Below are 144,179 nucleotides of genomic sequence, written 5' to 3'. Positions count from 1 at the left end.
TCAGATGTTATGTTTACACAAACAAAGTTATAGTCACCCATGCCCAAGCAACGTACCCCTGTACAACTGCATGCTTGGGCATTTGAGGCATGTTCCTTAACATTTGACACACAGGTACTGACAGCAACGCTATGCTAATTTTTAATAACATTAGATGTAGGGTTTTAGGTCAATATAGGTTTTATTATTTGCTACACCTCACGCTAGTTTGCCTTAAAATGATACACATAGCTCCCATTGGCAAAGACAAAGACGACTTTAAGGGTACTATGACATGCAACAGAACATAAACAACAACAGACTCTTTTCACTGTTCTGTTGAACAAATAATGAGCTAAGCGGTCCAGTCGTCTCATATTAGGTTAACAGACTGGATTAAAGGAAACCGTCTGCAACCACCAAACTTTCTTCTCTAAATGCATGTCACCATTTTGCAGCATGTTCAGATATGTGCATGAATCATTTCCAGCAAATCATCTGAGTCATGCATGGCAAAATTATTCTCTACCAGTAATAACAGAAACAAAGAAAATGCCATTTGTAGAATGCAATTGCACCCAGTGGCTAACTCTGAGAATATGCCATGTATAAACACTGCATGCTGGTGGTGAAAAAACAAAACAAAAGGGTATGATAAAGATGAGGAAAAGATGCTAAACTTTAATTTAAAAAAAAAAACAAACAAACTTGTAAACCCACCCAATGTGCCTTTCTTCAAAAAGACATTTTCTTACTTTAGCATCCTACTAGTGGAATTTCAGAACTGGTGAAAATTAGCTTGTTGTTTTCCATTTACAAAGTCATCCAGGATTTATTGGGTGCAGCGGTTTCCCTTAAACACTGAGGAATATCTGAGTCCTTCTGTAAGAATTCCCTGAGTCATTTGACCTGTTTTTCCCTTCTGTCCAAGACAATAAGTAATTAAGCCCTGAGGACTTTATGGGAATGAAAAATAACTGGCCAATCAGCAATGCCTGTTTCTCATTCAGGGGTTTCCCAGGATTTTGAGGAACCAAACCATCACATGTGGGTTCCCCCTCAAAATCCCATCCCCAACCCTGTAGATATTCCAGTCTGCTGCTCTGCTTATTCTCAGAGTTGAAACACGTTGAACCCTTTTTCCTCTTTCACTCCCCTCTTTTTCCTCTTTCCTTCACCAGCAGATATCAAGAAGTAGCCGCCTACATAAAGCCTTTCAAGATATTTCAGTTAAGTTCCAGCTCTGACCATGTTTAGAATTACCCTGCTGGGTTTAAAGAGCCAATTTAATCGTAAAGTCAAAGGGGACTTTTTTTTTTTTGCAGTCTGAAGCATGAGGGAACTAAATATGCGACACCATCAGCGTTATTTCAAAGCTAACCACCGGGGCATTCAGCTGGAGCCTGTATTTCTTTCTGCATACACACAAAGTCACGCACACACATGCACATTTACGCTAAACTGCAAGTGGTTTTATTCACGCAGACTGTGTTTAAAGACAGTGAAACTAAACTTATTGTGTCGCCTCTACAAAGGCTTTGCAGCTTTTATTTGATGTGGCAGTTTCTTGTAAAACTGGCAGAATATACGAGTCCTTCAATAAGGAATGCTCTGAGTCATTTAGGCCTGTGTGTTGTGTCTGTCAAAATGATGGGTAATGAAGCATGAGGGCATTTTGTCCTTAGAAATGATGCAAACCTTTGGATTGTCATTGTGGTCACCCAGCCGACGTTTACCAGGTTTCCAACTTGGACCGTTGAGGAAAGTTGACAGTTTGTTGCTGATAGTTTTGTAGGTTTTGGATTTCTTCCACAAATACAAGTAGTAATGCAACTAAAAGGGAAAAAAATACAACCAAATTAGACATTAATACATAATCAAACACTACATTTAACTGATGAATGCTAACAAAGGAACAGCAATAATCCTAGAATGAATGTTTCTATTTTCTTTGGGCAGAACATTGCTCATGCAGTGCTCTGCCAACAGTGATGGCAGCAAAAATAATCATAACATCCACCTGGCATTACATTTTATTGGCCTCTTTCACCTCAACTGGGCAGTTTGTTTAGAGTAGAGTCATAATGTTATGGTTACAAAATGGACACTCGGCCAGTGAGGGAAACATGAGCTCACACCTCATCTACCAAAGGTGTTTATACCCAGATGGAGGTGAGCTGCTTGACCAATCGCCAACTTGTGGTAGCCACATCAATGATGAAAGATGAGACTAACCTGCACATAGAGGATTTCAAATCTTTTGATGGGGAAAACCAGGCCGTACACGACTTGGTTGGCTTCTTGAGCAAAGGTACCTGGGGATGGTATGAATAGCGGTGTGCAAAACAAAATGATGTGAATAAATGACTCAAACTTCTATTCCTGTTATTTATTCTTAAAACCTGAGGTAATACATTAAGGTTTAAAAGTTTAAGATGTTTAAATATCCAACAAAGAAAACGTGTCACCAGAAAGACAAACATGAAATGAATCACATGTTTCTATTGTTATTAGCATTTTCTTCATCTTTAAGCTATTTGTCCCTCCTAAATGCTAAATGCTCCACGTTCACCAGCTTTTCATTGATTTTATCTGTTGTTCACTTGACCAAGACAATAAAACTGAAGTGTAAAACGAAAATGAACTAAAAGATGCTAAAACTCTGAGAGGGTTAGTGACAGACAATGGTTAACAAAGGTTAATTCGGCCTCCAGTTTAACAGTGAAAATGCTACTAAGGGAATGTAGAAACGCTCCTTTGAGTCAGTATCCTTTGCATAAACTGACTTTTCTTTGAACATATACCCTAAAAACAATAAGGTACTATAAAAACACCAGGAACATCTATTCAACATCTATAAAACCACCATCAACTACAGAGAAGTGTGTTTCTCATGATTTAAACAGATACCCTGCACAGACATTTGTGGCAAACTGTTTTATTTTCATCACTGTAGTATTGGGTGATACCTTAATTTTTCAAGCCCAAGCATCACAGGTATGTCTGCATGTTCTCAGTTATGTAGGCCACGGTAGTCTTAAGCATTTGAGTTGAAAGGAACAGGATTTCTTTTCAAGTTCATGAAGAGGTTTCACTTCTCATCTGTGATGTTTCTTTGGTTCTAAAAACTGATGGAGTCCCAGGTATTTCAGGAGGAGTGCCTCTGAATATTCATATTTTGGACAATGACAACAATTTGAGAGGAGGCCATCTATTTCTACTGTGAGCCATCATCACCAAATTGAAGCATACGACACCAAATATTCCCCACCTATAAGTCACAGTCTTGACATCCCTTTGCAGGCATTTCAATCCCCACTCAAACCTTGAACCAGATGACCTTAACTTTTATGGCCGTGTGGCATGGCAGTGTCTCAGACTCCACATCTTTACTCCTGTGAGCATAATGACCCATGCCTGGGTTCACAGCCTCACTCATGTAGACTCACAATCACTCTCAGGACCACCTCCGAAGGGACAACCTCAATAGGGGTCTCCAATAGTTTTTGAAACTAAAGAAAATCAGATGAGAGGTAAAATATCTTCATAAACCAAAGAATTTCAGTTGTTCTGAACTCAAGTAATCAAGATCATCACAGACAGGAGAAACTAACAACACCTGGAAGACTTTCATGGTACAGAAAGTCCATCATACAGAAATTTGATCATAATTAAAGTATTTCACCTGAATGCTTTGAATCTTTGAAGGGAAAGTTCAGATTTCAAATTTTAGAAAAAAAATCTATAGAAATACAGTTTCCCGTGCAAGGGTTACTATGCAGTTTTGTGTATTTGAGGTCTGTGTGGCTAAAAATAATGCATGTCAACAGCAGCTATAAATGGTATAGTCAGTGCAAGAAGAACCATTTGCCTTTTGCACAAAACAGATGTGGGGGGCAGCACTGGTGGCATTAAGAATTAATCCCATTGTAGGAATTTTATTATTTTAGAACAGATACAAATGTTGATACAACTCAGTGGTGATCCAGCTGTCACACTCTACAAATGCCATCACAGACTAAAAGTTACACTGTCATAAATAAAGTACATTCACTTGCATTCAAAAGAAAAACAATAAGAAGCAAATACAAATGACTTACCAAATAATCTGTCCCAAATAATCAGAATACCACCATAGTTCTTGTCAATGCAATAAAGGTTCCGCCCTGTTGAGTTTACATTCGTGAGGTTGCTGTATTACTTATTCACATTTTAGATAGATAGATATAAACATTTTCAAAATTAACTCTGATCCATAAAACATCTCCAACATGTCTACTCATTCAATCTTTCAGTCCTTATGCAATGTTTGATGTAAACAGCGTAAGGTTGGATAAAATTACCGTCCTCTTACCATGATGAACTCTGTGGTGTTTTGGAGTGTTCAAGATCCACTCCAGAGGTCCAAGGTCTCTGATTAACTGGAAGAAAGATATAAAATCAACTTTAAAGTAATAAAGTTTCATTTTCCTTATACAAATTAAAATACAAATAAACCGTCTTTACTTGGTTTCCCAGTGACAGCATTGACGTGTTTAATTTCTTTTTGTCCTATTTGCTTCATTTATGCTCCAGTAAAGACAAAATTCAGACAGTAACCCTAACTTATTATTTTCCATCTCCCAGAGAAACCAGAATGAAACAGTTGTTGCTGTTATTGCCACTAGTCCAACTGCCTGTTTGTCGAAACACTAGAATAATCACTCTTCTTCCATCTGGTCCCATTCAGTCATCTCAATGTAATGTCTGCAGTCATTAACACCTGTGTGTATGTTGAAGGGCGCAGGGGGTCCCAAAACAGAGCAATAGTACCAAATATATATTACTTTACATGCAATAACAATTCTGCTTGGAATGAAGTGGACAGAAAACCCTTTTGCTGCAGTGGGTAAACTCACGAAGTTTCATCTTCTGGAGAGCAGGAATGCTACAGTACTGTAAGTGAAGGCAACTGGTATAACTGGTCTGATGGTGGCAGCACAGAAGTATTCATGTAGCTACCACAAAGAAAACTGTCAATGATCACAATGAATTTTCTTGAAAACTGTGGATGCTTAAGAAACAAACATTAAATAGTGGAATGATGAAACTTTATTTGAATTTGAATAAAACTGTTGCCCTAGTGTTTTCAATTGGCAAAACCATTTCTCTGACCAATGGAAATGTCCATCCATCCATCTTCTTCCGCTTATCCGGGGCTGTGTTCCGGGGGCAGCAGCCTAAGCAGAGAAGCCCAGGCCGCCCTCTACCAGTCACTTCCTAGAGCTTGTCCGGGGTAACACCAAGGGCTTCACAGGCCAGCTGAGAGATATAATCTCTCCAGCGTGTCCTGGGTCTGCCCCAGGGCCTCCTTCTGCCCCAGGGCCTCCTCCCGGTGGGACATACCCGGAACACCGCGCCCAGGAGGCATCCTTGTCAGATGCCCGAACCACCTCAACTGTCTCCTTTCAACGTGGAGGAGCAGCGGCTCTACTCTGAGCCCCTCCCGAATTGCCGAACTTCTCACCCTATCTCTAAGAGAGAGACCCCGCAGGAGGTGCCATAGGGGTTGGGTGCATTGTGAGCCAGGCGGCGGCCAGGAGCAGAGGTCCTGGCGGGCCGATACCCAGCTACCAAGACTGGCCGATGGAAATAATTTGGGCAACTTTAAATCTAAACTAGTACTAAAAAAAGTTAAATATTCCAGCAAATTGCTGTTGGAAGCCTTACTATAGCTGTCAGAATCACTTTCAAATATTCATAACATCCATAATTACATTTGTTGCCCTGATTAACACACTCAAAAGAGTTAATTTCTCCAATAAATAATATTATTTATGGTGATGTTAGCACAACAACTACAGTGTTGGAAAAAAGACTTTGTGGCAATAGCAGAAAACTCCTGACAATGGTTAAAGACATTGTTACACACACACACACACACACACAGTCTAGTCCAACACCCATGAGGTTTAAACCATCAGGAATACATTTTCTTATTCATTTCTTGTTGGAAGGTACCAAACTGATTCCTCCGTGAGTCATTATAGATTAAAGAGGTCACACTGAGCATATTTCACACAGTTCATGTTTCTCTTTTGGTTGCAAGTCATATTTCGATGGATCACATCAGTATGACAGACGGAGAAATGTGCGTGGTTGGACAGAATTTCTCTGCGATTCATTATTTCCACATAATGGCTGCGCCTGGCAGCCGAGCGTGAGAGTTTTATCTTGAATGAAAGGGGTCTCCACCACTTCACTCCAGCTCTGAAGCTGCAGCGAATAGTGAGCCAGTAAATTCTATGACATCAAAAAAAAAAAAAAAAAAAAAAAAAAAAAAAAACAGAAGGCATAAATTACATCCCTCAGAAAATTGTGACTATTACGACTGTTCTCACTAATAGCGCACTAAAAGATCGAGGGCGTTCCAAATCCATTCATTCCCTCTAACGATTGTGGGGATTGTAAAAGTGATACTCTCAGTCACTTTAAAAGGCAGACAGAATGGTCATGCTTCTGTTTGGAATATTTCATAAAATCTCATTATTTTTTATTGAATACAGGCTCCACTGCAACATGGAGTCCACAAAAGTCTGGCTTAACAGACAGATTAGCACTGGCACAGAGAGACAGACAACTTTACAGATTTTATTTTCCTATTGATTCTTTAAACAACAACCACATTAATTCAGGTAATACTAATCTGGTAGTGCTACATGCTGCCTGAAAATATTTTATAATTGCATCATAGAGGTGTAATACCTCTTTGACTAAACAATGAAGTTGCAGCCATGTTACTGAATTATGCCATTGAATAATTGACATATAAGCATTTTTCCAGACATTATGTCACCATAGATAAACAGAACTTTGAAAAACTACCCTGAATTGAAATCTGCAGAAGAATTCCCCAACGGTAAGGTGATTATCTGCCAGTTCTCAACATCCAATGTCTATAGCCAGGTGACTACTTAATGTCTATTTAGATAATGCTTCTAAATAACTGCTCAAAAATGCCTGAAGGCATTTAGAGTCTGTTGTAGAACCAAATATAACATGCAAAAACGTTTCATTTCAGCACTTAATTGTACCTCATTGAAATTTCGTTATTGTTAGAAAAGGAATTCTTACATATGCACTAAAATATTTAGCTTCAAAGTAACAGCTGTTCTTACAGCTGCAAACAAAACAATTTAAAAATATTGCAACTTTAACTCTGAAGGCAAACGTTCTCCTTTTTGGGAATGTTTCACTTTTTTAAGTTTCACTACTCCTCAGAAAGTAGGTAGCAGGTGTTTGCAGACAACTCTAGATCTTCCATGAAAAATGACTATTAACCTACAAGCAACCACTCAACCAGGCAGGAAATGCAGTTTGATGACGACATACATCCAGAGTCAGTAATGATTTAGATTCAGTTTAAGGGAAAAATATATATACATAAAAACATAACAAGTGAGTCGTTTTTATAGGAAAATGCCATTCCAAACCTTTAAACAGAAACAGTGTCATATTTATAATATACTGACACCAAATCTCTTATAAATACACACCTAGTGAAAACGTAAGCAAAGAATATGGAAAACTACCGTGGGTTAGTATTAAAATCAGGTCCTTGTTTTGGCATTTTTCCACAGAAAAAAAAACAAAAAAACAAAAAAAAACACATACACTGTTGAATGAGCCTGTTTGGCATTTACCTCAGTATGGATCCAGAACTGGTAGAGCAGGTTTAATTGTATGTGAACAGCGAATATGGATGGAGGTACAGCCAGAGCCATCGGCAAATAGAAAACCTGAAGAAAGAAAGATTTCAGCAGAAATCTAATGGAACCAGAGTACAATGTGACAGGGTCCCAATAACACAGGTTTATTGCTCCAATAAGGTGGAACTACAAGCCTGTTTTTGCTAAATGATGCTTTTATTATTTTCCTGACTGACTATGTTAAACAAAAGTAAAACAATCCAGGTAACAATGTCCTGTAGGTTTAAGTGTTTATTATTCAAAACTGAATAAAACTCACAGTCAGAGATTTGAGTCTTGAAGCTTTCAAAGATTTAAGTGAAGCACTTTAAATTAATATTTCTATTCCATCTATTGTCATTTATTTCAATTTTTAAATGTAGCGCCAAATCCCAATAGTCAATTGCCTCAAAGTGTTTTATATTAGACGTTATATATTAGGAGTCCATTTGTTAGGGACATATTTTGGGCAGATTTGGTGGTCAAGAGTCTTTACAGCAGTTGGATTGCACTTGAGTAAACGAGTCAAACTCCAAGTCCACTGTGATCAGAAGAATCAAGTTATCTAGTACTAAAGTGTGACTAGATTTCTTTTTCATTGTTTTTGGACAATGAGGCAGCTCCATGGTGCAGAGAAATAAAAAAAAACATCAAGTTTTGGATATGCAGACAATATTTCAGTCGTTCATCATCCAATGTTTCCCATGAAATTACACTGTATTCTTGTTGTTAGCAATGACACTTGATGCACCCAGGCTTAAATTAAAAACGTATGTCACAATGACATCAACTGACTCTTCAGTGAAGTCATCATCTCATCAACCTAAAACTACTGCTGGCACTGGTGGTAGTCCATGTTCTACGTTGCAGCTGTACAGGTCTGCACCTGGCACAGGTTCTGTTTAGAGTGGCCCTCCAGCTCAGAGCAGGTTTCTACACCACAAGCAGTAAAAGATGCAGTCTGCTACAGTGGACTTGGAGTTTGACTGTGGAATGAGAGACTCTTTGGAGATAGCTAGTTACTGTAGTTAGCCGAATCTCGTTTTTCAAATTACAACTGTCTAATACTGTAACTTATGTTTGAATGCAATCATGTTGTTCTATTAGAAAAAAAAAATCTGTGTGTTTAAAACAAAGGCTATCACTTGAAACATCCTTTAAAAGAATGAATATTGTCTTACCCATGAGGTAAACGGCTGGGTGACAGATTGTCTGAGGGCAGTGGTAAGGTTGTAGTACTCTGAACTGTGATGAACCTGGTGAGCAGCCCAAAGGACAGCAACCTCTGAAGAGCAATCATACACACACATTGTTAAAGATTAGACAGCAGCCATGTAGCCCTCTATATACAATTCATGCACTAGCCTTAAAGCCTCTCAGTATAACAAATGATTTATGCCAATCAAACCCTGCCCAATCCCCAAATAAGCAACTATACACTTTTATCCCCAGGAGGAGCCATTTTAACCTTGCTTCTGGCCAGCTGTGAAGAAAACCTGAGACCTGAGCCTTGCTGGTCATAAGGGGGTAGGGATTTCAGGCTATTATGACTATGGGGGTATTTGGCTGCAGCTGGTTAGCGTCCAGCTTGATGTCCCAGTGCTCCAGTTTACATTCCTCTGCTGTGTTGTGATACTTGCTACATTAATATCTGTGTTACACTTCATTTTAACATCCAAAGGGAACATGCTTGTTAAGTTTCACTGGATCTCCAGATCGTTTCCGGACCACCCCGTCTGGTCTGTGCTTTTTGGCACCTCCTGGCTACTTTGGCTTCTGCTGCTGTACAAGGAGAATAGTAACCTTCAAATACTTCAGAACCACATAACCCTATATGCAGACTATATATGGTAATATATTCCTTATAGTAAAAGCCCCAGCGATTAAATTAGGTTTGAGTTTCATATGGCAGCCTTGCTGTGTAATGCGATTACATTTGAGTTAAATTAGGCATTAGGATGTGTGAATGTGGTCACAATTGGGTAGTTGAAAATTAAATAACCTACGCTTAGAATTGGCTCAAACGGCACTTTATATTGTTTTATTATTATTATTATTCATTCATCTAAATGTTGTCTCATCAAGACATGCCCATATCTTTTCTGTCTAGGTTCGCCAACTCTTTGGAATTCCTAGGACTTCAACATTGACTACATTTGATTAGTCAATCTTCATCTAAGACTTTCACAGCCTGAAACCTGTCACAGCTGACGCAGATGGCCAAATTAGAGCAGCAATTAACCTGAGCATGCCCCTAGTGTGGCTACAATGCAACCTTCACACAGAATAGAAAACTTAAATCAGGAACCTTGTTGTCAGGCAACTTTGTCAACCACTTCATGACCACCCCTGAAGTGAAGGAGGGTAAAAGGTTCTTTTCACATCTCAGTTGTAGACAAGAGCAAAATCAATCACAGTCCAGGCTTAATAAAAATAAAATAATAATTACAAGAACTTCCATACTAACATGTCCAAGTGAAATTAAAAATACGGGTTGTAAAATTACCCATCAATACATAAAGTTGTAAATCAATATTTGACAAATCTGCTCTTGTCATTTACGGATTGGTTGGTGTTAGCAATGTCTTGCTTACAAATGACTAAAGAATAAGCATTACATAGAAGCTACAGAAGCCTACTAAGGATTTCCAAGGACCAGATCATACATGAGAACACCATATAAAGATGAAAGCTGTGAACAAGAACCCAAGAGCCTCACGTTTTGCAGGTTGCTGATATTGATGTTCATGTGTTCACTGTACAAACCAATTAGAACACTGTTAATGGAAGGACACTACACAGGAAGAGACACTTCGAGGACAATGGTTTATGAACAGCTCAGTGACACCTTTATAGAAAAAACAAGAAAATTACAAATATATAATGTTGACAAGTTTAACTCTTCCTTCCTCTCCATTTCACAAATCTGTGAGTTGTATTAAGGCCAGCAGTCATGAAACAAAAATGGGTCGTGGGTCTCTGCACCTGAACAAACAAACTGCTGAAAACCTAAGGTGAGTGGTAAGAGAGCGGAGGAGCATGGTGATCAGTGACAGTGAGGCAGAATTCAGTTTCAGAAAACCAACCAGAAAACTACCGCTCCTGAGCAAAAGTCCACACCACTAATATTTAACAGGGTTATTGCTGGACTTCAGCAGGTGTGAGAATAAATGTCACAGACTGTTTTTGGAAGTGTCATTTATCGTGTTAAATGGCATATTTTGGATTGACTCAAAATGGAAGCAACAGGGTTGGATTTTGTTTCAAACTTTATTAAACCTAAGTGCCACTGAAATCTGCTGATGAGGCAGAGGAGAGAAGTGTGGGAGGAGAGGAAGAAGGAAGGAGAGTGACTGAACTACAACAGTCAAGCACAAAAATTATGATATTTCTTCCGCTCTGAACCATAGGGTATTCAAAGATGAACTGTCCTGCTAAGAGACATATTCAGAGGATAAGCCAGCCTTTGTTCAATTCCAGCAGCCTGAAGCTCTTGCTTTTTTTCTTCTAACTGGAGTCATGCTTGGCGGGGTTCAAGACTAAGGGCGGCTAAGATTGATGTTTGTTGTCATTGATAAGAAGTTGGAACAGCTAAGCTTCACTGCAAGCCCATGTCCTCATCTCTGGACTCGGCGGGACACTGCATAGTTTGGCAGGGTCTATTCAGGAGGGAAGCCCCGTTAATGGTGAGAACCAGTGCCACAGAGCCCACGTTCCCAGCAAGAGCACAGAAATGCTGTGGACGGCCCTTCCATCTGTCCTCCAGTGAGCCTTAAATCAGGATTTCTAGGGAACAACAAGGATGAGTGCATACTAATCAGGTGATGGACATTTATGACACTTTTTTACCACACCCACAGGAGATACATGTTTGTGACTGTCAGTTCCCCAGTAAACTTGGGAAACCTAAATGTGCCACTGCTTTGCTCAACTGTTTAACCCCTAGTGCATATCAGTGTAACTGCAGGTACCAAAAGCAGTTGTAATCTTATTTAGTTCATTTAGTTTTTATTTATTGTCAGAACGTACAATATTAGAGCAAAAACAACCTCAACAACTAGACAATCCCTTATGTGAAGGCACTTGGTATAAATAGGGTGGTAGTATCCCCCACCCCCACTCCAGCAGAACCAATTTCAGGGAGAAACAATCAACTGTCACAGGTGTGAAATAGATGGGTAATAAAAGCGTAGCATTTTTTTTTTTTTTTTTTTTAAAAAGGTTACGATTGTGATATGCAACCGTAGTTTCACTTATGTGTGCTTATGAGTGTTCAGTACATTGGAAGTCTGAGTAGGCTGAACCTATAGCAGCACAACTAAGAGATGGCTCAGGGTCACCTGGTTCAACCCCAACTAAGCTTTATTAAGGGTTTTAAGCCAAATCGTAAAAATCAAAAAGGGGATCTCTGTCTTGAACCCAAACTAGCAGATATTTAAAGAAACTAAAAGATAAAGCAAAACTTGCAACTTTCTCCTGAAGCTCGCTCCTCTTTTCTAAGACACTGCTACCACATAAGTATGGCCACAGCACATGGTTCATATGCGTTAAAACTAAATCAGACAAAACAACAAAACACCCCCCCCTCCAAAAAAAGACTCACTTGGAATAAAGGCATTTTTGAACTTTCAAATGTTTTTCTAAAAGATTTTTGATTAATTAGTTAACTTAAGTTTATTAATTTAAACAACTCACGATTTAAGATTAAAAATGGTAATGGATTTTGGGCTCTTTGCTGCCATGCTAATGGAAGCCTGCTAACAGACCGAGAATAGAAACACTTAAAATGTGATGTTTAATAGGTAAGCAAATGCTAAAAAGAAGGTTTCAACTATGGCATATTTATACCTATTAGTGCAATAACTAACGGGCACTAAAGACCAAATATTGCTAAGGATGAAAGTCTCGAACTAGGAAATTATTAAAGGAAGTGAAATTTTCCCCTGGGTCAGGGTCTCAAAGTCATAAACAATCCAGTGTGTGATGAAGCCAATTTTAATAACACTCACTCATGTCATTTTATTTTTGACCCTGAGCAGGAGCAGAGGAAGCCTGAACAGCTGGCCGTCACTGGGGACCATTTGTGACCTGGAGATTTATTCTTGTTCTTCTCTGTTCACAAAAGAGAGATTTCTAGGCTAAAGAACAGACTCACCACATACCACACAACTGATTTCCTTTTCCTCCTGTAAATAAATCACTTAAAACTCAATATTGTGGACACACTTTTTTTGTTACAACCTAGAGTCAATTGCAACAAAATGGGGGTTCATCCAGGATAAAATACCCACAGAATCCCTTTACTGTAAATGTTCATGTTTTTCCTTTTCATTCATCTTTTGAACAGTTTGTTCTGCAACATTTTAAACACTGCAGCAGCAGAAACTTACTGTCCCAGTACATGGGCTCAATTGAAGAGATATTGCAGGACGTCTACGTTATAACTTTTTTTAGAATCATTATCTGGCACGTAATCAAGGTCCATAATAATGAAATCATAATCAGTCATGTAATGTGACTAGGTTAAACTTTGACACGGCCTGTTTACATCTATCCAAACCATGTCAGGAGCAGTGTTTATATAACCAGAGTCATGTAAACACAAGAGCCAAAGTCCAATTGAGATCCATAAATTTAGCTCTAGTCAAGGCCACCACCAAGCCCCTACAAGTGCCAATTTATACCTTGAATAATGCTTCTATAAGAAGAAAATATGACTAAATAAAAGAAAAATAATCACCATAGGAGTAGATCCAAACTGACACTCTTAACCATATAAAATGCGTTTACAGTTACATCAATTAGATGTCTAAATCATCACCCGCAGAGACAAACACTTGGCAGTAATAAGCAACATCCTTCAGCCATCATGTGCAGCCCTCTGAGTGGTGGGCTGCCCTGTCAATCACAGGACTAATGGGCTGTGAACAGCTCTCCAGTGTTTGGATTGGAGGACTCTTGGATAGGGTGCCAACCCAAACAGCAACGCAGGGCTCAGTGGGATGGTCGGCCAACTCTCCTCCATCTCTGCCATACTTCATGCTGTCCACACAGTTCAGTCACACACTCTAAAGTAAACACACTAACCCTGGTCAGGCCCACTTGCAGCTCTCACAAACAGGGTGTAAAAACTATGCAAAGAAAGTGACAGGAGAAATAAAATTGATTTTCTGTTTAATTTTGTTATATCAACATTGTGCTTTAATTGATCATATTTCCACGTCCATTATTTCAGTGTGCTGAAATCCAAAGCACCAGTTCTTTGCCCTCCCTTTTATTGCTTTCTGTTGCAGACCCAACATCAGAATCCACCTCTTCAGTTCCCAGAGGTTTACTGAACTGTTTAAAAAGTGGTGAAACACTGTTTAGCATACACCTTTCCCAGCTTCATTAAAATGCCTTGGTGGCATCAAATTAAAACTGAGTATATTATAAAAAATTTAATTTTGGTTTCAGCATTTGATATGTTTCCTTTGTAAAACTGTCCATTAAATACAGAGTTCAGATATATTTAGTTACATTTTATTCAGCTAGCAGGGTTATGATAATATGATGAAAAGACAAAAACATTTACAGTTGAACCCATTTATAGTTTTTAGTATATAATAAGAGTTTAAATGACATTTATAATGTCCAAGTTTAAAGAGAAATTTCAATAACTGTTTTGCATGTGTATGTTTCAGGTAATCAGACCCCATTCACATGAAAAGGAGAGACATTATTTTATTTTTCATTTTAAATGTTACATAAAAAGACTATATCCAGCAAATCAAATAAAAACAATAATTGCTGAAGTAATGTCTTACCACTCAAGAACAAGCAATGTAGTAATAGTGAAAAATTTAACAGGAAATGAGAAAATCCTACGTAAAAATGCAGGTTTGGTTAAAATTCAAAAGTAAAAAAAAAAGTTTTACTAATCTATCCTCATATTCATTTTTCACATTCACACTTCATCTCTCCACTCAGTGGAAGTTTGTCCTCAGCTATGTCTGCAGCTGAAATCACCTCTTCTGTCAAAACTGTTGACAGAGGGAAGTCTGTCCATGCAGCGAGCAGAGCACACGAGGGCAGCAGACAGCCTGACTCTGGCCTCTGCTGAGCTCAGCGACCCTCTCAGTGATCATAACACACACTTCTTTTCCACACTTTGGTTAAAGCTGTACATACAGGCACTGTGGATATTATCTCTTTGTGATGTGTAGGTTCAATCAGACCAGTTTTTCTTGGTCTCATTCTACAGTTCTTTCCCTCTCAACGCACACAGAGCAGACAGTATGAGCAAAGAGGCCTATAGATCACTGTTGATGTTATCTTTACCTCCCATGAGGTCTTTCACTTGCTCTGTTCTGCTTGCGTGAGTGAGACTCCCACATCCTGACCAAACTGTACAGACAGAACCAGCAAACCAAGCAGGAGTCCAGATTCTTCTGTTGGCCCTGCAACCTGCACTAGGCCAGGAACTTGCTGTCAGAATAAAGATTTATGAAGACCTGGCTGCCTGGGGGCCTTTTCAAGGCCCAGACCCTCTCAACCTTGCCCCACAGCCAGAAGGTGCTTCTCTTTAAACAACATCCACACCGCCCAGCTCTCCTTTGGGATGGAGGACAGTGATAAGCACATCTGTTTGTCTCAACAACTGCTGCTGTCTGCAGGGCTGAATGACAGCGGGTGTTTGGACACACCAGCAGAAAGTTAAAGTTAGGTTTGTTTGTCGAGTTGAGTTCAGGTTATCTACTGGGATTGCAGCTAAATTTAATTGTCTGTATGAACTAATCAGAATCAGAAACTTTATTGTCATTGTCATGAGAACAACGAAATTAAGAATGGTCCCCGATCATTGCATCATCCCTAGCAATATCAAAATATAAATAAAATAATAAAATTCAATAAATAAAATAGATAGAATACTTAAAATACTAATAAGATATAACAGTAAAACATTCACATACATTCCCACACACATGCTTCAGACCGTGCATAGATTAACACAAGAGTGGCGTGATGGACATTTTTTTGTAGTATTCAGATGTGTTATTGCAGTTGGATAACAGCTGTGTTTGAGTCTATTAGTCCTTGCTCTGATTGCCCTGTACCGTCTGCCTGAGGGCAACAGTTCGAACAGGGAGTGGCCAGGATGTGAGGTGTCTTTTATGATGTTTTGGGCCTTTTTAAAACAGTGGGCGTAATAAATCATCCATTTCCTTGACTCTAAATCATTTTAACTTGTATGCTTAAAAAAAAATAAAAAATAAAATGCCATCAAGCTGATGCCTCAGCTGATATGTGACACTGGAAAATGTCACATAGTATCAGCTGCAGTGGTGCAGCTGCATCATATTTGCTGCTAAACCGCAATCCATGTTGAAACCTACCTCTACCCAGCTTCTCCTCCTCCTATGCTGCATCAGACCAAAACAATTTGTTGTCACTGACCAACTAAACAACACCACTGTCTGGATATTGCTGCTTCTGATCTACTGTGCATGCAGAGAAAGTCAGAGAGGGCCCACATTAGAGGCATAATGACAAATATAAGGAAGTAAATAAACATCTTTAACTATAATGGTCCTCTCTGAACCAAAAGTAATGATTAACAGGGTTAATATTACGTGTGTAAACATTAAAATTGATTAACCAAAATTTTTTTAAAGTACTCCTATCTAATTGTCACCGAAAGTAGAAGATAAATAATCCTGTGTCCACTTTATATAGTTTAGTTCCTTTGCTTTATCATGGATAAATGTAAAGTGCACTACTTTATAAGGATTACAACATATACAACTGAATTTTGAGTGCTACTTCTTATCATATTTCTGTTCCAGCTTGCATCATGAATAATCCAAAACTACTTTAATCTAGAAATGCACTAGCCAGTATTTACAAAAAAAAAAAAAAAAAAAAAAAAAAAAAAAAAAAATCCAGTTAAAAATGCCAACATACACTGTTTACCAATTCCAGTTCTGTGCTGTTAAAATCAGATTAAACTGCCCTTGTCTCAAAATACATCACTTTGTGGAAGTAATGATACCATCTCACAGGACCTTTAAGTGATGCTCTGGTGTTTCTGAGCTCTGTGAGCAGCAGCAGTTACTGTGGTGAGACAACTGCAGCATAACTCCATTACCTCACATATAATCAGAGTACAGACAGCTGACTAGCTGATTAATGGCTTTACTCTGGCAGGCATGCCTGGATATAGATGCTGCCCAAGAGCAGAGCTGCTATTAGTGGCACTCGCGATATGAGGTTAGAATAAACAGAATCAACAGTGCTGTCAACAACATGGCCGCATCTGAATCAAGCTGGCCTGCTGCTCACCCAAAACCATCTGCGTTCAGGCTGGTTCATAATAGCAGCGTTTTTAACATATATAGTGCGTCTGCTGCTGAAAGAACTGTGGGGAGAAGGAACCCAAAAAAAAGCGCGGGGTTAAAATGGGAATCTGTTTTCTATTCTTGTCAGTCATCAGGTTATTGAATCAATGCGTTTATAGAAGGTGGCTTCTATGGCTGCTAATAGATAAACTAGCGGCTAAATGTTTACCAAGGGTCATATTATTTCAGAGGCCAGAGGAGTTAAATTTTCTGGAAATCTGTCAGCAATTGAACACTTACATCTTTTCTTTCATGAAAAGATAGATAAACATTACCAAGCAGTACCAAGTAAAGTTACAGCAATGATTCGTGAAAATTCTGGTATTAGCAATGTGATCAAGCAAATACTGATATCGGGAGTTAGCATAAACAAACACTTCATTTGAGCCTGTGTGTGCGCAAAGGTCATTCAAATGTTTGGAATTCCAGATTTGCCTCAACTTTAACCACAACGGGTGTTTTCCTAAGCAGAATCACACCAAGTGCCAAAGGCCATAAATACAGTGTAGTAAAAGGCTTTCGCCATTTCTTTTGTGAATGAGAATCCCGAGTTTCATCCAGCTCAAATTAAAAAACAGAGCTGGACATTGGACCGCTCAGTCTTCTTTAATTTGATGTTATCCCCAAGATCAGTGTCTGGAAAGAGCAACATCAAATTAATAAGGTCTCCTTAGTAAAGATGGCATCAGCACAGACGACTGCTGCCCTTCCAGTTATCTTTGAATCATCTTTTCATGTGGAAGTCAAAGAGGGGAAACTATGAAAATATCCATAAAGCTGGTCAAACAAAGTGATATTTCATGCTGAGGCTGACGTTTCCAAGCATGTAGTTGGTTCTTCTAGCATTTTTCTATTGTGATCTTTTTCTTATTATGCAATATTACAAGTTCTATCTTATTCATTTGGACACTACAATTACAGTTGCAGTGTTCAGACTGTTGAGGCAACAAATGGCAACAGTGCTCGTCTTACATCCATTTCATTCTTCAGTGGAAACATGCCTCACTCACATTGGAACATTTTGGTTGAACCTTCCTCTGGAAGAAGCTGGAGGTCAGAAAATGGTTGACCAAGATGACCTCGCCTGACCAGAGTGAGGAGTGAGGACCGTGCCGGCCCTGTCCTGTGGTCAGGGACAGCCACTTCCCTTTGGTAACAAGGGAAAAAGCTTATATTCCTGAGCAAGCACTGCACCAGATGACTATCTGCAACCTCACAATCTTCCATAATAACAACCCAAAGAGGCTGGAGAAAGAGGAAATGAAAGTAAGTGGAACATTTTTGAGACATAAAACTGATTCTGCAGTTCAAAAATAAAATAATTCCAACCGAACACACCACAGAGATATGTCACAGTATTGGCGACATTCCTCTGCATCATGTGACACCAAGAGGACGACAACAGTGGGAAAACGTCATGAGATCGCCTTTCAGGTGTTATTGGATGTTATTCAGCAGACAGAATGCTTCTTAAAATCAGTGAATGTTACTTAACTCAGTTTTCTTGGATTGTCAAAACGAAAATCTGGAGCTTTGTATACATGATAGATGGACTCTGCACTTTTCCAGTCAGAAAGTTGATCCTTGCCCAGTTTTTTTTTTTTTTTTTTTCCCAGATCAGGTAGTGGTTTGGATTTATTCTGTCCCAACAGTTGAACTGAGAGACCCAATTAATAGGACTGCCAATCCCTGCCTCAATGATTTACAGATACGAATCACCGGTGAGCATCCAGACAACATAAAAGCTTATCATCATCAATACAGCTGCTGAGCAGCTACACAGATTTTCTCATTTTTCAAATATGATGCAATACATTGACACAAGCTGATGTTTTTGTATTCATTAGCCAAGTCTTATGTTGCAACTTTGGCTTTTTGCAGATTCACTTGCTTCTTTTAAGTTATTAAACTTTTTTAAAAATGCATTTTTCTTCTTTCATGCATTTCCCATTTAAAAGGAAAGCAGGCTTTTTAAAACAGATGCCACATGGACTCATGAGTTCCTCAGCTCACAGAAAAATATGAGCATCCTGTCATCCTGCCAGGAAAGTGTGGTGCAGTCCCAGTCCATGTAAGACGAGGTAATTCGCATCTGTACTTTGACACTCGTTTTCATGACCAGGTCATTGATCATTTAAAGGTTTAGTGTGCAGGTGATGCTAACAAGAAACGAGGATCCCTCATGTCCCTATAAAAATAATAAAGTAATATGTGTGCATCTAAAGCTATTCCTCAATTAAACAGTGTGTACTGAAAGAAAAAAATCCAAGTTACTCATCTTTGCAGGCACTACAGAGGTTGCCGTGTAGATTTTTAAAACTTGAATGCTGTATGTTCATCATTCATAGTTACACCAGACACTGAATGTCTGATTGTAATTTACCATCTTACACTGTATTCCAAAGTGCCTAAACTCCAACTTACACAAAGACATAACCATGATGGTTATATGCCTTGCACTCTGAAAGTGCACAGTAAAAGTAAAACTGACCACCAGCATCTTGAGCTGATGTTCTCAGTCACCTCAAAAGCACAGAGGCCAGTTCAGCTGTGGCAGAAAGTTTAAAAAAAAAAAAAAAAAAAAAAACAGCTTCTGTTTAGTCAGATTCTAACATCAACACAGAACCAGTGGACTTTCATCCAAAGCTATGTGGACTAGACAGCGGTCAGCTTGATGTGCCTCTGACACAAATAAACATCAGCGCAGGCCACAGATAAATAGCTCTCTTCCGATGTGCTGAGTGGCAGCTGAGCATCTGGCATGAACATCAGACAAGACATGTGGAGAAGCCTTTTTTTGTAGAGCCACTACTCTACAAAATTCTTTGACATGTACATTTTTTTAATATGCTTCTTTTTTTTAAGACATATTCTGAAGGACGTTGCTACTTCTGAGACATGACTTTATACAGCCTGCTGCTGCAACAACTCTGGGTTAAGACCGGAGTCCTCTGGAGACCATGGCCTCTCACATCTGCACAGCTCTAAAGCAGCTGGATGTAACTCAAAAATAATTGCTTCCTCTACAACGTCCAGAAAAGCATGATGTGCATCCTATCTTCACGACTCCTCCCTGTGGGGATGGCAACTAAATCAATATTTTACAGCCATTTATCATCAGCTAACTTTGCAGCTTTTGTTATTACTTTACATACTGGCCTAACAAGCGTAAGATCACCAGTTTGATCCCAAGAGGAGACAAATCCCTTTGCCATTTTGTGAGGTAGAGCATTCTGTGTATATTAAAAAAAATGAAATAAAATCTACTAACAATCAAACATGCAGAGCTACCTGCTACGACATCCTCTTGTGAATAAGGGAGCAGCCAAAAGCAGCAGAGTGATTCACAACTCAGCAAAATTAACCTGGATACATGTTTTAAATGGTTTTATTACTATTGACAAATTGCTCATTGTGAATATTTTACAACAAACACCATGAATCCAAACTGACAGGAGTTACCAACCTTGACCAGGACAATGCTCTTTATAAGTTGATTTCAAGCAATGTTACAAAACAGTGTGGATCTAGATACTTGTGCACCTGGAGTTATGGAACACAAGACACATCTTGAAGAAATAAGCCATGGAAATGGAGGATCAACCCCAACTGAATGAGCGGAATATCTCAGGTCTATGCTTTTGCCAGTGGCAATGGTGCCAGGTAGTGATAATTCTGTAAAGCAATTATTTGTCAACGACCTTTTTCTAAAGAAATGCAGACAATGAATAAAAACTAACGCACAAGGACAAAAACGATGATGACATGTATGAACACTTGCTTCAACTATAAGGAAAATATTGTGGAGAGACTAGACCCAATCAAGTTGTGTAGAAAGGTGCGACCAATGTGGAAGTGATGCAATCACAAGCAATGTTCTTGTGCAGTAAGGTTAGACGGGCACATTTAATCCAACCCTGGGAAACTGCACAGTGGTTTTTTTGGAAACGGTACAACTAGCTCCCATGCTCCGTTTCCCATGAAAATGAAAAGTAATGTCAACACGGGACGAAGAGACGAATGGAAACATTTTGCGTGTGATATCAGGGAAAACAAGACGCTTCGCAAACCACGTGGAGCAACTTAGCGGCAAAAAGATCCAACTTTTATTATTTCTATTTTAGTCAATTAACTGAACTTTAGATTTGGTTTGCTATTATTCCTGTTGTGATATTTAGTTGAGTAAAACAAAATCAAGATGTGTTGTCAATTAACAACCTTACCTGTTGGAACAGGTAAGAATATTTTGAATGTACTGTGCTCATTATGGTTGAAATTCCTGAATAAATAGAATCTCGCATTTAATATGTTACAATGTGTCTACATTCAAATTTTTCAGCCAAAGAAATAATGACTATAAACTTGTAATTAAAACAAAAAAACAAAAAAACAAACAAGCATGTAACAAAAGAGACTCTTCCTGTGCTATAGTTTGTATTGACTGACTAACAATGGTGAACACAACAGAAGGTGAGCACGCAAATTTAAAATCAGGTATGTCGTTGGTTTTTTTTGGGCGGGACTCAGAACTTTTTAGCTGCACCCTTCAGGTAAAGGAGCAATTGTGTTTTCAGAACACACGCAACAACTATTAACATAGCTTGTTACACAAAACTTTTTTTTTTGTAAATTAAAATCTGCACAATAAATTCCCTTCAGCTGTGGGTGAGTGTACGACTGGTACCGTGAGCAAAACGGTGGACCCAGTAGTAGCCAAAGTCCACTCCCAAGAAGGTGAACCACCAGGTCCAGGCAGAGTCCCAGGGCAGCTCCACCAAGCGGTAGTGGTTCCACACATGCATGTAAGCGCTCAGCTCACAGCCTCTCATCAGCAAGCTGTGGAGAGGAAAGGTCAAAGCTCAGTGTCGGCTCAAATGTGCTTATGCAAGTACAGCATTCAGTTTGTGATCATGTACAGCTGCGCTCCAAGGATCACGATAGTCATCTGTTCACCTTGTGTTCTACCTTGACAGAAATTTGTTTAATTTGTAAGTAATTTTGTACATCAGGTATTACAAAGCCTCCCCTGTTTGAGTTCCCATCATTCAGCCGTATTACTGCTCCCCATTTCAATCTACATTTTAAAATGATGCAGAACTAGAAAAGATTATGTTCAACTAACTTTGAAACTAACGTTATATTTACATTGAAGATGAACCACTATAAGAACCATTTTAGAAGAACTACCTTAAAACCAATTTCAGTAAGCTGAAGTTTGTTTGATTAATAGTTTTAATAGTTATATTCAGTTCTGTTGCACATCCTAAACCTGCCATACTGCATGCTTTTATCGCCTAATTTATCTGTTCCCTGCTGGCCTCCTCACATGAACTCACTTTTAACAGGTAATGGTTCTTTAATACAAGATCCAGAGTTACAGCACCTAAAAAAATAAACTAAAAAACCTAAACTAAAAAACAAACAAACAAACAAACAAACAAACAAACAAGCAAACAAAAAACCACATTGCTCAGCCATATAAAAAAAACAAAAAAAACAAAAACAAAAAAAAACACGGTGTTTAAAATGAACAGAAGCCAAATTATGCCTTACTTGCACTATTGCTATGTGACCTGACCTGCCTAAACACTCACAGTGGGAGTCTGGAGACCATTCCAGCAGATAGGGAGGTGATTCCATCACTGATTGTGATCACTGGGGCCCCCGTCTTCAGAAAGCCCACCACCAGCTCCAGAGTCATCAGTCCCACAAAGAAAGGAGTTGCCTGCACAGACACAAAATCATGATTCAGCAGTGTTACAAACCATGAAAACACAACTGTTCCAAGTCCTCTGTTGCCATTACCCGTTGTGTTGAGCATTTGTTTTGGCAGATGAGCTAAAAGCTTGCAGGACTTTCATGTCTTGTGATCCATGATGTTTGTTTCACTGTATGAGCCTGGAGCAATGGGTATAAAACCACAACCAATTGGCAGATTGGTGAACAAAAACATTTATCCAAGCACGGCAGCAGTGGAGGTAGAAATTATCTCAGTGGATGAATTAAACATCAGTGCTAACCAACAGCAAGCTTTCATTTCAGTGATGTCAGGCAGAACCCAAGCAAAATAGAATGAGGAGCAAGATCTTATTTTAAGAAACCTAATTGTCTTCACGCTCACTGATAATATAAAGTCATACATGTTCAGAGAGAGCGCATTAAGTCTGTTAGGCTACGTAAGTAGATGGAGACCGCAGGTAAACAAGCTACGCATCTTATGTTACAGGAACACGTAAAGGGCTGATGTGCCCTTTTCCAGCTCCACAATTTCATCATGGACCTCTACTAAATCAACTTTGCATGATTCACATTTCAGTAGAATTCTTACTCACCTTATACTGTGCCTTTATGCAATTCTTAAGTTCCTCTTCTATTAGAAACAACCCACTTCATTATCACTTTAAGGCCATTCTCCCTAAACAGTCAAATTTCTTCTAACTGGCTGATCTACACATGGATTCATCCACCTTTGTATTCAATGCACATTCTGAGCCACAGTTTCATGAAACATGGAATTCTTTGAGCTGACATCGGGTAGGCACACTGGTAGGAAAAAAAAGAGACAATGACAGCTGAGCGTTTCAGGCAAACTGACGTCTAAGGTTTTAGGTGTCGGGGGGGCGGGGTCATCCTAGTCAGATACCCAAAGCACATCAACGTTTCTGCTTTTGATGTGTAGCAGCTCTACTCTGAACCCTTCCTGAATGACCAAGCTCCTCAGCCTATCTCTAAAGGAGAGCCCAGAAACTCATATTCACTACTTCTATCTATGATCTTATTCTTTCACTCAATACTCACAGTTCACAGTCATTGAGGAGGGCAGGCAAGTACACAAGTACACTGGCCAGTAAATTGCCAGCTTCACTTTCATTCTTAGCTCTCTTCGCCACAACAGATGGTACAGCAGCCATGTTACTACTGACGCTGCTCTCTACACCCTCTCCACTAAGTCAAGAAGGTCCCAATATATTTAAACTCCTTGACTTGGAGCAGAAGTTTGATCCTGAAATGGAGTGCACACTCCACCCTTCTCTGGCTGAGAAGCATTGCCTCGGGACTAATTGGGACTAATTCATACTTGGGACTAATTGTTATCACACTGTTTCATACTAAGCTGCAAACCTTGTGAGTTGGAGGTCACTGCTTGAAGCAGCTAGAACCACCACATAATCTGCAAAAAGCACCAAACTGGAAACCCCCCAACACTTGGCTGTGCCTAGAAATTCATTCTTTAAGTCTCGGAAAACAAATATGGCATTTTTAGCATAACCTTAAATAATATTTTAAGAAGAGCCTCATCCGCTATGCAAGTTGGTTTTTAGTATTTTTTTTTCTTTCAGATGAATGTTTGATAATTTTATAATTTTAAAAAGCAGTTTAAAATGCTCATAAGTCAAATAAGTATAATCTTTTTCAATTGTAATGGACTGTACATAAACTTTTGGTGTTTTCGCAAGTTGGAAAACACTCATCTGGAAAGATGTGCACCAACTTTTACTCATTTTAAAGATACATAGTTAAAAACTGAAAGTTCACACTTAAAGAGAAACGAACAACAGCAGAAAGAGTTTCATGGGGTAAAATGCCTGTAAATGAATAAAACCTACTTTAAAAGAATAACTTCTTACATTGTAAGAACCAAATAGCAAACAAAAAAAGTTGCCATGAACACATGACAATAACTGCTTTTGACAAAACAAATGGTGAGCACCAAGCAAACAGTCAGTGACATGCCTTTATTTGTAACAGTCGTGGAAAGCCGTAATAACCTCTTGATGGGTTTGTCAAACATGGAACAAATTAGTGAGGAACGGGGTTAGCAAACGGGTCACAACAATGACTTTGGCAGCATGTGAGCCCTGCTGCTTAGCTTTAGCTCAAATGTGCTCATTGACCAAGTGACTGCAGTCATAAAGGGGACACACGGCCCCCACAAGAGCAGCAAGGAATGAAAGGCGTGACGAGACCACAGAGGAGCACATCTGCAGGTGAGGAGGGAGGAAGTGTGCGTATTCATGTGTGGATTAAAGTGAGAGTGTGTGTGTGTGTACAAATCCCCATGTGAATGATTCAACTTTAACATGCAGGTGTGTGATGCAAGTGTGTGTGTGTGAATGTGTGCGCACAAGCAGAGGCGAGAGCACCACCAGAGACCAGTGATCACACGCAACACTCCAACATCTGGCAGCAGACTGCAAAGCTGCAGCAAACAAATGGGCTCGCTGCGTAGGCAGACCTCCTCCAAACCCGCTGAGAGAGAGATTATCATTCTGGACGCTGGCCTAAAACCCCCACCCCCCAACATCACCCCCCTCTCCTATCTAGCAGATAGTTTTACCGCTGCACCCCTGAGTTCTTGACAGCTTACGGCAAGACTTTTCAGCAAGGCAAGCCGATTCTCAAACGGCGCATCAAAAAAAAAAAAAAAAAAAAAAAGCTTCTCTTCATTATTTTGTCTTTTTAATACTTGCATCACCTTCTTTATTTTCAGTTCTTTATGATCTTGCATGCGGTCACACTGTTCGCAATTATATTTTGAACTAAAAATTGCACAAGCCTTTTTTTTCTTTTAAACTTGAGTATACTTTGAGCTTGTGTGGACTGTTTGTTGTGGCGTTGTAATAATTGTATTTTATTTTCTTCTGAATTCAAACCTACATGGAAAATGACATTTGTGGACCAGATGTCCCCCCCCCCAAACAGCCATTTTAAAAGGTCACAGTTGAGTGATGTTGGCTAAAAACATGCAGACTGACAAAACACTTTTATCACTGCTGTCTGAGAAATTTTGTGTTTGCATTCAAATCACCAAACAGCTGAGAGAACTGGCAACAACCCAGCCCACAATTCCAAATAACTCCAAAAATCACAAGATTGCATTGTGATTTTCCCCCCTTTGACTAATTTGGCCTGTTGGGATCACAGAATGACAGTGGTGAAGAATAATTAACGACATGCTGTAAACAGTGCCGAGTCACTAAACTGCTCAGGCACGCCCAAGCAAAATATTAATCACCAGTAAGCCCTGCAGCAACAACAAATTTGCTTTATCACACTTGTTAGTGGATTTTTAGGACTCCTGCTGCGAGGGTAATTGTTCTCCTCCCCTGATTTGCTCATAAAAACTCATAACAAACATGTGTTGTTAAACCTGCACCAGCCATTTGTCACAATAAAAGAGTAATTGAGATGCTGTAAAGTGACAGAAGGAGAAAAGAAAGAACGTTGCTATAAATTTTTCATTAGGCAGAAGTAATTAGATTTATACAAGTTGAGCAGATTGGTTATGTCTGTGAAGGTTCTCAGTCATCCAGGTCATCGTAGTCAAAGGAGCTTGCACCATTTGACCTTAGAACTGAAGAAGCTTCTCGGATGAGAGGTGAAACGTCTTCAAGCAACCTAAAGAAGTCCAGACGCTTTTATTTGCAAGCTCCTTTGAAGCAGATTGGTTACTGTGTTGATACAAATGTAACTTTTCCATACTTAATGCAATATTCTCCATAGGTTGACATTTATTAAGTTAAACTTCAAATTTCACTTCATATTTACTCATGCACTTACTCCCCAGAGCTCTAAGTGCTCTGAATAAAAACTGTTCAGTTCAAAAGTCTCATTTAGAAAGAAGCAAAACAGACTGTTTGACCCTTTTTCTTCTGACGAATACTTCAACGGTTTTAAATATGCCGATTTTGAGTTGATTGACTCAACTCAAATCGATACTTTACTGACCAGGTGAAAAGGCTCTGTCAACTGTATCTGATAAAGTGAGGGGACAATGGGGCGGGTTCAGCATAACCCTAAAACACCAGATGTATTAGTTGTGAACGAGAACGAGGCGACACCCACCTGCTGCACATACTGAGGGACATCCTCCACTTTCTCAAAAGATGATTCATTCGGTGTGAGCATGAAAAACATGGCTCGGGCTCCCCTCGACACCGAATCGTATTCCATGGTTTCAGATCTGACAGCGGATCACTCACAGCTGCTACACAGGTGAGTTTCTGTTACCTGTGCAGGTGCGAAGTTCTGCTAAACCACTTCAAGACGTCTGCTCACAGTCTAAGTGCCCTGCCCCTTTCACCTAAAGTAGGTCGCTTACGAAATAGAGAGCGTGCAAGCGGAAGAGTAAACTTCTCACATCGAGGAAACCGACTCTGCCCGGGTTTAAAGTGGCCGCAGGGTTCTGTTACTGCGACCAATTACCTTTAAATCCCCTTTATAGGACGAAAGTTTACCTTTGGTCAGGCTGATACATTAGTATCATTTGACGTCATTTTATCTCGCGAGAGTTTGTTTACGCAGCTTACTGTCTGCGTGTATTGGAGGGTGGATAATGTTTTTTGTGAGCTGAAGTGAAGTTATCCAGCTGTTTAATCTTCACGCACTGTTGCTATTTGTCTGAATGTCAGGTAAAACTGTTCAAAGTATTCGACAGGGTTACAGCCAATATGAACTAGACAAGGGGCATATATGTATAGATTATATATAGTTTACAGTTTATATAGATTACAGAGGCATACTGAGAGATGCATCCAAGCACAGAAGTGAGTGAATAAGATCACCACACACTAGAACAGCTGACAGTTCCCTCAACACATTTCCATTTATTCTTGGTCATGCTTTAAAACTAGCTGCACAAGCTGATGAATGACTTCTTTTTTGGTTTTAAAGAGACACGAGGGGTACTTCCCAAAGTCTGACCTGCAATGGACAATCAGCTCAGTGTCCTCTTCAGTCAAGCTGGGTACATGATTGGTGCAGAAGTGCCAAACTACTGTGAACCGAATGATTAGACAGAGCTCAAACAGCAGTAACTTATTGGGTAGACCTGGACCCTTAAAGGTCATAAACTAAATGTGAGATCTTGTGTTTGCAGGAGACACGTTACTTAAACCATAGAGACACATACTGTGCATGTTGTAGGCCTGTCATTGATCATGTGAAGGACAAATTCACAGTAGCATTGTATTATTTGGGGTCTGTTTTCCCAAATGCATCACTATGTAAATACTGTGAGTATAAATGAAAACGAAAGTTTAATTTTTACAGTTTTATGCAGTCGTCATCGTGTACACAGATTTTTTTTGTTTGTTTATTTGTTTGTTTTTAATCATGTAGCTTATTTGAAAGTTAAAGAAAGACAACTTAAACTCATCTATTTGTTCAGTATCAGGTAACAAGGGAATATTAATTTTTTTATAAGCACCACACCTTGAATGTAGTTTAGGTTTAAATGCACTGATAAGATTGGGGCCGCTTTAGGGCAATTTGCTTTTTGTGCACCACTTTCTCTCAGATTGTTGGTTGCTAACTGATAACCCTATAATGTATCTACTATCAGTCAATCAATAGTATCATGTCCTGTCACTGATAGTCACTTCAACTCCTTACCTCAAAGTTTATAAAACATTAACTCGGTCACCGCCCGCTTAGCGTTGCTAGCAGTTATTTCGCTTGTAATCATCCAAAGTCATTGATTGTCATTGACTTTTTAGGCCTTTTGATCCTTAAATGCAGGAGAAAAAAAAGTTTTTATAATCTTATTTTGTTTAAGCATTTTATGTCAGATTTGAAGTTTTATATACGCAGTTTTGAAATTAAAGTTACTTTTTTAATGCTACCTAAGAAAATGCCCAAGATGGCTACCAAGTAACAGGATTTGATTCTTGAAGGGTTTTGTTCCATTCAACTAAAATAAATTCTAAGGATTTAGCCTTACTTATTGTTTTACACTTGTTTTTGACCATGCAAATATGTGCATTGCATCCTATATCATGATGTACAATTAGTGAGTGCCTTGCTAACTAAGCTTGATAGCCAACCAGAGCTATCCTTAGCTGATAATAAGACTCACTGCTGGATAAAATATTTAACATTTTCTGTTCACCGGGCTATTAGCATATGTTATGCTGTCATACTTAGCATACGAATAAGTGTAATTGTGTATAGTCCTTATTTTAAGTTTTTTTTTTTTTTGTGGTCACATGATCATTAACCACATGACATTAATTTGTGGACCATTTGTGACATACGGTTACAAAGAATATACATTCTTTGCCATGTTAAAGAAGACCACCTTGTGATTTCTTTGGTTCCAAGTTGCATGGAACACACTCACCAAATACTTACAAGGCAGTAGTGAAACTGTGAAAAGTGTGATACAAAGCAGAAACAAAGACCATTTGCCTTCAAAGTAAAAGCTGTGGCTTTTGAAACACGTTGACCACAGCTCTAAGGTACAACTTTTACTTTGACGTCAAATAGTCTCCATTTATAGTTTGTTTTGCACTTTTTCAAGCTTTACTGCCATTTTGCTAGTAGTTAGCAAGTGTTTGCAGACATGCCTGCATCTTCCATGCAAACTATGGGCAACCCCAATAATTTGTTGGCAACCAGTTTTGCCTAGTGACAGCAAACAACCACCAGGAACCACATGACAACCAGTCAGGGAATGCACGTTTTCCCTCTGTAGCTGTGGTTGTGTCACATCTGCTATGGCAGACAACTCTTGAGCTGTATGCACATAACATCATGCAAAAACCTCTATAAATCGAGATCTGATTTATAGAGGTTTTGGCATGATGTTATGTGCATACATAAAACCATATACAGGCAGATTGAAGTTGGGCAATTTTTATATTTATTCAAGAGTTTATACGTAAACTTTAGAGGCTTAAAGAAAATTTTACTTACTTGCTTTTGTTTTAATTACAGCAGCCAAGCTCCAGAGGTCAGGGGAAAGCTGGTTGTGGCAAGAACATATCTGTGACTTGTTTATCAGTTACATATATGGTCTGTTACATCGAGGACGATACTGTTCCCAGCTTAAAATTTAAGACATTGTGGAAACGGTGAGTGTTTCATATTTGTAAATACTTTCTAAAGAATAATGCATGGTAATAAAGTGGCAGGGAAAACGGAAAAAGAAATCACGCTCATGCTGTGGGTTTGGGGGAGCGAAAAAAAATGCAGTGGTGCCTCTTAAACAAATTAGCATGCACAATCACAACGCGCTGAAAGATGAGATCAAGACATGAAATTATTTTCAACTGGATGTTGTAACAGAATCCGATCCTTTGCGGGCTGGAGCCCCTACCCTGCCCCCAGGCAAAGGTGATTTTAGTTTGCTCCCACATCACCGGCTTTCTACACACTCTGCAATTTTTAATTGGTTTCGGCTTCACTTTGTGGAACATACATTCATCACCTTGGATTCATAAGTGTGGATGGCTGCATAAATGGGGGGAAAAAGTTGTACATAAGAAATTCCATTTACCACTGGTTAAATTTTTATTCAATTTGCAACAGACCCTGAAAAGGGGGTTTCAGATTTGTTTGCAAAACATCATCTCCAGGCAGAAAAGTGTCAGCTTAAGAACCATCAGTGTTTATTACTGCACGAGCTGAATAGTCTGGGTATAGAATCGTTGTTAAGGTAAAACAATACTGATATTTATTTACAAATCATTTATATTAGCTAGGCAAATTTCATTTCCTGGCACTTGATTTGACCAATAACTCCATTACATTCTAATTTACAGTTTTTACAGTAGAAACCGATTGAGGAGCAGACTGTATGTTTAACAGTGCAAATCAAAGCCACAGCCTGCTTTTCTCAAGGCAAACATGGAATGTTTAAATGAATATGATTTCCAAATTTGTTTGTACTGTCCAGAAGAATTCTATAACCAATGATCTCACATTTCCAGATTCATAATATTTTTCTCTGTTTTGGCATTTATTGAGGACTTTCTAAACCAATGGCACCGTCTCCTTTTATGTGCTCAGTTCATCAAATTTACATTTTGCCTGCATGACAACTCCGTCTCTACTATACATCATTCCTCTGTACATTTGTACATGTTTTTTAGCATCGTTATATGACGATGGCGAATCAGCAAACAGCAGTCCTTCTAAGGACGGTCCTGAGGCGGAGGCTCCGGGGGCACAGGGTTGCATGTGTGTGCATCATAAGTGGGCATGCTCAGAGCTCTGGTCGCTGTCATGACTGTCTTCATTGGCTAAGGAGTCCGTCGAATGGTGGAGCGCCGCAATGCCAGAGAACTCTGAAGGCAGCAGCGTCCCCTTTTTCACGTTCACCAGTTCTTTCTCTCGAGCTGCTGCCCCCTGCTGGCCACCCTTCACTCTTTTCCACTTCATCCTCCTGTTCTGGAACCACACCTTCACCTGCAGAGAGACAGAAAATATCAATGTTGTTGCACAACTCAACATAAATCACCAAAAAGTAATTAGGAAGCCTTAATGCTCTCGACAGCAACGTTCTGTTAAAGTTTGGCAGCTATTTCTGCACCAACAATTATGTATGGATGTTCGGTTACATCTGGCACTTGGTGTCTACCTGTTTTTCCCTGACTCAACAGCCCCGACCGTATTTACGTCTCTCAGACTGATGATTAAGCTGTTGCTTAAAACAGTTTACACGTCAAATAGAAGCAGTGGCTCCGTTAGTGTCGACACACGCGCTCGAAGGGAGGGGGAGGATGAGATGGGAAGCCGAGCTTGTCCCTGTCATGCAGGGTGGAAGCGGTTTATTTTTGGGGAGTGTCATTCCCAGGGGGGTGAGCAGTCACATGGTCAGGAAGTTAGTTGACAGCACAAACGTTTGTCTTAAATGTTAAGGGTGTACAATGGACTGAGCACCACCTGAGATTCTTCACAGGCTTTGGGGTCTTTACTAAAAGCAGGAGAGGGACAAGGACTGAAGCTGAGCAGCATTTATTTAGTAATATTCTCAAGACATCAGAAAAAATTACTATTCAGACTCACCTGCAGTGTACCTGAACTGCTTAACATTACACTGAAAGTGACACTCACTTTATACAAAATACCAAAGACCCTGAACTCAGGTTTGGGTAGGTCAATCTACAGGTGTGAAACAAGCATATAGGGAGAACTTATAAGGCACTTGGTTTTCTGGAAATGGCCTCTCTGGAAACACTCTGGTGCACTAATGTAATACACGTACAAAAGAAGACAAGACGCACTGGTTCATGCAATTTAAATTTTCAAGTCAAATCTGGATAAAAATGATATTGATTAAAACCTTCAAAGTTTGATTAGGTTTATATCACATTTTTGTTTACAACATTTAATGACTGCAATTAGGTGTGTAGCTACAATCTACTCTCTTATCTACTCTCAATCTATAATAAACTCTCTGTTAAACCCAGTCAAGCATTGGCGTTGGAGCTTTACAGCTGCCATCTTTGAAAATATTTTTATTTTTGCAAGACATAAAACATCCATCAGATTTCCCCAAACAGCACACACAACATAAATCAAGAACTGATTGCTTTGCCAATATTTACCTCACTATCTCTACTTCCCAGACCAAACTGAGGTCACACACAACATATGCTGCATAAGCTGACAAAATTTCACACACATTTCCTGCTCTGTAAAGCCACGTAAAGATTAATTGCGATAGTCTTGGAGAAGGCTGAAAAAAAGTTGGACCTTTTCTTGAGTTTTTGCGACTTTGAAATGTGATGGAAAAGCAGAGCATGGTACATTTCACATTCATGTTACAATTTACATTTGCTTTCAGCCTGAGAAGCACATTACTCTGAAAGTCTACAGTTACCACATTTAGTGGGATTCAAAGATTTCACTACGTTTTCATATAAACTCAATATACACTGTAGCTGTCTACTTTGTTAGGTACACCAGCTCAACTGCTTGTTAACGCAAATGTTCATCAGCCAATCACATTGCAACAACTCAATATATTTAGACTTGTGGGCGTGGTCAAGCAGCTCTGTTGAAGTTAAATCCAACCATCAGAATGGCAAAGAAAGGTGATTTAAGTGACTCAGAATGTGGCATGGTTATTGTTGCCAGATGGGTTGGTCTGAGTATTTCAGAAACTTCTGATCTGCTGGAATTTTCCCACACTACCATCTCTAGGGTTTACAGAGAATGGTCAGAAAAAGAGGAGCTATCCAAAGAGCAGCAGTTCTCTTGGCAAAAATTGCTTTGTTGATGCCAGAGGTCAGAAGAGAATGGCCAGATAGTTTTGTGCTGATAGAAGAACAAGAAGAAGAGCCTCTCTGAATGCACTACAAGTCACCAAAGAACGGGAAACAAAATTGGAGAACAGGATTGGAAAAACATTGGCTGTTCTGATGAGTCTCAATTTCTGCTGCAACATTTGGATGGTTGGGTCAGAATTTGTCGTAAACAACATAAAAGATTGGCTCATCCTCCCTTGCATCAACAGTTCATGCTGGCGGTAGTGTTGTAATGGTGTGAGGGAAAACTTTCTTGGCACACTTGGAGTTCCGTCATACCAAGTGAGCATCGACTAAACACCACAACATGCCCGAGTATTGCTGCTGACCACGGCCATCCCTTTATGACCCCAGCGTACCCATCTTCGTGCCCCTAACATGCCATGTCACAGATCATCTCAAACTGGTTTCTTGAACATATCAGTGAGTTCACTGTACTCAAATGGCCTCCATAGTCACCAGAACTCAGTTCAAGAGAGCACTTTTTTGGACGTGAAGGAATGGGAGATTCCCATCATGCATGTGGAGCAGAAAAATCTGCAGCAACTGTGTAATGCTCTCATGTCAGTATGGACCACAATCTCTGCTTATTAAAGTGGTTGGTGAGTATATACCAAACAAATCTCTATTCAGTTTTGTTAAATGTACTTTTTTACAACTGTAGTTTTGCATATTCATAAAACTTGTAAAGTCTTTTATTTTAAAAAAGTACTTTTACACATTATTTGCATAACATGTTAAGAAACAAAGATATCAGTGTGTTTTTTTCTGCCCCACACCACACAGTTACAAAATTGCACAGTTAAACAGCATCACTGACCGTCTCATCCTATTAATAGCTAAACCTTTACACTGTCCTTTGAAGCACAAACCCTGGAAACCACATCAGATATCCACAAGAATCAAAGTCTAAACACATGACTGAAAAAAAGATCACAACACTACAGTACTAAATTAAACATTAACAGTCCCATGATCCTTTGCACTCGTGGAAATATTCCATTCTCAGAAAAGTCAAGTAGAAACTTTTTAACAACGTGTTCTATTATGCAAGTAATGCACACAGCCCAGTAAAAACTAGGTTAAATTTATTAAAACATAATTTTAAATGAGGACATTTACAGTGCACAGTAATAGACCCTTGGTGCTACACTGGCCTATTTGCAGTGTTGACCTGTCGCCCACTTAAAACATTCGGTGGCTTACAAAGCAAACAAAAAAAATTTGAGGCTCAACTGCTGAAATCCTATGACAAGCAAGAGGCTGAAAACCTTTTCCCAAACACTTTTCCCAAACCAATTGTTGTTAAATGAAGGGATGATGCAACAAGGGGAAACATGTCCCAGTTCCAGTTTCTTACTGTGTTTTTGGCATCAAATTAAAATGAAATTATATGTTAAAAATGTATGATTCTCAAATAGATTGACACACCTATTTATTGGCTTTTGTAATCTTAGCATTTAAATATATCTTTTAAATTATTTGCATTTAATTATGTATTTATTTACATTCTAAATGGGGGGACAGGGTCGTAAATCAAGACTTTTTCTTGATTTAATCTTAAATCAATTTAAGATTAATCTTTTCTTTTCCTCCCTAACAAATCACCTCTTAATCTATTATACATTTTAGTGCAACTTTTTTTACTTTCTTGTAGCTGACATATTTATATGTGAAAGCAGTAAGAGTAAGTGGAACTAAAATCATTAATGTGTTCCACTAAGCTCTGGAATTTAACCAACATGCACGCTATAAATGCATGCTATCAAATTGGTCTCTGAGCGTGGGCCGATTGATGTAAAATGCAGGCACATGAAATAAATAACAGGAGACAAATGGTTGAGGGAAGAAAAAAGTGTCGTGTCTGTTGTTCTGTGACACCCGTTTGGAAGCTTTAACTCGCACTAACTTGACCCCATGCCCGCAATATTATGCGGTGTGATACACACACACACACACACACACACACACATATATATATATATATATATATATATATATATATATATATATATATATATATATATATAATATAAAAATTTGTGGGTCTAATGTGGTGATTTGCTTCTAAGAGCATCTCATAAAACGTCTGTTTTTTACATTCAAACTACATCTTATCACAACGCAAAATATTGCTGGCATGGGGTCAACTAAGTGTGAGTTAAAGCTTCCAAACGGGTGTCACAGAACAACAGACACTACACTTTTTCCTTCCCTCAACCATTTGTCTCCTGTTATTTATTTCATGTGCCTGCATTTTACAGCAATCGGCCCACGCTCAGAGACCAATTTGTATTTGCAGGGGCAGTGGGAGAGAGGAAGTGACTTGCTAGACAGCACTTCCTTAAACCCGTCTCCCTGTCTTGACTGTGGATGGCCTGAAAGAATAGTCAGGAACATCTGGAATATGATAGTCCCTTCATACAGCCACATCTGGAGTACAATAGCCCTCGCACTGAAGTTACAAAAACACAGTAGCAAGCTGAAAAGCCTCCTCGTCGTCCCGAGGCCGCCTTTGTTTTCACAACATGGCATTAATGTGCTAATGGGGGGTGGGGGGGGTGGGGTTCAATAATGTCTAAACCCAGGGGAAAACAAACAGTGGTGGGTAGGAACATACTTGTCTTTCAGTGAGGTCGAGGTTGACAGCAATCTCGTAGCGCCTTAGTCTGGTTAGGTAGTTGTGGTGGGCGAACTCTGCCTCCAGCTCTCGGATTTGCTCCTTGGTGAATGCCGTCCTCTCCTTCCTGGGCTTGCTGCTCACGTCTGACTTGTAATTCCCATCCTGGGACTCTGAAACCAAACACCACACAGGTTTGTGTTGCACTCAGAGCAGATTTATATGCAGCAAAAATAAAAATAAGGCAAATGTTACGTGGCAGGTGCAAATCAGCAGGGGGAGAAAAGGGGCAAAGTAAGAGAAACAGTGAGAGCTGTCAGTCACACTTTATTGTTCAGACATTGTTTATGAATACTTTAAGTGGCTGGAAGGACTCATGGGCGGCAACACATGTGTGTCTGCGCGACGGCAGCTGTGCTATTACAATAGGCTGGCTCTTTTACTGTCAACATGGATGTAATTTGGCTTGAAGAAGTCTGCTGCTCCAGCTTTAAATTTTATATCAGGAAAGGAAAAAGTGTCTGAAGTGCTGCTATTTGCATTTATTTTGATCCTATTATTTTTCAACTGTGTGTCTTTTGATTGCCATTAAGTTTGCAGTTTTCAGAAAGCAAATATACTGCAGTCATAAGATCAGATGTTAGATATGTAAAATCCAGGAAGCTGCAAATGAACGTCTTCAAAAATGCATATATCAGTAATACAAATATGGGCAAAGTGGGAACTTGGAACAAATTATGCACTTCCTTAAAAAAATATAAATTCCTAGCTTGTGACATCTCCACTTTAATTCATCATGCCAGAAAAATACTTTTTGTTTTGGTATTTCCACAAACTTTCCGAAGAAAACACATACGGCTCATTTGCCCTCCAAAATTTTCCTATTGTGAGCAGTCTTTGTGGTTTCTCTGTTGGACACGCTTCAGTTGCACATTGCAGTTGAAGGCAGCAGCGATTGCATGCTAATTCATCTGCGGTCCTGTTCTGTCGTGTGTGTTAATCCAGCAGGTCTACGTCAAGCCAAACTGTAAATAGGCGTGCAGCTCAGAGCCAGACTCACAAACGGTGCAAAGTGTGAGCCACATAAGAGAGGAAACTTCAACTTTAACTCAGATTTGTCCCATCGGGGACCCCTGCTGGTTCTGTTTTCCTGTCATAAAGAGAATCTTCCTTCTAATTAAGTGTATATTTTCTCAAGCAAAATAACTCCCTTGAGTCTGAAGAGAAGATGAGAGGTAAACTGAAACTGCCCTACAAAAGTTATATTTGTATGGTAGTCACACAGTTTTAGAGCCAAGGACAAACAAAACATATATAAGACTGCAAGAATTCCCTCACGGGTTTTATGAAATGAAACCGATCATTGCTTGACCCGCAACTTGTGTCCAGCTCCCCCTTGACCTTGCCTTTCCCTCTCTGTAATTTCAGTCCTTTTGCTACAGTGTGTGTCTTATTGAAGCAGGCCTTTCAGATGTGTTCATCCACTCTCTCTGGTAAACACAGACATTGTGTAAAGAGAAATAAAAGTATAACAGAGCCAGCTGCTCCAGACCAATAGGCCTGGAGCTGAAACAAGCGGCGAGCTTTTATGACCCAGCCACTACACCACAGCAATTAGGTTCTCCCTGTAACTTTCATCTCTCCACAAAAAAGCAGGAATAATATGAGAAAAATACATGCACCCAGACAGGGCACATCGTTGAGGGTTCCCAAATGAACTTAGCGCATTACAGGAGTGACGCTTTTAAAAAATAATGTAAGATTGGATGGATAAAATAATGATCGGGTTATTTTTCTTATGCTGGGAACATAAGCACTGGTTGTTTTCCCTTTACTGAAAAATGTATTTATTTTTTTAAATTTTATTTTTATGCACAAAAAAGGATTCAAACACATCAACGATGCCGCAATGTTTTTCTTAAACTGCTTTAAAAGAAATTTTGAATGCCAGCAAAACGCCTTCGGCACTTCACTCGTCTGTTTTACAACTCTGCCTCAACAAAATAAGACTTGAAGCACCTTTTATTGTTCCCCACAGAAAATCTAGTAACTTTTAAAGGACGACCACTCCCTTGACAGTACTGTGCAAATGTGACTGAGAAACTCAGCAAAGGCCCTCTGCCGTCACTGCAGCTGAAAGTCTGCTGCAGGTTCCCCAGAAACCAGACACACGGACTCATCTCATTAGCTGACCCTCCGTCCTTCCTTAAGGAAACGTTCACAGTTGGGTATTAAAGACAGAAAGCCGAGAAGCTTCATATTTGAGCAAAAAAGGGGGTAAACTCTAGCATGGAAGTGAGCTCTCGGGTTTTGTTATTATTTCTGTATCTAAATTCAGGTTTCGCTCAAGTTTCTCGTCCAGATGGTGAAACCTAATCAGAGCTCTATCTCATGCAACAGGCAGCGCTCTGATATTTAGACAGCTGAATGAGTCAGCAGCCTAGTTAGCCCCAATAATCAGCATGATTGGTGTTAGCATTGGGAGAATGCACTGCACATGTAATGAGTATGCAGTGACTATTGTTGCAGAGGAAGTGGGATCTGGAGGCAAGGGCTTAGTTTTCCAGTGATTTGACAAAAGAGGAAAGGGAGTAGGAGGTAGAGTAATGAATTAATGGGTTAAATGTACTATTTCAACATTTTGCATGTGGACAACTGGACATTTAGTGCAAAGGAAAATAAAACATTGAAATCTTTGTCTTTTTATGTTGTAAAATGGCAAATATTTCAGTTCACTTATGGAGTTTCTAATAATCACTGCAGAATTTGGATTGAAAACTAAATTAGTGCCAGTGGTGTTTTGTTTTGTATTATTATTTAAAGTCAGTCTGAAGTTAATCCTGTTATATTTCCCCAACTTTTGGTATATAAACTTGTTGTCAGCTACAGCAACACCCAACCAGTCAGAGGGAGAAAAAACACACTCTCCAAGTATCCTGTGGAGATGTGGGAATATCACCGGTCAACTGCGGATGATGCACTGTGAGTACAGAGACCTTATCCAAAGGGTGCAGGATTAGCAATGACAGGCTGCAATCCTCAAATGGAAACAAACTGGCAAGCAGACTTTCTGTGAGAAACTCTCACTGATATCACTTTGCTAGTGAGATTTCTTGCGACCCGACCCCGGCCATTTGTCATTGTGTGATTGATTATTGTGGTGCCTGCAGGTTGCAAAGGTTTTGCAGGTCATCAGCTGGTTTAGCATCAATTTAAAAATTGTATTAAAAAGGTGTTTATTTATTAATGATTTGTGAGAAGTGTGCTTTTTATAATTATCTGTGGTTTTGAATTTTTAAATACATTTGTATGAATGAGGCCCGATTTAAGAACAATAAAATGATTATACATGCATAGTTCAAGGGTGATTTTTGGGAGAATCACAAATGTAAAATTTAACAAAAAGGTGTTGTTAAAGCTCACTGCCCTCGGGACCTTTACTGTACTGAACATACAACTGCCTGTAGATAAAAATAAAGGAAACTTGTAATGGTCTTTTAAATTTTATAGGAATTAAGTGGTGTTTTTTTTTGTTGTGATAATAAGATAATTTAAAATCAATGAAAAAAGATCAAATATTAATATGATTAGCTACATTCATTTTGTAACAGTAGGAAGTTCCCTATCTAAACTTGGCCTTTGTTAAACATGACACTCAAATATTTTCACTTTCATTTTACTTCAGTAAACCTGCGATTTCTTTTAACTGCAGTTTTTAGTAAATGAAAACAATTTGCGTCCGCCCGGTTGTTTAGTGTGCCATGAGGCACCGGTGTAGTCTTTTACAATCCATGACATTAATTCTTTACTGCCCTCTTTATTCTCAGCTCTCTAAAAAGTGTCGCAACAAACCAGATGTGATTTTTAAACAAAACATGCCAGTAGTCAGATGTGCCCGCACACTTATGATGTGGCCTTTGCTCCACGCTTCAGTCCGCCTGTCGCCTCCTGCCTTGCTGCGTGTCAGCCGGCACCTACAAACTGCTTTCCAGACGTTTTTTTGTTTTTGTATCAGAGCTGCAGAATTCCCAACAGTCGTGCTGTTGAATGATTTAGAGTGATGTGTACAGATGTTTCTGTTATTCTTGAGCTCTGTGTGGAATTTCTTAAACGCTGATATTTATGTTAAAATGTTTATCCAAGTAAAATAATGAACAAAGAGATTTTAGAAATGCCTCCAATGTATTTTACATGAAGTCTCGGGTTGTGCAATGTGTCAGCTTTAAAAAACACACGAATGAAATCTCTGCCTTTAGAACTGCTTCACTTCTCGCTTCAGAAAATCCCAGCTTCTCTTACCTGAACTGTCACTTTTCCTCTTGCCGTTTCTCTTCTCGGCCTCAGCAGGTGACAAAGTCTGTCTGCCAAAGTCTGCAGGCACACAAGAGGCCCCTGTAGGGGTGCTGCCACTGCCTAGACTGGGGGTGCTGGCGCACATACTGGGCCCACCGGGGTGGCCCAGGTCTGAAGGCGTGGGCCCATTGTCGTGGGATGGGTGGGAGTGTGGGTGGCAAAGACTGTGGCGAGTACTGCTGCCAGGTGACGGCATCTGCGGGATATGCCAAGATGTATGGTGCTGAGGTGGGTGGTGATGCTGCTGGGAGGGCAGGTGGCCGCGGTGAGGGTGGTGGTGGTGCTGCCCAGGAAACAGGCTGTCGTCACCCGGGTAGCTGGAGATGATACAGGGCGAGGGTGAGGAGGTAGAGGAGGAGGACGACGAAGAGGCCAGGTCAGGGTAGGAGACGTGGTCCGAGCGTCCGTGAAGCGCCAGGGGAGACTGGGTGAAGGCGGGATGTAGGGCCTGCGCTGGGGCGTGGGGGCTCCGCAGGCAGCCGAACAGTGTGTGATCCATTGTGTGCAAACACACACACGGCCCTCCAGGAAAGGCGAGAAGGGCAAGCGTAAGAGGCAATGTTACTAAATCAACCAAAAACAGAAAGATCACAAGCGCATATCCAAGATGCTTCCCTTTCTCCCTTGACTATCCCAAAACTTTTCTCTTCAGTTACAAAAAAATAGTCAGAGCAGCAAGTAAAATGTGTTTTGAAATGGGTGTCCTGTGGTAATCCAGAGCATGCGGCCAGTTGCCAGGCTGTACAGGATAAACAGTTAGCCCAGGACAAGTTGCAGCTGAGCCTCTCAGATGTCAGGAGGAACACGGGACTGGAGCTCTAGGCTGGGAGCAGAAGGAGGTTCCTAGGAACTGCAGAACGAGGGGAGCCAGCGCAGGGGATGTTATAAATAGGGTGTAACGTGAGAGGGAGGCTGGGTCATAGACTGCATACGCGCTACTGACCACATACATATGATCACCCTCCAAAAAGCACAGCATAATAAATCTGTACTATTAAAATGGCTGAGCCTCAGGAAAGAAGGCAATTTATTTTGGACTTGGATCTGACCTCGGGTGGCCATCTTTTTTTCCTACAAGAAAACAGCCTTAATGGTTCATGGGTGGGGCTGGGGGAGGGAGAGGGAGGTCGTATGAGGGGAAGGGAGAGAGTGTGAAGAGAGATCGAAGGAGAGGTGTCAGGGGTTAACTCAGCGTGTCACCCCATCTTTGTCAAAAGTTGGTGGTAGCGGGCAGGATGCTTGTAGCATCCATTAAAGGTCACTTTAAACCATCACTATCACGATCATGTGATGTTAAGAGAGCTATTTTGTCACTGCGACGCAGACTTGCAACTTATTGGCAACAAATATGAAAAGTTTGGTTCCAAAATAAGTGTTTGAGTGAAAGGAAGGCTAACGTTTTGCCCATGCTAGACTTAGAATGACCACGGTTCCTTTTTAATGTAGTGTAACCAATCATTTTGTGAATGTGACTTTTTTTTGGAAATGGTGTTTATCTCATTTTGAAATGAAACACATCATTAAACCGATATGGATACATTTCGACTTTTGATACGAGGTCATGAAGGTCACGAATCTGCTTCCTGAAATAACAAACTTTATTCCACTATTTTTTTTATCACCAATAATTGCCGTGGCAAATGTGGAAATGCTATTGTATACAATTTTAGATGCCAACACATTGTTTTTGTATAAACTATGCTTGTAACAAATTCTCTCTCTATATATATATATATATACATTTATTTTTATTATATATATATATATATATATATATATATATATATATATATATATATATATATATATATATATATATATATATATAGAGATAGATAGATAGATAGATAGATATATATATATATATATATATATATATATATATATATATATATATATATATAGATAGATATAGATATATATATATATAGATATATCTCTATATATCTCTCTCTCTCTCTCTCTCTCTCTCTCTCTCTCTCTCTCTCTCTATATATATATATATATATATATATATATATATATATATATATATATATATATATATAGAGAGAGAGAGAGAGATATATATGTGTGTGTATGTATAATATTAGTATGTGGAGAGTATTCGAGTGTAGAAAAGGAAATGAACAGAAGGAAAGTTGTTCATAAATTCTTTGCTCCTAACATTAGTGTCTCTCTTTAAATTTGTTTGGCTATAAAAGAAAAGTCATTCTTTGTGAGAAGTAGGGGAAAAATAGCAGCTGGAAAACAGCTGTGAATGTGTCACTGGTTTCTTTTATTTTCTCTAATTATTCATATCCAGAGCTCAACTAAAGCTCAAATAAAATCAAATAAAATTCATTTATTTTTCTCCTGTCAACCTCATTTAAGACAGAAAGTCTTGGAAGAAAAAGATGAGACATAATAATGATTTGTAGCTGTATGGTATTGACCTAATGGGGGAATTATAAAAATGGTTCTATGCAATTAAATTTTCTTAGTCATGTAATTTAAAATGTAACATCTATTATGTAATGTAATCATATAATAGAATTAAATTGTAACTTAAGGGTTTTACATTTTCGGTGAAATACAGGTGAATAATCATCTGATAGATATCTCCTTTCCTTCCTACTTCTGTTTTCTAAAACTCAAAAGCACACTTGCACACTGCCCGCAGTATAAATGAAAAGAATACACAGTATAAATTAAATCAATATAATCTATAAAACAAAATTAAAAGTCAAAGCTGCTTCAGAGCTTTCATGGCTCGGCCAGGTTTTAGAGGGAGACGGTCATGATGACTCCACGCTCTGGGGATCCAGTCAGGCTGTGCCATGGGGCTCTGTGAGCCGCCTGAGAAAGGAAATTAATTCCTCTTTGAGGGAAAATTACTTTAACAGATAGCATGGCGGAGGCAGGCTGTAACTTTGCCGCTGTCGCTCCCCCCCAGTCCCTCCAAAGCCTCTGAAGGCAGCAGAGGCAGCGCAGCAGAGGAAAGGCACCTTAGGTGAGTGAGTGTCAAACTCTTCTACTGTTTATCTTACAAATTAAGGCTATTAGCAGGTTAGCCCAGGCTATATATTTGCTCAGGGTCTTGAGCAGGTATTAATACACACGTGTTTCCAATCCTATTGCTGGTCTCGCTGCACCGATGGCCTGTGGTGTGGGTGTTTTCAGTCGGTCCGAGTCTTTGGCCCTTGTGAGCTTTATGAGGCAAAATGTTCTAGTGTGTGAATAAGTGCGAGAGTGTTGGTGTGTAAAATAGGGATACACTCATAGTTAAAGCCGACATCTTTTATTGTTAAAAAAGAAGGATCAAAGAGTGTTATTGCCCTCATAAAAGCAATTAAATATTTCAGACATTTATATATATTTAATTAGCTTTTCTTTTTTTAAATTAAATGTAATCCCTGACACTGGTTACATATTGTGCCTTTAAGAGCACCGAACCCTAAAAGTAAACGTCATTAGTTTGTATTCAGTGAAGATTTTCAGTGTTGCATGATGGTTTAAATGCATTTTCAAATGTGTTTCAACTCTGAAATTAAAAAAAAAAAACCAACTCTTATTTGGAAATAAAAATGGCCCCATTTGATGATATTCTGAATACTGGCACAAACCGTGGTGCTGTAAATCCACCGCTACCTGTGTTGGCCTCCAAAAGCACACGTTTGTCTGACTTTTAATGTGATGACATGTGACATGACGTTTTAAGGTGAGTGTGTGTGTGTGTAAAGCATAAAAAGTTCAAAAGAAGAGGCTACCAAGAGGCTGTGTTTGCAATGATCTTAAAGCGGGGCTCGGGACAGCATGTTTTCTCTACAGTAGACAGAAACTGAAGGTAAAAGACCTGCTGCTCAACCTGTGGCTGTCAGTCAGTCCCACAGGCAGGACAGATTACAGCAACCACAGCTCAGTGCCACCGTCACCAAAACAAACATGCAACTACCACTTTACTCCTTTTCTTACACTAATTTAAGGAGTGTGTGATGGTGTTTAAAGTTAACATCGTCATTTGCTGCTAAATTACCAAACTTTGTCTAATTGCTGAAATGTTACCAGCCAGCAACAGTGAAAGTTCTGGCTTTAGCCAAAAGATAAAACAGTGAAAAAGTATATCTGCATTTCTTTAACATGTTATTAAAACTTCTAAGGGTTCTTTTTTTCTTCTTTTTCTTTTCTTGTAGGCAAAATACAAAACAGAGCAAAAATTAGAAGAAAAGAATAGAAGGAAGTTGTGTAGTTGGATTTAAAAGCCCCTGAGAGCCTGGAAGAGAAAAATCTCAACTGGAAATGCAAATAGGCCAATACAGAGGTACACGGATAAGCACACAAGCAATGATATGATCAAAAGCAAACAGAGCTAACAACAAAAATCCAACAGAGCCATAAAAGAAATAATGTGTTGAAAGTTTGTTATACGCATTAAAGAAATGAAAAAATGAGAGAAGGGTAACTGTATGTTTTCATATTTCCTTTATTCAGCATGTAAATTAGCCTTATATGGCACCTGGAAGTGAACAAAGATGTTTATATATTTGTTAATATGTAACAAATATGTCGTTATGGGGCTCACGTGTTCAAACACGAATTAGAAAAACACAGACGTAATAATGTAAAATATCTTTTTTAGGAAAAGTTATAATTGCTGCCTGTATGTCCACATGCAGCAACTTTAGAGTGTGTTACAAAACACTATATATTTATATACTGCATTTAAAAAGAAATCTGCTGGCACACCAGCTTACCAGACTTTATGATAAAACTAAATCCTTTCAGTTATTCTTGCTGCCACTTGCTGCACTCAAATCCCCAAATTTAACGGGCCCGGATGTGTAATATGCTTCACTACAGAAAAGCTTTGATGCCAGCTCTCTCGGCTTCGGAGTCTAATATGAGCATTTAAAAAGGCCCAGTGTATGCGTAATCAGTACTAAAGATTTTCCTCTTGTTTTAGTCTCCGGCTAATATGGAAACACTTCAGAGTGTATAACACTCAGTGAGCCTCTAAAGCGTGCAGCCAAGTACAGACGTGATAACTGAAGTGTCTTTGTAAATAAGTAGAAACCTGCAGAAGTTAGAACACTGATTTCTCCTGACCCAAGATGGAGTGAGTACAGTGATTTTTTTTAAATAAATTGTATTATTATCTCTTTTAAAACAATTGCAAGCATTAAATGTGTTAGAAGACAAGCAATTTTCATGATTGTAATCAATAGAAAATCACTTTAAAATTAGTAGCAGCAAGTAGTTTTTACTCATTTTTGTCCGGCTCCTTAACTTGAACATATTTTTAGGACTCAGATTCTTAATAAGGAGACAATACTTAAATGTGCTACAGCTTCGTTGACAAATACCATATCACACTGAGCTGATTTTGTGAGTAATAACAGAACAGGGACAGTGGCTGTGTCGGGATGAATGTATGCGGGTGGTGTGGAAGCTGTCGTCGCTGCTCATTTCCTTTCAAGCTTCAGCCGCAGATTTACAGCAGTTGTCAGGAATATTGTCCGTATGCAGGATCGCGGGATGTCAGTGATATATGATGAAGAGAGACAGTAAAAGTTGTCTCCGTTTACAGCTCAATTGCATAAAGGGAACGGCAGCCCTCTCAGGGAGTGACAGTGAGACAGCATAAAGAAAAACCTGTGACGGCTTTAAAATCATTTTGTCATTTTCATCTGACTAACTCTGGCTTGAGATGGGCAAAGTACATTTGTGCTTTTACTCGCATGAGATTCGACACATTTCTGTTTACATGATGGGGAAAGAATGTTTTGTTTAAACTCTGAGAAGGAAGGTTTTTCTGCTTAAAATGCACTTGTTAAACATAAACCTTTTTACTTTCAAAGTATTTTTTTTAATATTACTGCTGCCGGGAACATTCGCACACTCCACTTTTTCCTGTTACTTTTGTTTTGTTTGAAAAAAGGATTTGGCTCCTTTGACAAAAATGTACAAAATTAATCTGATAGATTCAAAACACAAGCTAAAAACAGGCTCATTTTCTCCCCCCGAAAAGGTGTTATTTCAAACATAACACAGCGCTGATGATAATGCCTCTGCCAAAAATGTGTCTCTAGAGTCTGTTATGCTCCTCTAATGGTGTCATCTAACTCACTTGCTGCTCTTAGGTGGCCATTTTCTGTGTCTGTAATGGCCGTGGACAGCCGGGGTGAGATCATCATCTATAATGGGGGGGTTGGTTGGAAATGCCTGGTGTGATGGTTCCCCTTTGCCTCCAGCTTGAAGGAATTGGAGCCTGAGTAGACGTGTGTGATGCTGTGCAGGGCCCCCGCACCCAGTCAGACCACACCTCAAACAGCCCGGGGTCGCCACACTAAAACCTCCATTTAGATCTGGACCCAGTACAACCGCCAAAACCAAAAGCGGCACCGGCTTCAGCCAGCCGCAGTGCTAAGCTCGTTTCCTCCCAGACTAAATTTGTAAACGCCCTCCTTCATTTCACCCCCTTCACACTCCTCACCATCTCCAAACGAGTGGGAATGGTTGCCAGGCGGGGAACAACTCCAGACTTCTCAATTTGTGAACCGGCCCATTAGTGATTTTTTATTTGTTCGATTTGATCGCCTGCCCACCTACCGCCCAACCAAAACCACCCTGCACACTACACTTCCTGCTCCACACTATAGCACATAATGCTGCAGGCCTGGTCCAGTCGCTGTGGAAGAGCTCTGGTCGTATTGCATCACTCCAGCATCCCTCTGATGGTCTAGCTTCAACATGCTGTTTCAATAAGGCAAATCATTCAGAAGAGTGAAGTCAACCTTTTATGATTTAACGGCTTCCTTCTCCCTTTGGGTTCTTGGGGGTTTCTGGACGATTCCCAGAGAATTTGTTCCGTCAACTTACCATACGGGGGACCGACTTGTTTTCTGACTAATGCAAGTCAACGTGTTAGGGCTGGTAAATCTCATTAACACCTAATCCAGTGCCATCGGTCTGATTTCTGCTCAGCATCATCATTATTTTCATAGTGGATCAATGATAGTTTCATTTACAACACTGTCTCTTAGAAGCTACGTTCATACAGGACTGATTTGCAACAGCTTTAGAAAAAAACTATTACATAACGCAGAAATGTTGTTCAATGAGTTGCAAAAATGTTGGTGTTGAACTTGTTTATGGGTGATGGATTTCATTTGCTTTCTTTCAAAATACCCTCCAGTGAAACATCCTTCACTACTCAGCTTTTGTACTTTTGTGCTCAGGCACTGGCACCTCTTGGATATAATTAGAAGGATAGTGTGGTTTAACAGGGAAAAATGTCCACAGCAACTTCAGCCAAAAAGATGATCTTTTCCTAACTTTAGTCTAATCTTTATTACCAAATAAGAAATGGATGGGTATGTATGCATTGGTAATGTCATCCAGTGAATCAACTCCCAGGTTGGTTATACTTGTACTTTAACCTGGTGCTCTAAAAGCAGGCTTAGATCACATTTTGAAGCTAATGATAATAAAGTGTAAAGTACGGCAACATTGCATTTGAATTTGAACCAACTTTTTTTCACTTCCAGTTGTGTAACTAAGGTCAACATCAATTTTCATTTTGTCTTTATTTCAGCTGTTAAAGCATTTTTTTTTGTTCTGTCCCGAGTAAACCTCTTGTGTAGGGTGTGTGGGTGTGGCTGTGATTGGCTGATGTCTTACCCTCCTGTTAGCTTTGTTGCACCTGTTAAGGTGGGACAAATAACACCAATATCATCATTAATACACTTTCTTCACATTATTTTTCTTTCTTCACATTTCAGTCTGACCAGATGTCTAATCAATCAAAATAACTGGAAACAGCTGTTTGAGTTTGAAGAGGAATTAGCTGCATTTTATTTTATACAGCCTGACAGTGCCCCACGTTCTTGTTTTGGTGGATATTTATCAATGAAAATAGCACAACTTTAGGAACAGAGAAATTACAACAAGAAAGTAAAAAAAGTGAGACTTATTTCATTAATATATTTGTACATTGTGATTAAAATATGTCTCTTTGAAAATCCTTTCATCTTTAGCATGTATCTTTGTAACATATGTCTGACATATTGTTCCTTGCATGAGTTGTTCTTTTTATCTTTCTTTGTCTTTTTTGTCGAATAATTAGATTTTGGTAAGTTTGTTTGTTGCAAAGGTACTACGTAATGGATGTCTGTGGGATTAAATGCCATTTTGCCATGTGTTTACAGCCGCACACTCTACTGGTGGTCTGAATAGTAAGAGCTCCGCATGTCTTTGCATTATGATCAAAGCAAATTTGTTGGTTTAAGCTTTTGATCATGAGCATCTGCAACACTTTCAAGTGGTTTTAGTCTAGAAATAGAAAAATGCATGTAGAATAGCAAGATAGACTGCAACCATAGCATCAGTCTTAAAATCCAAACTGAATACGTTGCTAACATAGTTCAGTCACTTCTTGTGCTGTGATTATCAGCTGTATTATATTCACTTACACGTACGTGTCTTGTAGTTGTATTATCGGTGTGTTTGACTTTATATCCAGTGTGTAGACCACACTGTGTCTGATCCATCCTTACTACCAAATCTCTCCACACTGTGACCTGAGGACCTATAGGTCCTGCAGCCTTCCTGTCCATAGGGTCACAGGAAGTGCAGCAGGAGAACAGTGACCTCCACTGGTGGGTTATGAAAGTGATCTGCATACATATGAGTGTGATTTTCATGTTGAAACATGGCAATACAAAGATAAATGAATGTGTTTTTTCAACAACAAGACAACCAGCACTGTCTTAGTTTCCTGTGTTTGTGTAAACATGTGTTGCTTATACTGAGCTTTTCAATGTGAACCCAGTAGCAGTAAGCACTCACACTCCATGGGTGGCTGGCTTTTTTTCTCTCTCTGTAGCCTTTCCCCTTTTCTGCACTTTCAGGTGGCGTCTGGGCTGGTTCTACCTTGTGGTCTAACTGAGGGCAGAAAATATTATTTGGTGCAACTCTGGCCAAAACTAATCTATTTTTCCTCGTTGGGAGAAGAACGTTCCAGTTAAGTGAACAGTCACCTGAGATTTTTCCAACTACAGAGTCTCCCTCAGTTGATTTGAATTCAGTAAAATAAAGCCTTTAAAACCGAGCACTGTGATCTAAGCCCTGCTTCAGAGTCCTTTGAAAAACTCGCTTGTTTGTTTGATTTTGACAGAACAATCTAACCAAACGGACTCTGCAGCCACACATATGATATCTAATCAATGCATGTTGCTTGGCCAATATGATCAAGCCCTTTTTGGTAGCACCAAGTTACCCATGAACACCTTGGTTAGTGGTGTAGCATGGTTCAGTCAGTTCATGCAAACTTATCTCAGGCTCCCATAACAGAACCAACTACATCACTCTGATCCAGAGACTCCCGAGACTCGGGCAACTGGTGGGATTTTTTTGTCTTTCTGTTCCTTTCCTGATGACAGACTAAAATATCTTACATGGTGGGTGTCACTCCTGAACCTACGGCATTTAGTTCATTTTAATCAAACTCTGGTTCATTTGTGCAGTAATCGCACTCGCACTGATTCCTAAGAATTGTTTACTTCTGCCAATGATTCATCATGAACTACAGTAAGGTTGATGCTCCCGTCACAAAACTCGCATCACCTCAAAAACGTTTTTCTTTTCCACTGAAGCAGATGTTGTTTTCAAACTCCATTGCATTATATTTCACACCTCAAACTTTCTGTAAACAATTAAACAAATTAAAGTAAACTGCAATAATTTACAGGTTGCAATAAAATAAACTGCTACCTCTTTTAAATAACAGGAAATAAAAACATTGTTATGGTGTAATATTTTACGTGTAGTTTTTTTTTTCTTTACTGTGTAATAATATTCCACATTGCTATCAATTTTTTCAAAAAATGTCTCTCTGTGCAAAATAGGTTTAAAAACATAAACAACTGTGGGATACTGTTTGTCCGTGATTTGGACATCCCAGCCCAGCCCCCCACTTTGGGAACCAATGGCTTAATTTAACAGTTCATTGTGGAGGTGGAGGCCTCTGACTCTGGTGTGGTTAGGCCCACACGGTAAGTTACATTCCTGCTCTTTCCTTTCACAACATCGGACTTCTGCTGAGCAAAGCAAAAATATTGGGACCTGCAAGCTGTCAGCTGTGGAGCGGAGGCATTGGTCAAATGTTGAAATCGTTCCTATCTGCAATCCGCCAGACAACTAAACTCCAGACAGGCAAGGTGGTCTCTGTTTTTTGGTCACTTCAGGTTTAACCTTACCTACTCCCCTGGTTCTTGCAGAATTAGACCTGATGCCCTCTTATGAAAGTTTTGTCCAGAGGCTAAACTTTTGGAACCTAAAGCAATCCTACCACCATTCCCACTGTCGCCAAAGTGCTTGCTCTGAGGGGGTCATCTGATTGTTGGGGTCTTCTGTTTTCTCTGTGTTCATTTAGTGTTTTTACCTTAAAATAAAAAAATGCCTTGAGGCAACTGCTGTTTATAAAAATAAACTTGGACAAATCTTCTAAGTCGGCTCATCTTTTGGTCTAAATAAACTTTCAACCTCCACTAAAACGAGTAACTTCCTAGTTCAACATGTTTACCAGTTACATAGACATTAGAGGACTTCAGTTAATTTCTTAGGTGTGGAGAGTCTTTCCTTTAGCCTTTAGAGCTATTCTGAGTTTGACCTCTGGGTTTCATCCTACAAATAATGGCGAGGACCTGGACGCTGCTTTACAATGTGTTTTTTTCCTAAATCCTTCTGTTTGGAGTTCACAGTTACCCTGGATCAAGTGCGCCAAACATACTACTACTACTACTTTGCCACCAGACCCTTTGAGACCTCCCTGGGCTACTGGAAAATACTCACCTGCAATCCTGAGCTGGCATGTTATGTTTTCACTTACCTGAAACTCAACAGCCTCCATACCCTCCACTGCTTCCTGTATTTCCTGAAAAAACTCCCTATTCTGCCTGTTCTGGGAAAAGAAAGAAAGAAAAAAGCTCAAGTACTCAAATCAAAATCGCTGCTAAAAAAAACCCTCAGTACTACTCTGGCCATAATTAATCCATTTCTCATCTCTGCTGTCTGGAAGAAGACCATTTCTGTTCTGTTAAAAGAGGCTCACCTGAGATCCCCCCCCCCCTCCCCCTGATCTGAATTACAATAAAAGAAACCTTTTTGAAAGTCTGTGGTCTGGCTCATGCTTCAGAGTCCTTTGCAAAAGTTACCTGTATTGGTAGTGACACACATGGATCCAAATAGACATTAAAGAATATCAACTTGGACCACTCTTTTATGTTTATATAGAAAGGGGCTCTAATTTTAAGCTAGGTCTTGATATTTACACTTAACTCATTTCTAATCCAAATTAATAGACAGAAAATGCGGCATCGGCTAGTGAGCTCTGGTATTTTTTGTTGTGCACTATGCACGCTTCTCTAGAGAGAACAATATTTCGATTTCTGGCCCTGAGGAGTGGTGGAAAATATTCAGATCATTTACTTAAGTAAAAACACACCACCACTCATCTCAGATTCAACCTTGATAGCAACAAAATTAAAGTTCCTACAGGCACAATAGCCCCTGATAGTATTACAGTTCATTATTTTATCATTTAGACTGTTATTTTTCATGTACAGTTAACTGAATAAGATATTTCAACACAATAACACAGCAATATATGACCCACAATTGAGATTCTTATTCCCCTAGAATTAAATGGAATTTTATTACTTTTGTCAAATTCTGATATAATTATATTTACCTACAGATAGTTATCAGTAGCTACACTAGAATAAAGGGGTAACAATTCAAGTTTTTACAGGAAAGAATAAATAATTGTACTGCATTTCATTTTAAGAAGTCATTAACCAGGTGTTTTACAGGAAAGAAGAAACAAATTACCCCAAAGTTATTATCAGAGTGCAATCGGATAGTCAAAAATCATGCATTCCAAAATAATGCATAATTACAGAGGAAGAGTAGGAAGCTAAATCGATCCATAAGACAAAAACGACCTTATCTACAATGTGACGGGGAAATATTGTCGATTTTTACACTGAAACATATGGAAGTTATGACTTAAGTTACTTACATTACATTTTTTTTTCTTTCCTATAAAACATCTGACATTTCTCATGCTATAAAGTTATTGACAGTCTCATTTGTGTCTGCAAAATCTGAATTGTTACCACTTTATTTGAGTATATCTACCAGTATTAAGTATAGGTATTTGTATGTAAATATATTTTAATATATTAGTCATGGACCGTACTTTAAACTACTACTGAAATGTGCAATTATCCATGAAAATGACTAAGCTGGCTGACGTTTCTTTTGTCTTTCGTTTATGTTTTCAGTTTTTTTGAATTGCTTTCCTTGTTTTTCTTTACACTGAATGGCCCAGCACATAATTTCATTGTATTTTGGGTATAACGATCATTAAAGCGTCTGGACTTCTTTAAGTTGCTTGAAGACGTTTCACCTCTCATCCAGGAAACTTCTTCAGTTCTGATCCTGAATGGAACTGTTGAAATATTCTTGTCTGTATCCTACGTTCATTATTTATATAGATACCTGCCACTGTAGGCAACATGTCCAGTGTCTGTTGAAGACACTGAAGTTTAGATAGACTGAAACATTATAATTACTACATATTTTAGCATGTGAGAGCTTGTCGTCTCTGTCACAATAATATCAGTGAAATTAAAATGTGATCATAAGCCTAATCTTAAACCCATATTTTAAAAGTAAACGTTGGCTTATTCCACTATATATTTGATGTATTGGATTAGATCTTTTATAATACAATATTTATGTGAAGGTTGCCAATCACTAAAAGTGCAAATTGTTAGATGATTGTGAAGAGATATAAAACGTTCCTCCTCTGGCATCTCCTCTCCGTGTTCTGACTGAGCTGAAATTCCTCACTCTGCTCAGTTTACATCACAGATTGTTTTCTGCTGAAGGCATGTTTAAAAATTCAACACCGTTTGCTTGACATTTATCTGCCTGCAAATAAATAGCGTGTCTCCCCAGCAGCTCTTGAGTCAAGGGTTATTGCTGCTCGGTGTCAGTCTGATTTAACTCTTGCCCAATAGAAACCCCGTGACCTCTGCATATTTTGCACTCAGAGGGGTCACTGGCTGAGCCTCCCGGGAGCCGTTCTGCTCTCGGTCTCCTCTCACGCTGGGAAGTGGAGTTCCCAAGCATTTCCCCTGACTGTGGTCCAGAACAATCCCAAGTCGTCGCCCAATCAAGAGACTGGAGAAACAGCCTTTTAGCTTTGTGGACATGACGCATGGCCAGGACAATAGGAGGATACAGAGGCATGCTGTAAGGGTGCAAATACCAGCAGGGTTAAATAGGTTGTCATACAGCGTAGCATCGATTTCCTGAATTTTATGTGGTGACACTTTAAGCCAGCTGAGGTCCTCTTCATGTTTTGCCCTATTAAAAATGATGACCCATAAAAGAAACCCTGATAATATATCAAATGTGTTGCCCGTGGATCGTTTCCATGGGGAGTCACGCTATAAACTGACCAGAGCTGAGCCTTTCTGTTGCCTGCGTGTCGTGACATCTGTTGAAATCATAGCCCTGTATTCAACAGGACCCTGTCCTCGTCCTGTTTGCAGTTGCTGTGGAAACAGGGTAGTGTGCAGGAGGTAGTGCAGGGTTTGGTCCAAGCTCGCTGGGACTGAAGAGGAGGCGGCGGTTTGGACGGGATGGACTGCATTCAGTTCCAGGGCTTTCCAGAACCTCCCAGGGGCTTCATTAAAACAAAAGGAGGAGGCGGAGGAGGAGGAGGGACTTCCTGTTGGAATGCAAGAGACCAACCATGACCGCATAGGAACTGCAATGTTTAATGTGCACTGAAGGACTACACTCAACAGTAATATGGTATATATCTCTAAAGATAATCATACCTACTCTGAGCACAAACCTGCTGTAATACAGAAGTAAAACAACTTTGACCTCTAGTGAGGAATAGTAAGGATTACATAATTATCAATTACACCTATTTCATCTAAATTTAAAGTCATACATAAACTAAATGCTGTGTTGGATATATATGTTGGCTCATAATCGTCTGTCTTTCTCCTTTTAAAGTAATCTCCTGGCACCTCATGCAGACTCATACGTCACCTTTTTTCACCTTTGAAGGCAGGGCTGATTAATAAACTTTTTGTCGTACAATATTTGCAAATTATTTAGCAGTTATTTTATTGTATGCTCACACACTGTTCACATGCTTTTTTTGTTGATTTAAAGCTGCTTCATCATAGCCGCTCTTAAAACTTAAAAAGGACCATTCTTTATTTGTTGTGTCACAAACCACAATCAGCTAATCGTTTCTTTACAATCTCTGTGAGTCTTTGGAAGAATTCAGTCATCAGCTTGAAGATAGTACACTGAACAGCAAATATTTATTTCAGTGTAGTTGTTATAGCAGTAACATGATACTAATTATCCTCTATAACGTTTGTCATTTTATAAACAAGAGTCATCGTTTGTCTAATGAAATGCTGTTAACATTGCATGGCCTTTGTTTACACTTTGTTTGCTTGAGAGATAAAAAGTCTGCCTCAGTGGCATCTGAGCCTAATAAATTCTGGTATTTTGCAGACAGGGAGCCAGGTCCAAAAATGAAACCAGCCATTGGAACACAATCCTGTTTGGGCCCAAGTCTTGGAAAGAGTTTTGTAGAATTCAAGTGAAATGTGACAGTACACTAAGTTTTCCACTAAGCCCTTGGCAACACTTTCTAATCCTGGGGCATTAAATTCTGCCATCCTGTTAGATGCTCCTGGTGTTGTAGGGAAACTAAGAAGATGTTAAGTAGTGCTCTGCCAAATGTAGACACTCATTGATACTGGGTCTATTTACATTAAGCCTTGATTTTACTCTGTTGTGGACTCGGACACAGACAGCTGGATGGCTGAGTAGTGATTCCTGTTATACTTCTTTGAAGTCCATTGTCTGGTGCAGCCTGCACGGTTGTTAGAGGGGTGGATGTGGGCTAAGATAAATGTTGGTGAGTTAAGCAACCATGATTTGTGTTTTGCACTTCATTTCACTGCTTTTTGCTTTTGTCATCACTTGCAGTTTATGTTTAGGTATCACAAAATACTTGGTTAGTTTGATTGGTTGAGTTAAAGTGTGGCCCTTCACAACATTAAACCTACAGGATGAAAAATAATCAGTACCCATCAAATTTAAATGGGATGCCTAGGGATCCTTTAAAGTACAAGCGTCCATAAGTGACAAGCAGAGAGTGAGTTACCTACCTCACTACAGCTCGCTTTTTGTTCACTACAGTGTGAGAATGAATGAGAACAAGCAGGGTGCGGTCACCTTGTTCCAGCGATTTCCTATAATTTATGTTCCAGTGCATTTGGTATCACAACATAGGGCTGCACAGAGGGGAACACACACATTTTAACAGTTTCTCTTTCTGCTTTTTTTCCACCTTCCACTGTGAGCTGGTTCAACTTAGACAGGTGCAACAGCCTGTAGCTGCAAGCCTTCACCAACCATAATTACCCGTTATACACTTTACATGCATTCTGAGGGTGTTCATGCTTTGTTGTCCTGCAGTATTGACCATGTCAGCTTGATAGCTTGATGAGTAGCTTGAGGGGGACAAAAAGGGATTTCATGTTGCTGTTTTCCAAAACAAAATGAGCCAGAAAGTGAGAGGCAGAAACATCAATACAGAGCATTATTTCATGATTCACTGGTGATGATAACTACATATACTCCCTGCAGATATTTTGTAGGACATTTGAGACAGAAAATGTTGCGTGCTTGTGCAAAATGTGATTACACAAAGCTTAAAATGACTCCATACTAAGATAGAAAATGGTGAAAAGGAGAGGAGAGACAGAAAGGGAGAGAAGAAGAGAACAACACCTGGGGTTTGACAGTTGCGTTACTGCAGTTCATCATCCGGCAGGAAACAATGGGGATGTTGTCGGTCTGAAGCAACAGACTCACTCAGGAACCAGAGTGGGAAGCCTGCCACTTTGGATCCCAGATAGTTTTCCATAAAATTGATTTACGTCTCTATTTTTAAAGCTGCAATGTCAAGAAAGTGTAACAAGAAAAATAAAACGGTTCACAAGTCACACTGAAATTAAAAGCAGTGGGTGTAAAATGCCTCGGCCACCGTGACCTGACAATGTTCCTGCAAACCACTGCAAAACCATCAAGGCCCTAAAAAAAAAAAATCCCATCACTGTGACAGAATTGGACATTTGGATAAAGACTGGTCTTGAACAAAAACTCACTGTTACTGTAATTTTGGATGTTCTGTGAAATGAATAAATAAACTCTGAATAAATAAACTCTTTAGTTTAAAATTCATTATGTGTGTTTGCTGCATGCTTCACAGCTATTTGCCAAGTATACAAACAGCTGCATACAATGAATTCCCTTTGAGGTAACTGTTTATTTTTACTTGTCCATCACCAGATAACTTTCTCAGCAATTTGTCCAAAATTCCGCTACATTCTACAAAGACCAAATTATTACAGTGCAAACACAGAGAGGAGGTACAGATTACATGTTGGTGTACACGACACATGCAAGATAGACTTGACTAATACTGTGAGGATAATGTGCTAATACACCATAAGACACCATGTGGATGAAAAAGCGTGCTAAATGCAATGTGAAAACAAATGTTCACCTGACTTTGCATGTGAAGTGAAGTACACTCTCACTGTTTCCATGGAAATTAAGAAGAGACATAGCAGCTGGTTGCTGATGCACATGCATCTTCATTAATTGATCATGAGCATGTGTGTGACTGGCTCTATAAAAGCAGAAGGTTTGGCATTTTGCTGGTCTGGAGCATTCAGGTGTATGGCTTTTTGCTTCTCGTCAATCTGGGAAAGGTTTAAATTTCCAAGAATTTGAAGTCTAGAAGGGAAAAAAGATTATTCACGAGTGGAAAACATTCAAGACAGTTGCCAGTCTTCCCAAGAGTGGATGTCCCTGATACTTCACCCCAAGGTCAGACTGTGCAATCCTCAGAGAAACTGCAAAAAACCCAGAGCTACAGCTCAGATTCTACAGGCCTCACTTGGCATGCTAAATGTTAAAGTTCATGACATAAAGCCCTTTTCTCTCTAAGAAGAACATAGCAATACATCTTAGATTTGCAAAGTGACATCTGAGCAAACCAAAAGACTTCTGGAACAATGTCCTTTGGGCACACAACACCAAACTGGAGATATCTGGACATAAAGCACAGCGTCACATCTGGTGAAAGCTATCAGTATATTAGCTGATAGGCTGCCTATCAACACAAACACCTCATATGATGATGATGGTGATGACGACTGGGGCACATTGCAGTCACTGAGTCAATCATGAACGTATTCTAGAGTCTAATCTGAGATGATATGTTTGACAGCCAAAGATTTATAAGTGAATAATGAGCATTAATACAGCAGCAAACAGAACAGCTGAAAAAGAAAAGAGTCAAGTCAGTGCAGTTTGACTCGACCGTTGTGTGAATGCCTGCAAAACTCAGTTAAGTGAGAGGCTGTCATGCAGAAAACCATAGTTGAAGTTAGTCCTCCCTTTTTTCAAATGTTGCTCTGACTCAACTTAATTATCACAGACATTTTGACTTGAAATGGACGGATGGGGAACTACAACCCTTTACTAAAAACATAATATCATAATCAGTTTGCTATCCAACTTGAGTGTGGGCAACACAGAGACAGGTTACCTACCCCACAAAAAATGGGCACTCTACATCAGCTGATGGCTCAAATGATCTGCATCCAGTTAATGGACACTATTTAAGGCACCTACCAGCCGTTTCTGCTCATTTGCAGGCCGCTTTGCACCGCTACCCCAGCTCCTCATGTTTATGCTGTGTCCGACTTAACAGATGTCATCACTGTCGTCACCGAGGCCCGCTATGTTGCCGTAGATTGAAACAATCTTCTTTTGACTATCAAACTTTAAGGGCTTGGTTGGCGCGGACGGCTGGCATACAAAACGCACAACTCCAACACCCGAGAGCTAGGTTCGCCTCACTTGTGTGGTTAGATTCATGCAACAAAGTCACTATAAATTTTCTAGTTTATGTCTCCATTCCTATTGATTACTTACCCTGTCATTTACAGATATATGTTATCGTGGAAAATGGCCAAAAAGAAGTCCAACAATACAACAACAAAGAAACACAAAAAGTCAGATAGTTAGACAAACGTCAAAGTTAACCAAACATATCTGAAAGCAAAAAACAAAGGCGGACAGTTAAATTATTACCCAAACTATCCAATGTAAACATCCATCCTAGTTTACAGACCAACTTCCTGCTTCATGATCATGTATTATAATAAGGAATGACCGTACTGACAAGTGCAGTTGCTTTTGTTCTGTCTCCAAATGTGGTTAAAATGTGGTTTAGATATTCTAGCTAAACTTGGATTCATTACAACATACCTGATTGTCTGTTTGTGTTTCTTTTCCTGCTAAACCATGTTTCCAAAACTATGAAAACACAACATACGACCCAGTTTATAATGAACCAAAACTATTATTATAGGCAGTCTATTAGGAAAATTGCTAAAATTTTCACCCCTGAACCAGAGTGTGAAAGTTAAATGAACATTAGAAATATCACAAAGTGCAGCTGTTTGTGTGATCACAGGCTCCATTTTCTCTCCTAATGAAGTGTGTTACACAACCATGCCATGTTTATCTTCCACCTGATTGATCCTTTATAAAGCGCTGATTACATCCGACTAATTAGGGAGCGCTGAGTGGGAGGCAGATCGCACACATTCACACTCAAACTTGCAGGAACACACACAAAGTTTAAAGACAAAAGCACAAGTGCATGTGCAAACGCACACCGGCGCGCAGATTTATGAATTAACAAATAATGAAAAGTGCACAAGCGCTCACTCACACGTTGCATGGATATATTTGCACTGATTCCCTGCCTCAATCTCACACCCACACAAACACTAACATACACATTCCTTGAGTCTAGTTCTCCTGGGATGTGTTTACATGCCACCATCACTTCGTGGTCTGGCGTGAGGCATCGAAAGTGATCAGAAGTGGGACCAACAAAAAGCCGGGCCAAGCCAGAGAGTAAATAAGTAATAAATCTATCCCACATCAGCGGAACGTTTCACTGTAAACACGCTCTTAAAAGCGAGCGTGTTGTGGCATCCCGTGCTGATGGGAAGATGGCCGACATTCCTGCTGCTCTCCACAAAAAAGAGCAGGCATAGAAAAAGAGCTGTGAGTTTACGGGGGTTTTGGCCAGTTTCTCCAGAGCATCTGGCCGCTTTAATCACAACAAAGCACAATCAGTCAACGTCAGAGAGATTGAGAGGAGGAGTGATGAGGGGGTTTGGTCCGGGACTTACAACGTGTGAGAAAGAAGGAGAGAGGAAGACAGGCTGTTGTGCCAGAAACTGTGTTGCAGCAAAAAATGTTTTCCTCTGGGATCCCTGCGATTATATTATAATGAGGGAAATTAATGTTCAGCCCACTGTAAACTGAAAGCTTCCACACATAACCAATGGATATGTGTGGTTTATAATAATATCAGAAAGGAGCATGTTTGCGATTTGTTCTGAGGAATCGATTCATCATTTTAATCACAGTTTGTGAAATGTACTCAAAATATTTTTTACTGTTTGAAAAGGGGCATGTTCTGTTTTTTTCTTCGTTTTTTTCCATGGTGACAAAATCAAAGCTCTGGGGAAACGTAAGGGGTAAACAAAATTTTGCACAATGATTTTTCCTGTTTAAAAATGAAAACCACTGATAATTCAGCTGAATTAAACATATTCTATTGAAACAGCACTATTAGTGTTTGCCGCTTCTGTCACATTAGTGAATGGTCGCCTTTTAACATAACCACCAGACAAAAGGAACAATTAGCCTTAGTTTGGAGCCACTTGATGAATCCAAGTCAATTATCCAGCTTTCTTGTGACCGTCTTTTGGTCTCTATCAACTCCTGAGAAAGACTTCTGACTCTTTAGTTGTGTCATATGACAGCTAGTGCCAAATTATTTAGTCTGCTGTGTGGCATGATGGATATCAGCTCATTTGACTCAACGTTGTATGAAAATGTTATGCAAAACATTTGCTATTTATTTAAACCCTAAATCACACGTTAACCATCTTAGTCGTGAAAATCCCCAGAACGTGAGCAAGGTTGAAGCTTTAACCAATGAACTAAATGTATTCAGTTAATTATACATCATTTATACTGGATCTTATAGCCTATCAACTTGTCAGGAATAGCCAGCTCTAGAGCTAAGTCACATATCTGAGAGCTGTTCGCCATTACGAGGATGTATTTCCCAGCTGGTTAGCAAGTGGTTCCTGTAAATCTGACTGCTGCACCAAAAACCTCCTTACGATTGTTTCGGTCGCTGGCAGGTTGCCATAGTCACCTGCAGTTTGCATGGAAAATACTGATTTTTCTGCAAACTCTCATCAATGACGAGTAATGTTCATGCCTTCAAAATAAAAGTTGTGCCTAAGCATTGATGTCAACTGTTTTCAAAAGTTGCAGCTTGTACTTTGTACTAAAAGTCTGTGTTTCTGGCTTGTGTAGCAGTGGCTGCTAGCGACCAAAGCTGTCCCGAGGAGGTTTTTACCAACTGGTTTGGGAATACAAATTTCCATAATGACCGGTGTCAATGACCAGTCTCTAGGCCTGCGTAGTTGTGGCCTTACTAGTCCTAAGCTGACCTTATGTTGACATACAAGTTCAAGGTCACATGACTGCAAAATCTCAAAAGTGGTTTTGTACATCCTTTTGTCCTTTGTTTTTTCTGGTTTAAGGCTTGAACTGGCCAATGTGCATCAATAATCATAAGGTTTGGTAGGTCTTGGAGGCACCTTGTGTGAGGTTGATCGCACACTTCTGAAAGTGGAAACAGAAATATATCATTGTGTACAGCCAGGCTGCTGAGACAAAGATTAAAAAGCTCATTCAATCAAGAACTTTACATGTAGATTGAAGTGAAAATGATTGATTCATTTAAGAAGCGATTAAAAAGAAATATAGACAGAAAGGTTTAAAAAAATGAAGTAATAAAGAAAATGAGCTCGTAATATTAGGCTATTAACCTACGTATTATATAAAGTTTGATCAAATACAGGACACAAGTCCAAAGTAAAGCAAAAAGAGATAAATAATAACAAATGATTGAGGGAAAAGAAAAGCCTTTATTCACAATATTATTTACTGTATATTTTTTTTCTGTAGTTTGTTTGTCTATTGTTGAATCATGCAGCCTTTGCAAGGAAAGATAAAAAAACTCAGCTGACTATAAAAATGTTCTGTTATTCTGTTACGGGTCCGATGTTATTATTAATTTCTTATTTTTATTCTTTACAGTCTCCTCAAAATTCAGTTTTGCTGATTAAACAAGTGATGTTAAAAGAAACCCACAAACAGTTCAATGTTGTCCTTAAAATTGTATTACAGTGTTGCTGCTATTTAATATTTTAAACAATATCATACCATTTAATTTTTGTTGTGTTTCTTTTTTTGAATTCACTTGTACCAAAGCATATTTGCACCACTGAGTACATTTTATTTTATGACATTTCTTTGTAACTGTGAGTGAGACTGTTTAGCAAAATAAGAAAATCTTGACTTAATCTGTATATATACACTTGTTTAATTCTGCCTTTTGGAAATGTTCTGGCTGCGTTTTGCCTCTGTGCTGTAGACAGATTCAAGGGGTCACATATAAGCATAGCGATCATTTTACTGGTCAACATCAGGTCCATTTAATAGAGATGGAAAGAAGCTGGGATTTCTGGGGGAGTTGAAAACTGATCCCTCTCCCACTTGTAAAAGTTGCACACTTAACTGGACGCATGCAAGGAGGTGAAATTGATCGTAGAAGAGTGGGTGTGAAATATATGCGCAGCGCTCAGCCACCTGGAGGTGCACACACATGTGAGTGTGTGCGTGCGCATGCATAAAAACGTGAGTGACATCTAAGACACCTTGCAGGCTACACACACACACCGCTGAGAGCTGGAGGTGAAGCGAGGAGCAATAACCCCAATAACTTCTACGGCTCAAATTAGAGGTGCACTTTTAAAGGGGCCTCCCACGCAGCTATCACCACGTTCACTACTGAAGACCCTAATTATCAGCTTCGTGAGCCCTGAGTTCACTCCAGATACTGAACCTCATATGTCAACAGACAGGCGACCCCACGCCCCCACCCTTAAGAATGGGAACACTATCATAAAAGGCCTTGATGACATAAAACAAAGCGACTGACTTTGACGTGGGAGGAGATTTTAGCTCATTTGGGGTTTTTCAGAAAAGGGAACCAGCTCTGAATTGATCTCGTGCTTTACGGCCTGCCCCCCCCCCCCACTAGGTTCCCTGGATTTATTTCTGCGTCTGTAGAGAAGGACATAAATCATCCTCGGACTCTCTTTCTTCTGCTCCCTCTTTCTTTTTTGCCCCCCTTCTTTCTCTCTGAAGCGAGGGATGTGGCTGTCTGCAGCACAGAGTCCGGCTCTCTCCCCTCCGGAAGAATTAGGCCCGCAGACATTACCACATTGTATTTTGCAGTGCATAGTTTTTCAAAAGGGGGAACCAGTCTTGGCTCCACCACAGTCCCAGTCCTGCGGGCCCCATGGGCCTCTTTCCCTCACTCTCTAATTAGATTAGCCGGGTCCCCAATCTGGCAACCCAGGGCTCCAATCTGGCAATCCGGCTACCTTTGCGGCGGAGCAATATCTGCTCTTAAGAGGAGGAAATGACCTAAATGTTGGTCAGTATGGTATTCTGTTACACCCAATGGTGTGCTGACAAAACAACTTGGGTAATGAAGACGTTAGAGGGCAAGGGAGAGAGAAGGGAAAAGAAAAAGGATTTACAGCCGAGCTCTATGAAAAGTGCTGGGCCAACCGAAGGCTTGTGGTTGGGACAGCCATTTTGGGAGGAGAGCTGGCAGCTGAGGGAGCCATCACAGGTCGGGTGTGTTCCAAAATAGCCAATTAGGTGCTTAGAAGCTGTTGCATATCAATAAATACCACCAGAGCATGTCGCTACTTGGAGGTGAACAGTCAATTCGCATGTGAAAAGCAAAAGTGGATCTTTTAGACAGGACGAATACTGAAGTCACTGAAATATTACCTTTCTGTCTGCTCTTGCGCAAGTGCTTCAGCATCTTCAAGTGCCTGACCAGAAGGCCATAAAATATCACAGCAGCATCGGAAAGGAAGTCGTCAAGCCAACTGATGAAGCCAAAGTTAAAGCCAAGGGTATGAACAATTTAGGAGCCTGAAAGTCTTACAGGACACTGTATTTCTGTCAGTACGAATGCTTAACTCACTGCCAAAGGAGATGATTAAGAAATGTAAAGAAAACACGAAGTGAGTCTGTGCATAAAAAGAGGGGGGAAAACTGTTAAAAGCGAACGAGGACAGTCAAACAGCACAGAGCTTCCCGCAGCGAAACACATGTGCGGACAAGACTAATCCAGCAGTGCACTAAATTCCACAGGCAGCCATCTAGATGGGACGTGACAGTATAAAACAGAAGAGAACGTCTGGAGATTTCACTGACAGGAAGTGAGTGCTGTGAATGATTTGGCCTCATAAATCATTTTTTGGGGAGAGATGCAGGGAGCTTCCAAAACCGGGAGTCTTTTTCATGCACAACTGATTAGTTGATCCCTCAAAAGGTGCTGCGCAGAACGGTGTTGTGTGTGCATGTTGCAGCTCCCACGCTATAACACAAATCAAGATGTTCTGGCAGGTCGCGATGACTAACTTGCTGTTGTTGTGTTTGAGGTTTTCGTTGTGGAGAAAATAGTTAGAGTCATTCACCGTGGCCCGGAGGGAGCCGAGGGAGTCCTGAGTCGGAGAGACATGTTCATGGGAAAGATCAAGGGGGAATTTGTCTCTACGGTGTACTTAGTCTGTGAATGCATGTGTGTGTGTATGTGTGTGGGAGTGCAGCTGAGTTTGAAATTATGGCTGCAGTAATTCAGATAAATTTGAAAACAAATCATTTGTTCTTTGTTTGGGACAGCCATTCACAACAAGCTTCTGTTTTAGCTTCTTTTTAAAAAATTCTCTCTCTATAAAAGTTTCATATTGTGGTGGGTTTTGTTTTGTTTTAAGCGCAGAAAAAAAACTATATTTAGACACAAATGAACAACCCTGAGACGGACGGGTAAAAGCTTGTCGTTTGCCAGGTAGCACAGATTACAAGGAGAAGAAAGAGCCAGTTTTACAGGCAAATGTTAATCAGGACAATTCAAAAAGACATTGCCATACAGCTCAGAGTAGATAGGATGCATCCAGATAGGATGATGAATGGAAATATACTGCTCTTTATGGTTGATGACATTGTGAACACTGGAAAGGCAGAAGTCTGAATGCTTTTAGTGGGAAGTTACCAAAACGACACTGCACCTTTACCAATCTAATTTCATTTGGATAGGTTTTGAAGAAAAAGAAATCAGTATATGTGTCTTTACGTCTTTTATTGGGGTTACAAAAATAAGCACCTGATGGTCTGAAAGAGAAAAATAAAACCTATCTCCTCCTTTCATGGAGTTTTTAACACTATGACTATGTCACATTATGTCATATGTATTCCTTTTCTTCCAGATGTTATTACTGCAGCCACTGCTTTCATTCAGGCTTTCCTGTAGGACCAAATCTTGAAAGCTGCTATTTTGGGGCAATTTAAATTGGAAGGCCTTACAAAAATTAGCAGTTCTTGTCAAAAGTAGGAAAACTCTTTATTCCTAGTAGAGTAAGGCTTAGGGATAGCGGGTGTCTGCTTCATCCGGTCTGGGTGAGGGGAGAATGGAGAGAGAAGCACTGAGGCACAATAAACAAACACTGGGCACACTGATTGGGCCAACCACAGATCAGAAACATGCCGTTTCTGAGGTGGAGAGCTATGGAAAGCAAGAACCAAGAAGAAAAAAAAACACAAACAGCAGAACAGAGAGAAGACACAAAGTTAATGATACGGTAGTGTGCATCATTGGAGGTCCCCTGGAAACTGAGGTTAGGAAAGAAAGATTTACTCCTAGTCTTAAAAGTAAACACATCAAAAGAGCTGATTCAACAGGAAACAAGCAGGCCTGCAATCTCATGGTTTGTTTCAGATCAAACATGAAGTGAAGTTTTCTTTTGGTACAAATTCCACGCAAAGGCGCAGTGATGACACAAATATGGCTGTATTTTTGTTGCTCTGGGTGACAACGGCAGAAGTGAATAGAGATCTTGAGTTCCCTCAGACCTCTCTCTCTCTTGCCACGTCCTTCAGCTCTCTTGGTGGAGACCAAGGGTTTCCCAAGACAGCCAAGAGGTGTAATCTCACCAGCGTGTCCTGAGCCAAAATGGGGCCTCATCTCCCTAAGATATCCCTGAAACACCTGACCTAGGAGGTGCACAAGAGGCAGCCAAATCAGATACCTGAACCACCTCAAGTAGCTTCTTTTGACGTGGAGGAGTAGCAGGTTCTACTCTGAATCCTTCCCAAATGACTGAGCGCCTCACACCCTATGAAGAAATCTAATTTAGCCTGCTTGTATCAGCAATTTCATTCTTTCCATCACTCCCAGAGTGCCAAAGGTGAAAGTTGGAACGTAGATCAACCAGTAAATCAGCAGCTTCGCTTTCATGCTCAGCTCTCTGTTCACCACAACAGACCGGTACGCCATCTGTATCACTGCTGACTCTACATCAATCCATGTGTTAGTCTCGTGCTCCACTCTCCACTGACTCATGAACAAAACTCCAAGATAACAAACTCGTCCACCAGGTGGGCACTCTGGCCTTATCCAAGTGAAAACTGTGACCTCGGACTCGGAGGTGGTTTTGCTCCCATCTGTTTCACACTCCGCTGAAAACCACTCCAGCACAAGCTGGAGGTCATGGCTCAATAAAGTTAACAGAACCATATTCATCTGCAAAAAAGGAGAAATGATCTCTCGAACCCACCAAACCCAATACCCTCCACCCACAGGCTACACCTAGAAGTTATGCCCAAGGTCATGAATAAAATGTTAAAATTTATTTCAAAAAACTATTGTGAAACAATAGCTTGATGCTATGAGATTTTCTCATAGACTATGGGGTTTTTATGATGCTACTGATAATAAGAAATTGAGGACTATATAACTGCTGCCAGTTGCCGGCAGCTGGATCTGCTGGATTCAGTTTTGCTTTGTTATAAGAGAAAAAAGGGAGAATTTGAATAAAAGAGAGCAAAATTGTAGGACACTCTGAAAGTTTGCTATTGTTACTTAATTCCAGTTACTTAATTCTTTCCATCACTGGAAAGAAGTAGGTCACCTTTAGCTGTTAGGGCTGAACATTTGGTTCCAAAATGGTACAAAAGAAATTCAGTGACTCTGTTTGCATGAATAACACAAAAAAGCAAACACTATGCCCTCTGTCGCCAATCAGAACATAGTTCTGCTGGAGGTTTCTTCCTCTTAATAGGAAGTTTTATCTTCTCACGCTCACCTAGAGCTTGCTCTCAGGAGGTTGTGTGATTGTTATTGTTGTGTCTTTACAAAGCCCCCCGAGGCAACTATTGTAATAAACGACACTGAATTGGATTGAATTGTGTCCAGTCTGAACACACTGTAAGAACAAAGTGCTCTTTTTGGAATAACATGGTACTTTGAGCTATTTACAAATTCAACGGGGCCTCTCAATTTAGCAGTTGAGTGATTATGAGGATTCTAAAACCAACAAAGTGAAGCTAATATGGTTTCTTTTTCTAGTTCCTGTTAGTTTTCTTACTACAGCATTTTCACCAAGTTGAGCTGTTTCAGAGACATTAGGATATGTTGATTTAAAAATAATTATTGTTATATAACCACAATCAACATAACTGCTCCAGGATGTTCCTAATTATAAAAATATTGTGACGGTAAAAGATTTTTGCACATTTGCTGCCTGTCATAATTAGTTACTTGCTAAAAGATGAATGGGTTCACCTTTTTTAGTCCCTCTTAAGGCTGAATTGTTAAAAGGTTAATAGTTGTGCTTGTTGGATTCAAATTACCCACTGCTAATTAAACAGGCAATCCAACATTTATTAATATGGCCATGTGGATTATTACAGTGTGTGTTCACATGTGTGTGTGTGTGTGAGAGAGCTGTAATGGATGGACGTCCTGTCTCACCCACTGAAGGTGGGCTTGATTGAATGCCGTCGGAGGAGTTGAGGAGCAAAGAAAACAACCCAGGAGATGAATGCAGAAAGGAGCCACCGAGCCCTGCTGATATTTCATCATCTGAATCATGAACAGAGCTGCAACATGGCTGTCAGCATGATGGAGATCCTATCGAAGGGTGGGGGGGCTGAGCTCGCATCACAAAAGTCAAATCCACAGCTGCTTCCAACTAGCTCGGCTCTGCTTCAGCTTCAGATCCATTCACTGAACTTTACTGGCATCGAAAGCAACAAGAAATCACGTAACTCCAGATAAAGCATCTTTTTGTGCTAACTCTAATTCTGTTCTAATATGAGTTTGTATCAGCAAGTGTTTCAGTAGCTGAACCATAAACAATCAGTTTCTTCCTTCATTCTTTCTTTCTGTCCTCACTGTCTTTCCCCCCTTATTCCTTGTTCCCTCTTCTTTCTTCCCATCATTTCCTTCCCTTTATTCTTTTGTTCTTTCTTTGTCTTTTCTTCTTTCCTTCATTGGTTTTATCTGTCCCTTCTTCCCAGTTACTTTTTTCATTCTTCTTTCTTTCTTCCCCTCTTTCCTTCATTCTTTCCTATCATCATACTTTGTTACTTTCCTTTGTTGTTTTTTTCACTGTTGCTCTTAGCGGCCACCCTCATATGTTTTTTTCCTTCATTTTTTTTAATTTTGTCTTCACTTCCAAATGTTATTGCTTTTCTTTCTTGCCTGCTCCACCAAACTATTAGTATTTCGTGTTTTTTCTTTCTTTCTCTGTTCCCACTTTCCTCGCATTTTTTAATCATCTTTCTTTTGTTTCTCTCTTTTGTGTCTCTTTTTCTTCCCGACAAGCGTTTTTTTGTTCAATAAATGTTTAGGCTTTATTGTTCTGCCCTGGCTTGTTTCTTTAGATCATTGCTTCCTTTCCTTTGTTCTTTGTTTTACATTTATTTCCTTCTTTTTCGTTTTTTCAGAAATCTCTTTATTCATTTTTCTTTTATTTATTTTTGCTCCTTGGATTTGGCGCCACACCCCTGCTTTCTTTTCTGCCAAAATCTTGTTTTTGATTCATTTCCTTCCATCCTTTCCTTGTTATTTCTTCCTTCTTTCTGTCTTTTTATGGTTCATTAAACCTTTCTTCCTCTGCCTATAGTTTCTTTCTGTTTACTCTGCTTGCTTATTATTATTTTCACTACCCAAGCCTTTGCTGTCCGATCACTATTTCCTTTTCCACCCTTCAATTGCTCACTTCACTCATTTTAATCCCTAATCCTCTCATCTCTCTTCTAAATAAATAGTTTTCACATTCTTTCATCTGTCACATTTCACCTGCTCACCATTCTGGACATCCTTGTTTATAACATCAGACCCAGAAGAAACCCTACAGAGATGTACACAGAAGATGAGTCATTCCCTCCTCTGATGGAGCACCCATTAACCCACAGCACCCTCCGCCTCCAAACACAAATAATCAGTGCTGATGTGCGATTGCGTCCTCCCACTGCCATAATTGAAGATAATTGTTGGACCTAATTTGGACCAATTCTCCCTATTGCTAAACTCTTTCTTACATCTAATCCCTCTTTCTGGCACTCGTAATATACACAATGTTTGGATGTCAGACCTGCTGACTGATAGAGTCTGCAAAGAGCACAAGTAAACACTGGATAATGCCAGTTTTTTTGCTTAGTTTAGTTAGAAATGACAGGATCTAAAGATTGTGAAGATTAATATAATCTATTCACGAGTATATGCAAATATAAAATGGAGAAATGGCATCCTAAGAAGCAAATGAAGTTGCACTCCCTTTGTTTGTGCCATAATCTGAGCCTCTCTATGTTTTGGTAGCTGGTCTGGCCGCCCATGCATGCAAATAACCTTCGCCATGTTTATTAAGAGACTGAAGAGCAACTTTCTACTGGGTCAAATAAATAAATCAGTCAATGCATGTGCACCATTTCTCTTTCTGAGTGTCTGCTGCTTTGTTTTTGTATGGCCGTGGTATGTGATGAGCAGAGGAGATTCAGATGATGGGATTACATTACTATACATGAAATATGAGCTTCACAACAAATATTATTTGGTCTGTCAGCCAGGCAGACACCGAAGGTTTGTGATTTGTAACAAATCACAGCCTTTGAAGGTACTGATCTGTGCTGGTGTGGACTAATGGTTGGGGATGGATTTTAAGCATACTGGCACAGGTCTACACACACTTTCTGGCTGTAAATGAAATGGAAAACAAAGTGTGGTTGATATGGATGTTTCTTTTGCCCTGATGTGCTAGTGCACTTATGTCAGAATGTTGCACAAAAGCAAAAGGCACTCGTCTTTGCCCTTGATGTTTGAACCAATACCAGTATCGGGTCATGGAATTTAGTATTTGTGCTTTTTTTCAAATAAAAACCTGTAATTTTTCTCTCACATCTGTGAGGTCACTGTCACTGTGTTTCAATATACACAATATAAAATAGGAATGTTAAATGATTAATTTTTATGGTTATTTACTAAGGTTTTGGATAGAAAATGTTTGTTTGCTGAAGTGGCGTGCTGACTAGAAATGTCAGTGCAGTCAGCTAAAAATGTTACGTTAAAATGTCAAACAACACAGTGAAAAAGCCTCATTTCTCTGACAAGCTCTCCAACTACCTAATTAATGATCAAAAGAACATATCAATGAAGCTGTTGATGTCTCATTAAAAGTTTCATCATCATCCTTGGGTTCGATTTCTTATATGTTGGTGATATGCTAAAGTTAGCTGCAGGTCCTTCTAGTAAATTTGGCTTCCAGGTCATCAAATACGGAAGATTCTCAGCTTTTAGATACACGTGTGTTTGACAACAGCTTCGAGCTAAATAGCCAGATATTCCCTCCAGGAGTTGGTTGAGGCCAAAACTGAAGCCAAATAGAAAGTAAATACTGAATTTCATCCACTGGACATAAAAAAACCCCACACAAACAAGTGAACCAGGTGAATTTTGTTTATAGTTGTGGTTGGTTTTATGGGTGCTCTACAAACGTTATGCTGCTTTAGAAACACAGGTGGAGTCAGTTCATCTCAATGTCAAGCGCAAAACATAGGATATGCTTTTTTTCAGCTTCAAATAGTTGACATTAGTGGTACATGATGTGTCGCAAACATTAGCAAATCAGTTTGTGCGCTTGATTTAAATATTCTCCTCCCCATCTGAGCCTTGAGAAGGAACTCCTATAAAATACATATGCAACAGGGTCAGTTACAAAAGTAGCAGAGCTGCTACCTCTCACACACAATCTTGGCCTTGTGCTTTTTTTGTTAAAACAGATAAGACTTCTTTTTTTCTTTTTTTTACACCAACGCCTAGTTTATGCTTGTAAATACGGTTTTGTGGCCAAGACATATTTCTGCCCTCTAGTAGTCAAAAATCCCTTTAAAACAGCTTTAAGTACAGACTGGAAATAAAGTTTAGTATTACCTTTTTGAAAGACTTTTCCTGTAAAACATGGTTCAAAAAATTTTTTTTAATTTAGCACAAAACAATCACAGTCAAGTTGCTTATGTTGGAGTTCAGGATTTCACATTCAAAACACACCAAAAAAGGCTAATATCATCTCTCTTTCCATTCTTCACCTAATGTCAAAGAAACAATACCAAATAGAACAAACATCAATTTACAAAGAACATTCAAGTACATTTTATTCCTAGCATTTTACAAAAAGTGTTTTTCCACTCTGCCATCACACACATTAAACTGCAGGCTTTGAGTGAATGCTCCAGTAATAATACTGTAGGACATGACTCAGAACTACTTGTGAATCCAATTTTGACTTTGGCTCTTTCTTTCTTTCTCAGCATTGGATTCTGCTGCATTACCTCTGTGGCTAAGAAAAAAACCTTAATTTGAGCATACTAAGTAAAACGCTCCCTTCATCTGCAGCGAGCTGTGGCAGATCTTCACAATATTGCCACTCAGCACCAGGTGCAGTGGTTCACCACAGCACCGCCATGCACCCCCAGACCTGTCCACATTCGTGCACCCTGGGTAGCTACTCGAGGCTGCATCGAGCAGAGCATCAGATGAAGCCTCACAGTGACTGACTGAATCTCCATTTCCACCAGGTTGTTTCAGACGTAGCTGTCAGCGAGATCCCACGTCCTGCTGAGTCTCATTTTTAAGGCGAGCTTCAGCTGTGTGTGGAGCAGTGACAGCTCGGAGGGGGAGAAATGTGGAATTCATCTAGCCCTCAGGAACAGTCATCTTGGAGGGATGGAGAAAATATGTAGGAGTGGGTACGGGGGCTGGAGAAGACAGCACAATAAAAGAAATACAATAGAGCAAAACCTGCCAAATTCTACTGTACGGTAACTAAAGACGCAAGACTGAGTGGAAGTTATTCCCCCGCAATGCTGATCGCTGTCACCACTTTTTAATGCTGCAGCATTTGCTTGTTTGCATTCCAGGACAAAGAGGATTAAGATACAGATAATAAATTTCCTGTGAAAGTGCTGAAGAAGATTAGAAAACATTAAAAGACTTAACTCGATTTTTTTATAGTGACCAACAGATCCAAAGATTTCCCTCTGTTCTGCTTACTGAAGTCTTTAAACTAAATTACCAAAAAAATAAATTAACTTAGACTAAACTCAGACTAAATAAATTAGTATTATCTTTTCTGTTAAAGGTTTTGATGATCCTGTAAACGTTTACTCTTCACTCATATTTAAGGGTTTGTTTTTTTATTGCTACATCCATGTTTTTAAAAGGATTTCTTGGCCTCAAGAAAACAATGTATGTGCAATTTTTACAATTAGGAACTCAACAGAGATCAAAATATGTCTTGAAGTGAAACTGTGGCACTGAACAAAAGCAAAAATAAACTCAGAAAGGTGATTTTATCATACACAGGAGAAAAATACAATGAAACAAAATTGCCTAACCAACTTTTTTTTTTAACAGTAATATGCTTTATTATGATATCAGCTGAATCACAGGTATGTTAAACACAAGACAGCATTCATTAAACATTTTCAGAGTGAATTTTAACAAATGAAATACAGATTTTTCTGTTATATGAGACATTGCTGGACATTGGGTGCACAGATATAGGCAATTTGCACAACACCCTAACTGAAAGCTGAATTTGCATCTTGTGCTTTAAAAAATGGGAAAAACTTAAACCAGGATGTCCAAAAGACTTGAAAACAGCTTTGAAAGTGCAACATAAATGCACAGCAATAGTGTCACTGAATTCCCCCGTTCTGGAATTTCCCAAGATGACTCTTTGATGTCTGTAAGCCTCCCCTCAGAGCACCAAAATCACAGCTTAGCTTCCCGGTTTCTTTATAAACTCTCTCCATGATGTTTACGCTGCAGTGTCTCAGGGGTGGATTGTTTCAACATCCGTCTGTTACCGTAGTCTGATGACTCTTTAAGGGAAGCATAATCTGAGTATTATAGGACCTTTTATTGCAGCTTGAATGTGACACAACAAACTTGCATGCAGTTGTTTGCATTTGGCGGTTTGAGCAGGGAGCATTTGTTTTAAATCCACCATGAAATTGAAACATAATATCCAGCAGATGGCACTATTGTCCACAGATGTTACTCTTAGGGTTCAGGTGCTCTAATGCGAAGTGACTTCATGTGCCTCTAATGTTAGTGTTGCATGCACTAATGGGAAGAAATCAAAGTGCTGCAGCTGCTGCTTTAGGGTTTTTACTACAGCAAAAACAAACACATGTTGAATCCAACAAATCAGAGTTTGCTTTACAGTCCAGGATGCCAGACATTGTGGGTTTGCAGTGACTTAACAAGGTCCAGTTCTTGAACACATTCATGCCTGCATTATTTTACTTGGCATCTCATCTCACGGAGCTTCCTGACCTGTCCAAACCCCTCATATTCTCGGTCTGCTCTTTTGACCTCCTCGCTCTGTTTGTTTTCGAGTATCCAGGAAGGAGAGCTTTTTTTGTACTTTTTCTCTCTGTCTCCGTGGCCTGTGCTTGGATTTGCAGAAATACAATTGTCACTTTTACTCTAATCCAGATTTGGGAATCCTTTGACTGGGATGAACTGAGACACCTGGAACCTAAATTTACAGACGTCCTATTTGCTGTCACACACTGTACAGGCGTTAAGGGGGAAAAAATCTGGTTGTTCAGACGGGTACAAGGCAATAATCAGAGCTGTGGTTGGCTCAGCTGGCTGACCTACAGACAGCCAAACTGTGGGATCTGGATTTGGTCTTCCTCTCTGTAGCACCAGCAGTGGCGCTATCTAAACAGCTCCAGCCAAGGTTTGTGTCTCTGGTTAGCATTAAGTTAACTGGACACAGACAGAGCACATTACAGCAGCTAAAACAACCAGAACTCATCCAGTCTGGCAGCACCTACAACCGTAACACTGTAGGTTAGTCACAGGCTGAAGAAATTAAAGAACTGGATATGTTTTCTTCTCATTTTAAAAAATAAGATGCAAAGGAAATGTTAAATGGATCAAACTATTACAATCTCGATTCAAAGAAGTGTTTTTAGCCTTTCAGTAAAGATTTGAAAGTAGAGAGGGGAGAGCTAATGAGGATAGCTTTTCTGTCCACTTAGTAAAACATCTTTATGAGTTTCAGTTCAAATATCAGCATTAAAATATTGAATATAAACCAGTCAGAGAGACTTAACACAACTGGGACTTAGGTCATATACTAAATGCTAAATTGCTGCTGCTGTTGTTAACTTGTTCTGTTTTTCTGCCTTATCCCTTGTCTGCATCTTGTTTTGCTAGTAGTAATTCATCTCTATGTAATTGTGTTTGACTGTAGTGAAACATATTTTTCATTGGCCTGTTCTTCTTCTTATTTGCAGTTATTTAATGGGCCGTTATCAGAATCAGAATCAGAATACTTTATTGATCCCTGGGGGAAATTATTTTTTGTTACAGTGCTCCATTTTAAACCAACATTAAGACAAGACAGACAATACACTAACTAAGAATAGTACAATATATACATATATATACATACATACATACATAAGTCACTCATAAATAAATAGTTGGAAAAGAAACATGTGTAGTTGTAGCAGCAAACAGTGTGTTAAGTGGATGCGTTGTACAGGGAGATGGCCACAGGCAGGAATGATTTCCTGTGTCGTTCAGTGGTGCTTTTCGGTAATCTCAGTCTCTCACTGAACGTGCTCCTGTGACTGACCAGCATGTCATGGAGTGGGTGGGTGGTTATGTTTTATATAGTCCATTTAATTAAAAGGGACAGTGGTCATCAAATAACACCCTGAATTAGCCTGCAGGGTTTTTAACTACTATTGTAAAAAGATACACTTAAAGGGCATTTATTCAAGTATTTACACAGGACAGATTCACCAAGTAAACGGTGTAAAAGAATATGCAACAGCTCTCCAACACCATAATAGATTTTATCTGATAAATGACCAAAGTACAGTACAGAAATGCCACAAAAATGTGCAGTTGCAAGTTTAAATAACTAGAAAATCCTCTTTCACTATCACAAAAGTACAGGTTTGTAACAAGCCTGACCAAAAAATCCAGCATTTCTTAGTGAAGGAGGTACAATCTGCCTTTCTGCAGACAGAAAAGTAAATCCAGTGTCTCCCTCTAGTGATGGAAGTATGTCTAAACACCCAGACTGAACTGGTCTTCAAGTTTAATCGCTCTGTCCACCAGGTGTCAGCATACTCAAACAAATTCAGTATTTACACATTAGTTATTCTGTCATCCCATCCAGCTTGGCCTTCTCTCTCCTGCAGTTTCAGTCATTCAGACTGATTTTTCACACTCGGCCTCACCCACCTTCCTCCCACTGTAAGATCAGACCCCCCCTTTTTTTCCACATGTTTCACCACAGCTGAATCATGTGGCCTTTCTCAATAGTTTGATCCTATTGTGTGTCTCTGTTTCAAAAGAACAAAGAAAGTATCCTTTTTGTTTAGGGACTGAACTGAAATTAGGACAGCATGTCTCCTGTGAAGGTGGGAAGTGGTGGCTGTATTAGGAGGAGCCAAAGCTGTCAGTTGTTGAAGTTGATGTAAATGTTTCACCAGCTTCACATCAAAGCATCATTACAGAAAATGCATGTTTTACATTTTCTGTAACAAAAACTGAAGAACTTGATCAAAGGTAACTGATTTTTACAACTAGGGAGAGACTAACATGGTAATAATCATGTAATAAAGTATTAAAAAAAAACTATAAATAAAATACTATTTATAGTATGCACAGCCCTTTATGAGGAAGTGTAGCCCAGGTTATTTGTTACAACTGAAATATACGTTCCCATGAACACATCACATGCAAGCAATTAAAAAACAAGACAGCTTTAAAAAAACACACTTGCGTGTGTGTGTGTGTGTGTGTGTGTGTGTGTGTGTGTGTGTGTGTGTGTGTGTGTGTGTGTTAAAAACATGAAGATTGTGGGCTGCAGATTTCACCAACAAACAAGACAACAACAAAAAATACTCACCCAAACAACACAAGTGAAACAGGAAACCATATGTTCTAACCACATTTTTTAAATTAGTTTAAATTAGAACTAGGTTCAGATTATTGTAAGAAAGTGGCATTTGGCTGTGATGGTAAACTTTGGGGTAAAAAGCCTGGCAATACTTTTTGTTTGTCTGGCACACAGCAGCAACGCATGGGTGAAGAACCTTTAGTCAACATTTGAAAACTGCTCATTCAAAATGACAACAAAGTCAAAGCTGCACCTATCCAGGCCCCCGGCAGATAACCTGCCAGGTCTGAAACGCTGAGATAAGTGAAGATAGAGAGTTCTTGAATACTCAGGAGTGCACCATTACTCTACTCACCCAGCACTTAGAGGGATTTCAATTCTACTTCTGCCGCTTCTCTGGATGCAGATTTTGTCTTCATGGAGTTTGATGGTTTCAGCTTTTCAGTGAAAAAGGCTGCCTTCTCCTGCTGGTGGATATTAAGTTGATTGATGAGTGGAAGCTGGAGTGAACCAACAGAATAGAGTTAAGAGATTTAAAACTAGAACAATGAGCCATTAAAAAAGTAAAAAAAAATCTCCAAGAGGCTCAACGGTCCAAAAGAAAAAAAGAAAAAAGGTAAAAATTCTTTGAGGATTAACATTTAAGAAAAAAGAGGGGTTGGTACCTCAGTTTACATGTATTATACATCTTTAGACAAAGGTTTAAACAAGTTAGTGCAGCCATGCAACACTTTAACAATGTTAAATCAGGCCCAGATCTCAACACATTAATAATGCATGATCTCTCTGCATCTTTAAAAACATTCTCCTCCACCAAAACACCAAAAAGTGAGTAACTGCCAGAAGATTTGTGTTCATCCCATAATATGAGCTCCAGAGACAAGTCTGGGTTTTCGTACTTTTTGCACTTTACATATTGTAGCTTGCAGCTCTCATCACATGTCACTGCGGGTTACGGTTGCCACTGAACTGAAATATAAGTATATGTTTTGAGGAGTTCATTACAGGGATCTGAACGCAAAGATGGGGCTTCTCTCGCCTCAGGCGACTCTCTATCAACAGCTGGAATTCCAGCGAGCTGTAGAGGAAGGAGAAGTGCAGGAAACTGGAGATGCCCTGGAAGTGTGAGAAGTGTATGCAAAACGGCCAGGTCTTTGTGACGACCTTAGGAATGTTCCGGCTTCGACAGTCTTTAAAGGCTCTTTGATGTCCAAGGTTGTTTTTCCTTCTCGCCACTCTGGTGACAGAGAATGAGCCTGAGAATGACTCACATTTTATATACACATGAACATCCTCTGTGCTTTAGCACATGCACATGAAAACTTTAATGACTCATTTGTTAAATAATCTATTAAATAATATAAACTGTGGTTACTGTGTTTAATATTTTCCATTTAACATTCATTAGTAATGTTTTTGTGCTGTTGCTTGGGGTCCACCGCATTAGGTGCCCTTCCAAACCAACTAGTCTTAAGTGGAGGTGGGTTTAAAGTCCAATGAGGAGTATGCGCTAATAACCACGATCCGAGAAGATGCAGCACCTGTTTTGTGTCTAGTTTAGAGAAAAGTCCATGCACGTGGAAAAATTAATTAATTCAGGATGGTTAAACTAAATGCAGATATTAAAGAAGCACAAGATCAGATTTTGCATGGTTGGATCTTAACACGGTTCCAAGTAGACCTTCAACATGCAACAAGAACAAATGGGAGTGAGAAGAACATTTTTTTGAGCATGCAATTTATTGAAAACAACCCTTAAACTGAAACAGGGTGTTTTACAGTTGTTCAAAAATTTAGGGCCACACCTCCAAAACCCCCCGTAAACCCCCCAAAACAGAAACCAAAGTTCCAAACATCAACTCAGTAACGCCACCATTATTGTTGATCACTTCAAAATTTGCTGCAGCATGCTTGATGCGAGCGTTTCTATGAGGTGACTGGGAACATTTCTCCAAGTGGTGAAGACGGCCGCACGAAGGGCTTCTACTGTCTGGAGCTGTTGTCCATTTTTCAAAACTTCCCTTGCCATCCATCCCCAAAGGTTCTCAGTTGGATTTAGATCAGGGGAACACACAGGATGGTCCAAAAGTTTGATGTTATTCTCCTGGAAGAAGTCCCTTGTCCTGCGGGCAGTGTGTACTGTAGCGTTGTCTTGCTGAAAAATGCAGTCATTACCACACAGGTGATGGCCCTCAGTCATGAGGGATGCTCTCTGCAACATCTGGGCATCGCCAGTGGTTGTTTGACGCACCTGCTCCATTGTTCCACTGAAAGAAAAAGCACCCCAGACCATCACGGCGCCCCCTCCACTGTGGCACATCTCAGGTGGGATCTGCTTGTCATGCCAGTAATGGTGGAAAGCATCAGGACCATCAAGGTTAATTTTTTTCTCATCAGAGAATAAAACTTTTTGCCACCTTTCAATGTCCCATGTTTGCTGCTCTCTTGCAAAGTCCAAACAGTCAGTTCTGTGGCATTCAAGGAGGCGAGGCCTTTGAAGACATTTTTTGTTTTGAAGCCCTTCAGTCTCAGATGTCGTCTGATGGCTATGGGGCTGCGGTCGGCACCAGTAACAGCCTTAATTTGGGTCAAGGATCGTCCAGTGTCTTGACAGACAGCTAATTGGATCCTCCGGCTCATTGCTGGTGAAATTCTTTGGGTCTTCTGCTTGACTTTTTAGTTCTGTAACCCTCAGGATCATTAAAGAAATTCCAAATGACTGTCTTACTGCGTCCCACCTCAGCAGCGATGGTGCGCTGCGAGAGACCCTGCTTATGCAGTTCAACAACCCAACTGTGTTCAAAAAGGGAAAGATTATTTGCCTTTACCACCAGAACGTCGTGACAGTGTGACTACCTGGCAGAAAGTGACAATGAATCCACATTTTTATACAGATTTGGCCTTTTAAAGACATGTGGTCTTAACTTTCGATCAGCTGTAAAACAGCCTGTTTCAGGTTAAGTGTTGTTTTCAATAAATTGCATGCTCAAAATTTTTCTTTGTCTCATTCCAATTTCTTCTTGTTGCATGTTGAAGCTCTACTTCAAGCCTTTTTAAGATCCAACCATACAAAATATGATTTTTTGCCATTTTTCAAATGGTCTTAAACGTTTGATCGGGACTGTATTATAGACAGTAACTGTATTAGATGTACAAATGTTAAAACTGGACTGTGAAAAGGTGAAGTAAGTAGCCTGGCATTTTTCTTTCTTTCTCTTGTTTATCTGTGGGAAGGAAAGGCAGTAGGATGCACTATAGAAGACATCCTGCTGGGAATTTTTGGGTTCTGGCTTTCATGTGGCTATGACTTTACATACCAGCTACCTGAATGTTTCTTTTAATTGTGCACCATCCTGATGTGAAATTAGCCTCCTTCAGAATACTAACACACTCTGATCCACTATAAATATTGGTCTTTTGAATGGTTTGAGAAACATTACACAGAAAAATGAAGGTGACGACTTAACCTCCAAATTTCCCCGATATCAATCTGATGAAGCATCTTGGAAAACATGCTGGAAAAACATGTCTGATCCATGGAAGTCATACCTAGCATCTCAGAGGATTTAAAGGATCTGGTGGTTACTTTTTGTTGCTTCATATCAAAAGTCATCTTCTGAGGATTTGGAGTCCATGGCCTAACAAATCTGACCTATTACAAGGGCTGTGAGGTGGGGCCACAGGTGGTTTTAATGCTGAAGCTGTTCACCATAAAGGCCGGTGTTTCTGGTTAATCTTGTTAAGGTATGATTTCAAATGGATTTAAGAACAAAGCAAAGATGGAATGAAAATGGAGCAAAGTCAGGGAACATTTTTATGGCGTTTCAGGACAGAAGCCCAGCATGAACACTGCAGCACAAACAAACCCCCAAGATAGGGATCCCAGTACATCTTAAGAGGCTGTGACTCTATTACTGTTCTGTCCAAAAGACAAAATTCAAATTGAATGGCTTTGGAGAGAAGAGGACCTTCACAGATGCACAAAGCAATCTGTCTGAACACAGAAATCAAGACATAAAGATTTTACCAGCTACAGTATTAACATTACCTTAACTTTTCAACCATTTTGAGCTAAAGAGAAAATCCAAAGGATCCTGTAAGATCTTTTTTTTTTTTTAATTTTACAGCCAGTAAAACAATACATCCAGGCAGCCTGTATGATACTTAGATGATGAAAGGTTAAATATAAAGAAATACCAATCTGCTGTCATTGATATCTACTCTGTTCTTTATTCCCTGCTGTCAGTTTTCTGTATATATCCATGGAAGAGCAGGGAAGCTCCAGAACAAAGCTGCACTGCATAATAATAACATACTTTTAATGAATGCTAATTATTCCAAAGTCTCTCCAAGAAGAACATGGGATTCCACCAGCTCACCAGAGTTGGCTCACTGAAGGAAACACGAGCTTCTTCTGCACTAAGCGGCTTCACCGGAGGGCGTCACTGATGCATGTGGTCGCAGGCAGACTTCACGGACTTCAATTACCAATCAAGTTTCTCTGAAAACAGTATTAGTAATATCTACTCTCAAATGTTATTTTTTTTCCTGACATCTTTGAATGACTTATGTTCAAGAAAGACTCACAGAACAACACAGATTTGACATATTCATTGTTTTATTCAAGTACAAAAATATTAGCAGCTCCGTGTTCATGTTTCAGTCATAAAAAGCTTCATCCAGTGGTAAAGGCAGAGAATTTGACACCCAGCTTTTTTGGCATACGCGCTGCAGTTCACATTTCCACAGTAATAATTCAAAGCGATGTGGCCTGTTATTGCATATCTGTGACAACCGCAGCAAAATAACTCTTAAAGCGATTAAAAACCAGAACTGAACTGATCCGACAACAAGAATCATCTGCAGCCAAAGCGCCACATATCTTAATCATCAGTGCGACAGAGCGACACTGTTTGTCTGGGGAACACAAACTCTGAAAAATAAAAAATAAGCCAACTGATGACATGGTTCTTTTTTACTATGATGAACCACAACAGTTTTTTTTTTATATACACATGCACACATGCACACACGCACACACAGATAAACAGGCCAACAACAGAGAAAAAAGTCTCTTTTTCAGTCTGCTTCTTGATGATCTATACACTTACACATTTAACCTTACAGTAATTGATTCAAGGTTACAAAGAAAAGTCTCAGACGATCTCATCCCAGGAGTGTTCATGAGTCACAGCGTGGTTTCCAGTTGTGCTGATTCCTTCATGCCTGCAGAAGCTGTCCCACCAGGGCAGGGCTCCTCTCCCGAATTAAGGCTGACGCGATCTCGGCGACCCGCGACGCTGACCTCTCCCAGTGCTTGGTGCCAGAGAGACAACAGGAGGAGAAAAACAAAAGACAGTGAGGTCATTTTTTAAAGAACATTCAATTAAAACAAGACAACAACAAAGTCCCAACATAACAGTTCAAATAACCATTTGTTCACTTTTATGTCTCTTCTCAGGAGACATGAGTGTGTTTAAGTCATCACAGGGTTTGTAACCTCAAAACTTCAGCCAGAAGCATCCAGTGAGCATTAGCAGCCAATTCAAAACAGTTGGAAACAATGTTCAAGCACACCCATGTTGTTCCACTTGCAGTAATGACAAAAGAAAGAAACAGATCTGTTAGTTGGATTTGTAACATCAGTGGCTTGGCTGTGCTCTGCTCTACACAGACACGAGTGACAAATTCGATGTTTAAAATTTACACGCACGCTTTCCACAAGAATTCCCCTAACGAGAGAAAAATCTAAACACGGCATGAAGTGCGTGGTATTCTGAATTCACCACTTTAATTTGATATTAACAATCGCAAATTCTGGTGGTGGATTTTCTCGACTAGCGTGTCAGTTTCACAGCTTGTTCAATCAACAGCCGAAAGCAATTTTCAAAAAAGGGCGAAAAGATCAGAACGGAACAGAAGTAAACCAGTTTCTTTTTTCAGAAATGTGGTCAAGCTCTCTTAATGTGAACCGATAAGATCTCCTTTGATATTTATGGTGCATGATATTGGACAGATCTGCAGTAAACCACACGTTCAGACAAAAGGAGACCAGTTTGGCCCTTTAAGGCGGGCTCCACTGTTGTGGTTGTTTTGCTTTCGTGATTCCTCTCGTCTGTATCTGTTTCTTTTTTCTATGCAGACCGCCTGCGCAATGCACTTTAAATGGTTCTCACTCCCCTGATTTCATTCCTTTTAGGCTGCATTGACTCCCTACTTTGATTTAGTTTCTTGATGACGTCAGTGAGTGACCTGTTTTCCATTTTTTCAAAGGGAATGGAGTTCAAGGAGCTTCGCTTTTTTAAAACCATGGCTTGTTTCCTTACACAGATTTATGCTTCATGCTCAACCTGCCCTTTTTCATATAGAAACTGTGGACTTCATTATGGCTTTTGATGTAGCTGATGTAGCATTAAGCATTAAAGACAAATGTGCAACAACACACAGCAAAGAGTATACTCAGAACACAAAACAGCACACACAGAGAGAGAAAAAGAAAAGCAAAGGTCTGGAAAAGATTAAATTTTTGTAATGCAGTCAAATGTTTTCTACTCAAACACCAAAAAACATTCATGTTTTTTGTTTGCTACAGCACCTGCAGCTTATGGCTAAAAACCACCTCCTTCATATTGCGCAGCTCGCCCTCGTGCTGACAAATCAGCACTGAACTGTTGAGGCTGGGGGTGGAGGCACACGTCAAGACCCCAAAGGATCCAGTGTTTCCCAGCAGATAATTAGACTGTAATGAGATCTTTCAGCTCCTCACTTTAGGGACTGCCACTGCCTTAGTTTCACCAACATTATCTCAAGCGTCACCTCCTGTCACACTAATGCTTTGCATTAATCTTCTCTGTTGTCTTCCTCTTTTCTTTGCATGAAGCTTTTCTGAATTTTTTAACTATTGCCACCATCTATAAACCATGCATCATCCTCTACCTTGACTACCTCTTCTCCTTGCATCTTCACCTTTCCAACTGTACTTTGTCTTGCTTCTACTTTTGTTCCTCTTCTCTCCATTGCATACCTTCAACCTACATACACCATGTTACCATGAGTTGAACAAAGAACAAGATGGCTGCTAGGGTGCAGACACACGGCTTGGCAGGTCCTGTGCGTTTGCCAAAAAACCCACCTAAAAAACCATCTAAAAACCCCTGGATCTTGACATCAACTTGTCTTTTTGTTTTTATACATTTTTATCTTCTGTGGAGTTCGACATGTCCAAGAAAGCTGGATAATTATACCACTTTCCCAGTCAAATGGAGTCAACATCTTTTGTTCACAAGATTCTTGGATTTTGGTCATGCCAGACCACCCCCAGGTAAACATGAACAATCAGATATACCACAACTGTCGCTGGAGATTCTGAAACTTGTTCTGATGCTACTTTTGGCTGGTGATATAGAACTAAATCCTGGACCTAATTCAAACATCAGTGATTTGGACTGGCTACAACTAATTAGCCTAGTTAGCCTAGGCCTGCCTGGGCCTCCATTTCAGCTTCCTGGGCCTCCATTTCAGCTAGCTGGGCTTTCACCTCAGTTACTCGGGCCTCCACCTCGGCTGCCAGGGCTTACACCTCGGCTGCCAGGGCTTACACTTCAGCTGCCTGGGCCTCCACCTCGGCTGCCTGGGCTTACACCTCAGCTGCCTGGGCCTCCATTTCAGCTGCCTGGGCCTCCATTTCAGCTAGCTGGGCTTTCACCTCAGTTACTCGGGCCTCCACCTCGGCTGCCAGGGCTTACACTTCAGCTGCCTGGGCCTCCACCTCGGCTGCCTGGGCCTCCACCTCGGCTGCCTGGGCCTCCATTTCAGCTGCCTGGGCCTCCGTTTCAGCTAGCTGGGCTTTCACCTCAGTTGCTCGGGCCTCCACCTCGGCTGCCAGGGCTTACGCCTCAGCTGCCTGGGCCTGCATTTCAGCTTCCTGGGCCTCCACCTCGGCTGCCTGGGCTTCCATCTCGGCTGCCTGGGCTTCCATCTCAGCTGCCTGGGCCTCCACCTCAGCTGCCTGGGCCTCCACCTCAGCTAGCTGGGCCTACACTTCAGCTGCCTGGGCTTCCACCTCAGCTGCTCGGACCTCCACCTAGGCTGTCTGGGTCTCCACCTCGGCTGCCTGGGCCCCCATCTCAGCTGCCTGGGCCCCCACCTGCTGTACCCAAACTACAGTCTCCGGTAAAGGGTTTCTCATCATTAAATGCTCATAGTATTGTCAACAAAAGGACAAGAAATCCTGCTATTAAAATTTACAGAGGAACAAAGATCTGCAAGACATTTAATCAGGCTAAAGTAATCTGGGACACTAAAAATAAACCAAAGGGGCTTCTATGTGGACACATTAACATTCGCAGTATGTTACCAAAGCATGAGCAACTGGAACATATTCTAAGCAATTCCAATATTTCTATTTTGGGTATCTCTGAATCTTGGCTCACAAGTTCTTCTCCTGAGTCTGCGGTTGTCTTTCCAGAGTACACAGTATTCAGAAGGGATAGAATTGGAACAAGAGGAGGAATACTTGTGTATGTAAAAAAAAAAAACACCTGGATTGCTCTTTACTTAGTTCACCAATAGATGTCGAAATAGAACATATTTCTGTTAAAATCACTCTTTCCCCAGAAATGTCATTTACGTTGATCTGTTTATATCGCCCTCCTTCAGCAAAGAATATTTTTTATGAACAACTACAGATATTACTCAAATATCATGCTATAAATAATAAGTCTAATGAAATAATTGTAATGGGAGATTTTAATGTCAACTGGGACTGTGAAAAGGACAAAAAAACACTCAAGGACATAATGGAGACTTTGAACTTTACTCAACACATTGAAGAACCCACAAGAATAACAAGACACTCTAAAACTAAAATAGATCTGGTTTTCAGTAATAAGCCTGAGCGAATTATTAAATCTTATAATTTTATCACTGGTATTTCAGACCACAATTTTATATTATTTTCTAGAAAACTTATAAAATCACAGGTTAAGAATGACTTTCAAAGTTCATCTAATAGGAGATCCTTTTATGAATTCATACCAAGAAGTCAGCGACAAAATGTAGCAGAAGCATTAGCATCAGTTAACTGGGAGCCTTTATTGTGTAGTGATGATCCACAATTCTGCAGCAGTCACTTCACTGACATTGTTAAGGATGTTATATCAACATACTCCATTAGAGCTCGACAAAAAATAAAGACAACATCTAATTTGCCCTGGTTAAACAAAGAGTGCAAGAATTTAATGAAAACAAGAGATCAATTACTAAAGCAGTTCCTGAAAACAGGTCTAACTCTGGATAGACAGAGATTTACTTCAATGCGGAATAAAGTAACAAGAAGTTTGAGACAGGCCAAAGCAAAATTTTTTATAAATATAATTGAAAGAGCCAAAGGTAATGGTAAAATTATCTGGCAACACTTAAATAAATTACTTGGCCGTCATTCAAACAAAAGTAAAAACACAATTGAACTTTATGTAAATAACTCTATTGTTAGAGAGCCTCTATCTATTGCCAGTAACTTAAACACTTTCTTTATTTCATCTGTTAAGGAGATCAGTCAGAGCTTTGACTCAGTCATATGCTCTGATAATGTGAATGATGTTGGTCAAAATTTGTTCACCATCACTCATATTTCAGACACTGAAGTTGCTAAACTAATTACAGGTTTAAAACAATCAAAAGCACTTGATGTATATGGTATTAACACAAACTTCCTAAAGGAACATATGGATCTGCTCGTACGTCCAACAACTCATGTTTTGAATATGTCTTTCAAACACTCCATTGTTCCAACAGATTGGAAAATTGCTGCAGTTACACCAATTTTCAAAGCAGGTGTGAAGACTGACATGGCTAATTATCGCCCCATAAGCATACTCCCGGTCGTATCTAAAATAGCTGAGAAGTGGGTGGTTAAACTCCTCACTGCTCACCTAGAAAACACCCAACCCTCATTACATCCATTGCAGTTTGGCTTTCGGGCACATCACTCCACAGATACTGCCCTGTGTATGTTAGTGGAGAACTTGAAGAGCTTGCTGGACAAGAGTCCCTGTGTTGGAGCTGTATTTTTAGATCTGAGGAAGGCTTTCGACTCTGTAAACCATCAGATATTGTTATCCAGATTGACTCGGTTTAATATCTCCAGTCAGGCTCTTCAGTGGTTTGCCTCATATCTCTCACACAGGAAACAGTGTGTGGTGTTGGATGGGGTTAAATCTCCATATTTAGACTGTGATACAGGGGTTCCTCAAGGATCTGTTCTTGGGCCCTTATTGTTCTCTCTTTTTATCAATAACTTACCTGAAGTCTGTCCAAATATATTTACTCAAATGTATGCAGATGATGCAGTTATATATACGCAAGCAAATAGTGTCCAGCAGGTGGCAAAAGATCTTACAGCTGCTTTAGCATTAATGCATAGCTGGCTGGAGGACTCATGCCTAATGTTGAACACCTCAAAAACTGTCGGTATGTATTTTTCAAAACGCCCCTTAAACTTGAAGCAGTCAAACATATTCCTGGATGGAGTAGAGCTTGAATTAGCTCCAGAATTTAAATATCTTGGGGTCATTCTAGACCCAACATTGTCCTTCAAGAGTCACATAAATAAAGTGTCCCAGGTACTTAAATTAAATAATCGAAATTTTAATCATATACGTAATAATTTAAATATGAATGTTGCAAAAACATATTTTTACTCAATGATCATCTCTCATATGGACTATTGTTTGACGTCCTGGTCACTTGCTTGTCCAACAAGACTTAAAACTATTGAAAACATTTATAAAAGAAGTTTAAAACTACTTGACAAAAAACCGACTTCCCACCACCACTGTCATGTGTTAAAAAAACATAAATTACTGAACTTCAATAACTTAGTGAAACTTAAAAGAGTGAGTTTAATATATAAAGTCTTACACTCCCTTGCTCCACCACCACTAAAGCAGTTCATTAGGCATAAAGAAAGCTCAGACAGGACCACTCGAGCTACAATCCGAGGAGACTTGTTTATACCCCACAGACGGACAGCATTTGGGCAGAACGTCCTTTCTGTCCAGGGTGGCCATCTGTGGAACAGTCTTCCTCAACCCATTAGAGAATGCTCGACATTCAATTTGTTTAAGGCAAAGGTTAAAAACTGGTTATGGACAAATCAAGTGTGTGATCATGTATAAGTTGTATAGTTTTAATGTTTTATTTGGGAACAGAATAGTGTGTATGTGTAAGTTTGGTGATGGAGTTTTTATTATGAATGAATGATGAATTTTTATGAATTATTATGTCTATTTTTATGCTTAAGGACAACAGATGGAAATTAGCCCTTGGCTATAATCTGGTATGTTTACATTCATGTAATTTTTTTTTTTACATTTATGTTCATTAAACTGCACTGCCCTAAATAAATAAATAAATAAATAAACCCCTCCATGTTCTCTTCCACCTGCTCAGATCACAATGTTGTCTATGAACATCATAGTCCACAGAAACTCCTACCTGTCCTCAACTGTTCACCTGTCCGTCACCATCGCAAAGGAGCTCAGAGCAGATCCCTGATCGAATCCTACTCCCACTTTAAACCCATCTGTCACTCCTACTGCACACTTCACCACTGTCTTACTGTGACTTCCTTGTGCAGTATCACAGTTCCTCACTTGGCACCCTATTATCTGTGCAATTGATTCTGACCATCTCTATACCTCTCAAATACATATCAGATCCATCTATCACTGCTTATCTGGGTTTAGGGGCAGCAGTCTAAGCAGAGACATCCAGACCTTCCGCTTTCCGGCCACCTCCTCCAGCACATTTAGGGGGACACAAAGGCACTTCTGAGCCAGCTGAAAGCATATCCTGGGGGTGTCTCAGGTCCTCTTCCTGGAAAGGACACGACTGGAACATCTCAAATACTCGGAGGTGCCCAGGAAGCTCTGAGTCCCAAATGGCCAGCTCCTCATCCCATCTCTGAGCCCAGACACCCATAGGAGGAGGCTAATTTCCAATGCTTGTATCCACAATCGTATTCTTTCTGACACTACCGCGAGGTGAGTGTAGGAGCAGAGCTCAACCAATGAATCGACTGTTTTGCGTTCGTGCTCAGGTCTTTCTTCACCGCTACAGAGTCCACATCATTGCTGACACTGCACCAATCCATCAGTCGATCTCCTGCTTCACTTTCCTCTCACTCATGAACAAGACCCGGTGATACTTAAACTCCTCCAGCTGTGGCAGTAAATTTGTTTTTGGCCTGAAGTGGGCACATCGAACTCACAGAGATTGCAATAAGAAGACATTGTGAGATATCGCCTGGATGTTCCCAAGAAAATATCAGAGACTATACTGGGTCCAGATGTTCTTCTTAATCCTGGTACTCAACTCATGCATAGTGCAGAGGGAATTTTCTGCCTTGACAGAGGTATGCAACCCTTGTTATAATAAGTAATCACTAGCTCAGCCCTTCAACCTTTAGTTACTGTCTGTAAAGCTTTCCAAAACATTGCACATATTTGCAATGTTTGCGGTGGAAGACATACCACCAAAAGCTATATAATCCACTCAACATATTGTCACTTAGAAACCCACCATGCTTTGTTCAGGAAGTCTTTATCATTATTCCCACTTTCGCTTGTCTTGTTTAAGATCCAAAAACAAACCTATCAAAGTGCAATACTGTCAGACAAAAAGAATGGTCAAACCTACAATGCAGAATCCAGGTTTTAGTAATGGCAAATTATCCCTTACAACAGATTTGAATCAGACTTGCAGTATTTCAGCAAAATAACACCAACCAGGCTGACAGCTATTCTCCTGGGTCTGCAGCCGCTTTCATCAGCCAACTCTCAAAATGAAGGGTTTCTTAGAAAGGAATAAAAACATTTAGGAGGGCTTTTCACAAAGCTTTTAATTTTCTAACACCCACATAGAGGAAAATAAAAATATATTAAAAATATATCCTGCTAAAATGACAAATCATCTGTGATTTGTGATCTGGAACATCCTGTTTAGCACATATTTGGACCTGGCTTCTAAATACATTTAGTATTACAGATTGGTGTCGGCAGTTTAACGCATCTGGAGCAGAAAATAAGCTTTCTGTCACTCTGTCCTTTCTTGACCTTAAAGCCTAGCTCCACTAGCCAGCTTGTGCAGGGCCTGGATGGGAGTGCAACGAGGTGTGAGAGCGATGAGCGTGGAATTGGGCCTGACCGTGGTTAAAGGGAGCAAGAAAACCTGGGATCCAGAGCTCCTAGAGCACTCCTCAATAATCAGAACCAGCAGGAGGAGGAATCAGATGACATTGATTTTCCACACCAAGAAACTGAAGGGGGAACTGAGGTATTGGAGTACAGATCACCAATTTTAGCTTCATTGATTAAAGTAACATAGGTGAAATGGAAGAAAATAAATAAATAATATATGGAATTAAAATATGATGAATGGGCTCCAGAGCCATTCTGTCATATGCCACCGCTTCTTAGTATGCCTTTTGATTTTTCTGAGGAATAAGATCAAGGGTGCCATTTTTCTTTATCGTGTACCCAAGCCATTCTTCTGTGGTTTAATCAATGGTACAATGAAACGAGGAGATTGGGCAGTACATCTGTAAGCAGTCAACAGAATGTGGCTGATAGCACAAAGTTACTCATATAGACTAAGGAATATGCACTGGTTCATCAGTGCGAGAAACCGAAAGTTTTGGTAAATGTGATTGCGTCTTTTCATTGTTTATTAGATGAAAGCATTCCTTCAGTTGTTATCTAAAACCAATTACATGTTCACACGGAAGGTTTTTGAAATGCTACATGTGTTTGGATGATCTGAAATACTGTGGGTATGATAAATGTGATGAGCACAATTATCAGCTGATTACCACCCAAGTGTACGGGACGAGGACCCTGGGAAAGTAGCAAGAATGCCGGGTGTCTCTTTGCAAATGGAAGACAGCTACGGCTATTAAACCACAACTAATCGCTCAATTATAGAAGTCTGTCTTCTAATAGACAAGCAAAAAAAACCCCAAACATTTTAATTTGAACACAAAAACACACAGAAAAAAATCAAGTCAAGATCACCAAGGAGGATCAAAGTTTTAAGCCTGCCTAAGACCCAGTGCTGAATTATTTCCACTCCAGATATGCAGCCTTTGAAATATGAATCACGCTTCATAAAACATCATTATTAAATCCAGTAGTTTTCTTGCACAGTGGAACACAAATACGACTTTAGCTCTTCACTGACTCGTGGCACAGCTTTAAGTAGTCACAACTGCCACTCAGGCTTCAAATGCGGTTGAGGAAAAGGCATAAGAAAAAGGGTAGAATTACTTACTACAACAACAAACTCCAAGCCCTCAGAGACATTTGCATATTAAACTGCTTTCAGGCTGAAATCTATATGACTTAAGTGTGAGGAACTTGCAAACTGATGGAAGAGCCGCAGTTTACTCCAGCAAGTAGATTTTCTTGACATACAAGAGCTGGTATGTCTGTTTAGCTGCCGCTGGCGGGGGTGCCACAGCTCGTGTCTCCTCTTTCCACTGTGGACCATACAGGATGAATAAAGCAGCTCACTGGCTCATTGTTATGGGCACGCAAACATCCATGAGAGGGATTACATGTGTTGGGACAGATGCCTACAGAAGACTGAACACATGCACAGACCGCATAGACACTTTAGTGTGCATGAGCCTATGCATGCGCCCACATACACACACACTAGGAGGTGGAATGTGATCCTGGAGGATTTGCATGTCTCCAGATCTTCATCATCATCAGAACCCATGTCCTCCAGCGTTGACTGAGATGGTTTTCCACTGTTTCAGACCCGGCCTCTCCAGTCGTATGTAGATGAATAAACCAGTTAACTCGAAGCTGAATTTTTCTCACTGTGGCAGAGCTGAGATAAACAGACTGGGAGTGGGCATTTGGACTGACATGAGATGAAACCTCAAGCCAAAGCATAACTGAGCCCCCGTGAGACGAAACCCACAAGCAAATTAGTTTGATTGATGGTCCTTTATGAGCTAATAGGCACTCCTCACCTGTTTACAATGTGGAATTAATCATCAGATGTTCCAAAGGCAGGCCAAAGTCTAAGTGCAGACAGCAGGAGGGTATTTTATTTTATTTTAAAAGGGCTGGATTTTACGAGATTCACTTTATTATTATTATTCGTGAGGGAACCTCACTTTCCACTTCATAATGATTAACTGCCACAAATCCTCACTTAAAGCCAAAAGTATCATCATTTATTCACATTAGTGGAAGGACGATCGCTAGTGTATGTCATATTAAATAGGAAAGCAACACATTTACATTTTGAAACACTTTTTCCCCCCAACACTGTCTGCTACATCCATTAGTGACACGTCCAATCTCTCGGTGGCCAAAATGGCATTCATGTAGTATTTCTTCACAGATTTTATATTTTAGAACAGAGAGAAAACAATATATGAACTGGTATCAAGGGGAAAATACCACTGGATACAAACCACAGCTGGAGAGAGTTGTGGAGAGCTTAAGGGTTTTCTTTTAATTTTTAGGCTTGTGCTACAAAAACGCGGATTTCAGCTGCGGCAAGCAGGCCCATTAGAAAATTAAGTTACAGCTTTGTTTTGACACATAAACAATGCGATCTACTGTATAATCCTATGACGGTGCAGTAACTAAAGGGAAAATGTTCCCAATCATTCCCATGTGTACAAATGCAACACATGCAACAGGCCTGTTATTCCACACGGCAACTGCAAGTTTACAGAATGGAACTTCAATCATTAGCTTCTATTTTTGCTTACTGTTTGAAGGAAAGATTTTGACAAGTCGTGAGGTGACAGGTCTTTGAAATACATGGGGAAGAATGGGGGAGGAGAGCATCAGTGGACCACACAATAAGCGATCCTCAAACTCTCTACTTCTAAATGCCACTGATGCAATCAACCTTTCCATCTTAAAGAGCACGCAGCGGCACTTCTGCCACACAAGAAGGGCCAGCTTTGATGCAGAAAGGTTTCAGGCAATTAGGGCTTTTAGCTGTGATAATTTGCACATCTCTGTCATTCTCATGAGAACCTGGGCCCTCTGGTCCACTCATATTCCCTTTATAAAATGCCAAGAACCAGGTCCTAATATAAAAACAGCTTATGGAAAGGCTTGGCACTGACCCCAAGCTAAGAGAACTGGAAAGAGTTGTTAGAGTCACACTAGCTACCATAGCTAAAGTGGCCAAGAACATCAGGAGAGTTTTTATCACCTCTTTTCATCATCCTAATATTTTACTGTCTCTGCATTTTTCTCTGTGACATAAAAGTGCTGTAGTACAAACGGCTGTAGGATCCACTTGAGGGCAGTATCATTACTGGCATTGTGGCCAGACAGCGTTCTCCACTCTGGGAGTCTTAAAAGTCAAAACCATCACCTAATGTGAGCCTCGGTGAGCAATGCTCTTTAATAGAAGTCATTTCTCAGGAAAACTCTTCCCAAACGACCTGCCTTACTGAATCCCAGTGATATAATACTGCTAAAAACACCCAGTGCTTTTAACACAGAGAGGATAGTGTTTCAGGGCTTCTGACAGCTCGTCCCTGAGTGGGTATTGTGGTCCTCTTGCTCTCCCTCCTCTCCGTGTATCATTGAAGACAGGCAGTAGCTAGGGGCTAAACTGAGAAAGGAGAGGGGGATAACAGGTTCAATTACTGGTCAGTCTGATTAGAGCCCTGAATGTTACACCACCAATGTCCTGTAGAGATTCATTGATGTAATCAGGAGCTGTGGCAGAATGACTAACTCCCTCTACTGAAAGCAGCACCAAGCAATACACCAGTACAATACATTTTATCTTATTTTTTATTCTTTGGTGTCAAGTTAATTTTGGAAACTTTGGGATTTCTTTTCGGATATAATTTGACAAAAGTTTCTGTGGATTGGTTTAGTGGATTTGTTTAGCAGCATATAATTAGCGACACATTGAGCCAATAGACTGGTGGGTTATTGGGATTAAAAAAAGTAGATGTAGATGAGAATATTAAAACAGTTAAAACAGTAATAGTGAAGAACTGTGTTACAGAATTTGCATGAAGATTACAGAGCAGTTCAAGAAAAGAAATGTAATGGGAATGTGCACAAAGCAGGAAGAAAACTGAAACGTTTTGCCAAAATGGTAAACTTATATTCAGCTCTAGCTGGAGCATTAAGAGTACTTTTAGTCCAGGCATCAGTATTAAAATGTAGTTTTAGTGTAGTTTTAGGCTACACGTCATACTTTTTTTCTTCCATTTAAACTACTCCCTTTGTTTGATCAACATAACCCACAACAGAGAGTATTAAAAGTCCTGGCATCGTTTTTGCATTCTGTGCTTAAAAAAACAACATAAATCAATTATGAAGATTAATTTATTTTCTTGCACATAACATTTCAGATCCATGGTAAATTTGTGCTCTACAGGAAGTTAGAAATAATACATGGAAGTGATAGAAGAAAGAGCAAGGAAAGGAAATGTATATAATTGTGATCTGTACCAAGACGTGCAGTTTTATGTGAAAGCTAATGTTCAGTTTTGCTGCTTGGAGAAAAGATAGTAAATCTAACTGAAAGACAAAAACAAAATATGCAACGACAGGAGATAAGAAGAAAGGAAATAAAACTAAAAATAAAAGTATTTCATATCAGTAAACATACTTTCCAGATATGATAATGACGGGGATACTGACCGCAGCACATTATGGGACAAACGAACAGAGGCTCTATCTTCAATCTACTGAGATGGAATGAATAAAAGATGACCAATAACTGCCAAACTTCAGTCAGGCACTTGGATTAAAGTGACAGGAGACAGAGAAGAAAGAAAACGCTCACACACATACATCCAAATATTAGATTTAGATCCAAACAGTGCTAATATTTACTGCTGAGCTTCAGGTCTAAACAACTTTCAGAGTATATATCAGGCTTACACTGAAAGTTCAGCCATAAATTTAAAAGCCGTCTGTATCCAAGCTAAGAGACTGGGACCTAAAGCTGACAGAGATGACAGTGACATAAGTATTATTTCGTACTTCTCAGAGATGAAGCGTCTCTAGGGAGTGTGTTTTTATTGAATTTTGCTGAGGTATTTAGTGTTGCTGCCTGAATGTCTGTATTTTAGATATTCCCATCATTCCCATTCTGCCTCACTTCATCTGAAAGGGACTATAATGTAGGAAAATGAATAAGTCTGTATCCCGCCCTACTTTTGTGAGGCTTCCTCAGACTTTCCAAAAGTCCAAAAGAGCTGACAGGTTAAAAAAAAGAACTTTTGTCCTGATAACTGCCTTTTGAGATCACATTGAGAGAACAACTGCTGCCACACAACCTTTTCATGGTACACTGGAAAAGCTCTTTCAACAAGGGTTTCCAAAATATCCTGTCTAGGGGCATCCGTCGGGCAAACAAAGCAGTTTGTTAGTCATGTTCCATGTGTGACTTCTCCTTCTGTGTACCCTCCAGAGAAAAGGAAAACTCTGCTAAGAATGGGACACTGAGGTGGTCTGTATTTCCACCGGAGCCCTTCAGTGAGAACTTTTTGAACAAGCTCTGGTGAGAGATGACTTTGTTTGAATTGAACTCACCGAAAGACAGACCTCAAAACAGTGTGCAAGAACAATGGATCCTTAGTTGAGGAGGTATGAATGCATGAAGGCATGGGTGGGGAGTTATGAACTGGGACATACCAAATCCTCCGTGCGCTGAGAGAGAAGAACAAGCGCACACACACTCGCCACAGAAGCCTCATTTACTGATCACATTGTATCACTTACAGAAACCCAGGGAGGCTAAATACACTCCATATCGCAGGTCATCTGAGGTCAGCTGCAGGTGCAGGCAGATTTTAGAAAACAAGACATTTATTACTACCTGGGTTTTCAGCAGCATCCTGGCCAAGACTCGGTGCCCTCACTTCCATCGCTAATGCTAAACATGCAAACATAGGTGCAACACAATGTTTTTATACTCCTGTCAAAATACCAGTGTGCTGCAGACTAAACAACAGGGGGATGCTACCCATGTGGTTTGAGAGATGAAGAGTGAACAGAATTGCTACAAGAAACTGTTAAGAAAAATGTTTTTACACAAGGCTTCGTGAGAAAACTCTTGGAAAAACTCATTTTGCAGTTTTAACCAGGCAAATTCAACATGTCAGCTGTGGAAAATCGTCGGTTGGGCACATAGACTGTATATAGAGGATGGCTGCAGATCCAGAGACATAACATCATAGTTTGTGGATTTGCATTTTGATGCTTCAAATGGCCACTGTCATCTTGAGGCTTTGTAGCCAGAAGTGGCCGTATTTTGGTGAGTGGGTTCAGTGCTAGCACCAAGAAAACTGCATCAATTGACTTCATGGGTGCACACAGAGCTAGGCAATAAAACAATAACATAATTATCATGCAAAGGTCTTAGCAATATAAACATAAGTTGTACAATGTTGCAGTATATTTATCATATTTAACTTCTGACAGGAAAAAAATTAACCTTATGTTTATATATCAAATTAGGTTTAAAGGGGAACCTTTAGGGTTAACAGAAATAGTGATTTGATTTATATTGGGATACATATCGATATCAGTTTACATGAGAAAAAGTATTTTTTATTTTTCGGAGGAAAGCAATATGGATTTTAATCCTCGTTTCTAATTTTCCATAAGGACTGATGAGGACGGCCACATTTTTACCAACCTCTTGGGGCTTTCTGCTCTACTTTTTTTGGTCTGAACTTGTTACGTGCTGTTCTACAGCTATTTTCAACCATAAACAGCCACGCAAGCACGTGTGCCAAGGTCTCTGCAAATAAAAGCACGAGTAGAGTAAGAAGGTGAGTGGCACAAAAACAAACCTTGATGAGGTCCGTTAACTGAAAGCATAATTTCAGCAGAGCTGCACTTCCCCACCACATAACTGGAGGTAAACTGAAACCAGGACTACCGTGGGTGGTCAGAAAGGCCTAAAAACCAAGTGGCAAAACAAATATACATGTATGTTCGGCTCTTTCTCTGCGTGACTGAATGTTTACAAACTCATTGTGAAGAACTGGCTTAAACCGATCTTCCATAAGAATAAACTCTCTGTTTCAAATATATTCCCTCTTGGAATGTCATTTTCCAATTGTCTGCAAGATTCTCCCTGATTCAAGACACATCAACCCAAACACAACGCTGCTGGTCTTTTTAATCTATGAAATCAAAGCTGAGTAAACACCGCTTTGGTATGTCTAATTCTTTGAGCCAAACTCCAGCGGTCAAGTTTCACACATACCAACACACATCTGGAGCACTCAGCGTGGAAGATCAAGCTTGATATTCTGCACATGTCAAGGCAGTGAATGGCTCGACCCTAACTCTACAAATACATTACTAAGAGGGGAGTGATCCCAGGCTTCTGTCTTTATGGAGATGTCAGGATTCAACTGAGGGAGCCAAGTGCTCTCATCCACTTTTCCAGAAGGATCTTAAAGTAAAAACGACATAATTGTCAGAAGAAAGACAAGTACTTAGACAACAACAGGGGAAAAATTATGTGAAGGGGCAGGGTGGATACTGAACTTTTACTCTCTGAACCCACTGAAAGACCTGCCAAATGTGTCTCAGAAACATTTTGGTAACAATAAACAGATTTGTGTAATGCCACGTCATTTCTTATCTGTGTTGTTTTCTGCACTGTTTGGATTAAGTTATATGATGTTACTTAGTGTTTATTATTTTAACTCACAATTTATCTCTTATTTTCAACTGGACTAAAATATCAGAGGAGACTACTGCATGCAATCGTAGGTTATAATTGAATACATTTATTAACGTTCCAACAGAAAAATTAACACCAGACACCAGTCACATCTAACAGAAAGGTTAGCAGTGAGCGGAGACAGCAACCATCCTTGATTTCTCTTGACCCTAACAGCAGGCAAACACAGAGATGTCACGAAAAGAGCTTCACTTGTTTGTTTCTAATGTCTGGTGATCCACTTGCTTCTTCTTTTTTTAAACATCAGCTGTAGTTGCCATCCAGTTATTTCAGTAGGACTACTATTAGGCTGGTATTTGTACTAAAAAGTACCAGTAAGAACCAAAGTAGTTATAATAAAATTTGGTATATATTGTGATTTACTGATCTCTTAACTTTTCATCAAGTCAATTAGTCCTGGGTAGTATTATGGCATCTAGCATAGCAGGATTTTTAGAAAACAATTTTATCTTTAAAACCTTAAAAAAAAAAAAACTTAGACACTGTTACTAATGGGCGAAAGTAGGAACGTTTGTGTAGTAAAACAACCCTGCACATTCCTGGCTACATTTACTTCATTTTTTTGACAAGCATAAATACCCTTGTTTGCATCGATCATCAATCATAATAGTTCCTAAACGCTTTGGCTTGATACCAGAGCCACTGCAGTGGCTCTGGCGGAATTTACCGGCAGTCATTCTTAAATGATTTTTTCTTTAAAAAATCATTTAAGAACGCAAAGATTTTGTGATATGTGGTTAGTAGAGATATCCAGTTCACTGAACTTGTTTCCTTTTATCCAATGCTCTGCATCGCCATGAAAAACCATTCTTTTATTCGGCACAGAATAACTGTTGGATTTAGGATGTGAAATAGTCAGGAGTGAGCTGAAAACACAGAGACAGCAGCCTTCCCTAATCTCCCCCCGACTTCAGCAGGAGTACAACTCCACGGGCGTCACAGCAAGATTTTCACTTGGTCGTGTACGGTTTCACCTGTCTGCCTTTCAGACCCAGATCTGAACAGGTAGAGGAGAATAGGCCTATAGAGTCCTCTTCTTTTCCTCTTCCCTCCCCTCCCTCTTCTCCTTTCTCTCCCTCTCTTTTCTTCCTGGCCGGCTAATCTCTTCTCAGGTTTAGGGTTCCCGGTTCGGGCTCTTTGAGGAGGAGGAAATATGGGGTTGGGTAAACATCAGGGCTCTCACTGCAGGGATTACAACACCCATATATCACTGAGACAACTCCCTTTTCAACAAATGACAAGTCACCAGGACCCTGTGCGAGAAAGGCTCCAATGACACTTCCTATCAACACAGCAGACACCGATAGCATATACCGTCACCGTTTTCACAACATCGTGTTAGTTTATGAGGATCCGGTGTCTTCGCATTCTCAGCCAACGTCTTCAGATCGGTTTGAGGTTTTCACACATTGTTGCACCTGATGTTTGGCTTGTGGGCATCTTCAAAGAGGCAACAGCACAAACGGAAAAGAGCTCTAGAGAAGCTCTTTGATCCTTTCAGAGAGAGTGCTGTTCATTGCCCAAAGACTCCATTTCACTCTCTCCTGTTGACAAAGCGAAGTACCATGCATGGCAACGTGCTGCTGGATGCATTGTGCTTCAGCGGCTGGGTGTTATAAAGTAAAACCACAATCGGGCCTCATTTAAGAAAAACACACTTTTTATCCAAAAAGACATCACCGAAGGTCAATGAGGTGGATCAGTTTTCCAACCTCACTGGGACGAGCACAATTCCATGTGCTCATGCATTTTAGCTGTCAGAAGGTTAAAATTCAATTAGCCAAACAGCTTTTCTTTTCCAAAGCAGCGGGTGCGTCCAATAATTCCTCAGTGCGATGCATAATGAGAAGTGAGGGACACTTAAATGCACTCCCCAGTTGTGCTTTTCACTTGTGTGCAGTTGACAACGAGCAGTCATGTCAGAGTAAAGGATGAAATCATTTAGGGAGGAACAAAAGGCACCCAAAATTTATGGACGATTAACAATGATGCGTGTAAAAAATAGGAAAATAGACACTGTGGTGATGCTACACATGTTTTTACTATTGATGGCAAATTGAGAATAAAGCTACAACATCTTAAATTTATAAAGCGTTGTTACGTTTTTTGTAAAGTGTTTATATAAATATTTTCACTGGAATGTGGCTCTAATATTCACATTTCTCACAGAACAGTATTCTGGTCAGCAGTATACAGCACCACGTTACTTTGTAGTAACATCCTAAAGGTTAAACTCCACTGAAGAGAAATTATAAGTAAACACATTCTCATAATGTACCTGTTCAGTTTTTCTATAATGAATCCTTGATATTTTCATTATTATTTTTAATTTTCAAAACCAGCATTAGTGTTTTAACACTATGTCCTTACAGATTGTTTACTTTAAAGGATTTTTTTGATACTCAATGATAATGCATTGAGGAAATTAATGACTGGTTGCGCCACAATTTTCTCCAACTAAACAAAAACAAAACTGAGGTAATAGTCTTTGGCGCCAAAGAAAAACGATTACAGGTCACCAGAGAACTTCAATCTATACATCTAAAAACCACAAACCAGGCGAGAAATTTGGGTGTAGTGATGGATGCAGACCTAAACTTAGAAAAACACATTAAGACAATAACAAAATCAGCTTACTATCACCTCAAGAATATTTCAAGGATAAAAGATCTGATGTCTCAACAGGACCTGGAAAAACTAGTCCATGCATTCATCTTTAGTAGGCTTGATTACTGTAACAGCATCTTTACAGGTCTACCTAAAAAATCAGTCAGACAACTACAGCTCATTCAGAACTCTGCTGCTCGAGTCCTCACTAAGACCAAAAAAGTGGACCACATCAGTCCAGCTCTGAGGTCTTTACACTGGCTGCCTGTCCGTCAGAGGATAGACTTTAAAGTTCTGATGCTGGCCTATAAAGCTCTGAATGGTTTAGGACCAAAATACATCAGTGACCTCCTGACCCAGTATGAACCTTCCAGATCCCTCAGGTCATCTGGATCCGGTCTTTTATCAGTTCCCAGAGTCAGAACCAGACACGGAGAAGCTGCATTCAGCTTTTATGCTCCTTATATCTGGAACAAACTCCCAGAAAGCCTCAGATCAGCTGAAACACTCAGTTTATTTAAATCCAGGCTGAAGACTCACCTGTTCTCAGCTGCATTTGAATAAAGCACCAAATCCACACTTTTAAGCTTAAATTTCAAAACTTACACTAACTACTGATCTTATCTATTTCTGATTTTATCTGTTTTGATTTTATATACTGTTTTGTTTGTTTGTTAAGCTTAAATTTCCAAACTTACATTAACTACTGATTTTATCTATTTCTGATTTTATCTGTTTTGATTTTATATACTGTTTTGTTTGTTTGTTTGTTTGTTTGTTTGTTTGTTTGTTTGTTTGCTTGTTTGTTTGTTTGTTTGTTTGTTTGTTTGTTTGTTTGTTAAGTGGGTTTAGAGCTCTGGGTAGCTCCCCAGCTGGGTCTAGACTGGGTCTAGAGAGTATTTTAAATTCAGGGAATTTAAAATAGAAAGTAGCTCGTCCACAGAAGGACTGGTAGCTCCCCTTACGATAAGGGTTCAGATCGCGCAAACAGGTGTGAAATGTGTGTGTTTAGTAAGTTTGTTTGTTTGCTTGTTTTAATCAATTTTAAATCATGCTTTTTATTTGTTTTTGTTTCTAATGTCTCTGTAAAGCACTTTGAATCACCTTGTTGTTGAATTGTGCTATACAAATAAATTTGCCTTGCCTTGCCTTGCCTTACTAATTGCAGTATTAGCCTGGCTAATTATCAAGTATGTAAAACTCAAATTTTTGCATAGAATAAAGAAACGTGTTGACCTATGAACTTAGACTTTGCACTTTGAGCTTTAGAGTTTAGTCATATTTCTACTATTAGGTAAGCTAAGCTAACCTACTCCTGGCTGTAGTTTTAGACTGAACACACCCCTTGTGCTGATCTTCTTTCAGTAAGACAACAAGGAGGCAAAATTAAAATGAAGTAAATTAGTGGTTTTTAGACACCAAAATGAGCCCAAACCTTAAAACAACAGGTCAGCAAAAAAGCATCAGCAGTTTTGTAGTTTTTTCCCCTCCGTGTATATATGATTTTTTTTACACAATAATTTATTCTGGTTGATTTGCTGTCCCCTAGAGCAGCTATCCATCTTCTCCAGGAACACCTCAGTGCTGATAATACAGGAGTATAATCCTTCATCATTACTGTTACACACATTAACAGTAGTCATAGTTCAAATTGTGACAGATTGTGTATCTGATTTGTACAGCATGACCTCATAATACTGCACAGGAAAGCACCAATTGTGAAATTTTGGGTTGAAATCAATACGGATGTGTAAAAATAACAATTTGGACAGTGGCTGAAGAAATACTAATTTTGTTCATCTTAAAGATAATAAAGGACGAGACAAGTCTTTTGGGTCCTTATGTGATTTACTTTGGACATTTAATCAGCACATCAGCCCTACTTGCAATAAGCTGATTATTGGTTACTGGCAATAGTTTAATAAGCAAGATAACCTCCATCCAATCTTAGGATCCAGGACAGCCAGGCATTCTCTTAGCGAGATAGAATTTAGACCACTGAGTTGTTTTGTACAGAATGGAGGGAACTCTTTAGAAATTGCATGGTAGTGGTGAAATTTCTACACATACACAGAGTCATAAAAAGCAAAAAATGCACACTAACTATGTTTAATAATAGAGAGCAAGCTATCAAGTGTCACAGGGAAGATATATGTATAAAGCTGTAGACAGAGGCATAACTAAATGTTTGCAGTCTGCACTGGCTTCCCTTACAAAGACATTCTGAGAAATCCAAACAGGAAAACTTGACCTTTCTTTGCAAGGAACAGAAAATGCAATCCAGACCATGTTGTCATGGGGAAAACACAACATGTTCGTCTTCATGCGACCAAACTGTAGACATCATAATTCTCTGGATGACAAACTTCTGAAAATCATGGCAAAGATACTAACAATAGTTACATGTTCACTCATGTGAATTCATGCCACCCCAGCTTCTTTTTTAATGGCTCTGTTTATTTAAAGACTAATAATCCACGTGGAGCTAATGAATCTTTCACTAATATTAAAATCAAATTAACAGCAATGTTAATAGTGGTGTCTGCTTTCAGTCAAAGACATGCAGCAAACTTAGGTATAAAAGCAATATTCATATAAGGTGTACGGCTGATGGAGCGTGTGTTGGCAGGCATCGCCGCAAGTATGAATAAGGACATCTGGGAAGAATTATCCTCATTATAACAAAAAGCTATCAGTGATTTATAGGAGGTTGTATTCTGTTGTTCCACTATCTCATAACGATAAGAACTTTATCATGGCGAAATGCGCATTATCTCTGTCACTCCCTTTCCCTTTCCTCTTTTCTCTCTAAGGAGTTAAACAGGATGACTAATTAACAACTTTACTCTTCGCAATTCTCAGGAAAACCATGATATCCAACATCCGATAGTAGAATCAATCTCACATGTGGGGCAGCGACATTTTGCATGCCTCACTACCGAGAAAACAAAACATCTCTTTTTAATTAAACAACAGTGCGGTGTCAAGACCTGATGCGACATACCATCTCACTGACCACGAACAAAACCAGCTCACCCATCACATTTTTCTTCTTCTTCTTTTTCCTCTCACCAATGTGAACAAACCCGACATGCTCAAACATCCTCTTGCCTGAGGCAAAGAGGTTTTTACCATTTATTTGTGAAGTGATGCAGCTGCCAATTTGTCAGGAACATGAATCACAACGAATGTCATATTTAAGGCCAATAACGCCATGAATATTCATTTATATTGTCTTAGGTTTGCTTTACACATCTGGCCCAAAAACAGTGATTTGATTTGATGGATTTAGTAGCATGAATCTTGATATTTCTCACTGTGGGGGAAGAATAATTTCTCCTTATATAATCCTGCAATAAGTAAGAAGTCAGATATGGATTTCAGATCAAGTCTGACAGTCACATCCATCCTAATGACTCCAGTACACATTTGGAGGGCCTTACATAGGATCCCCACATCAGGTTAACTGTTGTGACTTGGCCTACATGTACTTCATTCGAACTGCACAGTGCTTTGGACCTAAAGCACCTCTGCATATTTTTCATCCCTGTCATTCAGTTCAAAAAACAACTCATATAACAGAGGATTTAAAGTTTCTATCCATCCTCTTAGTCGCACTACTGGGCACATTTATTCCAGTGCAAATGAGGATGTGTGTGCATCCTAAAATGTACAGATGGCTGATATAAGACAGCAACATTACCTGAAAGACAAAAAGTCAGACAAGACATTGGAACTACACAGTTAAAAATTACTTTTCCACTGCTTTAAATTTGGCCTTTCTTAGTTGTGCATTTCTCAATAACTCTTAAGTTCACTTTAAAAAGAAATAAAAGGAAGGAATGGAGAAGATGGAGAAAAGACAACACTCTTACCTTTGACTGTTTAAGCTGGATGCCATAGATGAGAATATTTCTGTGCTTGGCTGTTGAGGCCAACTCCGTGATTGCCGTGGGTGCTCTCTCGCTGACAGGGAGCTCATCAGTCCTGCTGAAGTGCACCTATCAAAACAAAGACCACCGCACCCAATCAGAAAACAACTACCAATAAAGAATAGCAATTACGCCCCATTTTGGAGCAATTACAGGACATTGTTCAAGCAGTAGTTTAAACATGTTGCAGCTCAATAGGCTTATTTGTTTATAGGGCTATGTTTGGGGAAGTTCGAGGAAGCATGAGCGTCTGCTTAGAGTAAACAGAGGTTGGTTGATACACAATCCTGTCTGAGGATATAATGACTCTAATTGAGTTGTAAATCTTATGGACCTCTGGGGTTTATTTTCCTCAATTAGGGTAGCATAATCCAGATACAATGGTTCAGGTTACTGTGTCATCTCTATGAGCAGCTAAACTTTAGTCGATTTCCATAACCATACTGCTGACAGCAACTTAAATGGAGATTTATTCCTTTCAATTATTCTGTCACATATCGTAAAAAACTGCGGCAGTGAGATGCAATAGTCAGGAGAATAGTTTCAAAAATGTCAAGACATCTGCTTTAAACGTACAATTATTGCACTCTCCTTGAATATCAATCAAATGTTGGTTGTCATCAGCTGAAGTTCCAACTTGAAAACTGATTATTCAGCACATTCGCAGGGGTAGGACACCAAATTGTCTTATTCGGGCCAAGAATCCTCAACGGTGAGCGAGCTCATGAAGAATGAGAGTATTTGTCCTTATTAGACTGGATTTTACCAGAAATTAAAAAAAACTTGAACATAGACACTATTGTTATTGGGCACCTTCCATAATGACTTAGAGGGGATGCTAAGCTGATGTAAAATATACTTGAAGAGCCCCCAACAACCTGACAATCAATCAAGTACAAGCTGCTTGAGTGATAATTATACAATAATAATATTATTGATATTAATGGTAATAAACTTCAGGCAAATGTTTATCATAGATTGGTGATTTCTTATAGCGTAAACTCAACAGCAACATTTTTTTTCTTTGAAATGTCTTGCTCAAGGCCATAACATCTTAGACTAAGTAAAACAAAGTGACCTCCATTATCCGGTCTCCTTTACTCCCCTTGAGGCTACCACCATCACATGGATAACACCAACACTTGAAACTCTATGATCCCTCAGTGATCACTACCATGTGATCAAGCCTGGGATAAATAACGGGGTGCATATGCAATCTAATAATAGCCCCAGGCAAACCCCCCCCCCCCAAAAAACCCAGACACTCTGGTGCAGGATCAAATCGCTTAGGAGGACTGCCTCATGTTTTGCCATATTCTCAACTTTCCAGGCTGAGTTTATGCACATTTGAATGTTGACGAAATTAGGTTAGGCATAGATGGGGGGAAAAATGACAGATGTGATTTACTTTAATAGAATACGCTTTAATTCTCCCTTTTGGTTTTCCCCTGCAAATTTCTAAAGGCATTTTTTATATTCCAATCAATGAATCAATCCTTTAAATAGCAATTTGGTAACAAAAAATAATCTGAAATCCAGCGTGGTTTTATAATTCACAGTCTCACTGTAGATCAGAGCATCACTGCATGTTACATAAGGAAGTACTAGGTCTATATAGACTGATAGAATACAATTACAGGAGCAATCAAATTCTAATAACTTCTATCTTCTTCATGTAATAAGAAAAGGACACCACTCATTAATACAGCAGCATAGAAGACAACAACAAAAGACAAAAAAGTGACAACAGAAATATGCAGCAACCAGGCTCCTTTAAGCTGCCAACAGAACTCTGATCTACTGAACCACAAACTCTGATGTTTGGAGCCCAGTCAGCAAATTGGGCTGTTGTTTGTGTTCTGCAGGTCCTTCTCATTGGGCGACAGTGCTGGAGCAACAGAGTGTCACTCCACAACACAAAAGATGGACTAGTTTGGGATTCAACAATTTCAATCCTTAACTCTAGTTTTTGTCCATAGTTGTGTTTTTTGTCTTTTTTTTTTAACCATTTTTGTGCAAAGGGGGGGGGGGGGGGGGGGGGGTGCTAACATATCATCTAATGCTAGAAGCTTGCAAATTGCATTCAGCAGTAAAAAAAAAAAAAAAAAAAACAGATGCAGAAAGGCAGACAAGTAACAAACTGATAAAACACTAGAATTTCTCTTTCAAATCCCAGACTGCTTGGACAGGCTATATCACACAGTAAGCTTTGTGTCTTAATTGTTTAATTAAAATTCAACCTAAAACTACCTAGGAGGCACAAACAGCATAAATATGGTGGCGAAATCTAGTTCAGCGATTTCACCACCAAGAAACAATACTGCTGTTTATGGATGGATGGAATTACTAAAAATATCTGCCTCAGTAGAGTTGTTGGAAGGTGAAAGCTATCCATAGAGTCTCCAAAAGTTGATTCTGTTCATCTGGACGTAGCGTTTTCAGTGGGAGAGACGTTTAGTCACTCAACCAAGTGACTTCTTCAGTCTCAGCTGACTGCAGGTTTCCCCAATCTTATAAACGGTACATTTGCATAATGACTGAAACCAGCACCACTGAAGGAACAAAGGGCTGGGAGGTCAGTTCCTTCATCATAATTATGAAAATTCTCATGACCATTGATCAACAACCACTGATCAATGGCCATGAGAACCATTCACAGAGAGCTGGGCAATGGCTACAATCACATCACTGTATGATGGCGAAAGATGTACCCTTAGGCCCCCTCCTCAATTCAAAGATGGTCTTTCCCTTTTCACGTAAATGGCCTCCTTGACTCCGCGCTCAAAACAGCGTTCCTCCCTGTTTATAAGATTGGGGAAACTTGCAGTCCGCTGGGACTGAAGAAGTCACTTGGATGAGTAGTTAAATGTTTCTCCCACTAAAAACGCTACGTCCAGATGAACAAAATCAACTTTTGGAGATTTACTTACCTGGATGAATGAGCATGCATCAAGACCTATCCATAGAGTCCTGAGTTCAATTCCACCTGAGTTCAAACCTGCCTTTCTGTGTGCAGTTTGCATGTGGGTTCTCTCCGAGTACTTCAGCTTTCTCCCACAGTCCAAGGACATGCAGTTAGTGGGGGTACGTTAAGCTCTAAATTGCCCATAGGTGTGAATGGAGGTGTGAATATGAGTGCGAATGGTTGTCTTTGTCTATGTGTTAGCCCTGAGACAGACTGGCAACCTGTCCAGGCTGTACCCTGCCTCTCACCCCAAGACAGCTGGGATAGGTTCCAGCCCCCCCCCTGAGAAGGATAAGTGGCAGAGAATGGATGCATCTAAAAATGTTTTAATTGCTTTAAAGTTTGGCATTTAAACAGTGCAGTCTACAAGCATTGAACCTCTTTATGAGATAGCCTCAAGTGGCCTCCCAAGGAACTACAGTTAATTAATTGGCTTAATTTTTCATCCCTGGAGGTTGCAGTTTGGTGCGCAACAATCTTTATATGGGTGGTATACGTCAAAGTAACATCCACATAAATCTCAGGACCCAAGGCTTCGCAGCAGAACATTGCATTGTAACAAGATGATCGATGTTATTCACTTCGCCTGTCAGCAGTTTCATTGTTGTGGCTGATCGGAATAAATGTTAGAACAGAATAAGATTAGGATGAACTAGCAACATTTACCAGTGAGAGTTTTGTGGGAACCTGGTTTGTTCTGATGTGGAAGGGAGTCAATCCCATTAAACCCCACAGCTTCAAACCGAGTGTTTACACATCTGAATCTATGTGCTTCAATCTTTATTGAAAACTAACACAAGTAAGAACAGGGGCTTTAGCGGAGCAATTCTGCATGACATCTGGCTTGTTTTGTCACAGAAATCAGCCTCTGTGGGTTTATGTTGTTCTCATTACCTGGCATTGTTTTTGATGCTGGCTCTTTGTTTTAGATGAAGAGTTACATTTTCCAAATTAAAAAAAGTAAACAAGCCTTTCACAAACATTTAAATGTTTCCCAGAGCAGATTAAAGCAGTTTGTTCTTTTTTTCCCTCAGTGAGCTCTCAGGTTAGTGTAGCTCTGGTGGGATCAGCCACAGTTTGAAGGAAAGCGAGCCGTAAGAGAGGTCGTGCAGAGGTGCTTTCAAGGGAGGTGTAGAGTTTCCAAATAGCTACAGAGCTCCAGAAGGGACGTGAGGTGGACCACAGGTTAGATTTTTACAAGCAGAAAAAAAAAAGAAAAGGTTTTCAATGCTATGCAGTACATGTACCTCAATGAAACTTAATCTGTGCTGCACCAGTTGTGTGGGGAAATGACACTGAGACATTATATGCACAGACATACAGTAGTTTATATACTGTATGACTTTAAGGACATGTTATAGATTTATGAGCTTTTATTTATATATTAAAGAGACAAACTTGTAACCCTTTAGGTGGCTTCTCTAACAAACACACAACTGCAAATAACACACCTTTAGTCCTCAAATGGTATTAATAGCTCGTTTAAGAAAGAAAAAAAAGAGTACATAGTGAATACACTACATATAAAAAAGAAAAAATGTTTGCTTAAAGAAACGTCAAACCTGTGTGCTTTGAATTACAAGTGAGTTGAACTGTATGTAGATATCCAAGAAAAGAGAGTGGCGATGTATAGAAGGCTTGAGTAGTATCAATTATAACAGTTTAAACTCCCAACGGTATGAATTTCAGTACTTGAAAAAACAGAACCCCCTAATGTTAATGTATCACAGTTGATGTATGCAGTTTTTGTGAGTTTGAGACTTTACATCATTGGTATCATTTCTTGGATGTAGCAAATATGATACAAATTAAAACATATATGAAAATTAATATTTAATTGGGTTTAAAAAAACTTGTTAAGATGCTACGTTTGAATGCTTCAGTTTAAAAAAAAATGCTATTTTCTGTCAATTTCATGATTCAGGCTTTATTAAAATGGTGTGGAAAAACTGTATTGTGGCACTGGAGCAGTTTCCACTGGTCCGACAGGAAGCTGAGCTCAGTGAGCTGGGAAAAAGTGAGACTGCGAGTAGTTATTTGTAAAAGGAAAATGATTCAGTCCCATTTGGATCAATTTTGGATTGAATCATGATGATAACAGTAAGTCAACACAACACAAAGCTATGCTGCAATAGGCTCAGGCTCCTGTGGGTCTTAACATGTTGCACAGAGCATTTGTTCAGCACTCACCTCTTTCCATTCACTGCGTGTGTATATATAACACTAATCCACGCTGTTAACTTTTGTCTTCTCGTTCGAATAGTATGTTTTTTGTCCTCATCTCTCTATGCACTCTTCCCCCCCCCCCCTTTCTTTTTCCCTTTACCTCTCAATCCAGCCATAGTAGACAGCTGGCAGAGGTCCCCTCCTGTTAAAAAGAAACTGAACTAAGTATACCTAGAAGCCTTTTTATTGTACTAATGCACTGGTTATAACATTTGTATGATATAGCCTATAGCTTTCATTCTCTCCATCCATCTGTCCAATTTAGTAGCCTAACATGGATGTCACTGGACAAGTTCTGACAGTTTGTTGGTCTGGGGCTTTCAGGTATATATTATAACAATATGTCAAAATCTTCCAAGGAGTGGACGTCTCAGCATATTCTCCCCAAGGTCAGATCATACAATGTTCCGAGAAAATGCTAAAAATCTCAAGAGCTACATTTCAGACACTAGAAACCTTGGTTTGCATGTTAAATTATAAAGTTCATGACAGAACAATTAGAAAAAAAGACAAGTACGAACAAGTATGCCTTTTTTGGAAGGGTTGCTAAGCCTCTTTTCTCAGAAAAGAACATGGTAGCACAACTAAGGTTTGCAAAGCTGCGTCGAAACAAAGCACAAGATTTCTGGAACAATGTCCTTTGGACAGACAAGACCAAAGTGGAGATGATGCACAAAGCCACATTTGGAGAAAAGTCAGCATATCAGCACAAACACGTCTTGGGGACCTTAAACTCTGTTTACCAAATTATTTAACAAACAAACGTGAGGCCATCTGTCCAAGCTAAGGTTTGGCATTCCAACAGTACAGTGATCCCAAGCACAACAGCAATCTACAACACAATGGCTGATTTCAGTCCATCACACTGAAGTCCAGACTTAATCCAGATTGAAATGCTGTGATAGGAACTTAAGAGAGCTGTGCATGAATTAATAAAAAAAAAAAAAAGTGGGACAAATTCCTCCAAAATAATATGAGAGACTGATAAAGTCAGTCAGAAAATGATTACTTCTAGGTGTTGCTGTTAAAGTTGGTTCTAAAAGTTACTGAATCATGGTTGTTCCAAATGTCATTAGACCTTCTTCATGCCTCGCTGGCTTACAACATCTGAGGCAGCAGAGATGGGAGAAGGAAACTATTGTCTAGTTTCAGTGAAGCAAAAAATCATACAGGCAGCAGAATTGACTGTGTAAATAATGCTTGACATTGATAAAATAAAAATAACTTGTTAAACCAACTAGGATTTTTTTAAGTTATGCCCATTTATTTTATATGTCTATTGCAATAACTAAGCCAGTGTGCACACTTCTTATGGATACTTCCTGTGGATGCTTTCAAGGCAGGACTGTACATAACAGAATCAAGAGCAGGTTTTCCAGGTTCTGTTAACTAGATTCCTGAACTGTATTTTGTTTTTTAGGTACACAGTTTGTAGGAGTTAAAAAGTTGAGAATGGCAATGATGACTTAAAAAATGATGCGTTTTCCCCACATAACTGCATGCAAGAGCTGCTGTGCTGTCCCTGTAATTGCCAGCAATACATTCTTTGTCTTTTAATGGTTTACAAATCTGACAACAACAAGAATACACGAGGTCCCAGCAAGGAATGGAAACAGAGTTGTGGGGGACGTAGAGTAGATTTGTATGTGAAATCACAGTAAGGATGGCTGCATCTGTCAGTGAGTGCACCACTTGGGTCCTGACTGAAATATGTTAATAAGTTCATGCCCTGAAATTTGGCATGAACACTCGTGGGCTCTAGAGGATGATTGTTACTGACATTTTCCTTTAAAACCACCGAAGCCTTTGACTTGGGTGGTTTTAGTCAAATGTGTCAACAACATTTGGATGATTTTTCATTAAATTTTAGAGGCTTTAATTTCTCCTTGGGTTTTTCATTACATCTCAGTTTTTACACCCCCCATAACTTGTCTTCCAGTCCAGGAACCTAGAAAAATGCCACACTAAGATGATGGACATGGATTAGCACTCTAACTGTGAGATGTACGGTTATAGGATCTACATCTCAACTCACCCAAATAACAACCACCGGGTGGAGAAGAGCTCGATTTTCTGCCTCTAAAGCCACAAGTATCGCCTCCACTTCAGACAAGCATGAGTGACTGACCTAAAGACCAAAGACAAAAACAAAAAAATTCATGACTACTTACAGCGGCATATTTTACTTTCACAGAGAAGTTGTAGAAAATAGAATAAGAACTTACAGAAACTTGGATGAAGTTCCACTCCTTTAACAGACACCTGGCGTTGTCTCCCATTAGATCTGGGACGATGTCCAACTCCTGTGAATGAGAGATACCCTCATGTTAAATATTCAGCTGATGTATCTTGCTTGACTGATAAGATTTAAGGTAGGTCCACCAGTGCCAAGGTCCTAATGCATTTCATATAGAATGACTGATCGACTCCAACGCTCAAAGGTCAAGAGGCTTCTGGTTTTTGTTTCAGCCACTATTTCAGTCATCTGTTGCGAGAGTACATCCACCTGCTTTTCTGCCATGAATCATTCTATGATTACAGAAAAAGGTTATTAAAAAAAGGAAAAGATTTGTGCCTAAAGATCACATAACTGAGTGGCTTATTTCCATCAACTGCAGTCAGAAACTTATTAGAACAAATGAGACAGGGTAAAAAAGAAACTATTTCTGGGCTTCTTATACTTCTGAACTGGCAGAAAAATTCTGTCATACGCAAAAAACGGGAACAGCAATCATACGTAAGCCAACTTAAATTTCATTATGCTGCAAATTGAGTTGAAGCCGACATGCAGCCAAGAACTGTAAAAGCCTTTTTACTTAGAGAAATGAGACATTTACGTTCTGATCTTTTAATTTTGGCTCTGGCACACAAATAAATTGAGGCAACTGGATAGCCCACAATGTCCATTTTGAATTCATTTTTGTTGTTTTCCCTTAAAAATATAACCTGTTACTATAGTGTCAAACATTCAGGAAATAAACACAGAAATAAACATTCAAAATCTATGTTTGGCATTGAGATGTCACTGTTCTCCTCATTAAAGTAACTGAAAGTAAATGAGAATGTGAAATGGTTATGGGAACCATATGCTCAATGGTTAATTGTTCTTGAAAGATAACTGCCCCCAGCTTCAGGAGGAAAATCTTTTTGGTCCGACATGCCGATTTGCAGGGTTCTAAAAAAAAAAATCTGACATGATCTAAAACAGGTTGGCCATGAAATCGCAGAGTAGACGTGTTTATTTTAGTTTAGGCCTAGAGAGCCAAGAAGCCACAGAACCCCAAACACCAAAAAGACCAGTTAAACAAACCAGAGACATACGGTTAATACGGAATTTAAAAGTGTTAAGAAACTATTCTCATTTTTATACAAATAATAAGGCATATCATACACACACACACACACACACACACACACACACACACACACACACACACACACACACACACACACATATATATATATATATATATATATATATATATATGCACACACACACACAGTGGGGCAAAAAAGTATTTAGTCAGCCACCGATTGTGCAAATTCCTCCACCTAAAATGATGACAGAGGTCAGTAATTTGCACCAGAGGTACACTTCAACTGTGAGAGACAGAATGTGAAAAAAAAATCCATGAATCCACATGGTAGGATTTGTAAAGAATTTATTTGTAAATCAGGGTGGAAAATAAGTATTTGGTCAATAACAAAAATACAACTCAATACTTTGTAACATAACCTTTGTTGGCAATAACAGAGGTCAAACGTTTACTATAGGTCTTTACCAGGTTTGCACACACAGTAGCTGGTATTTTGGCCCATTCCTCCATGCAGATCTTCTCGAGAGCAGTGATGTTTTGGGGCTGTCGCCGAGCAACACGGACTTTCAACTCCTGCCACAGATTTTCTATGGGGTTGAGGTCTGGAGACTGGCTAGGCCACTCCAGGACTTTCAAATGCTTCTTACGGAGCCACTCCTTTGTTGCCCGGGCGGTGTGTTTTGGATCATTGTCATGTTGGAAGACCCAGCCTCGTTTCATCTTCAAAGTTCTCACTGATGGAAGGAGGTTTTGGCTCAAAATCTCACGATACATGGCCCCATTCATTCTGTCCTTAACACGGATCAGTCGTCCTGTCCCCTTGGCAGAAAAACAGCCCCATAGCATGATGTTTCCACCCCCATGCTTCACAGTAGGTATGGTGTTCTTGGGATCCAACTCAGTATTCTTCTTCCTCCAAACACGACGAGTTGAGTTTATACCAAAAAGTTCTACTTTGGTTTCATCTGACCACATGACATTCTCCCAATCCTCTGCTGTATCATCCATGTGCTCTCTGGCAAACTTCAGACGGGCCTGGACATGCACTGGCTTCAGCAAGGAACACGTCTGGCACTGTGGGATTTGATTCCCTGCCGTTGTAGTGTGTTACTGATGGTGACCTTTGTTACTTTGGTCCCAGCTCTCTGCAGGTCATTCACCAGGTCCCCCCGTGTGGTTCTGGGATCTTTGCTCACCGTTCTCATGATCATTTTGACCCCACGGGATGAGATCTTGCGTGGAGCCCCAGATCGAGGGAGATTATCAGTGGTCTTGTATGTCTTCCATTTTCTGATGATTGCTCCCACAGTTGATTTTTTCACACCAAGCTGCTTGCCTATTGTAGATTCACTCTTCCCAGTCTGGTGCAGGTCTACAATACTTTTCCTGGTGTCCTTCGAAAGCTCTTTGGTCTTGGCCATGGCGGAGTTTGGAGTCTGACTGTTTGAGGCTGTGGACAGGTGTCTTTTATACAGATGATGAGTTCAAACAGGTGCCATTCATACAGGTAACGAGTGGGGGACAGAAAAGCTTCTTACAGAAGACGTTACAGGTCTGTGAGAGCCAGAGATTTTCCATGTTTGAGGTGACCAAATACTTATTTTCCACCCTGATTTACGAATAAATTCTTTACAAATCCTACCATGTGAATTCATGGAGTTTTTTTTCACATTCTGTCTCTCACAGTTGAAGTGTACCTCTGGTGCAAATTACTGACCTCTGTCATCATTTTAAGTGGGGGAACTTGCACAATCGGTGGCTGACTAAATACTTTTTTGCCCCACTGTATGTATGTATATATATATATATATATATATATATATATATATATATATATATATATATATATATACACATATATATATATATACACAACTAGCTGAGATGCACTGTGTATTCTGACACCTTTCTATCAGAACCAATTTCCGCAATTTGAGCTACAGTATCTAGTCTGTTGGATCAGACCACATGCTTCACTTCCGATATGCATCAGTGAGCCTTGGCTGCCCATGAGCCTGTCACTGGTTCACCACTATTCCTTTAAACAACAAGATGGTGACCACAGAATTGCTCAGTTCCAAGATTTAAAAGAGGAATCCAACTTTTATGAATAAAACGGACTCCATCTTGAATTAATACCTGAATTGGGTTTTTTTCTCTAAGGTACAAAAAGAACAAGGTACTCAGACTTACAATGTGAATTCTTTTACAAAGCTTTTACTTTGTAACATTATTGACTGGTTATTTTTACTGTCTTTATGATACTTATGTCCAATTCTTACATAATTTTTTGTGTAAGAATAATACATTATTTATTATTTGTCTCATATGTCCAAAGTGACTTGTATCGCATACTCTTATCATTTTCTTTTCTTAAACAAAGTTTATGTGCTTTAAGTCCAGATTCCAGCATGAAAGGTAATTATTATATCAGACACAGGTACTTACATATACATATACATATTTAAGCTTGTGTTTGCATCAAGATGAAACATTAACAACATCTGCAAGCTACAAATACTGCTGACAGTATGAATATGGTACGTTTATTAAAGCTACCAGACACTTTGGCCCTAAAATATATTCAAAGATCAATCATCTAGTCTAAAAAAAACAACTTGTTGGCAAATTGCAAGCAAAGCTTAGAACCCATTATTTAAAACTATCTGTGGCTGACAGCCAAAAAAAGCACATTTGCTGGCACACTGTCTGTCCAATCATACTACTTGTTTTCTGTCTAAATGACAAATTCTCTTGAGTTGAAAGTAATTATCAAAAACCTTCACTAAGCTGATATGGATCTGAGGATTCCCTTTGATGTGCACAGCATATTAAAATAACAACATGTGTCAAGATTAAACGATACCAGGGGGAAGAAAGAGGAGATAATTTGATTTGAAAAAAAAAAGTTTAATGTGTTTTTTCCTCCCATAAAACATCTACTTGTCTGTGTCAGTCTTTGTTTCGATTTTACTCCAATCAAATACTGAAAATGTGTTTTTAATAAAACAAGAAAGCAATTGTCGGGTATTTAATGACACTGTTCAATGCAGAGTAATTTTCTTGGAAGAGGTTAAGGTTTTTATCACAATGTTAACTTTTTTCAGTGTATTTAGATGTGGTCACTTGAAGGAAACAAACACTGGATATACTAGACACAAAAATATTTGTTTCATATTTAGTAAAGTAGGTTAACCTCCTAGGACCTGGTGTCCACATATGTGGACATCACATTTTGGGTTGTCTAGACCAAAATACAAAATTTTGCTCTACAAGGGCCTGATATCCACTTACGAGGACGTTATACTACCACTGTTCTATCAAAATTTAAAACGAACATCCTCATATGTGGATCTAATTTTTCTCGGAAACAAAAATCAGGTAAAAAAAAAAAAAAAAAAAAAGTAATTCTTTGCTTTTACATTCATCAGGTCCCAATCAGCCCAAATAGCAAAGAGAAAAAAAAATGCATGCCATGAAAGAGTTTGGGTCTTAAGAGGTTAAACAAAGGCATGTGTGCGCTGCATATCATGTCAATGACAGTATTAAGTATTTATAATGACAAAACCGCTACATTGTTTGGCCAAAATAACCACACTAGTGTTCACCAATCCAATGTCACAAACGTGGGTAAATGTTAGTATGGAAAACAATATCTGGGAATTTAAGAGCAAGTGCTTCTATTAAGGTTTTAAACATATTCACACATTGGTGGTGGTACGGTATTTTTAGGAGTTAACATGAGAGAATCTTCTTTTATACATTTTTTTAGAAATTTAAAAAGGAATATTTCACTCCATAACTGAATGCACATAATTGTCCTGTGTCCCTCAATAAAACATATACATTGTATGCAGACTGTTTTGGTATGAGCTACCCAGTTTTGCATCTGTAGAGATATCAATCCTTTTCCTGAATTTAATTTTGAAAAACTCAGCAACAATGTCTCTTTTCAGAGCTCGTGGCTCATAAAAATCTGAACATTGCAATGAGCAAGTTCATGGGAGAATTATTTTTCATACTACCTACAGCCACCACAGCTAGATAAGACTGTGGCTCAGGTGTGGGGTACACTGCAAGTGTTTACATTCTATCACACTGTCACAACCACAAGCTTCTCGTCATGGTTAGGTGCACGCTTCATTCTTCACTCTTTGGTTTCCACATGAGATTACTCACATCAAGGTTTACCACAAGGTACCACTGAGCTCCATTATATTTAAGAGATGCTCAGTTTTGGACATCTCTACAGCCAGTAAAACTGGGCAACTAACACTTAAAACAAATCTAGAAAGACAGATAGCACCACAGGCCAGTGGAAAATCAGTAAATGTGATTTTGAGGTGAACCGGCCCTTTAAACTGCATCAAATTGATCTCTTAGATAATATCCTGCTGAAAGAATCTCTAATCATATTTTTACTTGCACGGTCTTTGTCTCTTGTGCACACATGCTGCCAAATCATCCACCTGCACACACATATCCCACTTATCCCTGTATTAGATTCAGGCAATGGCACTGGGACAAAGCTAATTCTTCATCTTCCGCTTCTTCCACTTGCCTTTCATCTCCCCCATTTTTCTTCCTCCCTCACATACTCCCTGAAAAGGATGTATCTGGTTCCGAACACGTGTTCCGGAAAAAAACACAGCCTCACCGGCCACCTAAGTACAGACTGGAATAGGTCTAATCAGCCGATCCAAGGAGGAGAAAACATGACCCCAAATCCATCTCTGGGGCCCATTCCAGCACCAGACAGCAAGATCCGCTCGTTCTGACACCAGCTAAGGAGGGACTTGGAGCAAGTTTAAAGGAGGATGAACAGTTTGGATCACTGACAAATATGGAATCATGACTTGCAGCTTGCTGTGCCACTGCACTCCATTGTCTGCAGTAATGCCCAGCGAATATCTATACCACATCAAAAAATACAGGAAAAACATTACTAAACATGTATAGATGTGTAATAACTGATGGATGTGAAATTTCAGTGTATAATAAACACTATGAAAATACATTTGATGTAAATACGCACGATTCATAGTGTAAGAGAACTGATGAGTCAACTCTTCTTCTTCAACTGCTTAAAGCACGCATGGATTATTTTATCCTAAAAAACTACTATTTTTTTCATTCCCAGCTGCTGCAACTCAAACAATGTTAGAGCCATAATTATTTGCTTATGTGGCAGAGATGGAAATCATCTCAAACCCTGCGATGTAATACCAATACAGTACTTCACTCATGATACAGTATAATTGGGATTTTTAACATTCTGTGATATTCGAGTATTGAAAAAACATATATTTCTACTTGTCAATATCCGTTTTATCCAATAAGATACATTTATTTCACTTCAGTTATTTTTTTGCTACAAAATGATATTGTGAACCATATCAGTCTGATATCAGTGTGTGTCTGAAAGGGGTAAAGCTGGCAATTACCTGTAGCCTGTTTATGATAATATTGCAATTAATTGTGATACATTTTTGAAAGTCACAAATTTGTTGTAGTCTAGTCCAATCATCTTTCTCCTGGCCTTCTTCAGTTCAATCAGCGTTCACACTGTGTACTTAAAATCTCACTGCGCGTCTGCCATTTTTTTGCCCTCAGCACCCGTTTTGCTCTATAGTTATGTAACTAGAATACCATATTATATTTTACAAGTATTCATACTTTTTAAAATTATACGTTTTTTTCCATCTTTCTCTTGCTTTAAACAAAATATATTTTATACTAAATTCTTTGTAGATTTGGAATCATAGTGTATTTTGGTTTCATGTAATTGAATGTTGTAAATTTGTTTGTGTATTGGGAATGTAAAAGCCACAAGAGACAAGGGTTGAAAATTAGCAGCAGCTCTAAACTGTGCAGAAACTAATGACTAAAGCCACTTCTCTGGATAAAAATACAATATTGAGGCCAGAAGTCAGAGGAGAATGACCAGACTACTTCAAGCTAATGGGAAGGCAACAGTAACTCAAATAACCACTCATTACAACCGAGGCATCCAAAATATCATTTGTGAAGCAATTGGATTAAAGCAGCAGAAGACCACACCAGGTGGGACTTCTGTCAGCTAAGAGCAGAAAACTTCTAATAATTGAAGAATGGAAAAACTCTGCTTGTTCTGATGAGTCTTGATTTCTAGTGGTAGGGTCAGAATTTGATGTAAACAGCATGAAAGCATGGATCTATCCTCAATTGGATCAACAGCTCAGGCATAGGGATATTTTCTAAGTACAATTTGTGTCCCTTAGTTCCACCTGAGCACTGCTTAAATGACACAGCTGAGCATCGTCGCTGTCCGTGTCCATCCCTTTATGACCAAGGTGTACCCATCTCCTGATGGTTGCTTCCAGCAGAATAATGGACAAAGCTCAAAAAGTCTCCAACTGGTTTCTTGAACATGACAATAAGTTCTCTGTACTCAAATGGTCTCCACAGTCACCAGATCTCACTGGTGGAGAAGCAGTTTCTCATTAGTAATGTGAAGCTGACAAATAATTTGCATTACTGTCAGACCTGCCGACAGACCAATAACAGTCATCAGTGGCTATATGCAGACAACACATCCCGATAATTAATAATAAATAGGTTACTGTTTATAGGCAAGAAAAAGCAGCGAATAACCGACGATACAGTTCGAAATATTTGGCTTTTTTAACAGTTAGGTAAGGCTAATCAACTTTTTACTTTTTATCCCTGAATATCACTGCTGGCGAAGACAAGCAATAAGTTGAGTTCACCGTCAAAGTCTTCAAAAATTCATCTGAACTCATTGAATTGTTTTGTACAATAAACAAACTAAAATTGTTTTATGCTCATTTGCAAACTATGCCTATTAGTACAACAATGTTTAAAATGTTTAAAATGGTTGACTGTAGGTTTATTACAGTTGTTTCCTACTGGATATCCCTCTAACTGGATACTAAGAACAGTTTATTTTGATTAAAAGTAATTTGCCACATTTGTTTATTTGCCTTCTTTTCAAAATCCAGGTTGTTTGAGTTACCTGTTACGTGGCTTCCTCTAAGGAAACCCAACGGTTGTTGAGGTAAGAGGAGAGTAATTCATATTTGGAGCCTCTATGTGGTCTGTGCTGTCAGATGTCCCAGATTGTCACTCTTTTCTGTTTTGCACATGGACACTTTACTCATTGTCTATCAGGAACAATTTTACAAATTAAATAAAGGATGTTTGCTATATGGACTGAAGGCAACGTGGGAATTTGATGTGCCCACAAAGTGACTACAAGTTAAGGAGAAGGGGCATCTGCTCTCCTGCGTGCAGAGTCAGAGGAGGAGGCTGGGGCTGTGGGGAGGAAAGTTGCAGGGTGTGGAAGTCCCAGACAGGCTCCATTAGAGGTGTGACCACAAATGGCAAGTTTCACCACTGGGCCACCCAAGTGGAGCTCGCATAGAGTTTATGGGGAGATTTGAGGTATATGACAGGAGACGGATACGGGTGAGATAGAGGAAAACATAATGGTAAACTGGTGAGGCTCTACAGTTTTGTTGTCATCACAAACAACACTTGAATTAGCTGTTACTGCCCCGTACGTACCATATCCAGAGCTCCAACAGCCTTCCGAAGAGCATCTGCCAGGTTCACAGCTTCTGCCAATCCACCTGTGATAACGCATGCTGATCGTGATAAAGTCTCTGAAAGAGAAGACGTGTGATTTTAAAAACTCCTCCACATAAACAAAAAATGGCAAAACTCTGAACGACAAATAAATCAATCTTGGCACATTACAAGAGGTGCACTTGAAAAATTAACATGACTGCACCACAACCTGGCTTGCCTGGAAAACAATTAGAATTTGAGATTGAATATAAATTATCAAAACAGCATTGACTTAATAGTAGCTACAAAAAAAAAAAATCGGTACAGTTATCAGTGATGTGTAGTAAAATATACATCACTGATCATTTTTTCTCGAGAGTTATTTCTGTAAATTTACATCTTTGTTGTCAGTTTGTGTGGGAAAACGTAGCTTATAGACACCCAGACCCTCAGCTACCCTCCATCACCCACTGGACATGGATAAGCAGCAGTTACAAATAGGCGGCAGTCAGAGAGAGACTCGCCCCCAGCTTTTGGCCATTCCTGTGGGGAAATGTGGACTGACAAGCAAATCGACAGCTTTAGGTTTCACAATCAAACAAGTCTTCACTACAACAAACCAAGCCCTCACTTTTGCAGATATTGCACCAATTTCTCATCTCCTTCCCTCATTTGTAAAGAAAAGCAGAAGATACCTGAAATCCTCTACTTGAGTTGTCTGAATCAAACTGCACTAAAATAAGGTAGGATCCATACACTTTGCCATAGTTTCAAAACAAGAAAATAAACTTACTCAAAGTCAAAGTTCTTTCCTCAGTATGAAAATGAAAGATACACTTGCAAACTTGTTCTACTTTAAAAGCTTATCAGGAGAGGCGAGCACCAAATGTAATACATAGCTAATTATGACATTACACGCTGACACAATACTGCGCTTCTTCAGGTGACACTTTATGTTTGGTAGTAATATGCAGTGCTCCCTTATTCGCAAGGGTCTGCCAGCCCGGGGCAAACAACATATTACTTACATTGCACGCTCAAAATGCTAAAAATAGCTATAAAAATAGCACTGTAGACAAAGCCTGATTCCTACTTTTCATAGTTATGACAATTAATTTATAGAAAAAAGTATTTGTGAAGTTTTATTATTTTTCCTGAATTCATTAAAGTTAAAGCTAACAAATACTGAACAGCAGCAAGTCCAACATGACTACCTCAATTTGACTTTTATCTTAATTTTAGTGATGGCAAACAGCGTCACCTACTGTGTTGTGGGCCCTTTGAGGATTCAAAGGAGGACTACAAATCAAAATTAAAAGTCCATAGATAGAAATAACACAATTTCACTGTGACATTCATCCCATTGCACACTACTGCTGCAGCAAAAAAAAAGTAAGACTAAATATATTGTTGTTATTTGAAAGCCTTCTGTAGAGTAGCCATAAATGTTCAAACAAACACACACACACTCTGTGGTGGCTCTATGCAATCACACAGAAATGCAAACACAAATTGACGCTCTCGTCAGTTTCTTGTACTGACAGATATGAGAACTTTTTTCCACGTCCTTTCTAAAAATCAAACAATGAATTCATTCACTTCAGAGGCTCTGAGAATAATCACTTATGTCATCATCAAACAGGTACTTGTTGGTCCAGGTGCTGGCGGGGTGAAATATAGTGCTGTGTTTATTTCCATTTCTCTGATTATGATAGTCTCCCTTGTCCTGACTTGCTTTCTATAGTACTCACTGACTGTGTAAATCCACAGTGTTCATCCCAGGCTAAACAATACTACAAAGAATTTCTTCCTTTGAAAACAATAGCCTATTTTAATTCAATGTCACCTATTCACAACTCCAGACCACACAAAAAGAATGTAGACACTCCTACACTGCTTATTTCTGACCATTTAACCTGTGTGAGAAGACCTAGTGGAATCAACCATTCATGTCTACCTGTCAGCATACACATTTTATATAAGTAAGAGGATGAAAAACTATTGTACTTTGTACTGTACATACAGGAAGTTCTATGAAAGCATATCCACAAAAGAAACTCACCTTTGATAATGGACTCTGCGGCAGCCAAATCCCGTTTGTAGGTCACCTGGAGGACAAAATAACTTGGGTTTATCCAGTCAGTTTACCCAAATGAGAGAAAGGAACGTTTTATTTATGGAGATCTGTGCACATTGTTTCAGTTTTATGTGCAGAGATTTTCAGATATCTGCTCCCAGAAACTCGCTGGAATCTTATCTGTGAGCTACACTGACAATTGAGCTGATTATGTTGCTTTTTAAAGGTTTTCTCAGATTATTAGAAATATTCTCTGAGTAAAATTAATGTGTTCATCAAATACAAAACAAGCCATACATGTGTTTTTCCAAAAACAACAACAACCCGTTTAGCTTCAATCAATGATTTGGACCTCAGATTTGGACTTTCCTCCAGTTTTTATGTCATGATGCACTTTCACATCTCTAAAGATTATTCAAATGAGACAATATGATAGTAACTCTGTAACTTCCAGTGGAATAAGCAGCATTTTAAGTATTTAGAAAATTTATTTGACTGAAGAAGATAGCACTTCTGTTAGTTTGCCATAGAATATGTTCCTACTTTGAAAGTAAAACTGAGGTGCTCAAACAACACCACAAATGTATCCCTTGTGCAAAAACAATATCATCTGAGACTACACTCTGTTTTGTAATGCATTATCTCACAGTTTCATAACACATGTACGATTCTTGATTTAGTTTTTGACTCCATAAATATTCAAACTACCTGCTAAAAAAAGGGTTAGCGATCCATCGTAACTCTGACTCAGTGGGTCACTGTTGTGCTGCTTTGAGCACCGCAAAGTAATTTCAACCTGTTATAATGGAGCAGAGCCTTCAGCATGTAAAACCAAATTGCCTTCATATCAAGTTAACATTACGTCTAACTAAAAAAACACACGTCATTAAGAATGGATCACACAGAAAACTGAGAAGAAAACGTTAATACAGTAGTTAGCCTAATTTCTATATGCTTATCCTGGATGTCACAGTCAATTTATGTGTGTTTCCTTTTTTGCCAGCACCCACAAACTTTCAATTCATGATTTATCTTTACTCATTTGATAAATCAGTGGCGTGCAGTTGTGCTAGCCAAAATGTCACAAAATCCTCGATCCCAAACCCAAAGCAGGCCCCTGGCGAGCTCACCTTCCACAGTGTTGGCGGACCCTCAATGAGCTTGGCATTGGTGCCACAGTACTGCAGAGCCAGATGGAGACACTCTGTGCCAAACTCGAAGTCTGACTCACTGCACTGCAGAGGGGACACAAGAGAGAGCAGATGCTGTGGACGGTCGCTGACACCAGTGTATTTCCATCAAACTCAGCGGAATGAAGGTACCACCACAGTGTATGCTCTGCTTCACATAAAATATGTTCTTACTAACAGATTTTTACAAAAGTTTGAAAATGTTCTGTTTTGTAATCCTCCTTTTACCACAATCTGAGTTGAGTAACAGGACGATTACTCATATTTAAAGAGCCAGTAAAGGACAAGCAGAAACCTCAGGGTTGAAAAATGAATCCAACACATAAATGTCAAAAACTGCAATTCCTCCAGCTGGACACTTGAGGCTGCCTGACTTAGTTCCCATAAACTACCAGGTTAAAATGCCCAACTTTAGAGCAGAAATAAGCAGGTTTACAGGTAGGTATGGGTAGTTTCCTACTTCATAACATTTCATTAAGAATATTTCAGTGAGTAAATTATAACTCACCAGTCTGAATGTTGTTAAGGTCTCTATTTTTGTTAGATAAGGGTGTGGACCACTTTGATTAACAGTCATACCCACAACTCTCAGCCTGTGTTTGTGGTGCTGGGGCCTTTGGAAGCTTTCTTAATTGAATTAATATAGTGCGCTTTGAAGTAGAGAGCATCCAAATAGTATGTGCTCGAATCTTGCACCAATTAGCAGGTACTGCCAGCAGCAAAATATGGTCATCTCTACCTTAAAAAAAAAAACCCACGGCATTGTTAAAACACACACTTATCCAGTCCTTTGATGAAGTCATCATGGCTACATCCATCTTTTAGACATAATCTATAGTAGAGGGGCTAAATATATTAGATTCATGCCTTTGTTGTGAAATCTCAGACAGTGACTGCCAAAACCGTTTTCACCATGCCAGCTAATATCAGAATTATACCAGACAAGAGCCATTTTCAAGCAGTCTTTGTGAAAAGCAGCCCATGCAGAAAGCAAACAGCATTACTTTTCTTCATTGATCCAATCTTCAACACCTACAGTAAAACAAATGTTGCCTAAATCAAAACAAAAAGCTTGAAGAGCAACCACTGAGTGGCTTAATCAATCACTTGTTGTATTGTTTGGAGTTTTAAATCATATGTGCTGCCAGAGAGAAATATCTTGTCTTGGGACATCAAAAACACATCCAAACTGTTTATCCTCTGAGGAACGTGAAGAATTAATTAACTCAGTAAATTTCACATCAGCCAGAAAATTTGATTTTTGGCTTCTACTATTGTTCCCAGTATTTGTGGACATGTGGTCATTATACCTTGAGATGCTTGTCCATGGCCTATGGGGAACCTAAACTTGATTATACCAATTACCAAAATCATAATAAACAACCCCCTGGAGACATTTCATTTCCAACCCAAATTTCCTAGAGATTTTACATGTAGTTGTTGAGAAAGTTCATTGTGCACCAAATTCTTAAACTAGCGAACTAAATGATGACTTCTACGATTTCTACGCTAAGCAGAAGCACCAAATGTGAAACAGTTCTTATAGATACTTCTTGCGTTGACTCTTTTTATTGGTTTGAAAGATTTTAGTTAACTTAGTGCACCTGTGTTTAAGAATTATCTTACATTTTTATTACTAAAAGACTTCAGGTACAATCTAATTTATTATGTACTGCTGGTATGATGTGCAAATTGCTAAATAAGGTACTTCTTTCCTCTGGGCGCTCCTCAGATAAGTTGGCTTTGTGCAACACAGGTTAGACGTTCAGCTGAAAAGATTTCCATATCTGGAGCCTTTTATTTCACTCTCCATACTGTGACAATGTTTACACAGTAAAGGTTTCATAAAACAAAGCTGCCGTCACCACATTTTTCAACGGATGCTTCACAGGACGTTGTTTTCTTTGGCTAATGCGCTCTTGGAATTGTAACCCTCTTATCTTTCTGAAATAAGATTTAAAATGTGCAACACTGGTTTCATCAGGTTCATAAGACATTTTCCCACATTGTTGTGGGAGATGTGAAATGTTTTATTTGCTGCTGAAGATGTGGTGTACAGAGGTTTTAGAGGAGCTTTTTTTGGTTATTTTGTCGAGGTTAAAAGGTTAGCAGGCTCTGAGGTTTTCGCCTGAAAGAAATTCCTATAACAATAAATAAATTGTTAAAGGAATGACCAAAATTGTACGTCTCACAACTGTATCTTTTTTACACTGCAGTGTAAGGACTTCAAAGACTGGTGGATCTTAAAAGTAACCTAGTGAATCGGGTTTTTTGGTTTGAGTTTTATAGTTTAGGGATTTTTTGTTTGCAATTCAACTTAGCTTCCAGAGAGATTATCCCTCTTTCAGTTTAGTTTTCATTGTTTTGAAAGACTTTAGCTTTAGTTTTACTCTTATATGTTACAGCGTGAGTTTTAGTTTAGGTTGGAGTATACGCTACATGGAAAAAAGCATTGGCCATCTACACATTACGCCTACAGAAGCTGCTTGACAATGGAAACCCATGCCTTGAAGGTCCCTGCACACAGTTTTATGCTGATGTTAATACCAGTGTAGGATAGGATCTCTGCAATTACAGTGTTACCAAAGTCTTTTATTCCCTGTATGCTTAAGCACTCAGTCACTCTGTAACTCTATGTGGTCTGTCACTTCACTTACACAATATATTACAGTACCACACTCAGATTTCATGAACTCTGTAGACCAGTGGTTCCCAAACTTTTTTTGCTAGGCCCCCCTTGGTTTTACAATAAAAATGTTCGCGCCCCCTCACCTTTCAAACTCCATTGTGGTTTATTTCACACCTCAACCATTTAGTAAACAATTAAGCAGATACAAGTAAACTGCAATAAATTAGAGGTAGTAATAAAATACATTACTAACTCTTACAATACGTCCACACCTACATGGGTATTTTTAAAAACGCAGCTGTTTGGGTCTTTCGTCCACACGTAAACGGCGTTTTTTTAAAACTCATTTTTTGCGTTTACGTGTGGACGAGGAATACAGAGTTCATCACGCAACGTCAAAGGTATGTGCCTTTTTTCACGTCACGCTGTGCGCCACGTTATTGTTTACATGAGATGAATTGCAGAATGGCAGATAGAGACAAAATACTGTTAATCTGACTATCTGCAGGTTTTATATACACATGCAGTTACTGTTCCTCCAGACTGCATGGCTAGGTCACTGAATGTATACACCTGCAGCAATGGGACTGAAAAGACCTGAATTCAGAGATTAATAGGTGCTGTAATTTTGTCCATGTAGTGTAGTTTTCAGCGGCACAATTTAAGTGTCTGAAAACATGGATTACATTAAAAATGACCAACTCACAGTAATGTAAAGGTCACAGTTGCAATAAAGATAATCACTAAAGCCTCCTCAGGATGGTTTTCTTGTTTTGACTAAATTGACCGAGACTAAAACTCAAGTCATTGTCTATACATACATTTAATTTTAATTAGCTATCTTAAGAACACAGTACTGTTTTACTTAGTTTTTATTATTTCAGTTTAAAAAATAAAAAGTTTAGCTTTAATTAGGCAAAAAAGACCTTGGGTTATAGCAAAGAGTTGCTTAAGAACACATCCAGCAGATACGAACCAACATTAAACAGCACTGAATAACAATATCAACTCCAAGGAAAATACTTCCATATTTAGCTGCTAAATTCTTCACTAACTGTGTCTGCTTGCTGTTTGGGTCAAAGCAGGTAAAGTGCAATGGGTTTATATGAGATTTTTTGCTGTCTGTTGCTGGAAACTATGCTGATTAGAGCAATTAGACTAATGTTCTAGTGTTTTTATGTCCTTGTTACTCTGTGTCATTTCCCTCCCTAAACTCATTAGAGTTAATTTTACCAATGAATATTTTATTTGTGCTTTGCTGGCTCCGTTTCTGAAGATCACATGCAAGTTTGGATTGAGGCGATGAGGTTTTCTCTACTACAAAGACAAATTCAGGCTACCTGAGATTATAGCAGGGTAATATTTTATCAAGCTATAAAAGAGAGGGGAGTCTTTTATATCTGGGACCATGGAACTGCAGAGAGAAATTACAGCAGAAATATGCTCTTGGTTTTGTGGTAATTTAACCTTTAGCATTTTCTCCTGGTACAAAGGCTCTTGCTGGGGACTGGATAAAGTGTCCTCCCTTTTGTCTTTTCAGCCCTGAGTTCTTCTGCTTTCAATAGATGTCACGCTACAAATGAGCAGCTCTAGAGATTTTTCATGTGCATGTCCTAGAGTCTTAACCTGACAGATACCTTACACTTTCCCTTCTTTTGAAAAGTTTGAAAAGGAGGCGAGGGGGACGCAATCTTACTCGACCTCCTTCTCCAGTGTGCCTTGAAAATACTGCAGAAAAGTGAGCTCATTTTCTGAGAAGGCCAAAGCCAACAGGCCTCTCAGAGCAATCTGAAGATCCATGTGTGCCAGGAGTAAAAATAACTTCAGACACACGGCGCTCCAATTTAAGGCATACTTAACGTCTTAGCTCAAAGTTTGCCGTGCCCTTGAAAAAAGTGGCTATCGGAAGAACCATCTAATGAAGTAAAGGTTGAAATAGCAAACTGGAAGCGTCTGAAAAATAAATAAGGTCAACTTCATCGACTTAAGTTTCACATTTCGTTGGCCCACTACGTTTTAGCAATAAACTTCTGCTTTCAGAGAACAATTAACGCATTTACAGTTTACGTCAGCGTATAATTCTTTCCATTTTTCAGGTACACATAGTAAAACACCCTATACATGCGAGAACATTAATCTGAATCCACCTAGACGTTCCGTGTAATTTCAGTCCTATGTTACCATTTTTCCAACTTAGCCTTTGTTCACTTTTGTTCCACAAACTAATCTTCTGCACTGTGGCAGAATATAATCGTGTGTGATTTCTTTCCTAGATGCAGATGAGGCCAAGAGAAAGTGATAGCACCCATGTCACAAGCTCTTCAGAGTGAAACCCTGCAGGTTCTGGCATATCAGCTGAACCATGAAGGACTATAAGGGTCCGTTATGATGTATGGGAATCATAAAGCCCTTTGTCATCCAACTCATGTAAGCTTTAGTGCATAAATCTCAATCTGTCATTTTAGAAGATTTCCCAGATGGTTTTTAGTAATTATTTGACACCACAAATAAGTCACACATGCCTGCAGGACTTAACCATCTATCCTGTGATATGTTTATACAAAATTTATACAAAAATGTACTTTTACTTTTTTCATCTCAGGCAACAAGCTCCGACTGCGAGCATAGAAGGACCACTACTTTCTATTTACATGCAGCAGCAAATCAAAAGGAAGTTTCTTAAAAGATAGGGGAATCCACTGGAAAATCAATGAGGTTGGGCTAAGGAAATTTCTATTGTTATTTATAAAGTTGCGACAATTCTGTGGCATCAAGTAATATTTTCTCTGGTTGAAAATACCATTGTACTAACAGCTAAAATTAATCTTTAGCAAAACAGTCTAAGGACCTTGGAAAGAAAAGTGTCTAGACTTCTTCAGATTTCTTGAAGACGTTTCATCTCTCATCCAAGAAGCTTCTTCAGCTCTAAGAGCAATTGGTAAAGAGTCCCAGATTTTAAGCCCTATGGGAGTGTCCCCCGAGAGGGTCATGGACCCCCTATTGATCCTCTACCACACACAAGCCAAGGTCTGAAGATCACAATCAACCAGGGTTTCAAGTGAACCCATTGTGAAGTCTAGCCCCACCCTATCATGTGATTTCCTGAGGTCAACAGGCCCAGGATGTGAGTGGACATTAAGGGGTCTGAGCAGGGATCTCAAAACTGGATTATAGATGGCAGACAGTTGGTGCCGTAAACCACCGCCTCTGTTCAAAGATGGCCGTTCACAGTGGACATAGATGGCTTCTTTCACTCGTCTTTCAAACCATATTTCTTCTCTGTCCAAAATGTGAACGTTGTGTATGAAGTACAAGGTGGAAAAACAAAGACCAAAACTGGAAGAGATAAACTGTGGTTAAACATCAATATTTAAACTGATGTGTACCCTCAGTCACCTTTGAAAGTGGGGTGAGGAGCCAGCCTTCACAGAAAAGAGCCAAATATGGTGAAAAAGGCACACAGTTACAGACACTCTGTCCTGAAAGGAATTACAAAACAAACTACAAGAAAAAGAAAAGCTCAAATCCAGCTTGTTTTTCCACCTCCCACACTTGACCAATCAATGTGTGAAGTGGGTGTTACAGAAATGGTCGCACACAGACCTGTGTTTACAGCAAGACTTGACAGCCAAGTATTTCGTATTTTCCTTTTTGTAAACTGAAATCTTAGCTAAATACAGAATGTCAGGTTTCTTTTTATCGTGCATATAACTGCATCAAACCAGAAAGACCCAAAACAAGATGCCTCAAACAGCCCATTTGTTTGTTAAAGATACATCAGAGTATAGGTCCTACCCTCTGATAGGCCTGAGAGATGACATCATATGTAAATCCTTGAGGCATCTCGCTGGCTCTGTACTTGGCTCTCTCCAAAGAGTGGTCTAGGTAGCCCTCGGATGTGGTGGCGATTACTGTGGAAACAAGAGGTCGGATAGCTCCCGCTGCCTGTTTGGACAAAAGACAAAGCATTTAGGTTAACGTATTTGTGCTCAATAGTTCACAAGGACAGAATGTATAAGAGAAAAAAGAGAACAAGAAAAGCTCTGTAAACAATGAAGTCAGTCCCAAACTATCTTCAAAAGAACATGAAATAATTTCATGCTATAAAAGCAGTGTTATCTTGAGCTCTGGAATGTAATTTCACAGTTAGCATGCATATGTATGGAACATTTCTGCATACATATATACCTGACTGCCATAAAGCTCGCTGTAAAAACTATCACAGATGCTTCTAACAATTTTTAACTCATTTACTGCCAATGGCTGGCAGTGAATGAGTTAATAGTTTTTGAAGGGAGACTAGAGAAAAAACAAAAAGCCTTTTACGAGAAAGCATACTGGGAGCACACTGATACATATCTATCAACATATTCATGCAAAAATACACAGAAAAATTAAAATATCTAGACAGGAAAATCCTCAATAAGACAAGGATCACATTTGCTTCCAAACGCATAAGTAAGGCACAATTAAATCCAAATATTTAAGGTAAATGTCGTGAATAAGTACATTCACATGTACACATACTTAGACACACTCAAGGGAACCAAAAATATTCACACAAGGCAGTGTGCAATGAGCTGATGGTGCCACAAATCAGTCTGACCAAATACTGTGTGACTATACAGTTCTACAGAACAGAGAGAGGAACAGACAGAAACACTTAAAAGAGGAAAATCAGAGTTTTTCTAGCACATGCAGTTACCTTCCATCAAAGCAAAAGTCTATAGTGAGTTAATGTCAACGCTTTAGTATAACTTTTGCCCTTTATGATCAAAGTGTGACCTTTAAAACAATATTACTAAACATGTACATGAATCATGAAATATTACTATACAAGTAGTAAACTGGCCTTCACTTCAGATATTTTTTCATCAAATAATTCTGATTATTTTTCAGCCAAGAGTGAAAATTTCGAGGACAGAACATTTCCTTGATCACATGAGCTGGCAGCTTCACAGTAACAATAAATCCATCGTAACCAGAACAGCCAGAGTACGCACTACACACTCTGCACTTCCTCCCTTGGATATTTAAAATAATAACAACTTCTGAGATAATATTTTCATCTCTCTGTGGCAGATTGAAGACAGACTCCAGGAGTAGGCATTCAGCAAGCCTGTGTGGAAGAAACAAATGAAAGGAAAGCAAACATGTGTTTCTGCATGTTACACACGCTGTTAGAATCAAAATTAATCTGTTACGTTTTAGTAGAGACAGGCTTTCTATCATGAGCGTGGACACAGGCAGGATAATGAAGACCAGATCGCCCGCTGTGAATGCACGTCACATAGCACGCATGGACTCTCAGAAACACCACAAATGTTTGACCTGTGTAAAGGAGCGCTTGCTTTTTTCATAACCTGTGTGACCTCTCTCAGTTTGGGTTCTTCAATCATGACTCATAATGGAGCTAATCTGTGAGTTTCTTCATCAACGAGGCCGTGGCTTCGGCCTAAATGTTTTCTGCATGTTACCAGTGACATAAACACCACCGCCAAGAGCAATGGAGCTGTCGGTCTCATAAACAGTTTATGAGAAGATGGATTCATCTGGTTTTAAAGGGGTGAGTGAAAGGTGCAATCAAAAACACTTTGGTTTTTCTTTGACGGGAGAACTTGAACTTCTTGTATTTTAGTGTGTGGCTAACTTTCTTGTACTCCTCACAGAAAAATAAAACAGCAGGATGTCTGATGTGTTTACACCATGTGCTTTAATTGGCCTTCTCTGGTTTTCTGCTAAAGCACAAGAAAAAACGAAGTATGCACTAAAGTTGCAATTTCATTTAGGTACGCTTTCCAAGCGTGAGGAACGAGTGGCTTTCGTGGTTTTTCCTCTTTTTGCAGGAGGATTAAGATCTTTCTCTCTCCTGTGATGAAAACAGAGGTTTCCTGAATACGTACCAGATTTTTCATGATATGACAATTTCTGAGATTTAAATACACAACTATGCACCAGCAAAGTGAAACTTGCCGAAAGAAATCTGTGTGTTTTACCTTACTATAAAGATTATTTAATTTATTCTGACTTTATTCTGCCTTTTACTATATATATATATATATATATATATATATATATATATATATATACATATATATATATATATATAAATAATTTTTATTATACAACATTAATATTAACCATATTAACATTGCAGTAATGGACAGGATTACATTTGAGAAGGTTGGAAGTTGTTTGTTGTGGACGCTGGGATTTGTAATGAGTTATGGGATGTGTCGTTCCTTTACTGTTAAACATAAATATGTCTTTTTTAAGTCATAAGTCACCTTGCAGTTGTTTTTTGTTGTTGTTTTGGTTTAAGACTTAAAATTCATAGATTTATAAATTTTTTATGTTTCAGTGAAGAAAATCAATGGGAAATTCCCCTCATTCATTGGGGAATTCAATTAATGGGAAATTCAGCTAGAGCCACTAATAGTCGTTCTTCTTCTAGGGCCCTGTGCTTCGTACGTCGCTTACTACATCCAAGATCAAATGAAACATCCAAGACCAAACCATCGCGCTAACCGTGAGCGCGCTAATCCGGTTCCCCGAACACACCTGCTGTTGACGATTAGTACAGCTGGATGAAGTAATGTGCGATCACTGGGTGCCGTAAAAGGGGATACGCATCGATAGCAGAAACAGTGATCGGCAACCCTCTGATTGGTCGGCGAAAATGTCGAAGGAGTGCGCTCGGCTCGGTATTTTTCGGCAGCAGAGCAAGAACTCATGAGTGAGGGATTTCAGGAGTTTCAGAGTTAAATCAGAACGCAAGGGAACACTGCAAAGGCTGCAAAAGCAAGGAGAGAGGGCTGGCAGAAAGTTGCTGACAAATTAAACTCGTAAGTAATTTAATAATAATAATAATAATATATTGGATTTATATAGCGCTTTTCAAGGCACCCAAAGCGCTTTACAATGCCACTATTCAGTCACTCTCACATTCACACACTGGTGGAGGCAGCTACGGTTGTAGCCACAGCTGCCCTGGGGCAGACTGACAGAAGCCAGGCTGCCATATCGCGCCATTGGCCCCTCTGGCCAACACCAGTAGGTGGTAGGGTAGATTTATTATATTACACTATATTATCCAATATTATATTACATTATATTATATTGTTATATTATATCCTCTTTCACATTAGAGCCACAACAGGACCCACTAGAACATGGTAAACAAGTAGAACAAGTAAAAGTGAAATATAAGAATATTCTATAGAATGGTAATATCTATCACTTGTATTGCTTTTCGTCTCTTGGAAAGAGACCCTGAAATAATCTGTTTGTTTGTTCATAACAGCAACCAAGAAAAGGGCAGAGCAAAAAAAGACAGGTGGTGGTCCTGCACCCCCTCGTCAACAAGTTGGTTAAGTAAATAATACCCTCACGGGGAAATCGATATCTCTCAATGAGCACACTGTCGCGCTGAGCTAAAGGATCCTGTCTATCCCGCAATATACGCGGAATTCTGAGGACTCTCCTTATCAATCTTGCACCTTCCGCAATGGGTTGCTCGCGTAAACGGACAGGACATGGCTGCGACAGGCTTCCCAAATCCACCTTGGCTTTTATAGCCGTGGTCTCTCATCTTGATTACACGAAGTAATTTACAATTACTACTCTGAAATATGAATTACATCTGTAATAATCACATACATGTAATAGAATGTTAATAGTACATTTCCCTTTTTTAGGAAATGACCTGTATGTATCTGTGTGACATCAATAAAAGGATCAGGTGCTGCATTATCTTTAGTTACATTGATGTTATTTATTTATGGTGAAACAGTGGTGGAATATCGCTGTTGCTTTCGTATAAATGAAGCGGACATACCTGCGTGGCCGCGATCTAATCCTGTTTACATAAAGTGAACCTGCTCCCGAGCAGGTTTACGCTTACGGCTCTGTTGCTATGACAGCAAGTCCCGGATGAGCTTCGGGGAACCGAACGATCCAGGATCACGCGAAATCATCAACAATCTAATCCAGCTAACTTACTTAGCGAGGTACGAAGAACAGGCCCTAGGTGTGTTGTTTACGACAACAGAGAACACGTTTGTAATGAAAATAACTGTGTATGCTCAGCAGACACTGGGTTTCACCGCAAACCCAGTGTCTGCTGAGCACATAGCAGACACACCAGTGGTGTCCAATCCTGCCTTCAACCTGCCATCGCTGTTAGATACACTCTGCTGTTTTGTATGCGTTTACAGTCATGTGGTACTTAACCTTCACATCTAATGACATCTGTCCTAATGATGCCACTATTATTCAAATCAAATCAAAATGTATTTCCATAGCACATAATAATACAACAAAGTTGACCAAAGTGCTTCACAGTCGGTCAGAGCAATAGCATAAGACAGAATACAAAAGAAACAGTTAAAAGGAGGGCAGGAAACAATATGACAATTGTTTGAAACAAAAACTAGCCACGAAATAACATACTAGTTTGAATCAAAAGCCCGACTAAAATAATACGTTTTAAGACGCAATTTAAAAGACTCGGAAGAACGAATATAAGGAGGGAGGTTATTTCAGAGTCTGGGAGCTATGACTGCAAAGGCCCGATCACCTCTGGACTTCAGACGAGACCTCGGTTGCGTCAGGAGCTTTTGATTGGAAGATCTAAGTGCCTTGTTAGGGATATACAAATGAAGGAGTTCGCATAGATAGCTGGGAGCCAAATTGTTTAAAATCTTAAAGGTAAGCAAAAGAATTTTGAAATTGATACGATAATCAACGGGGGGCCAATGTAGGTTGGCTAAAACTGGTGTGATGTGGGCAGAATTTCTAGTACCAGCTAAGAGACGCACAGCTGCGTTTTGAACTAACTGGAGCTGGTGAATAGAGGAAGATGGGAGGCCCGAGTAGAGAGAATTAGTAGTCTAATTTGGAAGTGATAAGAGCATGAATGAGCTTTTCAAGGTCCTTCAAAGGAAGTTATGGCTTTGCTTTAGATATCTGACGCAGCTGGTAGAAACTGCTTTTTACCACAGAGGAGATTTGTTTCTCGAGTTTAAAAGAGCTGTCCAACCTTACACTGCTATTAATGTAATGGCAGTGTAAGACTCAAAAGTGGTGGTGGCAGGACGGGTAGAGAAGATGGAAACACCATAGAAAAATGAGGAAGTTTTGTTTTAGAACCTAGCTTTAAGTAATGACTCCTTCCTAGTTGACGGTAGCACCTTCAGATATCCTGTTTTTGTCATTGTTTTTTTGACGTGATTTATGTTTGACTGATGTTTATTTTTAAATATAACATTGTTTATATGTTGGTTTTATGTATTATACTTTCCCAGTGGCTCTTGTTTGTGTTTAGCTGATTATTCAGGACGTGCAGTTTAGGTTTGTGGTTCTATGTTTGGGTTAGTATTTACTTTACTATTCTTAACAGTTGCTGTTTCCATTCTGTTCCTCCAGTCTTGTCTCTGTTTTCTTTTGCCTTTTAGTGTTCCACTGCCTTGCTGTTTCCATGTTTAGTTGTTTTATTTCCTGTTTTATTTTGATAGTGGTTTGTTTGTATCTTGTGTACATCTACTGTATTGTGTTTAACCTTCCCCCTGCTCGTTGTCTAGATTGCTTTCAGCTGTGTTTAGTTCCCCATCTGTTTCTCCTTCCCTCGTTACCTCTCATGTATATATTGTTACAGTCTTCCTGCCGAGCTGTGTGCTCCCTAGCTCTGTATTCTTTTCCCTATAGATAAGCGAGTCGAGTTAGGCCGAGTACCTTTCCTGTATACTTTGCCAGGTTTTCTCCTGCAGAGGCTCGGTGGTGGACAGAGTCATTCCACTGACTGATCTGTGCAGGGTTTGCATTATACCTCAAGTAAGCCTGAGCGTCATCTCTCTCTACCTCCTCGGAATGACACCTCCAGGTTTCCATTTGTTGTTTGCTTTGATGCCCAGACCACCTCACTTACACTTCACTTATCTATGCCTCCATGCCACGACTTATACCTCTGATTCCTCAGATGTCATGTTTATTATTTTTTACTTTTGTAAATTAAAGTATTACTGGCATCACAACCAATGTTGTCTTCCCTCTTTTTTACTGGCTATGAGCCAGCTTGTGTACATATTAACATTTGAAGATATTTTAAGAACAATCATTACAAGGCAGAAGCAAAAGAGGAACATACACACAGAGGATGATTACATGACCATGTAACAGATTACTCCAGGAAAGGTCAGATTTGAGGTGCTGGAAATAAGACAATCTAAGGATGAAAACTCTGTTCCAAACAACACACAAAATAAGCAGCAAATGTAACAACATGTTGGGTGGATTTCAGGTCAGGTTCCAATACGTGATTAATCTTTTAAATATTAATCATTTTAGTCACACTAACCCCTTGTTCCTTGGCAGCCATTGCTATCTTGCACAGAAAATCCTCCTCCACAAAAGGCCGAACAGCATCATGTATGATGACAACCTTCGGTCTGCCCACTGCTGGCCTCTCCTCCTCACCCAGAGCCAGGACTCCATTACATATTGACCTGTGACGCGTCGAGCCTCCTGGCACCGCACGAACCTTTCTGTGCTTAAACCGCTGGATGATGTCCGTCATCAGGTCCATGTTTTCTTTGGCAACAGCGACCACAATGCTTTGGATCCATGGCATACTGCAAGAAAAAGAAACATCAGCTCAGAAATGCCTGATTTGTAAACTGAGCCCTCAGATGGAGAATTGGGACTGCAAGTAGAGCAGGGTGATATGGCCAAAAATATTTATCACGATATATATTTGAAAATTTGCGATAACGATATAACCGACGATATAATTGATGCGAGACAAAATACAACTCCACAACATTACTAGCGCAAAAAGACAACCTTCCATTTATTTTCACTTAAACAAGAAGCTGGTTTTTATGTACATTAAAGCTTTATAAAAATGTAACAGTGCAAATGCAAATTCCTTGCTGAAAGTTTAACCAAAAGGCATTTCCAGTAGAAATGGGCTGGCATATCCTGAGCATAACCATGTATAATATCCACTGAAGTTAAAAAGAGGTGCTTTGCAACATTAAACTGCAGTGTGCAGTACGCATTTTTCGGACCATAAGGTGCACGGGATTATAAGGCACATTAAGCGAAACAAAGCAGTCAGATAAATCAAACTTTATTAAACTCATTCTTCTTGCTTCCTCCACTTCTGTACCATTGATTCATTAATGTTGAATTCTCTGGCAGCTGCTCTATTCCCATGTTGTTGCAGTATATTAATGACTAACCTCGTATTGTGGATGGATTATCTCAGTTGTTCTCCTGACTGAAGTTTGGTCCGTTTACAGCATCCTGCCATGCGATTGCATTTGTCTCTAACCAGGAAGAACCTTCACGTTAACTTTTATAAGTGGAAAAGTGTTAGTGTTCGTCCTCCAGCTTCACTGTTTATGTTATGCTAACATAGCTGTGTCGCTAGCGATCACGTAGCACATCATTATATACCAGCTAGCCCAACTTCAGTAACCCTACAAACGTCACTGCTGTTTAGTTTCCTGTCTTCATTTATGTTGGAAGTGATAGCAGAGCTGTACGTTTGATTTTTTTCAGAAATCTCTCAGTCAGAACATGCAATATCATGCTTAGGTAACTAGCGAAACTAGCGAGCTAACTTCCGCTAGCTTCCTGCTAACTTCTAACTCCGTTAAATGTAATAACTTTTGTTTTCATGGATGCCTGGAAGTTAAACTTTATAGTTACACCTGGTAAAGCAGCAATGCTGATCGTTTTATTAAAGATGAAAGAATTTAGAAAGTTTTTAACTCTAAGTGATGCTGCAGTGTTGTTTGACCTGAAAAAGACGGAGTTTAGGACCCAGATTACTCCCAGATTTAAGAGCATCTTAGTCCGACAAATATGACAATAACAACGGCCGCTTGCATGTTCTGCAAAAAAATGTGCTTTGTTGTGTATCTGATGGACAAACACCAAACCAGTTCCACATCACGGAAGTTGCACCATTTTTACAAACCAATTCTGGTTCATCTGTTTCACTCAACAATCGGCCATGTGCATATGAAAACAAAGGCACTGCGCATGCGCGTTTTACTCCCATTCTATCGCGATATTTCATTTTCCTATCGTTGCCTAACATTATACCGGTATTACCGTGAACGGTATAATATGGCCCAGCCCTAACTGCAAGTACTCAAATATTTAGTATTTTTTAGGCTGTGTAATGTGGAAAAAGTCAGGAAAGATTTGAAAAGTTCCCAAAACACTGGATGACATTTTCTGACCACTTAAACATGTATAATATAAATATGTATAATATTTATATGACAATTAACACGCTAAAAATGCTTGTTTTAATTTTATTTTAGCTTAAAGTACTCTTATTATTTAGTAAAACATATGCATTTGGGTAAAAAATAGTATAGTTGTTTCTCTTGCAAACAGTTTACATTAAATTCACATACTTGACTTAAATAGGAAAGTAGCCCCAAGAGACCGTTAGCTTAGCATGGAGAAGTGAAGTGGGGGGACTAGTGGATGTCCACTAGTTCAAAAATCTGCCAGCCAGCACCTTTGTTTTATAACTATAATGTATCATCTCATCTTTTATAGAAAATTAAACGCTTTGGATCTTAATGTTAAACCAAGCTAATAAGGTACTACCTGCAGCTGTAGCTGATTGTAAAATGCATGAAAAACATGAACAAAATAAAAGTTCTGGGTTCAAATAAGCCACTTTTTACCAGCAAACTGGCAGCCCCTGACCCCTGGCAGCCTCCCTGTAACCTCGAGGAGGGGCACACAGGCTGTGTCTTTTCTGCTTGTTAATTTTCTGACAGGCACATAAACTGACAACAAGCTAGGAGACACATCAGATTTCAAAAACCAGCTGTCTTGGTATTGTTGTAATGGAGGTCAAACAATGATCACAACACAGAGTAGCTCCATCTTTTCATCACTTTAGTTATTGAGCCAAAAATCTGTAGAAAATATGTTTGTTTGCTGAACAAAAATACCCTAATGCTTTGACAATCATAAATTGAGTAAAATAAAAAAATTGAGTGAGCAGATTTTACTCCTACAAAGGTTAATAAGTCACAAAAATGTCTCTGGTGTATCAGAATGAGGCACCAAATTGGACAAAGCATGTGAAAGGGTACAAACACTTAATGGACTGTTATAGGTTGAAAAAGAAAGGTAGAATTAACATGCTAGAAAAGCTGAAGGAGCATGACAGAGAAAAAGTTATCAATTGACCCCCTCTGCCAGTTGTGCAAAATTTAGCTAATCCCAATATGCATGCAAAGAAAAATCTTCTGGAACAAAAAAAAATATTATGCAACTTATTTCCAAGTAATTATTTTCCTCATACTGCATCAGTACATAGGGCTGTTCAATATAACGATATATATCGGATGACGACATAAAAACTTCTATTGTAAAAATAGAAGTTCTACAGTACACCTGATCTTAGGGTTCAGTCGCCTGCAAAGCATAACATTTATGTATGCCACATCTGCACATCAAATAGAGGACTGCGTAAAACAAGTGACCAGATTTAGATTTTTTCAGTACAGCTCCTTTTCAAATGGATAGGGATGACTGCTGTATTAGGGCTGAAAATGCATGAGTGGGAATGAGATATTTTTCTATTTTAAATTATTTTCATAACTAATGGAAGCCAGGAAATGTACTGAAAATAGAAATGATCCACAATTTTTGTGCATATGTCACAAAATAGGAGAATATGCCCACCATATTTGCTGAAGCCAAAGCAAATACTCAAATTGCCAAAGCTGTTTTCTTTTGAATTAGAAACCAGGATTCCCCCCAATTTCAGTATTTATATATATTTTTAATATGATTATTAATGAGCAATCAGATATTGACTGTACTGTGCACTGCGGGGGCCCAACGATTAAATATTGCCCATAGGCCACCCGAGCCACTAATCCGGCCATGGTGGTAGTAGCTGAGGCATTTTTCCTTCTGTTTCCGTGTCTCCCTAATAACTAACGGGGATTGAATCTTGTCGCCTCTCCTATCGTAGACGTTTCCTACCTCTCGAAAGCCTGAATAGTGTAGCTTATGAGCGGTCTGCCAAGAAACGTGCAGAACTGTTTTGGTGTCTGTAGTCCCGTTCTTTCTCCGGTGCCTCCGGCAGGAAGAACCACCGATACAGGGAAGTCCACGCAGCGTTCTGCCGAGTGGTGGTCGCTCTTCCCGGCCTCGCACATTGTGAAAATCCGGGGATGAGCGGGCCTGTGCGGTTCACAGTTATCACCCCGCGTGTTCATATTACTGACCTCAATATGTTTACAGATAGGGGTGTGAGGGGTTTCACTGTAGGTTACTTTCCAAAGCTATCCATTCCCTTCTGATGGGCGGGGTGGGTAAGATACCGAAAACGTGGATGGAAAAGGGGGAACCACCGCTGTGAAGCGGGCAGATTATCGATGGCGAACACTTCCGGTGAACGCTTCAAAATAAATATAAAAGCGTTTGAAAGTTGCAAATGTAAAATTTATGAACTTACAACAGCTCGTAGAGTATTTATTTTGATTTTAAAAAGTTAACTACACTTCACAACAGAGGATTAAAGGTAACAGTTTGTGAACTTCGCTTTGTGAAGTTTATGTGACTTGAAGAAAAGTAAGAAAACAGTGTTTTCCCTTTAATATGTGGTCCTTAAAGAGGAAAACGCAGGATGTAAAAGAGAGAACTTTTAGAAATACTTACATTTGTGCACCTATAATGTACTTTTTATTCTATGCATTCATTTGTACGTATGTCTTTCTGGTTTCCAAAAAAGTCCAGGGGATTTTTATTTTTGATTAACACAATTAGCCCGGTAATTCCCTAATGTTAACAATACTCAAACTATTTAATTGAGTCCAGAAGCATCATAATCAGTTTCATCTACTGTTCTTTCATTTATTGTTTGTATTAGTATAATTTAAACGTTACGGTGTTTAATTTCCCATTTTAGTAACGTAGTAATTCCAAAAAAGAATTATGGGAAATATTTGCTCCTGTCCGCAGGACCACTGGTCAGGACTGGGAGGTCCTAATTCCTGAGATGTTTCAAGACCATTTACACTGCAGATAGGTGGAAATGTGTTTATGGCAGAAATCATGCTATATGCCAGTGCTGAATCCATCCAGCTTTCTTACCTGAAAAATATAAATTTATTGGTGCATTTTATGTCCGAGGCTTTAAGTTTTAATGAGAGCCCTCTTGAAGATGAAACACATCAAACCAAAAATTCCTACTAGAAACAACACATATGATTAAAAAAAAAGGATATTTATTTCATACAATGTTATTTTTACACGACTGATTGATGACAAAGCTTTTTCCAGAGGATTCACCCACATGCTGACTGCACTTAAGCCACACTTATCAGGTTCGCTGCCAAATAAAATATATTACATCATAAATCTTACATGGTAAAATTTTATACAAATGGACATACTTTATAAAGCATGAATTTTATATATGTACATCTATTTACACAATATTATTTTAAGATGTTGGGTAGTGTTTATTGGTGTTGGCGCTTTGTTAGTTAAAGATCTCCATCTGCATATCAAATGACTATATGAACACATGCACAGGGCTAGAGGACAGTCTATGCATGGTTCATGGCTGGAGAACATTCTGCAGACAAGTCCTGGTCATATTAGCTTTAAGCATGTGGATTAAAATGTCAAGAAAAGTTCTCAGAGTCCTGCTTGGAGTTCTTCATCATGGTGAGGAACCAGTTCACATAAATCAAGTCCCAGTCACACACATATAATCCACAACTGCTGTTTCTGGATGTCGTGTCTTAACATCACTGAGACAAAACTTCTTGAGGTTTAGAGTCACTCTGCATGTTCAGTGTCTCTCAGGGTTCAGTCTCGTGCCAGTTTTCACTCAGCCTGTTCTTCCCCGACCTTCTCTTGCTCTTAGATTTGTGTTTGTGGAGAAGCCTCGGTGGCGACAGGGCCGACTCCTCAAACTTGTTTCCGGATTCATTGTGTTGTCTCGAGTACCTCTTGCACTTGCAGGAGGTGACCACTGTAATCTTGTAAGTTCTTGTGCTGCCATCCTGGCACTGCAGCTGGATGCGCTGGGTACGGGTCTTGTCATTGACGCACCGCCAGTCCTGGTTGCTGCTCCGTCGATTCCAGAACCTTCTGCCATGGGTTCCGCCAATCCAGTTTTCCAGCATCTGAGCTGGGAGACACTCGCCTGCACACACCAACTCCTTGATGGGGTTGATGCTGGTGCAGTGACCATCAGAGATGTACTTAGTGGACCTCAGTTCTCTGCATCCAATTTGACTTTGCTCTGTAGGCAGAAACAAAGACGTGTGAGAATATGAAGAAATATATGTAGGCAGCTAGACAGAAACTGGGCTGCAACAAATTATTTGACTATTAGTTACTTCACAGATTTCTTTGTGTACTCTTTTTGAAAGTGAAAAATAAAAGCAGAAGATTCTCACAGTTGCAAAGCTCCAATCAAGTGCTATACTTAGAGTTTTTGCTTTCCTTGCAGAACAATTTTGCATCTCTAGTTTTTGGTCTGATTGAAGATTACCCCCATTGTACTAGTCATAAGTCCTTTTGCAGCCTCTGGCAAGTCACACGATACAAGAGGAGCACCCTGACATTTCTACTTCAGTAATTACAGCACTGTGAAACAGAAAAACTCTCTTCTTTAAATCTGGGAAGCGGGTCTACTTCTGTACAGCAACATTATTCTCCCGTAGGCTACAAACAGTGTCCCACTGCTCTCCCCTCTGTCACTGTAACCCAAGCTTGAGTCCATTGAAACAACTCCATATACAATGCCCTCCCTTCTCAGTGACAGTGTTTGATGAATGAAGGAAGGCTCCAGCCTGATCTCTCCCTCCCTTTTGCCACTTCACCCCCTCCCCCTGTTTAGTAATCCGCCACAATGGTATGGGAGAACACTTTCATCCAGTCCGCTGCTCGGCCTGATAGAGCCTTGCATCCCTGTCTGGACCCCAGCCAATCAGGTGTGTGTTACACTGAGCAATATATCACTGGGGAGGGGGGGGTTGGTGTGCTCAAATTCACTGCATTCACTGCCCATCTTTCCCTTTTATAACACCCCTAAATTTGCTCCATGTCTTTCCAGTCTAGACACTCCGATAAGCTTCCAGTCATGTCTGCAAACTGGTGATGATTTAGTGTAAAATAATCCCTTTTAAGAATGTAGGAATGTGTAAATGGGAACAGTATGGTGATGATGGGATTAAGTGCCTGATTAAAAGACATTTGATCTTTGTGGTTTAAAAAGCATTATAACCTGATCTTCATAAACTGGTTTTAGTTGTAGTTGCAAACACCTTTTCATAGAGAAGAATAACTAGATAAATTAAAAACGTTCAAGCTTCTAAAGATGCAAAAACAGTCTACAATGTGCTAAAGGCACACATGGTAGGATATATTCGCATATCATGCGAAACACCTCCAAACATCAGAAATTTACAATAAGCAATTTAAAAAAAAAAACACACATTCTGCAACAAAGCAGAACCTTTTTCTCTAAAGTAAGTTTAAAGCAGAATAAACTTCATTGCAAACTCCAAAAATACCAAAGCAGAGGAGCATCCTCTGGTCCTCTGAAACAAGATGCGTCCCTTCACTCCACTCACCGCTTCTGTCGTGCGCCGCGCTGCCCGCTCCTCTCCCGCCGGTTCGTGGACGGTTCATGGAGACGTTGCTTTGGACCTCCGGCACCGGGGCGCTCACGTGAGAGAACAGGAGCTCCGTTGCGTCGTTCTTGAAGGCTTGGCAACTCCTCAGCAGGATGCAAAACAAGAAGAGGGAATGGCAAGACTCGTGCGCGCTGAGATGCATGGCTGCGTTTGGGGACAGAGAGAGTGTGTAACGTTGGAAACGAGAAGCAGTCGCCTCTTATAAGCGAACCGATGCTGAGGGACACATGTGAGGGCAGTGGGTTTTATATAGCCCGCCCGCCTCTCGCTTTGGCAGCTTCTCAGGTGCGTTTCATCGAGAAGATTTGATTGGTCGCCAAAAGTATACCCCAGTAAGACAACCCCGCCCAGTTTTTTATTTTTCATTTTGGAGAGCTAAACAGTATGCAGAAAGGGTGATGAGCATGATGGGATTATGTGAGCAGTTGGCACATCAACAGGTTTTGCTGATTCACTTAAACATTCAGATTCAGTTTGGGCTAAATTAACAAACAGCAGTAAACAGAAATATAATGCTCCCAAGTTTCCACAGCTCTGACCTTTATCGGCATAAAAACTAATTTCTGACTCAGCCAAATAAGAACAGCAATTACAGGCACAGTGTGGGTAAAACTATCTTTGGGATTTCATTAAAGAAATTTCATCATGATTCAGAATAATTCTTTATAATCTCATTTGTCATACCAGAATCAAGTGAATGGAAACAAGATTACAAGTTTGCATGTATTCTTTGGAGACGGCGTACCAAAATCAAATATCAGAGAGCTTAACCTTTAATTTAATCTGCTACAGGAGGGCAGAAAAGCCAAGAAATGCTGATTAGATTGGAAGTCCATTGCAGCTTTTTGTCTGAATTTGAGTTAGCTGAATGCAATAGTTTAGCTATACATCTTAAATACAGAGAATAAGTCAAAACAGATAAATCATATAAAACTGTTCCATTCTCGAGAAAAGGCAGCTGAGTAGTCAGTCCTTTTTTATTAGAGATCAGGAATGATTCTGACTTCCAAAACGTTCTTAAATCAGATTTGTTCCTCTGCTTAAGAAAAAAAAAAAGGGCTCTATTGTGTGCCAGTGTTTTGAAGTAATAGTTTCACTGAGGTGTCATACAATAAGACTGACTGCTACTGGGTTCCCATAATAAACAGATTAGCTTTTAGTGACTCCTGCTGTTGATATTATAAAAAAGCAAAGCTGGTTTGTATCAGTGTATCCTTTAAGTGGCATGAAGGGGCATAAGGTGCTTAAAAAGGTGTATGGGCCACTTTAAAGGTGTATGGGCCACTTTAAAGGTGTATGGGCCACTTTAAAGGTGTATGGGCCACTTTAAAGGTGTATGGGCCACTTTAAGTCCAAAGAGGAGGACAAAGTATTGATTTAAATAAACATTTTTGACCAATCAAAGTCAATTATTTGCTGCTTATTCGTACAGTTATAGTTTCTAAATCAGTGGTTGCATTTTATTCCAGATTACTTCAA

At 39.5% G+C, this 144,179-nt stretch overlaps 4 protein-coding genes across 7 annotated transcripts in view; all 4 read right to left on the bottom strand.

The window, feature by feature from the left end:
- agmo (alkylglycerol monooxygenase) overlaps positions 1-27,368 on the bottom strand; it is a 49,451-nt gene extending 22,083 nt beyond the window's left edge. Inside the window, exons 1-9 of the mRNA XM_004560185.5 lie at positions 26,930-27,368; positions 22,678-22,808; positions 21,768-21,919; positions 8,888-8,991; positions 7,662-7,757; positions 4,334-4,400; positions 4,080-4,145; positions 2,215-2,294; positions 1,678-1,812 (exon numbers count right to left, since the gene is read on the bottom strand). Of these exons, the coding sequence (XP_004560242.1) occupies positions 1,678-1,812; positions 2,215-2,294; positions 4,080-4,145; positions 4,334-4,400; positions 7,662-7,757; positions 8,888-8,991; positions 21,768-21,919; positions 22,678-22,808; positions 26,930-27,037 (939 nt within the window). The 5' untranslated portion in view covers positions 27,038-27,368. The remainder of the gene's footprint in view (positions 1-1,677; positions 1,813-2,214; positions 2,295-4,079; positions 4,146-4,333; positions 4,401-7,661; positions 7,758-8,887; positions 8,992-21,767; positions 21,920-22,677; positions 22,809-26,929) is intronic.
- Positions 27,369-30,357: 2,989 nt separating this feature from the next.
- Positions 30,358-41,058, bottom strand: meox2a (mesenchyme homeobox 2a). The gene is made up of 3 exons (XM_004560184.3): positions 40,037-41,058; positions 35,738-35,910; positions 30,358-31,273 (listed from the first exon to the last, which is right to left on the bottom strand). Exons 1-3 carry the CDS (start codon positions 40,587-40,589, stop codon positions 31,055-31,057), a joined length of 945 nt encoding a protein of 314 aa, XP_004560241.3. The 5' UTR covers positions 40,590-41,058; the 3' UTR covers positions 30,358-31,054.
- Positions 41,059-80,733: 39,675 nt separating this feature from the next.
- crppa (CDP-L-ribitol pyrophosphorylase A) lies at positions 80,734-139,415 on the bottom strand. Of its 4 annotated transcripts, none has more exons than XM_004560182.4 (10): positions 139,027-139,415; positions 135,353-135,626; positions 128,794-128,943; positions 122,310-122,414; positions 121,165-121,210; positions 119,100-119,197; positions 110,442-110,519; positions 110,252-110,344; positions 102,969-103,094; positions 80,734-81,030 (listed from the first exon to the last, which is right to left on the bottom strand). In XM_004560182.4, the coding sequence occupies exons 1-10, from the start codon at positions 139,260-139,262 to the stop codon at positions 80,935-80,937; spliced, it is 1,302 nt and encodes a 433-aa protein (XP_004560239.2). In that variant the 5' UTR covers positions 139,263-139,415; the 3' UTR covers positions 80,734-80,934. The 4 variants fall into 4 exon arrangements, with proteins under 4 accessions (XP_004560239.2, XP_023009167.2, XP_004560240.2 ...); XM_023153399.3 differs by lacking the exon at positions 80,734-81,030 and adding an exon at positions 100,768-101,461; XM_004560183.3 differs by lacking the exon at positions 80,734-81,030 and adding an exon at positions 101,471-102,796 and having other exon boundaries at positions 139,272-139,415.
- An 841-nt stretch (positions 139,416-140,256) lies between these two features.
- On the bottom strand, positions 140,257-142,926 carry sostdc1a (sclerostin domain containing 1a). The gene is made up of 2 exons (XM_004560180.3): positions 142,638-142,926; positions 140,257-141,301 (listed from the first exon to the last, which is right to left on the bottom strand). Exons 1-2 carry the CDS (start codon positions 142,840-142,842, stop codon positions 140,856-140,858), a joined length of 651 nt encoding a protein of 216 aa, XP_004560237.2. The 5' UTR covers positions 142,843-142,926; the 3' UTR covers positions 140,257-140,855.
- Positions 142,927-144,179: the final 1,253 nt, after the last annotated feature.

The sequence above is a fragment of the Maylandia zebra genome, linkage group LG11 (genome assembly GCF_041146795.1).
Source record: "Maylandia zebra isolate NMK-2024a linkage group LG11, Mzebra_GT3a, whole genome shotgun sequence".
Taxonomy (NCBI): Eukaryota; Metazoa; Chordata; class Actinopteri; order Cichliformes; family Cichlidae; genus Maylandia; species Maylandia zebra.
The sequence above is the reverse complement of the archived record's forward strand: the minus strand, read 5'-3'. Positions and strand labels throughout refer to the sequence as shown.

Bases quoted from the DNA above. Each gene is read 5' to 3' on its own strand.
- crppa (XM_004560181.3), bottom strand. From the start codon at position 139,262: ATGAACACGCGGGGTGATAACTGTGAACCGCACAGGCCCGCTCATCCC. The intron at 121,211-122,309 runs GTGAGCTCGCCA...TTTGTCCTCCAG, and splicing joins GTCCGCCAACACTGTGGAAG to GTGACCTACAAACGGGATTT. The intron at 119,198-121,164 runs GTGAGTTTCTTT...CTTCTCTTTCAG, and splicing joins CGCAGAGTCCATTATCAAAG to AGACTTTATCACGATCAGCA.
- sostdc1a (XM_004560180.3), bottom strand. From the start codon at position 142,842: ATGCATCTCAGCGCGCACGAGTCTTGCCATTCCCTCTTCTTGTTTTGC. The intron at 141,302-142,637 runs GTGAGTGGAGTG...TTCTGCCTACAG, and splicing joins CGCGGCGCACGACAGAAGCG to AGCAAAGTCAAATTGGATGC.
- meox2a (XM_004560184.3), bottom strand. From the start codon at position 40,589: ATGGATCACACACTGTTCGGCTGCCTGCGGAGCCCCCACGCCCCAGCG. The intron at 35,911-40,036 runs GTAAGAGAAGCT...GTTTGGTTTCAG, and splicing joins GAGGAAAAGTGACAGTTCAG to AGTCCCAGGATGGGAATTAC. The intron at 31,274-35,737 runs GTATGTTCCTAC...GTCTCTCTGCAG, and splicing joins TCGACCTCACTGAAAGACAA to GTGAAGGTGTGGTTCCAGAA.